This window comes from Myotis daubentonii, chromosome 4, assembly GCF_963259705.1.
Source record: "Myotis daubentonii chromosome 4, mMyoDau2.1, whole genome shotgun sequence".
Taxonomy (NCBI): Eukaryota; Metazoa; Chordata; class Mammalia; order Chiroptera; family Vespertilionidae; genus Myotis; species Myotis daubentonii.
This window is the reverse complement of record NC_081843.1, coordinates 5,364,621-5,508,226: the sequence shown is the minus strand read 5'-3', so window position 1 is coordinate 5,508,226 and position 143,606 is coordinate 5,364,621. Positions and strand designations below refer to the sequence as shown.

At 52.2% G+C, this 143,606-nt stretch overlaps 1 protein-coding gene across 1 annotated transcript; it reads right to left on the bottom strand.

Annotated features, from left to right (window-relative positions):
• Positions 1-67,469: 67,469 nt before the first annotated feature.
• OTOA (otoancorin) lies at positions 67,470-120,589 on the bottom strand. The gene is made up of 28 exons (XM_059691930.1): positions 120,499-120,589; positions 120,139-120,167; positions 120,024-120,054; positions 119,897-119,924; positions 117,915-118,002; positions 115,626-115,757; positions 112,941-113,176; positions 108,749-108,852; positions 103,555-103,655; positions 102,055-102,194; positions 99,856-99,979; positions 98,021-98,236; positions 94,944-95,111; positions 94,166-94,303; positions 93,172-93,227; positions 92,892-93,009; positions 90,315-90,388; positions 86,681-86,816; positions 85,554-85,744; positions 83,166-83,259; positions 82,489-82,618; positions 79,818-80,005; positions 77,239-77,394; positions 72,388-72,530; positions 72,055-72,191; positions 71,481-71,578; positions 69,110-69,305; positions 67,470-67,631 (listed from the first exon to the last, which is right to left on the bottom strand). The coding sequence occupies exons 1-28, from the start codon at positions 120,587-120,589 to the stop codon at positions 67,561-67,563; spliced, it is 3,414 nt and encodes a 1,137-aa protein (XP_059547913.1). The 3' UTR covers positions 67,470-67,560.
• Positions 120,590-143,606: the final 23,017 nt, after the last annotated feature.

Here is a 143,606-nt window from a genome sequence, read left to right as displayed (position 1 = left end):
CTGTGGCCAGGGACCTCGGGACCTGCAGAGGGCTGGGGCGACCCCCTGGCCTGGCCCTCCCGCAGCCGCTGGCGGCCTTGTCCTCCAGCCCAACTGCGCCTGCGTCTAACTGCACGGCCGGCCGTTATGGCAAGGAGGGCCCCTTAATGTAGCGCAAATTATAGCTGGAACACAAGCAAATTGCCCGCTTTTACTAGCACATAAACGGAGCGGAACCTTTGAGATAGATCCGCATTAGCCTAAACGGCATCCATAATTCATACCTGCAGCGAGCGCTGCCCTCGCGGGGCTGGCCCATCTGTGATTGATGGGCCTCGGAGGCCAGGCCTCTGCGGCTGCAGCCTCTCCCGGCCAGCCTCAGGCGGCGCAGCCTCATCCGTCAGGATCAGCTCCCAATTCGTTTCCAGCGGGACCAGGGAGGAATCGAAGTGAGAGGTTCTAGAACAGCCTCCCCGCCCAGCCCTGTGAGGCCTGTCAATACAGAGCTGGCCAGCAGCAGGCAGGCGGCCCCTCCCTCCCCTCAGTCACTGGCTTGTCAGAGCATCAGCATCTGAGTGACGGCCCCATGGCCCAGACGTATCGAGTGCCAATTACATCCTAGGCTCTTTGTACAAGACCTGGGAGGTTCTTATTCTCACCCCTTTTATAGATGGGGAAACTGAGGCTAAGTCACTCGCTCCAGGTCACACAGCTCTTAAGGGGCAGGGCCAGGATTTGAGCCCAGAAAATCTGATTCCAAAATCCATGGGCTTGACCCCTACTCCATGCTGCCACCTGGAGGAAGGGAAAGAACCCACAGCCATCCCAGTGGTTCCCAAATCTCTAAGGAACTTGGCGGTTTAGCTGCAATAACTGCAGCAGGCTGACCAAGCCCTGCTGCTTCAGGTTGGGATTTCTTGTTCTATGGAATGCCCGGCTAATTTAAATGGCTAAGTCAATTTTCATATAGATGGTTTAAAAAGCTATCTCTTTTGCCCTGGCCAGTGTGGCTCAGTTGTTGATTCCTGATCAGGGCACATGCCTGGGTTTTGGGTTTGATCCCCAGTGGGGTGCATACGATGGAGGGCGGTGATTGATGTTTCTTTCTCTCACTCTCTCTCTCTCTCCCTTTATCTCTCTAATTTTTTTAAAAAAAAACATATTTTATAAAGAACTAATTCTTTTCCAGTGAGGATTTGGGGGTCATGGAGGATGACTCATGAGAGGGGCATCCAGAATTTAAAGATACACTGCACACAAATAAAATCAGGGTTCAGAGCGGAAAGAGTTATTCATCAAACACTCATATCCCCTGAACACCTTCCCAGGGACAAGGCTCTGTGCCTGGCTCTGGGATTCAGTAACATGTAGAATCTAATGTCCCCAACAGACTAGTCAGGTAGAGAGACAAATAAATAATTGTAACTGTGGCAGAATAACACAGGGCGGATGCCAACAAGCCTGCCTGCAGCTGTGTCTTCCCCTCCCACACCCAGCGTGGGCTGCTAGGGCTGCGCGGAAGCCCTCCCGCCTCTGCGGCTCCCACCCGGAGGCCAGCGTCTCAGTGTCCCTGCGTCCATACCTTCATGGCCATTTCCAAGGCCTCATGTCCTCCTCCTTGAAAATCGTGGTCAACAGTAGGAAGAGTTAGAGCTTCCACTCTTCCCCCAGAAACATCCCTGCCTGTCTCTCCTGGCACTTGCACCTCATCTCCATCCCTCTCCACTCGGGCAGAACCACAGAGGTGGTCCAGTTGGTATGAGGTCCAGGGCAGGTCCAAGGTCATGGAGCTGCCAGTGAATAGAAGCCGAGATGGCGTGCAGAGCTGCGAGCAGAGCAGGAAAGGGGAGGATGTGCAGCCGGGGGGCAGGGCCCGGGGCCGGGGGGGAGTCTGAGAAACTAAGGGGGGTCAACTAACCGCCGGGTCCCAAGGTGAGGCACCCAGCACATGCCACCAGGCGTGGGAAGCCAGCGATAGGTGAGGGGAGAGGGAGGCAAGCAGGCAAGTGCCTGTTTAGAGCACTTCAGTGCCCTGTGCCCATGACCGTGGAGGAAGTCCAAAATGAGGAGTGATGAGGGTGGGACTCGGAGGATGTTGGGAATATCCCAAGGCTCCTACGCGCTGCCCACTGCCAGGCCGCTGGCGGGCTGAGAGAACAGCGTGGTGCTGCCACGCCCACGGTCTGGCCAGCCTGCCCAAGAGGCCAGTGCCCGTCACTCCCCGATAGACCAGGAGGTCGTTTTTCACCGAATTGAGAGCTCAATACGCCCATCGTTTTCTCCCTAACCAGCCCGAGATTGCTCTGCGCTCTTTATTACCTTTCAATGACTTAAGCCCCTGAACTGAGCAACTTCATCAAGGTGTCAACCTAAACAGATTTTCCCCATAATGGCCCGACTCTCACAGGTTCTTAATGAAAAATATCGATTCCCAAGGATTAGTTGCAGATTTATGTGTCGGGATGCTGATCTCTCTGTCACCTGGCACCTTATTGTGGATGAAAGGACCCGTTCCCCTTCGAGGTTTTAAAAAAGCAGTCACTGGCAGCTTAAGCCCAGAAAAACAAACAGAATCCTGCGTCAGGGTCCGAGGAATACTTCACCAATGGCGGGTGGCGGGGTCCCCTGTCCCTGTGTCCTCGGGGCCTCCTCACAGGCTGGGTCCCCTGGAGACCGGCCTGGAGGCGGGGCGTGTGTGAAGCAGCCCTCCCCCCGCTGTGACTGATGCCTGGGCGCCGGGACAGTCTGGGGACGCGTGCTGCTTGCCCGCTGTCTGGGCTGCAGGCGCCGCTGGCAGGCCCTCGCAGCTGCCGCCTCAGAGTGGCACTCAATCTCACAGCCTCCCGGCAGCCAACTCGCCCCGTGAAATGAGGGCGAAGGCCCGGGGAGGAAGCTGACGCTGGCGCCTAAAACCTCCTCCAGCTGCAGAGCGCATGGCGCCCGCTCCCCGGGGTGGCCAGAACGGAACAGATCCATTCTGTATCGGTTTGATAAATACCTACGGAGGGTCTTCCACGGACCAGGCAGTGGGGACACCGAGGTCAGCAGTCAGATACGGGTGTCTGCTCTCCTAAGAAAAGCAGACAAAACAAAGTAACACATAAACGGAGCGCAGTGGCTCTGCCAGGAGAGGCTGCAGTGGGACCGCTGAGATGAGGGCTCTACCTGGTCAGAGAGGCAAGAGAAGTTTCAAGAGGAAGTGATGGTCAAGGTGACACCTGCAGGACTCGAAGGTGTTTGTTGGAAAAGCGAAAGGAGGGGACACGTGTGGGAGGGGCAGCAGTCGGAGCGGAAGTGCAGACGAGGGATCGGGGAGGCTGCAGGGGCCGCGTGGACTCGGGTCGCTTCTAAGAGCAACTGGAAGAAGCCACTCAAGTGTGTCCAGCGGAGGGCAGCCCGACCAGATCTTCTGTTTGCAAAGATCACGGTGGCCACTCTGGGAAGACCTGATGGGGACTGCTTTGCAGGAAAACAGGAAGAGGAGGGTTGGAGGGACTTCCGTGGTCCGGGCGTGAGATGAAGCAAGGATGATGCTGGGGATGGAGAGGCGTGGGCGCCGCTGGCAGGCTTCGGAGGGAAAATCCACAGGCGCTGATGCTGACTGGCATGCGGGTGCGGGTAGGATGCGGGGGGGTGGGGGGGGGACAGGATGACCCCAGGCTTCTTGCTTTAATCCCACAGAGGACATGTCCTGTTGATTTGAGAGAGAGAGAGAGAGAGAGAGAGAGAGAGAAACATCGATGTGAGAGAGAAACATTGACCGGTGGCCTTCTGTACGCACCCTGACCGGGGATCAAACCAGCAACCTTTTGGGCCCAGACGTCGCTCCAGCCAACTGAGCCCCAAGACCAGGGCCCCAGACGTTTGGACTGAGCTATTCCTTCTCGGAAGTGACGGCCTCCTCACTTGGGCCCTTGGGGCTTCTCTAACCACTGGGAGCCCGAGCACAGGCCTGGCTGAGGTCTTCCGTGAAAGGCAGACACAGGCACGTTGGGCTCTGCACACCACCCCATCTCTGCTTCTGTCACGAGGCGAACGCTGCCACAGACAGCGTGTAAGCGGCTGGGTCCCCATAAAACTCCCCAGAAGTGGCCATGGGGCTGGTCCGTGGTGCAGTTTGCTGACCCCTGCCCTGGAGAACGTGGAGGAACTCGGAGACGAGGCCGAGCCCCGGATGCCCCAGTGAGCTGCAAGCAGGCCACTGGCACGGGCCCCTTCCGGCCTGCGCGGACCTGCCCAGGGAGAGCAAGTACAGGCCGCGGGCTCCTGGGTCCCAGGCCCACAGACAACCTAGGCCAGCAGGAGGCTGGAGCTGGGAGGATGAAACAGACCCCGCTTCCCTGGCCTCTCGGGGGCCCCCAACACTTCCCAGAGAGGAAGCCAGGCAGGTCCTGCGATGCATAATCATCAGCACTTGCAGCAGGAGTTTCAAAATCCCAGAAGAGCACACCAGAGACCAGCGGGCTCTCCCCTGCAGGCCCGGGAGCGGGCAGGAGACCCTCACAGCATACGTTTTTCTATTATGTTGGCTCTTGAACCACCGGGATATACTACTCAAGTATTGCCTTTAACATTGAAAAATTAATATTCGTTCGTAAAATCGCAGGCTAAAATTAGGCGTGGGGCTAAAATCGGCTGGTGAGCGGCTGAGGAGCACTCTTTCCTGCCTGGTCCTCACGTCAGCTCTGTGACTAGGAGTCCGCTCCCAGCCTCTCCTCTTGTGTTTTAAACAACTCCCCATCTCCAGGTCACAGCACCCATTCTTACTCTGGGGAACATCCCTTCCCATCTGGGAGACTGTCAATCAAGAGGTTCCACCCTCCAGGCGCTGGTCATCTGACCAATCAAATGTCCCTCCCAGGAATGAATCTGGAGGGTGTCCCCCAGATAATGAGAAAGAGAAGTGCCTTGAAGAGTTTTCTATTAGTTCTTGTTGCCTAGATCCTTGGGGCAGCGCTTTCTAAAGGTATGATGGACCTTTGTTTCCATTTTAATTGATTTTTTTTCTAAATTGTCCAGAATCCATTTTGTTGCCGATAAAGTGACCCTGCTTTAACATCTCCAACTTCCCCCTGTGCCTGCAACACAGAAGGCAGCCAGGATATGCAAGTCCCAACTCGCTCCCATTTGGTGCCCCCACCCTCGCCCTCATCCCCACCGGCACCCTCTACTTCAGCCCCACTAGCATTTCTGCTCTTTCTCCCAGTGCACAGCTCTGCACCCTATTCAGCTTTGCCACCTGAACATTCCCTACTGACTACTAGAAGCCACGGGTGTGCCAGTTCTGGTGCCAGACAGGCCTGGCAGCCACGATTGCTTTGATGCGTCCTGTTCTCCAAATATGACAGTGGCCAGGCTCTTTCCTGTGAAAAACACACCGGAATCTGCCACGACTCCGGGACCCCAGAGCCCTGTACAGAGCGCCGCAGGGACAGCGGTGTGGTGACGGAGCACTGAACTCACATGTTTCTGCCAGTTGACATTGGGCAAGGCATTTCTTGATTCTGTGTCCCAGTTTTCTCATGTATAAAATGACGATATGAATTGTCTACATCATAAGGAGGATTTATTTATATGCTTAACCAGCATTCTGTACCAGATGCAGTTCTGAGTGCTTTACAGTTATTAAATCATGGAATACTCATAACAATACTATAAGGCAGGTAGTCTTATTAGCCCCACTTTACAGATGAGGAAACTGAGGCACAGAGAGGTTAACTTAGTTGTCCAATGTTCCAAAGCTAATATAGAGAGGAAATGAAAGACTGCATGGGGATTACATAGTGCAGAGCCAAGAAAATTTATGAACAAATTGTGTCTCCCAAAATTCATCTGATGAAGCCTGTACATCCAATGTCACTGTATTTGGAGATGGGGCCTTTGAAGAGGTAACTACGGTTGAATGAGGTCATAGGATGGGGCCCTAGTCCCACATGACTGGTGCCCTTATAAGGAGAAGAGAGAGACACCAGGGATGCACACACACAGGGAAGAGGCCCCGTGAGGGCCCAGCAAGAGGACGGCCATCTGCCGCCCAGAGAGAGGCCTCAGGGGAACCAGGCCTGCCGACACATTGGTCTTGGATTCCCAACCCCCAGGACGGTAAGAAGTAAACCTCTTCTGTTTATCCCGCCCCCCCCCCCAGACTGTGGTACTTGGTTGTAGCAGCCCTAGCAGGCTAACACTGCTGAAGACCCCAACTTGCCATGGCAATGCCCAGCTGACAACGTTCTCCCAGGATGGAATGTCCTTCAACAATTCCATGTCCCATTCAGGATAAAGGCAGCACCCTTTGCAGGATATAGTGTCCTCCAAATTACCTCTTCAAATGTGTCCTCTTTCCATCCACTCTCTCCCTCAGTTCAACCCTAACCAACTTCACACGCCCCTCAATCTACTGGGCCTTTGTGCATACCCTGTCCACCGCCATGCCCTCCTCTCCCTGCGCCTTCACCATCCCACTTCTCTGGGGAACTCCTGTGCAACCTGCAAGGCCAGCCTCAGTGGTTCCTCTGAAGCATTCATCGCACCTCCCAGGCAGACCTGCATGTTCCCCTTCTGTGCAGCTACGACCTTACACACAGCCCTGTTGTGTTACATTGCAATTATTTAACCTCATTCCTCTCCCACCCCCAACCTCTTTTTAGAATTTTGAACTCCTTGAGGTCAGGCTATGTGTCTGACTTACTTTGATATCCCTAGCGGAGTCCTGGCACAGAGCAGGTGCTCAGCAGATGTTTAATAATGCGGTAAATGAAAGAGCACCTGAATCCAGGTGAGTTGATGTTTCCCCTCATGAAAAATTTAAAAGCTGATCTTGACCTATCTCAAATAAGGTCATTCCTGGGAAGGCTCTAAGAAATTCTGCAGACTTACTGAGAATGGAAACCTCCCTGCGGACTTTCACTCAAACTCACTCTCCAGGTGTCCCTCCTCCTGGCTTCCTTGGTGGCACATCCTCACCTCACCCTAGTCCCCACCCACAAGATGTCATGTGGTGAGCACACCCCTAAGAGAGCCTCCAAGGATACCCACCTCCCAGCACCCATGCCCTCACTTCATCCCCTCCCTTTGAGCTTGCCTGGACTCACTGATTCATTTCTAACACAGAGAATGGCAAAAGCAATGTGCTGTCACTCTGAGTTTAAGTTCTAGAAAGACAGGCTTCCATCTCGGGCATTCCCTCTTGCTCTCTCTCAGATGGCTCACCCTGGGGGAAGCCTGTGTGCCGAGGGACTCAGGTTTGCCAACAACCACATACGTGAGTTTGGAAGCAGATCCGCATTCCCTTCCAGGCTAGCCTTCAGGTGAGACCACAGCTCTGGCCATCAACTTGATGGCAGCCTCACGAGAGACCCTGAGCCAGAGGCACCCACCTCAGCTGCACACAGATGCCTGACCCCAGTTGTTGTGAGGTAAATGTTTGTTGTTAAGCTGATACGTTTATGGCTAATTTATAATATAGCCGCCAAATGACCAACCTCCACAATTCCCCGAGTTCAGATCCCTAGGCTTAGGGCCTGAGAAGTCACAAATTACACTGCTCTCATCAACACCACCTTCATCGTCTCTGTCTCTAGCGTCTGTGGTTGTGCTGTGTGCTAGGTGCTGTGCTTGGTGGTTGACATATATCACCTTCCTTAACTCCTCACAATCACCTGGTGAATTGGGTTTAATGGGGTTCTTTGCTTGTAAGAAACAGAAATTGACTTTAGGTAACTTAAGGTACAGGGAAGTTCCTGGGCGGGAATGGAGACCAGACCCCCTAAGGTAGCCTCGAGATTGCTATCAGACCTGGGAGCAGGCAGGGACCGAGACACCTGTACAGGATAGGGAGGAGAAAACACAGCCAAGAGAGGATAGCCTGATGTTTTAAAGTGTGGGCCATGGAAGCAGGCTCCCAGGTACAAATCCTGGCCCTGCTTTTACTGGCTTTGAGGTTGAGCAAGTTACTTAGGCTGAGATTGCCTTGGTTTTCCCATCAGTGAAATGGCATACTAATTGTACGTCTGATGGTATGGTTGTAAGTATATATAATGAGTTTATATAATTAAAGTTACTGAGAGTCTTCTGCAATGAGTCTGAATAGGAAACAACCATTGTAACTAAATCTAATTCCACCCATTATCAGCCACTTTGTATCATTGCTGCTCAAATCCTGGGTAGAAAGCATCAGCATGCCTGTGCCCACTCCTTGCCTTGGAGAGGGCTTCGTCTCCTCATCAAAAGAAAACTAAGAGAGTCTAGAAATAATCCCACACATAAATAGTCAAATGATATTCAACCAGGGCCCAAGGCAATTAAATGAGGAAATGATCATCTTTCAACAAATAATGCTAGAAAAAGTGGATGTCCTATGTTCAAAAAAATGAACTTAGGCCCTTACCTCACACCACACACAACATAACTAACTCAAAATGGACCTAATTATAAGAACTAAAACTTCTAGAAGAAAACAACAAAAAACTTATGACCTTGGGCTAGGCAAATATTTCTTTAATATGACATTAAAAGTACAATCCATAAAAGAAAAATAGTAACAAATTGGGCTTCATCAAAATTTAAAACTTTTAAGATGCCACTAAGAACAATGAAAACACAAGCCACAGACAAGAAGTATTTGAAAAAAACCTATCTGATAAAGGACTTACTAGAAGACATACAACTCAATTTTTTTATGGGAAAAGGATTTGAATAAACAGCTCACCAAAGAAGACATAGCAACAGATAACAAGTGTATGAAAGGTGCTCAACACCATTAGCCATCACAGAACTGCACATCTAACCGCACGCCCCTTCGAGTGGTTACAGAAAGAGGCTGACACACACACACAAAACTTAGTGAGGACGTGGAATAACTTAAATCCTCAGCCTCATGGCGCGAATGTAAAATGGCATGGCCACTTGGAAAAACAATTTGGCGGTTTCTTTAAAAGTTACGTACCTTACAAGCCAGCAATCTCTACTCCTACTTAAGAGGAATAAGTGTCCAACACAAAGACGTCTTTGCAATTGTTCGCGGCAATTCTTAACAGCCAACGACGGGATGGCCCCAAGGCCCACTGACTGGAGAAGGGACAGAGTGTGGAATTTCCATACCAGCAATGAAGAAACTGATACACGCGACAACATAGGTTGATCTCAAAAGCATTTCACTACTTGAGAGAAGCCAGACACGTAGACTACACGTAGACTATATGATTTGATTTACATGGAATTTCTAGAAAAGGCAAAACACTTCAGTGGTTGCCTAGAGCGGGAGGTGGGAGTCGTGAAAGGAATGAGGGGACTGGGGTTGATGGAAGTATTCTAAACCTGGAGTGTGTGATATTGCACAATTACATAAAATTGCTAAAATCTCACCAAAATACACATTTAAATTGGGAGAATTTTAGTGTATGGAAATGGTACTTCAATCAAGCTTTTAAAAAATAAGTGAGAAACCATGAGAAAATGAAAGAAGAGAAAAGCAGTGCTGTCGGGTGGGGGCAGGATGTGGGGCTGGGAGAGGGACAAACACATCCCACTTTCTGTTTCAGGAAAGCCAGCAGCAGCTGGTGAGTGGCAGAACCAGATGCGAACCTCAGCCCTTTGGCCCACACCCAGGCTCTAACCTCTTCACGAAGCGACCTATCTTCCCTCAGGCACAGCCTCTCCCCAGTCAGCGTGAGGTGCACAGGGACTCCACTCGCATCGCCAGGAGGGGACCCACACGTTCATCCTATTGACGTGTAAGCAGGAGGCTCTCCAAGGCCCGCTGTCCCCACAGCCCGCCGCGCCTGGGCTGCCCCCGTGTGGGGTGCTGTGCTTGGTTGGCGGGGTGCCCTCCGGGCATTGCTCATCCGGCAGAGAACTGTCCAGCGCTGCAAGTGCCCGCAGATGGCTTTATTTCCATTGCTATTAAATTGGTTTTGAACAAGACATAATTCTTCAAGTGCCTGGTGAGCTCTCTGGGTTTGCTCAGGCAAGATTCCATAAAAATGTAAATAATCAGAACACTTCTGGGATTATTTATCACAACTGACGTGCAGCTGTAAATTTATGTATTAATTTCAGCTCTGAGCCTCAGTGGGTGGAAGATGGAAGTGAGAATAGACTCCCGCTGAGCATCCTCCCCATGTTCCCATTTCCCCTAGCATCCAAGTATAATAGCCCACGGGCTGGGCCTGAAGACACTGGACAGGACCAGAAAGAACTCAGGAGGCGAGCTGGACAGGTCTCTCTCAGTGGCAGGCTCATCTCTGGCCTCTTGTCCTTGCTCTTGGAACTTCGGCCCCTTCCTTCAGCGCCTCCTGCGGGCTCCGGGACCGGCACATGCCCCTGGCTCAGTGTTCTCCCCTCCCATGTGTTTGTTTTGGGCCTGGTTCGGCCTTACTCATCCTTCAGCTCTGGCTCAGCACCGCTTGTTCAGAAAAGCCGCCATGGCCAGCGCTCCGGGCCCGCCCTGAGGCCACACGTCCTTCTCATCCACAGAACCTGGCCCGCTGCGGGTCCTCCTTGTCCCAGGCCTTTTAAAAAGGTGCGGCCTGTCTCCCGACTTGATGGTCTGCTCCCTGGGGTCTGGGACCATGTCACCTGCCTCCCCGCGCCTGGCACCGCGTCAGAGACTAAACGCTGCGGCAGGGGACGCCGCGGGGCTCCCTGCTCCGCCCACAGGTACCCAGACCCTCCTCACTGCGGCACCGGCACCAGCACCGGGGCCCAGGTCTGCTTTCATTCAGCCGCACCTGCTGCCCCTGGCCTAGGACTCCCGCACTTGGCCTGTGCGAGCCCACAGCCTGTGCCCCTAGGAGCTGACCTCCCTTCGGGGCCAGCCCTGAACCAGTTAGTGATGGGGACAGGCAGATAGCTCCCAGCTCTGTCTGCAGGCGCCACCGTGAAGGGTGGCTGTGCTGCCCCAAGCGGCCCTGGGCCTGAGCCACGCTGACCTCCAGAGACCCGCTCGCAGATACCACACTGTTCTCGGCCTCTTCCGGCCCCATCCCACTGCCCCTCCCTCCCAGTGATCCCCGAGAACTCCCCCCACACCTCACTGCACCCAGGCTGGTCCCAGGGTCTGCCTCAGGGAACCGAGCTGAAGCAGAGAGCCTTCCCCTGCGCCAGGCCAGCTCTCCCTGATGCCAGCGGGAAAGGCTCCAAGGAGAAGGGCCCTGGGCGAGAGGCGGGTCCTGCCAGGAACCAGCTGCCCCGGAGCATCGCGTCTATAAGCGAGAGCCCTGACCCTCACGGAGATCACCCCCAAGGCCAGTGCCACCAGAAAGGGGTCAGGAGGCGGTGCCCGGTGTCCCGACCGAACTGGACATGAAGGCCTAGTGACCAGATGTTGGCGGTGACAAGGGTGAGCCAGCATTGTGTCCACCCTCCTCCCCCGGGACTTCAGCCGAGGCCAGGCCAGGCCAAGCCGGGCAGGCTTCCAAGGGAGCTGGGCCCCTCGGGCTGGAGGCGCTCAGAAGGCCTGTGCAGTCAGGATGCCTTCAGCCTCGGGGGACAGAACACCGTAGAAAGGCTTAGTAACGGGCCTGCTGACTGAGGCGTCTGCGGGAAGCAGGTAACGGGGTGCTGGGAGAAAGCCGGGGACCCCGATGGGCTGGCAGGAGGCTGGCTGAGGAGGCGCGTGGAATCCAAGGCGGGAGGTTCGCTTCATCGGGAAGAACAGCGTGCAGGATGCCGCCCCGTGGAGGTGCCGGCCCCAGTCCCCAGGTCCTCGTGTGGCAGAAGGCACTTTGCAGATGCGACTAAATTCAAGATGGGGAGGTGGGGGAGGTGCTGTCTGCCCAGCGGGGCCACAAGGTCCCGTAGGGGAGAGGGAGGCAGGAGCCTGGACGGTGCGCGTGAGCAAGGAACGCGGGCGGCCTCCACGCCTGGAAAGGGCAGCGAGCAGTCCCCCCACTTTAGCTCCATGAGACCCACTTTATTTATTTATTTTCTTTCATCCTCACCGAGGTTATGTTTATTGATTTGAAAGAGAGAGAGATAGCAAAGTGAGAAAGAAACATCGGTCAGTTGCCTCCCCCACATGCCCCAACCGGGGATCGAACCCGCAACCTTTTGGTGTACGGGACGATGTTCCAACCCACTGAGCCACCCAGCCAGGGCCCCACGAAACCCATTGTAGATTCATGACGTCCAGAACTTAGATAAGAAATGTGTGTTGTTTTCTGTCACTAAGTCTGTGATCTTCTGTTACAGCAGCAAGAGGAGGGACGTACGCACTGTCAGAGGGAACAGCGTGTGTGAGCTCTGAGGCCGAAGCTTCCAGTGGCTGTGAGAAGCATGAGGTGACCGGCGAGGCTGGTACCTCGTAAGCCCGCCGCAGGCTGAGGCGAGAGGTGGGCAGAAGCCAGATCACGAGGGATGTCGTAGCCCACTGGCAGTTTGGATATCATTGTGAGATTCACAGGAGGTCGTCCCAAGATCGCCGCGGCTGCTGCTGCGTGGGGGAGCCGGGTGGGCGGGACTGCGTGAGGACTGTTCCGAGCAGAAGCAGGAGGCCAGCAGGAGGCCGGTCCAGTGATCAGGGGAGAGATGGTGGCGGTCCCTCTAGGACCATGGGGACATGGGCAGGAGATGGCTGCAGGAGAAACTTCAGACACTGATTTATTGGCTCAAAAAACTAAAATTAAATAATCTGGGTATCTAATGCCAGAGGCCCTGTGGCCAGATGAGGGCCACCTTTCCAGAGACACATGCTGGCTCCCGATGTGACAGACGGTGTCGCCGCTAAAGTGGTCCCCGAGGCGGCCCTGGGTGCTGGGGGGGCGCAGGGAGGAGCAGCAGGGAAAGACATGCCCTTCCTCGTGTCCAGCGGCAGTGACTGATGGCCCAACCAGAAAGCAATTTAGCCAACGTGCAGGCGACGGCCTGGCCACACGGGACACTTGAGAAATGAGACGTTATTGGTGGGGACAGTGACTTATTCTCCTCAGCAACCGTGGGGTCGGGCCTGTCTGAGCTCCATGAAGACCTTGGTTCACCTCCAGCTGAAGGTGCAGAAGGAGCAGGGACCCTGCGAGGGGAATCCGTGTCTGGTTTCACTTTTCAGCCAGGAGGGGGCGTTTGTCCTGGGGTGACCTGCAAGTGCCTCTGGTCCTCACAGGGAACGGGCATCACAGGGACGACCGACAAGGCTCACACAGCGGGAGCCCTCACTGCGCACAGAGCCTGTAGGCCCAGCCTTGCCCACGCCGGACACGAGAAACCTAATCTCTAAAACCACCTGCCAGCCAGCACAGGAAGCTGTGGAGATGGGGTGCAACTGCCAAACCAAGTTCCAAACCTGAGTTCACAAACTGCGGCCCCTGGGCAAAGCCCCGCCTGCCACTCGTGTTTATAGATAACACACCCACGCCCATTGGTTGCCCTGCTGCCTGTGGCTGCCTGGCACTCCTAGGGCACTCCTAGGGCAGAGCAGAGTCCTTGCAGCAGGGCCCATGTGGCCTACGGAGCCTAAACGTCTGCACCTGGCCCTCCACACAGTTTCTCAGGGCCTGTTCCAGAGCACATGTCCCGGGAGTGCTCCCTCATGGCTCACCCTCCTCTCCTGCCCTCCACGCCAGCCCCCACTCACAGTTAGTCCATTCGGGACCACGAATGAGACTCTCAGGCCCTGTCACCTCCTTCCTCGGCCTGCACTGTGGTGGGAGGGGGGCAGGGGGCAGGGTGAGGGCTGGCCCAGAGCAAGTAGGACCCTGGAGATTCGTGCCTCTGAGACCAGGTCTGCACCCCAGGGAATGAGCCAGAGGCTCCCGCAGGGAGCATCCACCCAGGCATGATTTCTTGAGAAGCATGAATGTTATTTCTGAGACAATGTCCTTTCTTTTCCAGCCAACATAGAGTCCTGAGCTGTGTGAGTTCTGTGACACGCGCGCCCAAGCCCGATTCCTACTGTGCGAAGCCTTTCAGGGGTGAGTGGCGGGTGGGCAGGGCTCTTAGACACTCCTCAGCCAAGGGGAGGAAAAGAGGCCAGTGCCCCGGACTAGATAGTCAGGTATCGTCTGTTTTAAACATTCTTGCGGCCACCGGTTGAAAATCGCTGTAATGAGTTATTGTATCTGATGTTTCAAGTCTCCCATCGTGACTCCTTCCTCACATTGTCCTAACTGAGCCATACAATTATTTTATAAAGTCTGTTAAGTAATATTGGAAGACTGGTTCCTATTCGGTCGGTATTACCATCTGCATTACTCAGTAATGTTTGTGGTTTTCTTCGTCACATCTCTTGTTAAAACCGTGTGGTTATTTTCGTTTTTGTTGTTAGTGAAAATGGTTGCTACCCTGTGTGTTGCTTTTTGGAGGGTTGTGTGGTGTCAGCCACGTCCTGAGCTGTCCTCTCGAGGCTGTTCTAGCTCATCGGGTGTCACCTGGAAATGCACTGGTCTCTTTCTCCCTCACAGTTGTATCTCTTCTTTCCGTGACATGCCATGGGGTCAAAATGTTCACAACACACTTAGAGTATCAGTAAAGGGGACTGTATGTTTGCTGGGGCCGCCCTAACAAAGCACTACATGGGGGTGGGGACCACAGACACCTGGTTCTCTCCGCTCTGGAGGCTGCGAGTCAGGGTGCAGGAGAGCTGCTTCCCCCCAGGCCGTGAGGGAGACTCTCTCCTCCAGGCCTCTCTCCTGCGCGTGTAAAAGGCCATCTTCTCCCTGTGTCTCCACATGGCTGTCCCTCTGTGCATGTCTGTGTCCAAACTTCCTCCTCTTACAGGCCACCAGCCACATGGCATGAGGGCCCCACCGACAGACCTCATTTCACCTCAGTTACCTCTAAAGCTGTATCTCCAAGCACAGTCACATCCGGAGGTCCTGGGCTTATGACGTCCGCACTGGGGGGCGGGCACAGATAAGCATCCTTGTCCAACGGGAATGCATCTGATGTTTCAGCAGCAAGTCTGACATGGGCCTTGTTTAGAGGAGATACTTTTATCGTTCTCTGGTCCCAAAGTATCAAGCGTTTTGTCAGGAATGATTCTCAAGTTCTATCGAATGTCTTTGGTATCTACTGACAGTTTTTGGAATCCTTTTTAGCCTATTTCTCTGATGTGAGATGAGAATAGGTCCCCTGTTATTAAATAGTTCTGGATCGGCATTCAGCCTATATAAAGAAATCCCACCAATCAATAGGAAGAGAGTTTTTAAATCCAGTACGAAATAGACAAAGGGTGTAATCAGACCATTCAGGGGAAAGAAAACACTCCTGATCTGTGAACACTGGCAAGCTCTCCACCCACCTCATCAGGGAGATGCAAGTGAAAGCAGGAATACCATCCCATCCGACACGCCCAAGGTCGGGAAGACAGAGCGCTCACACCTTGGGGCCAGGAGAGCAGACAGTCACACACACACACACACACACACACACACACACACACACACACACCGTGCCTGCAAGCGTGGTTGCAGCATCGCCTACAGCAGCCACCAAAAGGAAGGAAGCACCTAAGCATCCAGGTGTGGAAACAGAAGGTAAGTAGAACATGGTGTCTTTGCACAGTGAGTGAGCTGGAGCTGCCTGGCTCAGCCTGGGTCAGTCTCCAGAACGTGACGCTGAGAGGGACGCGTTTAGACTAAAACCAGGCATGAAATGTTAAGGACACACAACTTAATATGTAGCTAAATATTATGGACTTTGATGAAAGTTGTAGAGACACAAAACATAGGTCAGAAGCATAAATACCAACTTCGAAAGGGTTACCTCTGGTTGCTGCCAGGGGTGGGGCTGGGAAGGAAGGTGGGAGGCAGGTGGGAGAGAGTGGGGTCAGGGTGGGTTTGAAAAGGGTGCCTCTGCTCATCTATAAGGTTTCTATTTTATTTCTTTTGTAATAAAAAGATCTGAAAAACAAAAGCCTTTGTCTTCTGGGCTAAACCTACTTGGTCATGGTGAATGCCTCTAGGATTATATTATTGAATCGCTTGCTACTGCTTTATTTATAGTTTTTCATCCAGTGCCTTGGTTTTGTTTTGTTTTTCACTATATTCTTCAAGATAGGATTCCACGGGTGCACTGTCCTCGTAACATGAATTAGAGAGCGTTCCATGTGCTTCTCTAACCTGGAACCGCTAGGTTGTATGGGAGCGATCTGTTGCTGGAGGTGGAAACAGCACGGCAGAACAGCGGCTGGTGTAGAAGGCTGGCACGCCCAGGTGTACGCTCTGCCTTTGTAACTTCAAATGACAGCTCTTCTCTTAAGACACTGCTTTTCCGCGCGTCGGTCTTGTTCCTATCCCAGGGAAGAATGCGCAGTGGCGAGTTTTTCATTGCTTAACACAGCTGTGCCCAGGAACAGGGGTTCAGCCCCTCGCAGGCCCCTGGGGGTGCTCGTCGCCTGTCATTTTACTTGTTTTGTTTCCTCTCTTCAGTCAGTGAGCGGAGGTGTGTCTACACTATTGGTTTTCTCCTGACGGCCACCTCTTGGATATATTTATCCTATCTCGAGCTTTTCTGTTTTTGAATCCATGGATTTCTGCTTTGTTCTTGGAAGATTTATTTTTCTTGGCTTCCTTAAAATTTTTGCTAATTTTCATTCTTGATTTTAAAGCTAACTTCATTTTTATTTCCAACAATAAAACGCCATTTAAGGGCTTTGGCTCTATCCCATAAATTTTCATATGCATTATTCACATTCTCATTCTCTAAATGGTCATTGATTGTATATTTTATGTCTCCTTTGACTCAACAATCAGTTAGGAGATGGTTCGCTTCTCCCTGTCTCCATGTGGTAATAGCCGTCAGTGCCATGCAAAAACAAAGACCATGTATGGAGGGAGGCCCATGGCGTGCCTAGCACAGTGCCCACGCCCCGCACCCCTGCTGCCCGGCTGCACCGACTGACCGTGGCATAAACACAAGGCCTGGAACCCTGACCTACTTAGGTCTCAAAAGCCAAACAGTTCATTTTGTCCATTAAATTCCACAAATGAGTGAGATCATGTGGTGCTTGTCTTCCTCCGGCTGGCTCATTTCACTCAGGATAATGCTCTCCAGGTGCATCCAGGCTGACGAAATGGGTAAGATTTCCTTCTTTTTTACGGCCGAGTCGTATTCCATGGTGTAGATGTCCCAGGTTTTTGTCCACTCACCTGCTGATGGGCACTTGGGCTGCTTCCAAATCGTGGCTACAGTGGACAATGCTGCTATGAACACAATGAGCTAACAAGCAAACTAGAGACAGACTCACAGAGAGCAGGCTGCCGGCTGCGGTGGCGGGGCGGGAGGTGGAGGGATTGAGCAAAACAGAAAAAAAAGAGAGAGAGAAGGGACTCCTGGGCAGGCACAGCAGCGCTGCAGTCGCTGGGGGGAGGGGAGGGGGAGGAAGGGCGAATAAACGGTGACGGACGGAGACGTGACTTGGGTGGTGAACACACAATACTGTGTAGAGGTGATGTGTTGTAAAATTGTGCACCCGAAACCTGTGTAAATTTGCTAACCAGTGTCACCCCCAATAAGAACATTTTTTAAAAACTTTTAAGTTGAAATAACAATAAAATGTAAGGGAAACTAAGCAGTCAAAGGTGTCTGCCCCTCAGCACACAGTGTGACCGCTAGGCCTCCACACATTATCTATGGGTAACTCTAACCCACAAGAAGAGCCTCCACACCAAGTGAAGCCACACGGCTCAGACCTGACAGACAGCAGAGACCATTTGCCACCAGGCCCTGACCGCACACCCATCTGCAAGAGAGCCTGCCCCCCAGGCACAGGAAGGTCATCCTTGCTGAAGGTCAGGTGCACAGCCACCAGGCATCCAATGTGTCCATACGTCGGAAGGAAGGTCCAGCATGGCCAAGGTCAACGGCTGGCACCATCCCCTCCTGGCAGAGCAGGGCAGCACGGACCAAAAGCCCCTGAAATAAACCTTGGACACCATCCCCCATGCTTACCTAAGAGCTAGGATGTCACCTGGACCTGTCCATTGCTGACATTCGCTTCAGGGACACAGGCACAATTTGTCCTTTTTTATGTATACTTTAGTGAACTTTCCTTTCAAACAGTAATGTAGGCTCACATGACCCTTTCCCTTGAGAGTAACTAATGTCAAGTGTTTCGGAATGTGTCTTTCCGTCATTGTCCTGGGCTCATGCAAATATTAATACATAAAAAAATCACATAAATTTTTCTTCTTTTTTTCAAAAATGGGATCTTGATACACACATTGGACTTTTTTTTTACTTAACAAGACCTTATAGGTATATCTCCACATATTGTTTCTTTCATAACGGCATGAAACTACAGAATGTGAAATAATATAATTTATGCAATAATTCCCCATTTTTGGACATGTGGACTTTTTCAAGTATCAGATATGTTGTAATAAACATTGTTCTGTTGATCTGGCATTTTATTTCTGTCTGCCCAAAGTGAAATGGCTGGGTCAAAGGGTGTGTGTATTTTTAATTTCCATAGCTATTTCCAGATTTTTTTTTTTGAATGATTAAAGCAATTCTTACTCATTCTCGCAAAGTATGAGAGTCCTTGTTGCCTCCACACAATCACAAGCCCTGGTGTGAAGCGTGTCCCTGCTGGCCATCCTGACGCATTGCTAACGTGATCTTACTGTCATTTTTATTTACACTTTCCCGTCCCCCGTAAGAATGAGCAAACTTTAATTTGCTTGTTGGCCATTTGCATTTTATCTTCTGAAAATTGCTTACTCCTACCCTTTGCCGATTTCTTTATTGGATTTTTTACTCTTTTCAATTTGCGGAAATTCTTTGTGGATTAGTAACCCTAACCCTGGAGCCCTCCCCAGCCCTCTTCCTGGAACTATGGGGAAAGAAGCAGCCTTTTTGCTGAGGTAATAGTTACAAGAGCGATGGCTGGCTGGCAGTCATCTCTGCCACTGTGTAAAGAGCCATGAGAAGAAAAATCAATACAGAGATAAGTCAGAGTGGGTGAGAGAAAGAGCTAATGACGGCACTGAATACCCAGATACAACCAGAGTTGAATCTCCCAGCTGCGAAAGCTAACAAATTTCCTTGGGGCTTGTGCTGGGTTTCTGTCCCTTGCAACCAAAACATTCCTAACTGTCATGAGTGTGCACGCACTGGCTCTGGAGTGAGACCCTACCATCCAAAAGGACTGGACCCACGTCATGTTAGAACCGGTCTCATCGCTGCTCCTGAACGTCCCTCAGGCTTCCTACCACGTGGCCCTGCTGGAGGGTTTCTGGCGCAACAGCACCCCGAGCCCGTGGGAAGAGTTCCCGGTGCACACCTGTCCCATGGGTCACAAAAGAACTGAGTCTCTGTAACTCACTTTGTTTACACTGCACAGTGGCTGCGCACACTTAAGTGAGGCCCAAACCAGAAAGGGTGCCCAAGTTAGATCACAGTTGCTTTTACAAGAACCCCCTGGAAAGGGAGTTCCCGAACCCGCAGGTGTGTCAGAGGCCCATGCAGGTGTGTCTCCAAAGCCTCATTGAGAATATGACGCCGCCCTAAAGGCGCGGTTATCATCAGGTTGGTTTTGGTGTTTTCTTAAATCGTACCTGACGTTCTGGGACTATTGGATAGTGCTGTGAGGAGGAGGAGGAGGAGGAAGTGAATAGGACCTGCATGACGAGGCTGCGTCTGTTCTAGAAACTGTCACAGAGAGCAATCCGGGTGCACCTGATGTGGGGCTTCTGTTTAGGTAGGAAGGCAAGATATTGAAATGCTAAGAGTTTACATATAAACTTTGAACCTACTTTCACAATATGGGTCATTTGGGCATAACATATAGGCACCCCAACTACAACAGTAGCATTTAGTAAGCACTCCCTGTGTGCCAGAAATTGACTTAAATACCTTTTGCAAATTAGTTCAGTTTTCTCCTCATATAACCACCCAGCGATGTAGGTACCAACACTTAGAAGACTGAGCTTTGAACCTCTCAAAGCTGAGAGAGGTTCTATCAGGCAGGATACGCTGTGTTAGGCTGCAGTAACAAAAACCTCAGCCTCACTGGCTTCACACAATGAAAGCTGCTTGTTCGTGCAACATGACCCCTGAAGGCTGGCAAGGGGCCTGCCCAGCTCAGGCTGCTGGGGGCGCTGTGTGAGCTGCGTTTCCATGGTTGCCACCGCGGAGGAAGAAAGCACACGAAGGCCTCCCGCGACTGTCCCATGGCTTCTTGCATTCCAGGGGCCAGACAAGTGTCAAGCCCTTGTCCAATTTCAAGGTGGAAGAGGGAGAGATGCAGTCCTACTTGTGCCCAGAAAGAAGAGAACCGGAAACATCTGAAGTGGGCGGGCTGGCGCGCTGGGCCCAGACACAGAGCAGGCCGCCTGGCTCTTCTGAAGCAGGGGCTCCAACATTGTTCGCGTGAGCGCGGGTTCGCCCCCCACAACTGCTCCAGGCGGCGCTTTACCGTGGGAAGTCTCTTGGCCTCAGCGACCCACAGCTGACTGTCTCGAAGGATATGGCTGTCCTCGCAGCTAATGACACTTAGAGAAGTCTACATCCAGCCCGAATTTCAGAAAGAAACGCTGTGCTGTGTTCCCACCGAGTGCAGTGTTTCTGCCTGTGCGTGTCCTGCGGCCTCCGCGGGGCCGTGGCGATCGGCTTGAGCGGAGGCGCGTGCTTGCCCAAGGACTCCCGGGGCTGGGGCCAGGCGTCTCCTGCAAACGGAACGACGCAGTGCACGTGCTGTGTCCACGTATTTGCTCAAAGTGTGGACATGGGAAATGCGCTTCTGGAAGCTCCTCTCGGGCATTTGCTTTTCCACATCTGGGCTACCTCTCCTCCCCCTCACCACCCGTTTGCTGTCTATACTTGTGCCCAGAAAGAAGGGAACTGGAAACATCTGAAGTGGGCTGGCCTGGCCGCAGATTGTAATCTGGAAAATAAGGCCATATTTTCATACACCTTTCCACAGGCGTTCTCGTCTTCTCCCTTCATTTTAATAGAGTTTTCAGCCTCCTGGGTACATTTGGTTCAGAGGGGTTGCGTTTTTGTGTGGGTTTTTCCGAAGGAAGTTTAAAAACCTTCATTTTGTATTCAGGAATAAATGAGAAGTCGATTTATTTATAATTGGCTCCCTCTAATTCAGACTAAATGCAGATTAATCCTAATTGATAACATAAAATTTAATTAAACCTTAATAAAGACGCTGGGAGAGAGTCCTCGGGAGATGGTATCGGTGGTGAGGGTGATGCGCATCCGCCGCCCTCAAGATAAAACTCAATTCATGGAAGTCCTTTCGGGGTTTTGTGCAAGACCAGAAACAGGTCATTATCTCAAATGTGCTGTTCATCAAAACTGCTGGTAAACGCGAGAGATGATGTTCTCCCTGCAGACCAGCGAGAGGAGTGCACACTCCCAGGCTCCTGATGAGTTCCCCTCTCCCACCCCCCCCACCCCTCCTTTGCCTACTGGTCCATGGCTCAGCTCCCTGGCCAGGAAGCCACTGAGTCATGGCCAGGAGCTGCTGCTGCAGCCCACCTTTCACCAGAGAAACCCAAACCGACTGCACATCTCACGGAGAAATCCAACGGCCACCGCTGCGTAAGCATCACCCGCTTACCCACGCTCCCAGCAGAGCAGCGGTTTACTTCCTGTGTTCATGCAGATGGTATGTGTTCTGGAGTGAGTCAGAGCTCACCTTCTGTGGCCAGCCACCCAGCACCATTCACTTAAAACCTGAGTAGAGAATCCAGGCGGAGGGGAGGCCAGCCCACAGGAGCGCCTGCCTCAGAGACGGGCACAGACCCGCCAGCTGCTGGCTGAGCTGATGGGGAGAGCGCAGCCGGACACTCCCAGCCCGACGGGAGCCCCCGGAGCTGTGAGAGTAGAGGGTCTGCCAACCTGCAGGGAATCGGATTGTAATCTGGAAAATAAAACCATATTTTCAAGTAGGCAGCAAATATTGTTAAGTGTTTAAATGCTTTGCAGGCCTCGTGCTGTCTCACAAGTGTCTTTAGATCTTTAAAGTTGTTCCTTCCCTTTGGGTCGCTCTTTCTTTAACAAACATTTAATAAATGCCTACTATGTGCCAGGCACTGTTCTAGGCATGAAGATAAAACACTGAACAAACAAAGACCTTTGTCCCTTATGAACTTACTAGGGGCCTGGTGCACCAAATTCGTGCACTGGGTGTGTGTGGGGGGGGAGTGTCCCTCAGCCCAGCCTGCCCCCTCTCACATACTGGGAGCCCTCAGGCGTTGACCCCCATCACCCTCCAATTGCAGGATCGGCCCCTTGCCCAGGCCTGCCCCTCTGGCCTAGGTGTCCGGCCTGGGCAGCGGGGACCCACAGCTGCAGCGGCCCCGTGATCGTGGGCTCCGCTTTAGGCCCAGGCAAGGGACCCCTAGCTCCTGGGACTGACAGCTTCAACCGTGCCCAGCTCCCATCGCAGGCTCCACCCCTACTTCCTGCTATCACTGGCCAGGGCGGAAAAGGCGCCTGATTCTCCGATCATGGCTGGGGGGCAGGGCAAAGGCGGCCCCAGGGCCGCCTTTGCCCTGCCCCCCAGCTCTTAGCTCCCCCCTGGGTTTCCGATCACTGTCAGTGGCAGGGGGCTTCTTCCTGCTTTCCCTTTGGCCTCCCTGCATTGTGCCTACATATGCAAATTAACCGCCATCTTGTTGGCAGTTAACTGCCAATCTTAGTTGGCAGTTAACTGCCAATCTGAGTTGGCAGTTAACTGCCAATCATAGTTGGCAGTTAATTTGCATATAGCCCTGATTAGCCAATGAAAAGGGTATCGTCGTACGCCAATTACCATTTTTCTCTTTTATTAGTGTAGATATTCTAGCAGGGGGGAGACTGACAATAAATATAGTAAGTAAGTATATGGTGGGTTAGATGTAATAAGTGTTAAAAAAAAAAAAAAGATAGCACAGTTGGTATGGCTCAGTGGTTGAGCATTGACCTATGAACCAGGAGGTCATGGTTCGATTCCCAGTCAGGGCACATGCCTATGTTGTGGGCTTGATCCCCAGTGTGGGGCATGCAGGAAGCAGCTGATCAGTGATTCTCTCTCATCATTGATGTTTCTATCTCTCTCTCCCTCTTCCTTCCTCCCTGAAATTAATATACTGTATATATATATATATATAATAAAAAGGCAGAAAAAGCACAGGGGTGAGAGGTGTTGGAAATTTCAGGTATTTAGACAGGTGGGCAAGGAAGGCCTCATGGAAGAGGTGACATTTGAGCAGATACTTGGGGGAAGGGAAAGAATGAGTCACAAGAAACAAGAGAGTGAGGAGGGGGGCGTGGGGGGCAGGGGGCGGAGAGAAACAGCCAGTGCAACGAGCCTGGAACAAGCATACGCCTGGTGTGTTCCAGAAACAGCAGATAACTAGTGTGGCTGGAGCGGCAGCAGCCAGGGGAGAGGCAGGGAGTGAGAGGAGGGGAGGGAGCGGTCACACGGGACAGGTCAGGGCCTCGTGAGTCACTGGAGTGACTTGTGTTTACTGTGAGGGACATGGGGCTACTGGCTGGCGTGTGTGCACGGGCCCCTCAGGCTGTGTGTGGAGAGAGACTGGAGGGGACAGGGCAGAAGGGAGGCGGGCAGGGTGGGGGGAAGGCGATAGCTAGGTTTTAAAGGCAGAGTCAACCCCGATGGGCTGGTGTGGGGAGTGGGAAAAACAGAAGATTCGAGGACAATTTCAAGCTTGCAGCTTGACCAGCTAGGAGGTAAGAATCCGTGCAACCTCCTCCAACCCCACATTCCTCGGGGAACTCCAAATGGCCAGCAGGCCCCCTCCCATCCCCCCAGGAGCGTGATGACTCAGCAAGTGTCGTCTGTACTGGGCGCTGGCTGGGTGGCCAGGAACTGAATGCACGTCACTGCATCTAACCCTCACCAGCTCCGAGTTAGACCCTGGCAGTTAGTGCCATTGTCCCCATGAGGACGCCGAGGTTCGGGAAAATTAACTAAATTGTCCAGTTCACGACGCCAGTGAGTGACAGAGCCGACATTTAAACTCAGGCTCTGGGTGCAAAGGCCGGGCCGTCACCACCATGGCACACTGCCTCTTCACATCGGCGATTTTATCACCACCTGCCCTGTCAGGATGGGCTGGGCGGCTTACACAGGTGATTCTACTTCATCTCTGCAACAACCTTATGAGTCGAGATGTTTCCATATTCAAATGGACGCTCACTGGACCCAACAGGCCCCTGCTCCCCTGCTCAGAGCCTGTTCTCCGGGAACACGCCTGCCCCAGCAGGGGCTTGTGTGGGACGAGAAGCTGAGCAAACGGGTGACTAAAGAGGCACAAGCCCAGGCCAGGTGCTCAGTTGATTGGAGTGTGGTCTGGGTACACCAAGTCAGGGGGTTCCATTCAGGGCACACACAGGAAACAACCAATGAATGCATGAATGAGTGGAACAACCAATCCATGTTCCCATTTCTCTGTCTCTCTCTCTCTCTCTCTCTTTCTCTCTCTCTCTCTGCCCACATCCCTCCCACTCTCTGGCACCCAGGGCTGTGACTCGCCCTGGGAAGCTGGCCTCGGCCGGCTGACTGCCACGCCTCAGCATGCACCTGTCCCAGACCGGCCCCGCCCAGCGCCAACGGCTGGCTGCACACCACACTCTGTTCTAGGCACTACGGGTAGAAAGAGGGACAAGAAGAAGCCCCTACAGAATCCACAGGCAATTGAGGACTTTGGAGGCACATGGATTCCTGTCGATGACGGGCAAGGCTTATTGAAATGCATCCTAACTGTCACTGAGCCCAGTTCTTCTCCTTTAGTAAAGACTGAAGATGTCTCTTACCACGTGCTGTGGCTCGAGATCTGCTCCTTCCCCAAGGCCACCTGGCATGGCAGGCCCGGCTGCCAGCCCCTCGGACACCCCACCGGGAACATCGGGAGCCCTGGGAGCAGCTGGGGCCTCCTGCCCGGGCAGCACCCGTGGTGGGCAGTCAGGCGCCCGGGCCTGGGGCACTCAGCCCCTTCCCATCTAGTCTGGATCCTCAAGCTCCTGGTTATTTATTCAGCAAATGTTTGCTGAGCCCCTGCGCGGTGCAGGGTGGGTATGGTGACACCATGTGAGCTAGGAAGGGCAGGTTTCCCTCATGGAAACAGCATCTGGAGGGGACGCGGACTGAACAAGCTTCCGGAACGTGGGATAGTGGACCTGTGGACCTGCTCCCTCACGACAGCTGGGAACCCAACCACACAGTCTGGAATTCAAGGTCTCCACCTTCTGCCTCGGTGTGAGATGCCCGGGAGCAGCCAAAGGAGAAACAGGGCAGGACAGCAGGAGGATGTTGTCGGCATCTGGCGGGGCAGAGGCAGGATGCCGCCAGGGGAGGCAGGATACAGAAAGAAGAGAGAGAGAGAAAGAGAGAGAGAGAGAGAGAGAGAGCTGGCTGAGAAGTGAATGGTGCGCACAGGCTCCTTCCCTTAGGAGGCCAGGGCCAGAGTCTCCCTGCAGACTGTGGAGTGGGTGCCAGGTGAGCACGGGAGCAGCCGCAGGCCAGGACGCAGCGAGCAGTGCGGTCCAGCAGGCATGCTGTGTGCCACGGGCAGCCTGGCGGGCACACAACACGTCAGCGATGGCACCACTTAGGCCCATCATGTCTGATTAGAAGATAAAAGAAAGGACAAGCGCATGGGTGGCTCACCGAGCGCAGGGTCATGCCTCCTCTACAAGCAGGAGGGGGGCAGCCAGTGCGGAGAGCTGCGCAGCAGCCCTGTGTGTGATTGCACAGCAAACTGCTTACGGGGCGGGAGCTAGACCCCAGGCTGCCCGCGGCATCAGCTCTGAGCGATCGCAGGCCCTGACAGTGTTACCGGGAGACCCCGGTGGGCGCAGGCTGCCTGTCGCTGTGTCCAATAACAAAGGCGGGGTTGAATCACATAAGGCGTTTATTGAGAAAGCCAGCCACCCAAGAAGACGGGGCACTTACAAGCATCATCCTGGCTTCCAGCAGGTGCAGGGGACAGGGTTATAGAGGGGAAGGGGCTGGGGTGAGGCTGGGAACGGCGTGCAGCTACAAGCAGCCCTGGGGGTCTGCAGACGTCAGCTATTGTCCTCTAGTCACCAGGGGAGGAGATGATGGGGATGAGATGATGTTTTGACTCCTGGTGGGTCGGTCTGACCCTGCTTATCCGTTCTGCTTGCTGGAGTCACAGCTGAGTCACCTCCTCCATCGCTTTGCACAGGCCTTGGAAAGGAAACTTAAGAAAAACCTAACCCTCTATTCACATAAGTATATGTGCTCTAAGATTTAAAACACTATGATTATTTTTCAGATTACTGCAGGTGCTCTATCTATCAGGTTATAGTCCCCCTATCGACAGTAGGATTTTAGTTCTTTCTGATTCTATACTGGGTCCTGTGTGGACTGTTACAACATGAACTGTATCTGTTTGGGTTGGAAAACGCCAGTCTTCTCAAGCTCCCCGCAAGCCGTGCCCTCAGGCCCCCCGTGACCCAGCAGGTGAAGGGTCAGGACAGCAGTTTGCACTCACTGTGGTCACTGCTCACAGGTCAAGTGGCATCTCTGTACCAGACTCTGAAAGACGCACCCAAATCCCAAGTCACTTGCAAATGTTGGGAGCAAATGGCGCTTCAGAGACAGTGTGTTCGCTTGCCTTCCCCCAGATGGAAGCCACAGAAACGGACTCAGCAGGCCGGCCGCCGCCGGGCACAGTCCGAGTGGCCGCCGCTGCCCCGAGGCCTGTGTCGGCTCCCTTCCCACCCCTTCCCACCCGGCCTGTGTGCCCACACATGTCAGCGTTCCATCCTGTCGCCGAGCCTGCAGGCGCTCTGAAGCCGTGGGCCTGGCAGGCATTTTGTCCCCTCTCCACCCAGCGTCCTGCTCTGTGGTGACTTCCAAGGACACTTACTGCCATTGGCACTGAAACGTGATCCTGGCAGAGTGAGCCTCTCCCTGGCTGTGCCGGCATGGCCTCGGCAGGCTCAGCGCCTGGGAGGGTGCTTGTCTGTGGAGGCTGGCCGGGCCTTGGGTGGCTATAGGTGCCCATCTTTGTCTGCTGCTGTCCCAGTGGGCATTGCTGCACTAGTCCTCTCCCTCCTTAGTATCCTTTTCTATGCAGACATTTACCCTCTACCAAACACCAGTATTTTTCTCTTAGAACTAGAGGTCCGGTGCACGAAGTTCATGCACGGGTAGGGTCCCTAGGCCTGGCTGGAGATCAAGGCCTGCCAGGGCCTTCCTTCCCCCGGCTGCCAGCTGCTGGATGGGGCCTTCCTTCGTGCCACACTGCCCCCTGGTGGTCAGCGCACATTATAGCGAGTGGTTGAACTCCCGAGGGAACAATTTGCATATTAGCCTTTTATTATATAGGATGGTTGTCACAGGACAATTCTTTACCCAGCCCACCTGTCCACACTGGGCACTGGAAGGGGTCACTGCTCATAGGAGCATCTCTGCATCAGGAGGTCAAAGTGCCTAAATCGGATACAGGCCTCCAGCCAGGGTACACTCAGTGCAGCTAACCCCACAGGTGTGAGAGGCACACCCCCGACCCCAGTGCTGTAGCATCAGGGGGGCTTCTTTCTCACTCTGAGCAAAGGAGCAGCGTTCCATGCAGAGATCCTGGGCCGCACACACGTTCCACCTTAGGGTTCCACATCGCCGCAGGGGTTTGGAATTAGCTGCACTCAGTCAGCAGAGCGGAAAGAAGAAATGGAAAAAGCCCCCAATACTCAAAAATGCTGACTCAGAAGTGACACATCACTTCTGCTCATGTTTCTCCAGAAGGACTGATGGGAAAGCACGCTGATGCAAGGGAGAGCTGGGTCGTGTGCCATGCTTTCTGGGAATGGCATGCTAGACCAGAGGGCTGTGGAGAGCTGGCCATCGGCCATAGCCATCTAAGATCATCCGACACCACACTTCAGGAAAACTACCTCCAAATGGAGGCAAAGAAGCGTTTCAGGCCTCTCCCTCCCAGGTCTCTTATCCACTCCCGCTACTTGCCCCGGGGTGGGCAGTAATGGGAAAGGTTTCGAACATACAATGTGACAAACCATATGACCCTTCAAGCGAGGCGTGTAGCAGTGGAAGAACTGCTTTCATAAAGCCTGTGGGCATCAGGAGTCAATAAAACACCCTGCAATGCTTTGCGCTAAATTGGTCTCCGTCCTCGGCGCTACCTCTGCCGACCAGAGCAACCAGCGCTGGGATCATCCAACGTCCTCCTCAGGCAAGAATCAAGCTAACTCGCAGGACACGTGTCGAATAAAGCAATTTCTTTTAAAAATATAAGCAACTGCTACCGGTCCATAATGAACATTTTTATTTTTAAAGTATTTTCTTTCATAGGGAAGAAATGTAATTCATTCTTTTCCCCAAAATAATAAAGAAAATTGCTACTGGGAACAGTCTGGCATTTGAAACCTAGTGGGAGGTTTTTCCAGCAGATGGTTTAGTAGCAAAAAGCCTTTAAGAATTTCTTACTGCTAGCAAAAAATGCATGAGAGACAGGGAGGGAGATTTGATGTGATAAAGAAAAGATGTATCCAAAGAAAGCACCCTTATTTCCTTATTCAAGGTCTGATGACTCAGATGGCCCATACCCCACATCATAGGCTCTAAAGCCGTGCATCAGAACAGCGTGGAAAGCTTGTCTAAGATACCCTTGGAGTCAGGATATCTGTGGATCTGGGGGTGAGGAACAGACATGAATAATTTTTAAAGCCCCGTAGATGATTCTGTTGAAACCCAGTGGCCCAGCTGTTGTTGTTTTTGTTTTGTTTTGTTTTCATTCTGATGGCAGTTATGGAGCCAGAAAGAATTCTTAGCTGAGCAAATGTTCTTTTCCCTTGGCCACTTATCTACCATCTATACATATAAAAGCCCAAGCAACTGAACGACCGAATGACCGGTCAACCAGTCCCTATAATGCACACTGACCACCAGGGGACAGGTGCTCAATGCAGAAGCTGCCCCTGGTGGTCAGTGAGTTCCCACAGCCAACCTCCCATGGCCGACCAACCTCCTGTAGTCCCTCCCCTTGGCCAGCCAACCTCCCACGATCCCTCCCTCCAGCCAACTTCCCACGGCCCCGATCGCCAGCTGAGGGACCCCACTCATGCATGAATTCCTGCACCGGGCCTCTAGTAAGCTATATTCTCCAGTCCACCAGCAGTGTGCTTCTCACCAAAGCATTTGGATGATGTTCTTAAGAACTCCATGGCCAAAGATGCCAAGGCATTTGATGGTTTTATGTGGAAGCAAAGGAGACAGAGTTCAGGGCCAAAGCAGCCAGCACTATCTGCAGAGACTCCGCACTGTCGCAGCTGGTGGCTCTGCCCAGTGCCATGGCCACATCCTCGGGGACGGCAGGACGGTATCCGGAGACATGCAGGTCAGGCACCGGCACCGGCACCTGCTGGCTGAGAGCCAGAACAAGGCCCTCTCACCCAGCTTGTGTCAGTGTAAATGGTCACTGATAATACTGACCCCACAGTGCTGTGAGTTGCAAATGGGGAAAATGTGAGAAAAGCATCTGGAAAGGAGTCTGCCACAGAAAAGGATCTGGGTCCATGGCACTTTCCTCACCACCTTTCTTTTCACCTCCTTCTCCCTGGAAAAAGGACAACCAATTATCAAAGGCCCACAGGAGACACCCTGTGCCCGGCCTCCATGGCTGTCCACAGGAGACACCCTGTCCCTGGCCTCCATGGCTGTCCCCAGGAGACACCCTGTGCCCGGCCTCCATGGCTACAAACAGGACACACCCTGTCCCATCCCCGGCCTCCATAACTGTCCACAGGAGACACCCTGTCCCCGGCCTCCATGACTGTCCACAGGAAACACCCTGTGCCCGGCCTCCATGACTGTCCACAGGAGACACCCTGTCCCCGGCCTCCATAACTGTCCACAGGAGACACCCTTGTCCCCGGCCTCCATGACTGTCCACAGGAAACACCCTGTGCCCGGCCTCCATGGCTGTCCACAGGAGACACCCTGTCCCTGGCCTCCATGGCTGTCCCCAGGAGACACCCTGTGCCCGGCCTCCATGGCTACAAACAGGACACACCCTGTCCCATCCCCGGCCTCCATAACTGTCCACAGGAGACACCCTTGTCCCCGGCCTCCATGACTGTCCACAGGAGACACCCTGTGCCCGGCCTCCATGACTGTCCACAGGAGACACCCTTGTCCCCGGCCTCCATGACTGTCCACAGGAAACATCCTGTGCCCGGCCTCCATGGCTGTCCCCAGGAGACACCCTGTGCCCGGCCTCCATGGCTGTCCCCAGGAGACACCCTGTGCCCGGCCTCCATGGCTGTCCCCAGGAGACACCCTGTGCCCGGCCTCCATGGCTGTCCCCAGGAGACACCCTGTGCCCGGCCTCCATGGCTGTCCCCAGGAGACACCCTGTGCCCGGCCTCCATGGCTGTCCACAGGAGACACCCTGTCCCTGGCCTCCATGGCTGTCCCCAGGAGACACCCTGTGCCCGGCCTCCATGGCTGTCCCCAGGAGACACCCTGTCCATGGCTGTCCACAGGAGACACCCTCTGCCCGGCCTCCATGGCTGCAAACAGGAGACACCCTATCCTTGGCCTCCATGAGTGTCCACAGAAGGGCTGTCCAGGGTAGGACTTGGAGACAGGTGTTCTCTCTATATCAGGCAGCTGTCACTGAACAGACTATCCCACCCTCACCCAACCAGAAAGCATCTCCTAGACTTGAGGCCAGTGTGGGAGGGCAGATACAGTGTTTGCAGTTGAAACTTGAGTTATGAGCGTGATCTCTGTGGGTCCCCCATGATCAAATACTAAATTATATGGGATTCAAATTAATCACAGAGACAGTCATAAAACACCAGGCTCTAAATATTATTTACCCAGCCTCCAGCAGATGTTTGTTTCCAAAGCTACGGTCTCCCCTCGTTGGCTGGCGCTGTGCGGCGTGCACTCCAAGGCAAGCTTAGGCTCTCCGTGAGCTGGCAGCCTCCCACCAGCATGCAAATCACATCAAAACCCCATCAGCACACGCAGATAAGCTCATCTGCATGATGGGCAGACGAGTAGATAAACACACCCGTGCAAGAACTCCCAAATTCACTGTCCAAATTCAGTGTGGTCGGCTCATCTCTGTTTTGAGTGATCATTTATATGTTAATTTATTCATTCAGCCAACACTTATTGAGGAGCTATTCTAGCGCAGGCACTGGGTTTTAGGAATACAAAAATGAATAAAGATATGGTCTCTTACCTAGAGAAGTCCACAATGAAGAAAGGGGGACAAGACTGGTAAAGAAATAAAGCACACACGGTGAGAAGTGCAGAAGCAGAGATGTGAGCAGGCATCGGTGGCAATACAGAGAGGGAGCAACTGCCTCTACTACAGGCCTTGGGAGAACTCCACAGACTTTCAAGGCAAGACTTAGAGGAAGATTTCAGAGTCAGCTAGACAGACAGGGCAGAGAAAGGGAGATCCCAGTAAAGAGGGTAGTAAGGACACATGGCAAAACATGCCGTGTTCTGGGACTTCAAGCAGTTTGAACTTGCTGAGCACAACGTGCAAGCGTCTGCTCCATTTTAGCCCCTTAAACATGTACCCAGGTAGGCATGCAAACTGCACAGCCCCTCTGGAGGGCAACATGCCTATTTCTACTAAAATGTAAAATGTGCATGTCTTGTTTGCAGTAGCAAAAGATAGCAGGGAAAAGTGATCCTCCATAAGGGAATAGTTCAACTGTGGTACATCAATGTAAATACTACACAAACAAAACACTTTGCGAAAAAGATGGCTACATGCTCCATATACTTATATGAGAAGGTTTGTGGGAATGAAAAGATCTCCAGAATATCTTATCAGGTGGGGAAATAGTGAGGTAGAGAATATATACAGGATGCTACCTTTTGTGTAAGAAGGAAGAGAAATCGGAACACAGTCTTTGCTTTATTTTCATAAAGAAGTGCTGACAGGGCAGACAAGATACTAACAGCTATGAGGGTGGGGGGAGGCAAAGGAGGTTAGGGAAGGGGGGGGGGTTCCAATGTACAGCTTGTATAAATTTTTTATTTCTGGATCATGACCTAGTCAAAAAGTAGGATTACATTTTAAAATATGTCTGCCTCATAGCCCAGCAGCTCCAACCTCAGCATCAGCCGGAGAATCACTACTCGCACAAGCGCAGAAGGAGGTGTGTATAAGGATATTTGTTATAGCATTGTTTATTGTGGCCAAAAAAAAAGGAATGCAAAACAACCAAAATGTCCATGAATAATGTTTGCATTGGAATAGTATGCAGCAGAGAAAACAAGGGAGCGGATCTCTGTCCACTGACATGGGCAAGTCTTCAAGACGTATTGCTGCCTGATTTAAAAGGCAGAGAAAGACATGACAAACCGTTATCGGAACATACACACCAAATAGTACACGGTGGTACAGCAGCTGAAAGAATTCCCACCAAACTGGTCACAGCGCTCACTCCCAGACACGGTAGAGAACAGTGGCCAGCCATCCTCTTATTTTAGGCTTTTCAGGCCTATGGTCTCTGTTGTGACTAATGAGCTCTGCCCTTGGAGTACAGATGCAGCCACAGACAATGTATAAATGAATGAGCCGTGTGCCAATAAAACTTTATTTCAAAGGCAGATTGACCCGGGTGAAAATAAAGCCTCTCATTGCTGTCCTGGTGGGAGGCAGTCCCGAGTCTCCAAGTTGCCCCGTCAAACTGGCAATCGTCGAATCCAGCTGGTCCTTTAAGAAGCACATTATACATGTCGCAACACAAATACAATCTCAAACTTGCTGTTCCAAAGCACTAACTTTAATGTTTATATCTGATAAGCCCTGAATACAGAAAGAAGCTGTAAAGACTAGTGACATGCCCTAGCGGCTTTGGCTCAGTGGATAGAGCATCAGCCTGTGGACTGAAGGGTCCCGGGTTCAATTCTGGACAAGGGCACATGCCTGGGTTGCAGGCTCCATCCTCAATAGGGGATGTGCAGGAGGCAGCCGATCAATGATTCTCTCTCATCATTGATGTTCCTATCTCTCTTTTCCTCTCCCTTCCTCTCTGAAATTAATAAAGATTTTTTTAAAAGAATAGTGGCTTATAAAATGGTCAAACAATATTATGAAATGTTGACTATCACACACACACACACACACACACACACACACACCCACCACCAGAGAGCCAGATTGGGCCCCTGTGGGCCATAGTTTGCCAACTGCTGGTTTAGAGAACCAAGATAGGAGGTGTTGGTTAAAGATTCCTCAATATTTAATTTTCACAAGGAGAATGAAAGAACCTCTTACTTACATATGACTAAAGTTAGTAAAAACAATGTGGGCACACTAGTCTGCTGAGAATCCATAACAGAACACCATAGATTGGGTGGCTTACACAATAAACATTCATTTTCTCATGGTTCTAGGGGTTGGAGGTCCAAGATAGAGGTGCCAGGGCTGGTTTCTGGTGAGGGCCCCCTCCCTGGCTTGCAGACAGCCACCCTCTTGCCGTGCCGTGTCCTCACATGGCCTTCCCTCTGGGCCCCGGAGAGAGAGGTCTGGTGTCCTTCCTCTGCTTGGAAGGACATCAGTCTTATCAGAAAGGGCTCCACCCTTAAGACTTCATTTAACCTAAAGCTCTACTTTCACATACAGTGTATGAATTTGAAGGGGACACAACAGTGGATCAAGACGTGTTCCTTTTAATAACAATCCACAGGCTCCTCTTCCCAGAATCCTGGAGAAATCAGTCAAGATTGTGATGATTCTCACATCAGGAGGCCCAGCCCGAGGTGCACCTTCCTCCCCCAGCACTGCCTTCAGCTGTGGGCATGTTCCTCTCCCTGAGAGAGTGCAGTGTCCTGCGTGGGTAGGAAGACCTTACCCCACCCCTTACGCCTGTCAGAGGTGCTAGAAAGTTATGTGTGGAGAGAAAACCATGGAGATAGATCCAGATCCCCTTTGGGACTTATATCTGTATTTCTATAGATACTTCTATAGACATAGATTAGATAGAGACATAGACAAAGATATAGACATAGACATAGATGGATGTGGAGATAGAGATAGAGATAGATGTGGATATAGATATAGATATATAGGTATAGATATATAGGTATAGATATAGATATAGATATAGATATAGATATAGATATAGATATAGATATAGATATAGATATAGATATAGATATAGATATAGATATAGATATAGATATGGGGATAGAGATAGAGAGAGATAGATGTGGATATAGAGATAGATATAGATATAGAAATAGATATACATATACATATACATATAGATACAGATATAGATATAGAGTAGATATAGATATTTTCTATTGAAAGAGAGATTATAGGAATCAGCTTGTGTAATTGTGGAGCATAGAGACCCAGAAGTTCGAACTCAGGAGAGTGAGTGGTATGGTTCCAGTCTGAGCCTGAGTTCAAATGCGAAAGACCAATGTCCTAGCTCGAAGACAGGCAGAGAGAGAGAGAGATAGACACAGACAGATAAATATGGAAAGATGTAGAGATATCCTATATAATAAAAGGATAATATGCAAATCGACCGAACAGCAGAACGACCAGTTGCTATGATGCTCACTGACCACCAGGGGGCAGACACTCAACACAGGAGCTGCCCCCTGGTGATCAGTGTGCTCCCACAGGGGGAGCGCCACCAGAAATGGGGCTCACGGCTGGTGAGCACAGTGGCGGTGGCAGGAGCCTCTCCCGCCTCCGTGGCAGTGCTAAGGATGTCCAGCTGATGGCTTAGGCCTGCACTGGGAGCGGGCCTAAGCCATCAGTCGAACATCCCCCAAGGACTCCCGGACTACGAAAGGGCGCAGGCGGGCTGAGGGACTGCACCCCCACCCCAAGTGCATGGGTTTCGTGCACCAGGCCTCTAGTATAGAAATGTCTATAGAGTGGGGCCTTGACTAACGAGTTTTTTGAGATACCAGCCATCTCTCTGCCGATTTTTTGCATTGAGTTGACAGAGTAATTTGAGTTAACGAGCTCCTTAAAGAGCTCGGTCTTGGAACGAATTAAACTCGTAAGTCAAGGCCCCACTGTACCTTCCTTACTCAGCTTTTATTCTCTTCAGGCCTTCAATGGGTTGGAGAGGCCCACCCACATTAGGGAGGTCAATGCTTACTCCATCCACTGAAGCAAGTGTTCATCTCATCCAGAAACACCCTCACAGACACACCCAGAAATAGGATTTAACCAAATATTTGGCCCCTCGTGGGGCCCCAGTCAAACTGACACAGAATATTAACCAGAACAGCAAGTGGCTGGAAACAAGTCAAATGTCCATCAGTAGAAAGAAGACCAGTGAAATAAATTACAGGGCAGCAGACGAGGGAACGCTGTGCAATTATAAACTTAAAAAAGAAAAAAAATGAAGAAGTTCTCTAAACACTGCCATGATCAGAAGTGCAGAATATGTGTAACATGGCACATCTGAGGGGAAAATGCCATATTTTCTGGGGACTCTGGAAGGAGTCCTAAGTACCAGCAATGATCTCCTGTGAGGTAGAGGCTAGGCAGGTACAAGACACAGAGGGAGGGAGAATTTTTGCTGACTGCTGACACTGTCTGGATTTCAGCTCTGAAAATGCAGTGCCGATTCAACAAGATTTTAAGTGACAGAGAAGGGAAGCCAATGTCAGGCACCTGGGAAGGTGCGACCTGGAAGCCCTCGGGACACAGCCGCCAGCGGTGGGAGCCAGAGGGGAGGCTGCCCAGGCAGGCGGGGAGCGAAGGGAGGCATGTGGCAGACAGACCCTGGGGTCGCTGACCTCTCGGGGTGGCAAGGAGAGGCGGGCATCCTCACAGGGCATAGAGTAGCCTCATGGCAAGAACTACAAAGTGCAGACTGCGTGGTTCTGGGCTGATGTACTGAACCAGGTCGTCGGCTTTGTGCTTGCATTTTCTGTAGGAAGCACATCACGCAGTAAGATTTCTTCCCTGGATTCCTCTCCTCCCCTCAGGGCAGCCTGATCTGAGATGTGCACGCACCACGGAGAGATGCCTGGGTCTCGGCTGACTCGGAGCCGCCCCGTCTGGCATGAGCGAGGGGATGGTGGTGCAAGACCACTGCATGGTTGCTTCTGTTTCAACAACCGACCTCATGTCGCTCATTTCCCCAGAACCGAGACTCCAGACATTAAAACCTCTTTGTTCTTTCCACAATGCCTGCATCTCCCTGCCTCCCCAGCCTGCTTTAATATTGTTCATTATTAAAATGAGCACAGAAATCCAATGACCCAGGTGGCAGCAGGAGCTGAGCGCGTGCCCATCCAGCCACTCAGACAGAGATAAGGAGGAACTCCTCACGCGCAGCCCAGCCCCCGCCCCTCCTCGGGCTCCTGGGAGCCACCCCACGAGGCCACGGGGCTTTAGACAATGACATGCGGCTAATTCCGTGCGTGTTTGTCGTCACGGGTGCTGTGAGAGGGCTGGCGTGCCTGAAAGGCCAGGCCAGGCAGCTGCAGGCAAAGCAGTTGTGAGCACAGCGGCTAAGAGCACGGACGCACAGCAACCCTGAGCCCGAATGCTGGCACCACTGACCACTGTGTGGTTCCGGACAGATCCTTAACCTCCCAGTACCTTGGATCCTCCTCTGTGAAATGGAGTAATAATTGTGCCTATTGGGTCATATGGCACCAAGGAAGATACGTTGATGTCCTCACTCCTGGTGCCTGTGAATGGGACTTTACCCGGAAATGGGTCTTTGCAGACGCCATTAAGACGAGGTGAGCGTGGATTTAGGATAAGCCCCTAAATGCAGTGACCGGTGTCCTGAGAAGAGACTTGGAGCCATAGAGACAGACATACAGGGAAGCCCACATGTGATGACAGAGGCAGAAATCTCGGAAGGCGAGCTTGAGATAAGGGAGATGGCTGTCCAAGGTGAGGGGCGCCGCCCACGGGGAGCCAGGAGGCAGGCAGGGCCCTCCTCAGAGCAGGGATGGGAGCCCACGCTGCCGCCGCCCGGCTCTCAGACCTCCAGCCTCCGGAACGGAGAGCATAACTTTCTGTTGTTTGGAGCCGCCCCGTGTGTGGCAGTTTGTGAAGTGAACACACTCCCCCAAATGGTTATGCGGAGCAATGACTTATTCATGCCACACATGCCAGTGCCCGGGGGTCCAACATCTGGTGAGTGTGCATCCAGGCGTGCAGTGGGGTTCCTGTGTTGTGGGGTTCCTGTGTTGTGGGGTTCCTGTGCCCATACGCAGGCAAGTGTCCCTGGCCACTGGGACAGACCGGGTGCCGCCACCTTCACAGAGCCTGGGCCTCTGGCTGCAGCAGGTCCTCGGCCCGCCCTGGTGCAGACCAACAGGCTCCCCCATCTACACTGCTCAGGTCACCGTGGCGGGACGTTGTGAGGGAGGACACTGAGGGTGTGTGCAAAGATTGACGATTTCCCAAAGATGGGCCAGTTTATGTTACACTGAATCACGGAGGGAAGAACCATCTCCCAGCCAATCATTGGGGCGCAGTAGCATTGCAATCAGGTATGTGGGTCTTGGGTCAAGCCCCATTCCCTCCACTTACCAGCTCTGTGACCTTCTGCATTCTTAACCTCTCTGGACCTCAGTTTCCTGATCTACAAAATGGGCGCAGGCTGCCATAGATGTGCAATGATGGGCAGGTGAGGGGCTGCCGAGGGTGGGGAAGGGCCGCTCTGCAGGACCTGCACAGCCCATTCTCTGAGCACACGCACACACATACACACACATGCAAGCTCACACGCACAGGAGCACACACATGCATGGGCCTGGCGGCACTCCTGAGGTGGCTGTCACCACCTGGAATTGTCGCTCTCCCGCCCGTCCCTCCGTGACGCAGCTCCTCTGTCAGCTGATGCCCCCACACTGTTAATCTTGGAGCTCCTGTTAACTGTTCTCCCGCTTACATCCCTTGACAAAAGCAGGCTGAACTCATCAGAAAAAAAAGAAGACAAAATTCCAACCAGGCTACCGAGGCTGCCGTCGGGAACCACAACAAAGCCGAGGACCACAACTCAGAAACCGGTTTGCACCGGAAAGATCCGAGATGGTGCCTGAAACTCCCCAAGCAGCCTTTGGGCGGACTGTTCCTCGTCGGCACGCCGACATGTGGTAAGCATGTCCCAGGCATGTGGGGGACTGCGCGTGCTCCCTTGGAAATCCAAGAACTCTCTGCCCTTTTCTGGGAAGCCCCCGCCTGCACTTGCCTCACCCCAACACTTCGGGGCTTCCCTGACCCCGGAGCAGCGGAGGCTCGCAGGGCACAGCGTCCTCACTCCTCGGCCAAAGATCCCGTTCTGGATCTGCCACCGAATCTGGATCCCGTTCTGGATCTGCCAGTCGGGTCTCTGTGGGGAGCGACCTGGGCAGGAGGGGCTGCAGAGGGTGGGGACGGGCTACTCTGCAGGACCCGCACAGCCCATTCTCTGAGCACGCGCACACACATACATGCGCTCCCAGCTCTCTGAATACACACGGTATTTTTAAAAAACCGCACACACACAAATGCATTTACGTCCCAGCTGAGATTTCTGCTGTATGCACTCATTCCCTGAACTCTTGTTTCAATAATAACTTCCTTTAAACCAGGACACAGCAGACGAGGCCTGCAGGCCAAGGTGGCCGCACCCAGCAGGTCCAGTGTCTGCAGCCGAGACCACAAAGCCAACAGCGCTTACTATTGGCCCCTGGCAGAAAAGGTGTGCCGACCCCTGCTTTCCAGCCCAATTTTTAATTGCGTTTTAAAAAGAAACTTCACTGAGTAATGTCATTGGAAACCAGGCTCCTTGCACTGAGGTAAGGCAACACTGCCATGAGCATGTAACTATGAAACCCACCCCGCTGAGCGGCCAGGTGTCCGCGGGAAGCGGGAAGCGAAGTCGCAGACAGGCCAAGGGCGGCCCTCGATCTTGAGGTTAGCCGTGTATTCATGCGAAACAAGGATGCAATGCCCATACAGAAGTCAAAGAAAAAGAGTCCAGGCAGTAGTCGGAGAACTGGGATTATGGAGCGGGGCCATCAGCTGGAACACAGGCCACGGCCGCAGAGAGGCGAGAAAGCTCATGCAAACGAACAGAGGGCACTAAGGTGCGAAAAGCACACGCCAAAACTTGTGCATTTACATTTTTTATACATTGGAAATGTTTTTATTTTCTGCATATAGAGACGTTAAAAGCAAGTTTTTTTAAAGTCTTGGTCTCATTTCTTTACAACTTATTTTAAGATACAAGTTCTATTTGAGTGATACCAGGAATAGATCTAAAATTGCACATAACCCAAAAATTTTCCAATCTTCTTGTAATCACATTTGAATGAGATTGCTGTGATTGCTTGTCTGGCATAAAAAGTTGGAATCATGGAGTGGTCTTTGATTTCAACACCAAATCAGTTTCAGATTTGTATTTAAATGGCAGCAGGGGTCCAAACTCTGAACCCCAAAACTGCATAGGAAAAGGAAAAATTAACATCCTCTGCCAGTTTAGGGTGGGGCTGTGTCAGTAAAAACAAAATGCTCCGAGAGATTTTAAATTGCACCCATGTTGCTTCCTTGCTTTGTCCTCGTGTTACTGAGTCTGGGTCAAGGGGGAAGAAGTGATGCGATTCCATCTGAAGCAGCCCTTGGCGAGTTCGGTGCTCTCAGGTGGCTGGGCTCTGGGCAGCATGAGTCGGCCAGCCCATCGCCGGCAGGCAGTCTGCCCGTCACGCCCGCAGCCTTGTGAGGTCTGGAGAGCTGTCCACCTGCAGTGTGCTTGTTTAGCCAAACACTCGTGGTTTTTCCGCAACATCCATAATGGCCACTGAAGGACCCTAAATGGAAAGATGTGCTTCATTCACGGGACCAGTAGTCCTCCGAGTTAGTCAAGGTGGCAGATTGGCAGCCAATGTGCTCCGCACGGACTTCCGTTCCCGCCTAACGGTGGCAATTCTGTTCAATGTTCAATCAACAGCTTGGGGGTTTGTGCAACAAGCCTGTTTCAATAAGAAACACATAGCCGAAACCGGTTTGGCTCGGTGGATGGAGCATCGGCCTGCGGACTGAAGGGTCCCGGGTTCGATCCCGGTCAGGGGCATGTACCTGGGTTGCCGGCACATTCCCAGTGGGGACTGTGCAGGAGGCAGCTGATCGATGTTTCTCTCTCATCGATGTTTCTGACTCTCCATCCCTCTCCCTTCCTCTCTGTGAAAAATCAATAAAATATATTTAAAAAAAAAAGAAACATAATATCATGTGTCCATTTTGTGACTAAAACACGTCAAGAGGCCAGCTTTCATGGCACAAGGAAGATTCCTTACAAGATTTGGCCCAACCCTTTGATGCCGAGGGGACAGTCAGGAAGCGAGAAGTGCCACCAGCAAAGTGAGAAGTCGTGTGTGTTGTCAAGAGCGCCAGACACTCCGTCCATGTCCAGACGTTTTCTCAGTTAAAGTTACAGCTGAAAAAAACTTTCCAGCCACTAATGTTTCCATGGGGACCCCCAAAAGGCGTCTCTTCTGAGCGCACATGGCAGGTAAAATGACCCCACTGAGCTGTGGTGGCAGTTTCATACCATCTCAGGCTGAAGGACAAGGACTGGCTGCAATTCCTGCTTTGAAATGCCAGGAGGAAGCTCGGCTCAGAGCATGTGCAGTTATGTGATGGAGGCAGCTCTGTGCGGGCGACTCTGCTCCCACCCATAACCCAGCTGGGGCATCTCTTGGGCACAGGTCTTCTCCAGAACATCTCCGATCACAGACACTGCGGTGTGACCTGAGTGAGACACGTGGTGGGATGGCTGGAGACGGAGCTCTGTTGCAGGGACAAAGGCGAGTCCAGGCGACGCTCCGTCCCTTCCCGTCTAACTTCCTTCGCACTGCCGCACGGGATGCTGGGATGGAAGGCGCTCCTTCAGTGCCTTGTGGGCCCACTGACCAGTATTTTTCGTTCCAAGAACCACTGTGGCTGGGTGTCCCGTTCATGCTCAGTGACAGAAGTGAAACCAAGGATACATGAGTTGCTTTGTGCTTCTATTTCCTGAGGCTTCCCCTATCAGCTGAGCTTAAGGTTTTCTTAAGCTTACGGCCAGCTGTACCTTCCGTATGTCTACCGGTGAGCATCTCGGTGCATCCCATAGGTGCCTTCGGAGCCTGTGGTGTAGGGCTGCAAACGCCAATCCACATGCTTTTGACTTTTTATCGTGCAGATTATTCCGGTAGGTGTTGGGTCCGGTTGGACCACATCGTGGCTCTCTGCGGCAGTGTTTCCATCTCCCATTCCCCGGGTGTTGTTGCTACTGTTACTCGGTGGTGATTACTTCAGGGAGGGTCCCTCTACCCTCCTCATATTCAGAAATGTCTTCCTCCAGAGAACCTCAACTGGGCATCCTTAGGGTTGGGACCGCCGCACGGAAATGGTGGCCTTGTGGGGTTGCCAGACCCAATATGTTCATCTACGTGCTAACCCTGCTGCCAACATCGTCAGAGCTCTTGTGCGGTGGCAGGCACCTCCCGTCATGGGAGCGGAGAACCCCAGCGAAAAGCACTGAGTGAAAACGTAGAGGTTAAGTCCCTCCAGGCAGAGAGAGGAGCTGCCGTGTCGGGCGCTCCGTAAACATTTGCCACTGAACGGCCGCAGGATGGGGGTCAGAGAGCTGGCTAGACATAAGGCGGAGGAAAGGGACAAGATGGAGGTATTTCAGAAATCCAGGAGGGGAAAGCTGCTCTGAAGTCCTTGTCCCTGCACTTGGCCGCTTCGTGACTGGCTAAGGAAACGGTGTTTCAAAGGGTGTTGGGTGGCGAGGCGTTCGGGACAACCTGTCCTGGGAAGGCAGTGTAGGAAGTGGCCCAAAAGGCTACCTGGGTGCTGAAAGCAGCGCCGTTTCCTGTGCGCGCTGACCGCCGCGGTGGGACTGTTAGCCGGCGGGAAACTGGCTCCATTGCTTTGCCTCTAACTCTGAGCCTCTGCTCCCAGAGGACTGTCCCCTGAAGGCACCAGCTGGGAAAGGCCAGCCCCACGGATTCCCCTGGAGGCGCCTGCGGCTCTGCAAAGGGCTGCCTGTCGCAGGGGAGGTGTTCGCTGTCACCCTCAGGGTCGCGCGGAATGCTTCCTACCCCTTCCGTCCCACCACGTCCACCTACCTCAGCTGTTCTCTCGGAACTGAAATCAGAGCCAGGCCCGCGACACCCGGTGCTGGTGACGGAGCGACCAGCACCAGGCCGGCCTCTGCCGCTGAGTTTCTGAAGACACCAAGTTTCCACGTCCTTCACTCCTGTCACATAACCCACGTCCCCTTCCAGCCCCTCCTCCTGGCGCTGCCCGTCCTGCCAGGGCCCCCGCACTCCTGCCCGATTCCTCGCTCAAAACGGCCCCCCTTGCCTCCTGGTCACTAAGCAAGAGGAGATGGAATTGGACTTCTCAGCACAGGGTGGCATCTCTGCGACTGGCGAGGCAGGTCTGAGTAGCCCTCCTCTGCCAACCTCACTTCCCGAGGGGCACGTGTGGCCTCAGAGTGTCCCTGCGTCCAGCGAGCTCGTGGTGACAGGACACGGGGTCTGGGCTCCGTTGTTAACTCTCCGTAGCCCCCTGCTCGGTAGGAATGGAGTCCCCAGTGCCCGCCACGCCCTGGTTGGGGGTCTGAGCAGAGAGCTCTGCAGGGCCAGCTGCCGGCTGCCTCGGTGTCCGGTGCCCGGCGCTGGGCAAGGTGGGTCTGGCTGCGCCTTGGAACCGGGTAGGATCACACGTGGGCCGGGAACAGTAAGAGATGCAGGAAGTCAGACTCCGCGGCTCTTCTCACTTCCCTCTATCCTGTTTCTTTTTGGAACCAAGACAGTTTTCCCACTAAAAGAGTTAATTACTAGGGTAATGGGCCAGGGAGAATGGCTTCATTCAGTGCTTTCCAACTCTCATTCTATCCCATCTCCACTGTGTGGCTGTGTACTGGCTGCTTAACGTTGTTCTTTAACTCAGCTCATTCTAATGTATTTTTTAATCTTAAGCAATAATATGTAACAGCTAATGAGTTTGCCATGTTTGTTATTTCTTTTGATAATGCACAATATGCTAAATAAATACTCATTCAAATATTTTTTAAATGTTCAACTTGGTACCATTTAAAATAATCTTATAGCCCATGTGTAACAATCAAGATTCAGGAAAGACAACAGAAACTGCACACGTCTGTTTTGCCGGCATTTTTTAAATAGTGTGGGAGACTAACACGCAACCGGGAACACAGCCGCCCGGGGTGTGAGTGCGGTCGGCCGCCTCCTGCAGGAGCGGAATGTGGGGCTGCTGGAACCCAGAAGCTTGAAAGGAGAGCCCCTGAGACGGAGTTGGGGCTCAGACCTCCAAGGAGGAGACGATGCCCAGACAGTGCTGGGCTCTCTGAGGGCTCCGGAGGCTGGTTCTGGGGGCGCGGGGAGAGAAACAGAGGATGGACGACTGCAGGTGTAACTTACTTCCCCACCAAGCCGTTGCCGGTGATGCTACCTGGGAGGGCAAGCAAACTAGAAGGAGGGGGTCCCTTCCCCTGCCTGCCCCCTGCCGGCTTCCTACCAACAGAACACCCGGCTGGCATCAGACTGCAGCCTAGACGGACTGGGCCATTGAGAGACAAGAGCTTAACAGCCAGCACACCACACTTGGCGAAATAATGCCTTACAGGGTGTTCAGAAGAGAAATCTGTTTGGGCAACTATGTTTGTTGTGAAAGGGACGTTGGGACCGGCATTCAAGATGCCCTCGAGGCCCAACAAACAAATTATAACTGAGACAAGTCTGCGATTCTTCGCAGCTCAGCTCGTGGTGAGGCGTTAGCTTCGCAGCTGCACACGGCTAAGTGTCCGGACGGCAACCCCTCCGCAGCGCCCTGCTGGGAGCCTGCAGACGCTGAAAGCATACGCTCCATTCCCGCTTCCAGCCGAGGGGCTGAGCTGGCAGGTGGGCCTGTGTCCAGGCCGATGAGGGGACCACACACCTGCATCCAAAGAGCTCACAACCCAGCTGGCAAGGTAAGACGTGAACACACAGTCCCCATCCCCTGCCACGTGCCCTGCTGCTGCTAGTTCCTGCGTAAAAGTCTCCTGAGTTCCGATCACACAAACTCCCTACGTGGTTCAAAATGCCCTCAGCGTCCGCCCTCCCTGCAGCCCACCCTTTACAATGTGACCCTCAGCTCCTCCCGTCAGGAGGGCGCGGTGCCTCCTGCCCTGGACTGGGCTGGCTGTGGGGCGCGCTCTGGCCAATAGAATGTGGCGGACATGATGGAGTGCGGTGCTGAGCGGACGTCCCAATGGCCTCGCCTGCTTCCACTTCCTCTTAGACCCCTGCCACCATGGGACCACGCCGCCTGGCCTAGCCTCATGGAGCAGGACAGCTACCCCCATAAGCAGAGGCACCTGCTGGCCCAGAGCTGACTACAGATGCCAAAGGGAGCTCAGCCCAGATCACAAACCAACCAGCTGACCCAGCCTGGATTGCAGACCTGCGGAGTCAGAAGCTAAGAAAGCACTCACTGTCAGCCACTGCAGGCTGGAGTGTGTGGCTAAGACACACATGGCCTAGAGGCTGGGAAGAAGTTCCCTGCCTCTCCCTCCAGCCACACTTCACCCTCCCCCGCCCACTGCTCTGACCCCTCTGCCTAGATCACTCTTTCCCCTCCCTCATCCACCATCTACTTTTAAATTTTTTATTTTTAATGTAATTTTATTTATTTCAGAGAGGAAGGGAGAGGGAGAGAGGGAAACATCAATGATGAGCGAGCACCATTGATTGGATGCCTCCTGCATACCCCCTACTGGGGATCAAGCCCGAAACCCAGGCATGTGCCCTGACTGGGAATTGAACCGTGACTTCCTGGTCCATAGGTTGATGCTCAACCATTGAGCCACACCGGCAGGACAACACAACCACTTTTTAGGCCTCAGCTTACACACCACTTTCTCCATGCCCTCCCTCCATCTCTAACATAAATGAGGTCTATGTCTCATCCTCTCCCACGGGATCATCTGCTTTCCCTCAGGGAGTGCATCGCAGCTGTGGTCGATGTCTAAGTGCAGTGCTTTGATTCGTGTCCATTTCCTCCTTCTCCTGGGAGCTCCGTGAGGACCTCTCGGTGCCCAGCGCCTAGGCAATGCCTGGCACATAGCAGGCGCTCCATTAATCGTCTGCTGAGTGACCGAATGGCTTCTGCATCACATAGCCCACATCCTTGATACAGATTCTGAAAGAAAGAAAAGGATCGAAGAAGAAAGCGGCACCAGCATCTCTTCCTCGCTGTTTGGCCCACTCCTGGGACCAGTTTGGGATCTTGGAATGGATGGAACTGAGGACAGATGCAAAATTATTGTCTTTCTGCATCTGCCAGACTCTAAACTCAGGTGGCAGAGAGGCCCATTGTCTCCCCACACCTACCCCTTCTCTCTGTACATTCCCCCAAGGGTTCCACAGCGCACGTGGCCACCCGACTGGAATCTCACTTCTCGGCAACTGAGCGTGGCCATGTAACTAAACTCTCACCAAGGAACTGTGAGTGGAGGGGATGTGTCAGGGTCTCCATGTCCTCAGAAGGAGAGGAACGGTCCGCAGCCATCGTCAGTCAGCCCGTCAGGCCCCTCCCGGAGCTGGGGGCGGTGTGGTGCTGCTGAGCCAGCTCAGTGGGCAGCAAAGGCTGGGCCCCAGGGACAGGCGAAGCCGACACACAGAGGGAACCTGCGACTCTGGATGAGCTCACGGGACCAAGCTTCCTGCCCTGCCCGGGACCAGCCTGAGCTGGAACACGGAGGAGAAGTGAGCTAGCCCCGTGTTTCTGAAGCATTGCACTCAGGGCTTCCTTGGGACGGCAGCTCAGCCTCTAGGCCAGCGGTTCTCAACCTGTGGGTCGCCACCCCTTTGGGAGTCGAACGACCCTTTCACAGGGGTCGCCTAAGACCATCGGAAAACACATATATAATAACACATTGTTTTTGTGATTAATCACTATGCTTTATGTTCAATTTGTAACAATGAAAATACATCCTGCATATCAGATATTTACATTCGATTCATAACAGTAGCAAAATTACAGTTATGAAGTAGCAACGAAAATGATTTTATGGTTGGGGCTCACCACAGCATGAGGAACTGTATGAAAGGGTCGCGGCGTTAGGACGGTTGAGAACCACTGCTCTAGGCCAGTGGTCGGCAAACCGGCTTGCGAGCCACATGCGGCTCTCTGGCCCCTTGAGTGTGGCTCTTCCACAAAATACCACGTGTGGGCGCGCACGTACAGTGCGATTGAAACTTCATGGCCCATGCGCAGAAGTCGGTATTTTGTGGAAGAGCCACACCCAAGGGACCAAAGAACCGCATGTGGCTCGCGAGCCACAGTTTGCCGACCACTGCTCTAGGCGAACACACACCTCACCAAGTTCCTGCTCCTGGGGAGTCAGGCAGAGAAACTGGGTCTCAGAACAGCATCCAAAACGAATGGCTGTAGAACACCAACCCACCAGCCTCGGCCAGGGCTCGGGCTCTCCCAGCATCCTCTCCGCCCTGTGCTCCTGCCCCGAGACGGGACAACCCCCCACCGTCCTTCCCCACAGGCTCCTCAGGACGGCCGGGCACCTGATCCCTTCTGCAAACCCTGTGTCTTGTGAGACCGGCAGAGTTTAGTTAATGGTCGGCATTAACATTCTAATCGCCAGCTCATGGCAACACACAAAAAATTATTGTTAATCATTGTACATTTTTAACTAAACAGACTTACTGTCTTAGCCTAATTTTAGAGAGAGTGAAAGGGAGGGGAGAAACCTCAATGTGAGGGAGACACATCACTGGGTTGCCTCCCGCACGGGCCCGGCCAGGGCCAAGGATCGAGCTAGCAACCTAGGCATGTGCCCTTGACTGGAATTGAACCCGGGACCTTCATCCCAAGGACCAATGCTCTATCCACTTGGCCAAACCGGCTAGGGCTGTTTTTTCTTTAAAATTTTAGTGCAAGTTGTTTAAGCACTCGCTTGTTTTAATATGAAGCCCTGTTTTCTTTTGCTTGCCATCACCTTTAAGCCATTGAAAATCTGTTCAAGCTCACTCATAATAAAAATAAAAGCAATTAAAACTCTGAGGACAGCCTGGCTGGCATGGCTCAGTGGTTGAGCGTCAACCTATGAACCAGGAGGTCACGGTTCGATTCCCGGTCAGGGCACATGCCCAGGGTTGTGGGCTCGATCTCCAGTGGGGGGCGGGCAGGATGCAGCCGATCAATACTCTCTCATAATTGATGTTTCTCTCTCTCTCCCTCTCCCTTCCTCTCTGAAATCAGTAAGAACATATTTTTTTTAAAAAGCCTCTAGGACATTGTATTCTGTGCCTATAAAGTGGGGAACATTTCAATGTGACCCTACACTTTGTTGGCAAGGGTGTGAGGAACAACTGTGTCCCCCTGCGTGATGGGACTGTACGGCCATGTGCACCCAAAGCTCGTAGGCAAAACTGAAACTGCCCCACAGCGTGCGCTCAGGGAGCCCCCAGAGGCCTCGCAGGCGCCGGTGTGCGAGGATGTGCGGCAGCAGCCCCTGCAGCAGGAGGACTCGGTGGTCACTCGCAGGCTGGAGGCGCGGCCTGCGGGGCTGGTGCGCCTCGGTGACGCTGTGAGAAGCAGACGCAGGACAGCACTAGAGGTGCACCGGGGAGGACCGGCCGGGAAGGAAAGGAGGGAGGAGGGGTGGGCAGGGCAGCTGCCACCAGAGCACAATGTAGAGCTGACAGGGGCCCCGGCCAGCCCGGGCAGCAGGCACTAGCGGACAGGGCCCCCCCCGCCCCCCACCTCGCTCAGGCCTGGTGCACGCAGCTGGGGGCCCTGAGGGCTGCAGGCTTCCGACAGGCCCTTCTTAAAGGAGCTCCGAGCACTCACCGCCAGGCCTGGCACAGGACACGGTGGAAGGAAGAGGGAAGAGGGCAACCGTGCCTCCTGGTGTGCGACCATCTCCAGGACAGTCTGTGAAGTGAGAAGAAGTCCTGGGGCGCTGAGGAGAACATGGCGTTTGGAAGAAGATAGAGATGGCGGTTGCACGACGTGTAAACGGACTTAATGCCACTGAATCACAGTTTAAAGTGGTGGATTTTGTTAGTGAATCTGACTTAAAAAGAGAGAGAACATAGAAAAAAGGAACTGCATGCGTGTGCGCGCACAGGCGGGGGGGAGAGAACCTCTGGAAGGACCCACACGCCGTGGTCGTGGGCCAGGAGGAGGAGGCGTCAGGCTCACCGAGCACCGGGGCTCTGCGCCTTCGCCGGGCCGGCAGCACACCCCACAAGGGGAACAGCATTTACACTTGCTGCTCTGCTCTGATGAGTGAGTAAGTGACTGGCCACCGGGAAAAATGAGAATTCCCCTCGAGATTGTTATTAGCGAGACACTGGTGCACTGGTCTTTCCGTTTCTGAAAAGTCAGACATCACAGAGCGGCGCCCTCTGTCCTGGCAGGGCCGGCGGCCAAGCCACTCAGCACGGAGCGGACGGGCAGCCTGGAGCCTTCCTTACACTGAAGACCGTAAAACGGCGGGCACGAACGGTTCTTCGTGAAAACGTGGAGGGGCGGCCTGGCCGCTCCCAGGCCCTCGGGCACGCCTTTTGGGCCCACTGGATGCGCCACTCACTAAGGGCACCTTTTTCAACTTGGCTGCCTCTTTTTGGCCCAGAATAATTTCAACAATGTCCACAGCCCCCGGCCCCCGGTTTCCTGCCGTTGCCTGTTCCTCCAGGGACTCTGACCTGCCCTGCTTGTGGGGCTGGACGCCTCAACATGCTGCTCCGCACCAGGACTGTCCTTCTGCGAGGCAGAGACGCGCATGCGTGGCCTCCAAAGCCGCACACGTGGTTTGCAGTGTCCCTGCCAGCGCGGTGTTTCAGGCGATCGGTGCTCAGGCTTCCCTCCAGGCAGAGACATATGGTTTGGGCCCGTTTTAGCAGCTCCATAAAGAACCCATTATGGAAACAAGCAGCTCAGAATAGCTTATGCTTTCAGAGTGACACCACCGCGGCTGCTTTACTGCTACTTGTGGCTGGCATTGCACTCAGCATCCTTGTGGTCAAGTTCACGCTGCAAACTCAGAGGCAGAGGCCCAGCTCAAGGGCACTGGGCTGTGTGGACATTCAGCCATTACTTGCCACGTATCACTGATTTCAAATTTTTCCTTCAAACTCATATCTTCTAGGTAAAAGTATAACTTTAAACTTACAGTTTTTAAGAAAGTAAATGAAAAATGATACTAAAGTCCCAAAAGCCAGAATTGTCAGCAATCCTATACATATGCAGTCAGTCATTCATTCATTGATTCATTGATCACTCGATAATATTGACGAATATTTATTGAGTGCCTATTTCCACTGCGTGGGCCTGGAAATACAGTGGAGAGCAAAAGTTCATGGCCACATGGGCTTTATGATATAAATCATTGAACAAACATATAACTATACATTGTAAATGCATTCTGAAGAAAAGCATACTGCTCTAAGTTAGTACAGAAGGCCTACTTTAATTTGGAGAGTTAGAGAACTGGTGTTTTAGGTGAGTCCCTATCTTAGAATATAATAGAACTAGAGGCGCTGTGCACAAAAATTTGTGCACGGGCGGGGGGGGGGGGGAGGTGTCCCTCAGCCCCACTTGTGCCCTCTCGCAGTCTGGGACACCTCGGGAGATAATGACCTGCTGGCTTAGGCCTGCTCCCGGGTGGCAGAGGGCAGGTCCAATCCCTAGGTGCAGCCCCTGGTCGGGCTCAGAGCAGGGCCAACTGGGGAGTTGGGGCGCCACCTTCTGTCATGCACAGAGCAGGGCGGATCGGGAGGTTGCGATGCCACCCCATCACGCTCAGTGTAGGGCTGATTGGGGGGTTGGGGCGCCGCCCCCTCTCACACTCAAGGCAAGGTTGATGGGGAGGTTGCAGCGCCACCCCCTGTCACCCACAGAGCAGGGCCCATCAGGGGGTTGGGGAGCTCCCCGCCCCCCCATCACACACAGAGCAGGGCTGATCAGGGAGTTGGGGCACCGCCCCCTGTCACACACAGAGCAGGGTGAATCAGGGGGTTGGGGAACTCCCCCCTGTCACACTCAGGGCAAGGCCAATGGGGAGGTTGGGGCTCCGTACCCTGTCACACACAGAGCAGGGCCGATCAGGGGGTTGGGGTTCCGTACCCTGTCACACACAGAGCAGGGCCGATGGAGAGGTTGCACCTCCACCCCGTCACACAGAGCAGGGCTGATCAGGGGGTTGGGGAGCCTTCCCCTGCCATGAACAGAGCAGGACGGATAGGGAGGTTGTGGCCCCACCCCCTGTCACACACAGAGCTGCAGGGCGATCAGGGGGTTTGTGCGCTGCCCCCTGTCACACTGCTCCAGGGGCCAGGAGGACTTGCAGCTCTGCTGATCCCGGTGCCGGGAAGCATATTACCCTTTTACTATATAGGATAGAGGCCTGGTGCACGGGTAGGGGCCGGCTGGTTTGCCCTGAAGAGTGTCCTGGATCAGGGTGGGAGTCCCGCTTGGGTGCCTGGCCAGCCTGGATGAGGGGATGATGGCTGTTTGCAGCTGGTCACACACCCTTCAGGGTGGGAGTCCCCACTGGGGTGCCTGGCCAGTCTGGGTGAGGGGCTGAGGGCCGTTTTCAGGCTGGCGGGTGACTGAAGCTCCCAACCTCTCCTTTTTTTATTTTTTTTTTTTATTCTGGGATTTATTTACCTTCTATGTCTGTCACTGGAGCTGAGAGCCAGCTTTAGCTCTGAGGCTTGGCTCCAGCTCTGAGACCTCGGCTGTTGAAAGCAGGTATCTGGTTTGTTTGGCTTCTATAATTGAAACACTGTTGCAACTCCAGCTCCGCCGGCTGGCTGAAAGCATGGGATTTGTTTAGCTTCTATAGTTGCAACATTGTTTCTTAGAGTGCAGCTCAGAGGCCGGCAGCACAGGCGGGGAACCTTGGCTTCCTCCATCACTGGAGCAAGCAAGCCTCTTGTTCGCTTCAGCTGCCTGGCTGCTGGCCGCCATCTTGGTTGGCAGTTAATTTGCATATCTTGCTGATTAGCCAATGGTAAGTGTGTCGGAGGTACGGTTAATTACCATGTTTGTCTATTATTAGATAGGATAGCAGAGACTGGGTGTCCTGTAAACAACAGAAATTTACTCTGCACAGCTCTGGAGGCTGGAAACGCAAGGCCAGGCTGCCAGCAGAGTCGGGTGCTGGTGAGCATCCATCTCCAAATTATAGTCTTCATCTTCTCATTGTGTCTCCATGTGGCAGAGAGCAGGGAGAGGAAGCAGGCTCTCTCGGGACTCTCAGAAGGGCACTAATCCCACTCATCAGGGCCCCCCCCCCCCATGACCTCATCTAATTTGAATTGCTCGCCAAAGGCCCACCTCCTCATGCCACCACACGGCAGGGCAGGATTTCAACATAACACAGCCATTCGGTCCACAACATGTCTGATTCCAGTGGCTCAACATGGAAGGAGAAATGTTTTAAGTAGAGGGAACAACACACAAGGCGACCAGGGGGGAGGAAAGAGAGGGCGCAGTCGGGGAAATGAAGGGCGGTCAGCAAGGCGGTGCAGCTGAGGGCGGTGAAGACCCGGCCATGCTGGCATCTGCGGGACACAGTCAGGGTTTGGGATGTGATGGTCACTGACGGGAGCCTTCGCAGGGAATTGCTATAGCAGATACACATTCGTCCTGGAAAACCAGGCTGGCAGGAGGCAAAAGAGGAAGAGAGGGCCTCAGCGGTTGCCACGTGCAGGTGAGACATGGTGGTAACCAAGCGTGGTGGCCAAGGAGGCGCACAGGAGTGGGTGAACTGGAGACCTGTTTTGCAGGTGACGAGACAACACTTGGAAAGAGGATGACTGTCCAGAGCAGAGGAGAGAGTGTCAAGAATGTCAGTAGGACAGCAGCCACATCCCCTTTTTAAAACCCATTCTTCTCTGACCACCTCCAACGTCACACCCAAGCCTCAGCTTCCTCCTGTGAAAAAGACCACCACTTGCCTCTCCAGGTTCCGGTGCAGGCTGAGGGGATAGCACATGGCTGGCTGAGGAGAGCACCACTGGGCAGTGCTCATGACTGCCCTCCCATGAGTCTCCCCTTTTCGCCCATGTCTTCAACTTTGTCCTTTGTAATATTGCTATTTTTCAAGAGGGCTAGCTTTTGTCTTCTCTTTGCCACCCACTCACCTCCACCCAAATTGCCTCTCCTTTCTTTGTATGCAATACTGAGGTGACACCCCTTTTCAGTCCATAAGTCCCCCAGCCATCAACTTTCATATCCAAAGCAATTCCCTCCACAAAGCTGAGCAAAGAGCTGGGTTCTCTTCTCCTTTCAGCAAGTCCTTTAAATATTATTGTCTGGTTAACAGTCCCTCATCTTTTATTATATTTTACTAGAGGCCCGGTGCACAAAAATTTGTGCACTCGGGGGGAAGGGGGGTCCCTCAGCCCGGCCTGTGCCCTCTCACAGTCTGGGACCCCTCAGGAGATAACAACCTGCTGGCTTAGGCCTGCTCCTGGTGGCAGAGGGCAGGCCCAATCCCTAGGTGCAGCCCCTGGTCAGGCTCAGAGCAGGGCCGATTGGGGAGTTGGGGCGCCGCCCCCTGTCATGCACAGAGCAGGGCGGATTGGGAGGTTGTGATGCCGCCCTCAGTCACGCTCAGGGTAGGGCCAATTGGGGGCTTGGGGCACCGTCCCCTGTCACACTCAAGGCAGAGTCGATGGGGAGGTTGTGGCACCACCCCCTGTCACGCACAGAGCAGGGCCCATCAGGGGGGTTGGGGCTCTGTACCCTGTTACGCACAGAGCAGGGCCAATCAGGGGGTTGAGGAGCTCCCCCTGTCACGCACAGAGTAGGGCCAATAGGGGAGTTGGGACACCGCCCCCTGTCACACACAGAGCAAGGCGGATCAGGGGGTTGGGGCGCTGCCCCCTGTCATGCACAGAGCAGGGCCCATCAGGGGGGTTGGGGCTCCGTATCCTGTCACACACAGAGCAGGGCTGATCAGGGGGTTGAGGAGCTCCCCACTGTCACCCACAGAGCAGGGCCAATCAGGGGGTTGGGTCACCGCCACTGTCACACTCAGGGCAGGGCCGATGGGAAGGTTATGGCTCTACCCCGTCACACACAGAGCAGGGCCCGTGGGGGGCGGGGAGGGGGGGTTGGGGCGCTGCCCTCTATCACCCACAGAGCAGGGCCGATCAGGGGGTTGGGGTGCTGCACCCTGTCACACACAGAGCCGCAGGGTGATCAGGGGGTTTGGGTGCTGCCCCCTGTCACGCTGATCCCGGTGCTGGGAGGCATATTACCCTTTTACTATATAGAATAGAGGCCTGGTGCATGGGTGGGGCCAGCTGGTTTTCCCTGAAGGGTGTCCTGGATCAGGGTGGGAGTCCCCACTGGGGTGCCTGGCCAGCATGGGTGAGGAGATGATGGCTGTTTGCAGCTGGTCACACACCCTTCAGGGTGGGGGTCCCCACTGGGGTGCCTGGCCAGTCTGGCTGAGGGGCTGAGGGCCATTTTCAGGCTGACGGGTGACTGAAGCTCCCTACCGCTCCTTTTTTTCTTTTTTTCTTTTTTTATTCTGGGCCAGCTTTAGCTCTGAGGCCTCGGCTGCTGAAAACAGGTTTCTGGCCTTTGTTTACCGTCTGTATTTGATACAATGTTGCGTTCCAGCTGGCTGAAGCCCGGCTGAGTAAAGCAGGTTTCTGGGGGTTTTTTAGCTTCTATATTTGCAACATAGTTGCTTAGAGTTGCAAGTCAGGCGGGGAACGTTGGAGTCCTCTGTCACTAAAGCAAGCAAGCCTCCCTGTTCGCATCAGCTGCCTGACTGCCGGCCGCCATCTTGGCTGGCAGTTAATTTGCATATCTCCCTGATTAGCCAATGGGAAGGGTAGCGGTCATACGCTAATTACCATCTTTCTCTTTTATTAGATAGGATGACAATGGGGTCAGTTTGACATGATTTTCCTGGTCCCTATCATGATTGCTACCTCATTTGCTCAAACAAATGCAGAACAAAATTCCCGCCAACAAGCTATCCTGGAACCACACTCATGGTTTCAAGAAAGAGTGGCCACGGTGAGAAAATTCACACTGACCCCTCACAATAAGGGGATGTCACCATGGAAATCTCCAAAGTATAAGCTGTTGGCTATTTTCATGGAGCCTAATTGCAACTTCTTGGGCCAAGAATTCCAAGGTTTGAGGTAGCCGCTTCCGGATAATGCCCAGATTAAACCAATTAAGCAATTAATAAGTAAGTTGAATAGTATTATGTCAACAGCCATTTCCTGGTTTGACACTATATAGGGTTGTGAAAATATGATTGAGGGAAATGGGGTGGCGGGTATACAGAAAAAGTATATATAACTCATGAAACTTACGCTGTTTCAAAACAAGGGATTATAATTTTAAGAATAAAATGCAATTTAAAAATTAATTGTGGCGATCAGTTTGGAAACACTCTGTGATTGTACTTCTACATGCTTCGAGGAGGAACAAAACGCTTCACAATTCATCGGAGCTGCAAGAGTGGAATGCAAGTCATGAAAAGCCACGGCGTCACGACACCACACGCGTCCCCCCCTGGCCAAAGTCTGAGCTGTGAGGCCATGGCCCCAGGAGCTACCAGAGTGGTGGCCGGTCCCCAGCGCTTGTGGCCAAGTTGTCCCCTCCCGTGGGCTCTCCCAGGGCCGCCACTCCTTCCTCAGCCTAAACCCTAAAGAGCTCACTGGGCCCAGTGGCCAACCACGCGGCCCTTCCCCCATAACCTTGGCACACACATCTTCCAGTATCCTGGAGAGCCCACACGGAATCCTGAGAATAAATAACACAGTAGCTAACATTGACCAGACACTTTAAAGCTCTTTGTACCCATGATCTTAATTCTCGTCACAGCACCGAGAGTTAGGTAAAATAATCCACTGTTAAGCCAGCAATCCTAAACCCGCAACTCTCACACGGTTTCCTGTTCCCACGGCAATTAGGGTCTCTCTCCCCACCCCCACTTTTGTTTCTAACCCTTCTGGAACCTCTGCCCTCCTCCTCTGAGCCCCAAGAATGTATAAGCGAAGAAACACCCTATTTCTGCGGTGTGGGGAGAGGGTAACAACCATCCTGCCTTCACCTTAGAGTATGGAAAATAAACTTAACCAAACCGGTGGCAAATTGCTAAATGCCTCTGAGAAGATTTAGAAATCAAATAGCAGCTGCTCATCTCTCTGCTCTTCAAAATGACCATGCATGCACCTGAAGTTTCAGCAAAGAAATGCACCAGACAAACAAACTTCAAGTCATAGGCCCCAGAGTAGAGATGACTCCTCACGGTAATGAATGTCTGATTCCGAATACCATTTTGTCTTCAAAGAGCCCTGAAGCTGCTTATCTTTGTTATCTTCCTTTACTGTTAGCAGAAATATTACACCTTTGAAAAGAAGAAAAACATTATTCTCAGAGCTCAAACAGAAAGGGCTTTGAACTATTTAGGGCTAAATTAACTCATAGTTACCAATATGCCACAAAGAATAAGAGACTATTTAAAACCAAGTAGGTCCCTCTGACATATATTCAAGTGTTAATTTCCAAATCAGCCTAGAAGACACACAAGTACGTTCAAATTCTGCTGAAATGTCACAGAAGCCCTGATCAGTTCAATCATTTAATTTTTTCTCTAAGGAAGGAACCAGGTTGTCAGATAAGCAAATCTCAAGTGAAGCTTCTAGATTCTGACTCGGGTGGGTGTTACCAGTCCCACGTAACCTTTCCCCAGGACAGCATTCCTTATTTACACACAGATTTACCTGGACTTCATTCGCAGTGTAAAATGCTTTCCTCAGCCGTCCGAGTGGCTGAGCTCCGCAATGGGAGGGGTAGCAGGTGCCCTGGGCTCCCAGCCCCTGAGCTGTGTGTGCACCCCACAAAGCACCTGGCCAAGCTGACCAGTGGGGACAAGTCCAGTCCTCACTCTGGTCACTAGGAGAGCCATCTGGCCTGGTCCAGCGGACTTCAACCTTTTGGTAATCAGCCCACCTGACGCGGGGGGCGGGGGGGGCACGTTTTAAAATTCATCTGGGCTGAAGTAATTCACCTACAGGAACTGTAGGTCCAGCGCTGGCTCTGGGCACCCCCGGCGGTAGCCTGTCCCCCTGGTGCTCATCCCCCCGGGTGTGAATGGGGCTTTGGTCTGCAGCCCTCCTCAGGCCCAGCCCTTCCCTGCTATTGTCTCTCAGCCTTCACCCTTGTTTTAAACTTTGGATTCCCAGTTCCATATATTACAAGTCCAAGGCCCATTCTTTCTCATTTTATTTTACCTAGAAACTGAAGTACAGATGTTTCCCAGAATGCTCAACCCTTGACAGATACAGATTGCTTTGTAAACGCATAATGCAATTTCGGAGATGAAGAATTTGTGGCATTACAGATCCGCGCACAAAATAGTCTGGTGGCCAGATGAACACCAAGAACCTCGGTCTCAGTAAACTGAAAACTGAGTCTCTATCTCAGTGTCACATGAGACGGCGGAGAGACTTTCAGCAAAGTTGAATATTGTGCTTTCGATGGGTTTGATGTGAAATACAGGGCCGTGGCCCGTGGGGCAGTCACCTTGGTGTCTGCTGGGGAATCTCAAAGAGAGAGTCAGACTCTGGAGCTTAACGGGAGGCCTCCGTGACCCGGAGACACGTGCCAGGTATTCATGCCATCGCAGAGTGTGGAGGAAAAGGGGCTGCACAGTAAGCCTGACGGCTCAGGGGAGGCCTGCCTGGCGGCCTTACTAACTCAGAGACCTAAAGTAGCCACAAAGGACGGTCTGAAATTAAAACTCTCTGGCTAAAGGTAGGTCATGGCTGATGGTCATGTCCTGGGCCACTATCTTCCCTGACGAAGGCCAGTCTTTGCCCTCACTGAGCCTGTCTATTGTCTTTTTGCATCTACGATAACATAACATATCGCTGGAAGGTCCAAGTAATTTCCTTCTTTCCAGACCCCTCAACGCACAGCACCACTCTGCGGAGACCACGAACCGCCTCATTGTTATTTTCATCAAGTCAATTGTTAATATCCGGTACCCACCTCTGTGAAGGAAGCATGTGTCTAATCACTTTTTAGCCAATCCCAGAGATTTCCGGTCTTTGCTTTCTCCCGTCTCCCTAATCTATCACCAATGAACTTCGTGTAACCCCCTATGCCCCTGCTTTGACTGTAATGTATAAACTGCCATTCTCTGGAGCATTATCTCACTCTGCTGAGATTTTGCTTCCTGGCAATTGTTATCAGTTTGGCTCAAATAAACTCACAAAAATTCTTACAGGTTGAGATGTTTCTTAGGTCAAGAAAAAGCCATCAGTATTGTACATAGAAGCCGAGTCTACTGTATTGACTGGGCAGCCCCTCTTTTGTTTCCTTTTTGTGAAATATTCTTTCTAGCTTTATTTAGGTATAAATGGTAAATAGAATTGCCTGTATTTAAAGTGTACAATGTGATTTGACATGCGTCTACCTGGTGAAATGGTTACCACAATCAAGATAATTACCTCATCCACCTCCTCACAGAGTTACCTTGTGTGTGTGGTGGAAATGACACCGGAAATGTGTCCTCTCCCCCACTGGGTGCTGCGGGGGTGGACTGCCTACACTATCCCGAGAAAAAGGCCTTTCTGAGACTCGCATGGGAGAGCGAGTTATTTTTAATTGCGTGGAATTAAATCCCTGTGTTTCCAAGTCCCATTTCCCTCGGTCCAGTCACAGGAGACGTGTAGCTGGGGTTTCAGGAGAGCTAGAAGCAAAGCCCATGTCCAGAGTTCGCTCCCCGTGTTGGAGCTGGGTCCAGGTCAGCATCAGGCTGACCGCAGCCCCTGAGTCCATTGCGTGTGGGGTCCACATGGGCCACGTGGACAAAGGCAGGGAGGTAGGAGCAAATGGCCCCACTAGTCAGGAGTCACGTGCCAAGAGGAACCAAGAGAGCAAATTCCCTTGTTCTCCAAGACCTACTCCTCTTGCGTAACTGAAACTTTGTACTGTTTGACCAACTTCTCCATTTCCCACCCTGAGCCCTAGGCAACCACGGTTCTACTTCCTGCTTCTACAGGTTCAACTTCTTTAGATTCCACATATAAGTGAAACCATACAGTACATGTCTTTGTATCTGGGCTTATTTCACTCAGCACAATGTGTTCCAGGTTCATCCATGTAGTTACAAATAGCAGAATTTCCTTCTTTTTTAATCTATATATATAAAAGCCCAGCAGCCAGGCCAGCGGAACCACCAGAACAACTGGAACGACCGGTGGCTATGATGCACACTGCAGCAGCCAACCAGCCTGATCTGGGCCCCGATCCCCCCCACCCCCGGCTGGCCTGGCCCCCCAGACAGTCCCCAACACCCCGATTGGGGGTGGGGCTGGCCGGCCAACTGCCCACAGCCCCTCCCCCTGGCCGGCCCTGCCCCCAACTGCCCCCCACCCTGATCAGGGCCAACTGCCCATGGCTCCTCCCCCCAACCAGCCTGGCCCAATGGGCCCTCATCAGGGCAGGCCGCCGGACCCTACCTGTGCATGAATTCGTGCACCAGGCCTCTAGTATTAAATAATATTCCATTGTGTACGTACCAAAGAGATTAAAATTCGGACACCCTGGATCTGCTTTCAGGGATATTGATTTCAAAGTGTTTATTAAGAAACCAAAGATTCAGAAAAAAACCTTTGACCCTCCCCCCATTCCTACCCAAGCTATTCAGACAGAGAAACCTGCTTCAGGAAGGACATCTTGGGATGCTACCTTAGTCTAATGTGAAGTAAGTGTGGTAAACAAGAGGGCTGCAGGCTGGTGTCTGCCGGATACTCCTATGTCCCATTGTTTCTGAGTCACTGGCAAGGATTTCATGCCATGTGTGTCCTGCTCTTCCTCAACTACCTGTCAATCGCCCAGTCTCTCTTCTGGAATCTAATACCCCGTTCTCCCTCCTTTCTCTTTGTCCAAAAATGTCTTACACACCCAACATTGCCTTGCTGTCTTTGGAATTTTCACGAATTTATCTATGTCTTTGTGAATTCCCCAAGTTCATGTATTAAATTTTTATTTTCTCCTGTTAATCTGTCTCTGTTAGTTTGGTTACTGGTCAGCCAGAAGAACTTAGAAGGTGGGAGGAAAAGTATTAATATTTTTTAGTCCCCACAGTATAAACCAGTTTCTTTATCCATTCATTCATTGATGGACATTTGGGTTGTTTCCTTGTCTTGGGCTATTGTGAATAATGCTGCATAGAACATGGGGTGCAGGTATCTCTTTGAGATGCTGACTTCATTTCCTTTGGATATATACCCAGAAGAGGGATCACTGGGTCGTGAGGCAGCTCCATTTTTAATTTTTGAGGAGCCTCCATACTGTCTTCCACAGTGGCTGCACCAGTCTGCATCCCCACCCACAGTGCCCAAGGATCCCTTTTTTCTACATCCTCCCCAGCACTTGTTGTTTGTTGATTTACTGATGGTAGCCATTCTGACCGATGTGAGGTGACATCTCATTGTGGTTTTGATTTGCATTTCCCTGGTGATTAGTGATGTTGAGCATCTTTCTGTGTATCTATGGTCATCTGCGTGCCAGCTTCTGAGAAATGTCTTTCCAGGTCCTTGGGACAGCCGCTCTTAACCACTAACTTGGAATTTAGCTACTTCTCATGTGGACAACTCTGTATATTCTGGGGTAAGAGCAGTGAAGGCTCACTTATTAAATGATGTTTAACGATTCTCCAGGCAATTGCATGAGAGGTAGGGTGGAAAAGTAAGGGGGAATTTGTACAAATAAAGAGTCTGCAATTTCAAAAGAATTTTAACCTATTTGACAACTTGCATGGCATGTCCCTACACTATTTGCAGGATGACGCATTTCCTTAATAACTACTGTTTTCCTGTGCTGCATACAATGACTTCTTGAACACATGGTAGCTTTTCATTCACTTATCCAACAAATATTGAGTGTCTACTATGTACCAGACACTGTTCTAGGTACTGTGGATACAACAGTAAAATAAAAATAAAATAAAATAAAATAAAATAAAATAAAATAAAATAAAATAAAATCCCTGCCATAGAGCTTACATTCTGAGTGGGGATAGAGATAGACAATAAACCAAAAGGTAAGTAAACTATGCAGTAGGTCATATGTGCTACAGAGAAAACTGAAGCAGGAAAGAAAAGCTGAAAATATCAGGAACGTGCCATAGGTACGTTGTTAACATAGGTAGTTAAATATCAATAAAGGAAGGGAGCAAAGGGAATCAGCCATTATCTATACTAATAAATGCATAATATGCTAATTAGACTGGACAGCCAAACGACCTTCCGGACTAAGCTGGGTGGCAGGGTGGTTAGGGGCATCAGGCAGGCAGGGGAGCAGTTAGGGGTGATCAGGCAGGCAAGCAGAGTGGTTAGGGGCATCAGGCAGGCAGGAGAGTAGTTAGGGGCATCAGGCAGGTAGAGGCGGTTAGGGGCGATCAGACAGGCAGGCAGAGTGGTTAGGGATGATCAGGTAGGCAGGCAAGCCAGCGGTTAGGAGCCAGCAGTCTCGGATTGGAGAGGGTGCAGGCCAGGCTGAGGGAACCCTCTCCCCTACATGCTCGAATTTTGTGCATCGGGCCTCTAGTTAATCATAACAAGCTCGGGAGCCTGCCTCCTAGGAAGATGCAGGGCTTCTAGGCCCCCTGGGCCCCTCGGCACTGCCGGCCACGGGGATTAACAGCCCTCCTGCCCTGAGTCTGGATGAGAGAAAAGCCCCCGCTGGGTGCATGTGCAGGAGAGGCCAAGAAGGCGCAGTGGAGGTGCTGCACTTTGAGGCAGCGCAGTGGGAACTAAGATGGTGCCCACAAGGGGTGGAGTCTAGCCTGGGGAAAGGATCTGATTGGATAAGGGACACAGAACCCCAGGAAATCTGGGAAATGGATTGGTGGGGAGGACCCAGAAGCCTGAGAAGGCTGGGGAGCTGATTGGTTACTTTGAAGGAGCAACTGGTTCTCAGTGCAGCTGCCATGGGGGCTCCAAGGGCAGCCCCTCACGGGGCCTGGGCCAGCAGGACGGCGCCAAGGGAGCCCAGCCAGGCAGAGGCAACACTGGCCGGGCAGGGCTGAGCTGGCTAAGCTCCGCATGACCCGGATCCCCTGGGCACTGCCCCTCTGGGCACGAGGCAGGCAGGATGGACGGAGAGGGCCCTGGGGCAGGGCAGCCTCCATTTCTATTCCCCTAAACATCATCCTCCCATGTGTGCATCTACCAAAAAGCTTTCCTCACAGCCCCGTGAAAGGACCCCATTTCCAGCGGCCACAGGCAGCACCTCACGTCGGCGTCCGGGAGGTGGCACAGAGGTGACCCTGGAGCAAAGGCCTCCTGGTGAGAGACCGCCCTGGGGGCTGTGTGCACCCTGCAGGAGAGGACTCTGCCAGGCCTGCAGGCCCGGGAGGGGGCCCACAAGAGGCAGGAGTGGGGTAGAGGCGGGCATGGAGGGGGGAGGGGGAGGCGTGCTGGAAACCATTCCACCCTTGCTGCTTGACACAGTCGCTGCAGGGAAGAAATATCCACACAGCACATGTTTCAAGGGACCTGGCATATAGGGCATACTGTTCTTAATATGTTTGCTCCCCTTCTTAGCGCTATGTGTTCTAACCAGGGCTACCTGGTTGTTTCCCCAGGTGGGGATATTTCCCTGGAGTTAGGGATTAACGGGACTAAGGAAGAGAATAAATCAGTAAAACCCCCTAGTGTTACAGAAATACCGTGTACTACTTATGAAGAACTTAGACTAAGACTGTGGACAACAGGTTTGGGACTTGCTAGGCCCACATCCCCAGGGGTCTACCCACCAGAGAAAGCACCAAAGCCTATGCCCCTGAAAACCTGCTGACGCAGGGCAGTCCCAAGGAAGACCACCAGCAAGGCTAAGAGGACATAACCTTTACTTGGGCCATAGAATAGGATAATCTCCTGCAGTTACTTCCTTGTAGCTTAACAGAAGAGCAGTAGAGTAGTGACCTTGGAATGGAGATAACAAACTAGCCCTAACCTTTGGAATGGAATGGATAGGATTAAAATCAACAGAACTAGATAGAGATAAGATTTTTAGCAATGGTCAGATAAGAAACTATAAACATAAAACAAGGAACTGTAGAAGATCAAGGGAGGACTCAAAACATACCATGATATAGAGGCATGTTTATAGAATCAAGTGGTATAAATACAGCTGTAACAGGACAATAAAAAAAGAACCCAACTACGCTGATGATCTGAATGCTGTCTTCGTGTCCTTCATTCTTCGCCAACGCCGTCCTCACCTTTGAGAACCCCTGGACCACTGGGGCTGGACCCTGGCAGAGGCGGGCATGGGGGAGCCAGAAGCTCCAGCAGCAGCGTGGAGCCAGTGCCGGCCTCAGCGGGGACCTCAGGAACTTGGATTTGACTTGAGCATGGAAACCCCCGGAAGGCTGTGGGCGGAGGAGTGCCATTCCTCTTACGTGTCCCTAAGCAGCTTCTCCGGCCGTGTCATCCTCTATGATGTGCTACTGGATTCTACGAATCGTTTACTCTCCGTGTAAAGTGGCCCAGCTGAGTGTATTCTTGCTCAAGCCACACTAATCCAGACTCCGAAGCCACCTTTCACACAGGTCGCCTTTGTTCTTGTAGCTGTAATTGGGGTATAACTCATACACTGTGCAATTCACTCTTTTAAAGTGTGCAGGTTCCTGGGTTTTTGGTACATTCACAGAGTTGTACAACCATCACCACAGTCAATTTTACATTGTCGTCACCCCCAAAAAAGAAGCCCTTCCCACTAGTAGTCCTGGCAACCATTAGTCTAGTTTCTGTCTCTGGGGATTCTGGACCTTTCATGTAAATGAAATCCTACAGGAGATAGCCTTTATGACTGGCTTTCATGTAACGTCGTGTTTTCAAGGCTTATCCATGTTGTGTCATGTGTCAGTGTTTCATGCCATCACATGGATAGACCACATCTTGTTTATCCATTCGTCAGTTGAAGGACTTCTGGGTTGTTTCCACCTTTTTTTAAGAAGCACTGGTTGTTGTGTTAAAAGTAGGTCCTAGACTGGCAGGTGTGGCTCAGTGGTTGAGCATCAACCTATGAACCAGGAGATCACAGTTCGATGCCCAGTCAGGGCACATGCCGGGGTTGTGGGCTCAATCCCCAGTGTGGGGCATGCAGGAGGCAGCAAATCAATGATTCTCTCTCATCATTGATGTCTCTCTCTCTCTCTCTCTCTCTCTCTCTCTCTCTCTCTCTCTTTCTCTCTCTCTCTCACTAAAATGTCTGGCTGTACATCTAATGCTGATGGTGCTGCCATCAAAGAGGACCCACCTGAAAGCGAAGCCAGGCTGAGAGAGGGCAGAGCGAAGAGACCGCAAGAGGGAAACCAACTCCTGGGGACTCGGTTGGAGCCTTTGGGTCCAGCCAGGCCTGACTCCAGGACCTTCCCCGGCTCTCGGCAGGGATGTAGTGGAGAGGGGCCCACAGGTCACTCAGAGGGACCTAGTGGCTGCCATGGGAGCAGGAGGAGCCTGCTGCCAGCAGCGAGCAGCGCGGAGTGAGGACAGAGCCCCTCCCCGTCTAGGACCCAGGCAAGGACGAGGAAGCGAAGGTCCCAGTAAATCTCCTGCCACCAGGAGCTCGTCAAACTGCGCGGATGGAGGACCCCTTCTCAAGGAAGCAACTGAGGGAAGCCGGACACCATGAAACGAATGCAAGAGGGGCCCAGGGGAGCTCCAGGAGCCGCAGCCCTTTCTAGGAAGCCCGGTGTCACCGGGAGAGAGCTGTCGCGGGCCGCCCGGAGTGACCCCTCCGGCCAAGACCTCCCCAAATGCCAGCTCGCCCCAGAGAAGGATTTCATGAACTGATGGGACCCTTAGAAAATGCCCCACCTCATTCAACAAGAGAAAGAAAAGCCAGATAAGCTTCTGACTTCTATATTGCTTGCTCTTGCCCTCCATAAACAAATGTCTCTTCTATTCCTTTTAGTTCTCTTTTGTCCTTCTGCCTGGAGATGATGCTAGATAGATATAGATATAGATATAGATACACATAGAGCTATAGATAGATAGATAGATAGATAGATAGATAGATAGATGACTAGATGGGTAGGCGATGGGTGATTGCCTGCATAGATGGATGGATGGGTGGATGGATAGATAGACAGATAGATAGATGATAGATGATAGATAGATGATTAGGTGAGTAGGTGACTAGATGGTAGGTGATGGGTGATTGCCTGCATAGATGGATAGACAGGAGATTAGATAGATGGTAGATATGTGTGAACCCCCTTGCCTCCCTCAAATCTCTGCTCTATCATCCTCGTTTCTATGAGGCTCCCCCCAACCACCTGATTTTTACTTAAAACTTATTCCCGACCCCCACACCTGCAACACCGCCCCCCCCCCTCCCGCCAGCCACCACCACCACCACCTGAAGCTCCCAGTTCTTCCTTCAGGTTTAGTTCTCCCTCTAGCGTTATCATCCCTGATGTGTGTGTGTATCACCTCCTCCCCGTGCCCAGCAGGACGGAGCTCCATGGGCCAGGCTGTGCAGTGTCCGCAGGGCCCCGCGCAGGGGCTGGTAGAAGCTGGCTCTCGGGAAGTCTTGTTAAATGAGTATATTCCGATGGTATTTCCCCAGGTGCCCTGGGGCTGAAGTTTCCCAACATTTGTCTGATCAAAGGTCCTACTGAGTTCAGTTTGGTGCGAGGAGGGAAGTGGTTTCACGCATCTATCCAACAAGTAAGTAACGACCACCACCCGCGGCCCAGCTGCTGGGGCTGTGGGCCAGGAACCCGCAGGAGCTGACAGACAGGCTCCGCCCACAGCAGCTTAGATTCTGATGGGGGTCCATGCTGGTGAGTGGCCATGTCCATTCTCCCATCCCAAACCCTTCCCGGGGACACAGGTCCGGGACTGGGCTGGACACCATGGGAACCCACTGGGCTGCCATCAGAGCCCCGGGTTTCCTGTCCCTGGGTCTCAGGGTGGGTCATGGAGAGGCAGTGTGGAGAGCGGGGCCCTGCAGCCTGACTGGCAGGGAGCGGATGAACATGCAGTAGACCCCAAGGGAGCGTGAGCAGACGAGGTGACCATGCACCTGGGGAGCGCCATGGCTTCGCCCGGGATGCTCGCTCCTGAAGACGGGCGATGTGCCTACTCCACGTGCCGTTCCCTGACCTGGAAAGCCTTCGGAGAGACGTCCTGCCCTCACGCCAGGCCCAGTGTCTGGAGTGGCCTGAAGGGGGAGTTCAGCCAAAGGAGCTGGTGGGGTGATATTCAGCACAGCCAGCATGGCCCGGTGCTGACCAGTCAGGACCAGTGCTGGCACCTGGCACCTGCCTACAGGTGACTGTGCTGCCTGCATCCAGCTGGGGGTGCAGATGGAGACCAGGGTGCACCCACAGGGCTGGCACTGCGAGGTGAGCAGAGCAGCCCTCCCCGCGGGCACAGCACTGCACCCTGCACCCGGGGCCTGTGGGGCACAAGCTGGATTTGTCTTCCTGCCTGAGGCCATCCCCAATTATATGTGCTGCGAGGCACGCTGGCCTCCCGCCAGAAGCAGAGGTGAAGGAATTTATAGAATCTCTCTCTGATCTAACTTATTAGAGGAGTTAAAGGAGGCTGCTCTGCAGGAGATAAAAAAAAACCAGCATTCAATTCCCACCATGAGACAGGCTGTGACAAGAGTTCCTGTCCCCTGACCTGGAAAGTGGGGATCATAGCAGCACCCCCTGAGGGTCGTGATGAGCGGGAGGTGAGCCCTTGGAGCAGTGCCCGGCAGAGCTGGCCCTCCAAAACGGGCCCGGGTCCAGGAAAAGATTAGAGCACATGACGGGCAGGGACAGCGGGGCACAGTCACTGCCATCGGTGGGTGAAGTCTGACTGCAAGGAGGGGTGTTCACTGTCGCCGCCAGGATAATGCAGGGCTCGCGTTCACAGGGTGCCTGCGAGATCGGGGCCTTTCTGCTCCAAATGTGCACAGACACGGCCCCGCCCAGCTACCCGGGGGGCGTGGGCTGTACCCGAAGAAATGGTCTGGCGGGGAAGGCATTGGCGCCCTTCCCCATCCCGGCCGACGACAGGAAACCCAATCCTAGCCTACATGGCACCTGCCGGGCCACCCCTTCCAAACGCCAGCCTTTTCGTTCCCTGTCCTAACCACCTGTGACATCTCACATATGCCCGTCTCTGCACACCTGCCCAGGCTGCTGGGTTACGGTTGCTGCGTGTCTTCTCTGATGGAGATGAGAGTCCTCTCGGGCAGAGGTGGTGCTGGGGCCCCAGCGGCCCCGCAGCCCTCACCGCCCGCCGGGCCATCGCGGAGGCCCGAAGCACGTATGTGGCCGTGTTGCTGCCACCGTGAGGCCAGGGCCTCAGCACCACTCAGACCCAGGGGCGCCAGGCTCCTCTGAGGAGAACGAAGGGCGTTTTGTCTTTTGTCTCTTTGTCATATTTCTTTTTATGATTATTATTTTAGAGGGAGAGAGAGAGAAACATCGATTTGTTGTCCCACTTACTTATACACTCATTGGTTGGTTCTTGTACGTGCCCTCACCGGGGATCGAACCCGCCACCTTGGTGTGTCCGGACGATGCTGTCACCAACAAGCGACCCGACCTGGGCCTCTGTGTCCACCCATGCTACTTTGTTGCTGTGAATCCTCACTCAAGGATATTTTCCCATTGATTTTTCAGAGAGTGTAGGGAGGGGAGAGACAGAGAGAGAGAAACATCGATGTGAGAGAGACACACATCGATGGGTTGCCCCCCGCACGCACCTGATTGAGCCTGCAACTGAGGCCCATGCCCTTGACCAGAGTCGAACCTGGAACCTTTCAGTCCACAGGCCGAGGCTCTATCCACTGAGCAAAACCAGCCAGGGCCATGCCCCTTTTAAAAACCCACCCACCTGTCAGGGAACGGGAGGGGAGTGCCCAGTGGCCACAGCCACAGCGGAGTGGGGAGGGCACCTGGCTGGCTGTCACCCAGAAGGCACAGCACACACTGCCCCCTTCCTGAGCTTTGCCTCCCTGAGCCGAAGGCCAAGAGCGGCCTGAAACTTGGAGAAGTACCTCTCCCAGCCCCCAAACGGCCGTCTGCCCTGTGGGCCACAGCCCTGCGGGCCACAGCGCGGTGACTGGCTTCGCCGTGTTGCCTTTTATTTCAGTCCATCCCACCCTGTCCTGGAGCAGCGGGGCCAAAAGAACTCAGGGAAGCAGCCGTCCACTGGCTGACTCCCGGCGAATGCAGGCGTCTGGAAAATGTATTTTAAAATTGACTTAACATTGAATCGTGTTAAAGGTTTTAATTCCCAAGCCATGGAACCCCCCGGAACGCCAATGAGTCCCAGCAGCCAGGCAGGAAGCCGGTCCGCCCTGGCCACGCTGAGGAGACCCCGGGAGCCGGGAGCCCCAGGAGCCCTGCTGCGCGCTCTGCCTCCCGGAGAAGGGCGGCCGCCGCCCGGAGGTCCGCAGGCCGATGGCAGCCGCGCTCCCCTAACCCCCTTCCTGAAAGCTTCTGCCCAGCCTGGCCAGCGAGAGGCCGGGATGGGCCGAGCACGGAGCCAGCGTGGCCTTCCGGGACCTTCGTTTCACCTCGCCCTGGCGGAGGCTCTGGGCCGGGGCCTCCAGCGCAGCGCGGGCAGTGGAGGGGGTGCGGGCAGGCCGCTCACCGTGCGAGCTCCAGCGCTAGGACCAGCAGCGGGCAGCCAAGCCAGAGAGCCCGGGAGGCGGAGGCTCCTGCAAGGAAACACAGAGAAGTACGGGGTCCCCCAGGCGGCACATACAGCTCCTCTGTCCCTTAAAGGGAATGATGCCCCAAAGGGGGGTGGAGGGTGAGGGTGTACTGAGAGTGCGAATGGGCAGGGCCACAGCTGCCTTCACAGAAGAGCCACTTGCGGAGCTGATTAAAAATGCAGACCCCCTCCGGGCCCCCCCCTCCCCCAGATTCCGGTTCAGTAAGGCCCAGGAATCTGAATTCTAAGAGTCAGCTCATGAAGCAAGTTTAGGAAACGAGATTAAAGGCCTGGCCATGATGGAGGGAGAGAGGATTCAGTGATGGCAAACCTATGACACGCGAACTCTTTTTTTTGGCTGATTTTTCTTTGTTAAATGGCATTTAAATATATAAAATAAATATCAAAAATATAAGTCTTTGTTTTACTATGGTTGCAAATATCAAAAAATTTCTATATGTGACACGGCACCAGAGTTAAGTTGGGGTTTTTCAAAATGCTGACACGCCGAGCTCAAAAGGTTCGCCATCACTGGCCTAGTGACTAGAGCAGGGGTGGGCAAACTTTTTGACTCGAGGGCCACAATGGGTTCTTAAACTGGACCGGAGGGCCGGAACAAAAGCATGGATGGAGTGTTTGTGTGAACTAATACATGTTAACACTGCTGCTGGTGAAGGAGCGGACGGGAGAGCAAGAGAACCCTCCGCTCCTTTGGCTCCGGGCGGATAGAACAGCCGGACGGACTAGGCCCTAGTCACTCCCTCCCAGCTTTCCTTCCCTGCTCGTACCAGCTTTGAAATCATCTTGTTCATTTACAAGGCAGCTGGGCCTGTCTTGCTCACCTCGGTATTCCCAGCCCCTACTACAGGCCTGGCACACAGCAGGTGCCCAATATATACTGGTTAGATGTATTAATTAATACTGCACAGGGAGAAGACAGGAGGAGGCAAAGTCACCAGTGAAGTGAATTTAGTTGTAAGCGGCTCTGATTCAGTGGGTTCTGGGTGAGGCCCGTGACACGGGCGGCTTTTAAAAGCTGCCCTGGTCCTGGCCGGTTTTGCTCAGCGGATAGAGCATCCGACTGAAGACTGAAGGGTCCCAGGATCCATTCCTGGTCAGGGCACATGCCCAGGTTGCAGGCTCCATCCCCAGTAGGAGGCGTGCAGAAGGCAGCCCATCAGTGATTGCTTCTCATCATTGATGTTTCTATCTCTCTCCCTCTCCCTTCCTCTCTGAAATCAATAAAGGAATATTTTTTTAAAAAAAATAAATAAATAAAAGCTGCCCTGCACCGGTGACTTTCACGGGCAGCGGGGAGTTGAGTCACTGTCCCGCGTTTGGTAAAGACAGGACTTTTCTCTGAAGGCAGAATCTCCAGTGACCCAGAGACCCGGTCTTGCATCTTAGGCCCTTCCCGCCCAGGCCCAGGACCGGACAGGAATGAGCACAGGGGTGGGGGTGGGCAGGGGCTGTCCCGCTCACCTGGGTGAGAAGGGGAGGAGGGCGTCCGGCTGGGGCTTGCGCTCGGGGGAGCATCCAGCCAGGGGCGCGTCTTGGCGCCATCTAGCGCCCGCTGGAGGCTCTGCAGCTGCGGCGCGCGGAGCAGCCGGCGCTGGGCCGGGGTCACGGCGGCCGCGTTCTCGGGGCCCAGGGCGGCGATCTGCTGGGCAGAGAGCTCCTGCGGGGGGAGGGCAGCGCTCGGGGACCGGGTCGGGCCCGCTTTACAGTTTCTCCTTAAAATCAGGCGCTTTCGCTACCGAAATAAACATTTTCTAAATGCACATTTCCAAAAATGCAAACCCAGACTGACTGACCATCAGTAACCACTAAAATAAGCCAAATAAATGCAACGTTGTAGAATTCTAGCCAGGCCTCGTGGCCAACATGGTGGGCGGCCTGTGAGAGCGGAGGTTGAAGGCGCTATGGAGGCGTTAAAGGCAGCTGAGCTCCAGTGGAGACCCCCCTGAAGTCAGTATCGCTTTCTCTCTCTCTCTCTCTCTCTCTCTCTCTCTCTCTCTCTCTCTCTCACACACACACACACACACACACACACACACACACACAGCGCGGCTGCTCCGGCTTCCACCTTGATCTCCCATTAACAGTCTGTATCACAAACATTATTTTTCTAATGTTGCTGACTCGCCACCCAGAGGCCAGATTGAGCCTCTGGGCCTGCTGCACTGTATTTTACAAAACAAATTCAAAGTGGCTGCCAACATTTCATTCTCAGAGATTTCAGGGAAAGGAAGACCAGCACCTGGGCCTGCATCACCCCGCCATCACCCCGCACTGCTGTGCCAGAGACGGGCAGCCTCCCCAGGTCCCTGCCACCCACCCGGCCCCCTGCACCCCGGAGGCTCTCTTCCAGGCCCTGAGCCGCTGTGCTCGCCCTTCCCGGGCATGCCCAGGTGCGCTGGGCCTGCAGCCTAGCCAACGTAGGTGGTCAGTAGGGATTTCTGGAATTAATACCACAGGCTGCACTCCATACAAGACCATGAGCAAGCGCTCAGCAACGTGCCAGCATTCAGGACCAAGCTGCCTGTCCCGGGCAGACCCCGGGGTGTGTGTGGCAGGGGGTGCTCAATGGCCTCTGGGACTACTCCTCGAAGCAGCCAGGAGCCTGCCCTGCTGGGAGCTGTCCCAGCCATTGGAATGGTTCAGGTTCTGCTTTGTGGCTTGAAATGAACCGATAATGTGGCATCAGGAGTTTGTCTAAGCTCCTTTGTGTGTCTGATCCAGCTGAGGGGGCGGGATGTGTTCCCACTTGCCCAGCAGGAGCGCCAGGCCAGTCCCCACCAGCGCGGACTGTCCTGGGGCACTCCCCCAGCAGCGCCTGGGCCGGAAGCAAGGGCCTCTGCCTGCACCCCTGCTTCCCTCACTTCAGGGGGTCCAATTCCACCCTCTAGTGTTTTCCACGGTAGCGTGTCACCTGTCCTACTGCGGCTTTTTAAACACGTTTCTTTAAATCAATTCAAATGTGTTTACTGAAATGTATTTTTAAAGGAAATATTACCCAGGACCACAACCCCCCATCTCCAACTCTGAAGTCCAAGAAAGTCTGCAAATGGAAAGTTTTTTTCTAAAATTTAACACGAACTTACTTGCCAGCTGAGCCTGACCTGAACGGCTGTGAAGCCATTTAGAGTCTCTATCTCAATTAGTGTGGCTGGCCAGAAATACCAGTTTCCCAGCAGAAATACCAATGCGTGTGCTTACTGGTGCTTCCCCAGGTACTGCTGGGGCTGTGAAGTCACATACTGTACAGTCAAGGTGATCTTTCTAAAATCTAGAAAATTCTGAATTCTAAAATACACCTGTCCCCAAGGGTTTGGGATAAGGGAATATGAACCTGTCATGTCATTATAAACAGAAAGTCGGTGCCATTTGCTATGAAGAGAATACAACTTTAAAAAAAAAATACAACTAGCTCGGCCAATGTCGCTCAGCAGTTGGGCATCGACCTATGAACCAGGAGGTCACGGTTCATTCCCAGTTTGGGGCACATGCCTGGGTAGTGGGCTCCATCCCCAGTATGGGGCATGCAGGAGGCAGCCAATCCGTGATTCTCTCATCACTGATGTTTCTATCTCTCTCTCTCTCCCTTCCTCTCTAAAATCAATAAAAAATATATATTTTAAAATAAATAAATACAATTAAAACATAAGTTAAATATTTAAGAAAAAACTCTTTTAAAAAATACTGAAATTATCTTTTGACACGTCCGTCGGTGGCATGCAGCTCGCCTCTGGCCCCTGAGCAGAAGCCAGTGGTGCCTGCAGAATGCAAGGCCCGCCATCTGCTTCCTGGTGTGATATGAAATGGGGTCAAGCTTAAGAAACGGAGGACCTACTTTGAATATCTCAGCAGGAAGGCATCTGATTGCTGATGGTTGGAAATACGGCATCAAATCCTTGTCGAGCACCCGGAGCTCTTCCTTCGTTAATCCCGCTGGGGAGAAAAAGGAACCACAGGATTTGCTTCAAGACAGCGGAACGCACCTTGTTTTATTAATGATGCTGCAGAAGGTGCGGTCTGCCTGGTGGAGGTGCGCATCCCTCCAGCAGAAGGCCCTGAGAGCCCCTCTGGAAGTGTGTCCTAATCAACTCAGAAAAGCAACGCAGGTCACCTTAGCCCTGATTGGTCTCCTACGGTGAAATGTATACTCAGAAGGCACATTTTCAGATCAAGTGTAAACCTATTTAGCAGTCAATTCCATCACCTTCTAAACCACTTTTGGGTGCACAAAACCACCAAGAGAGATTGTTCAAAAGGCAGATGTGCGACCCCACCCTCTGCAACTTCGTGTGCTGACATCCAGGTTTTATGGGAACTACACAGATGTCGCTACACAAGCCCAGGATTCTTTTCCTGTCCCCAGGTCTAAGGTCAGAAAAGGAGAAGGGCAAGGTCAGGGTGACTCTCACCGGCAATAGTTCCGAGTTCCTGCAAGACGGAGCTGGACCACTTGGTGGGATCCCCAAACACAACTTCTGCCTTCCTCTTGAACTCGGCCAAGACATGGGTGCTGCAGGGCAGGGTCCCGATTCTGGCCACCACCACCCTGGTTAAGAGGGAGGGACACCGTGTGAGCTTGGGAGACTCTCCAGCCAAAAAAGGTGTCGGCTCAGCACCAGAACAGGACCCAGCTCACCCCACCCCGTTTGTGCCCAGAGGGTGCCAGGCATCAGAAGCAGAGGGTCCTGCTGAAGGAATGGCCCGCCCGTCCTTGGCCATTTCGCACACTTTTACTTGGTTACCTGAATTCTGAGATCTGTATAAGTGAGATTTCGGTGACATTCATGGCACACAGAGTTGTACCAAGTCCTACTAAGTGGAAGCTCTTCAGGTCCTGGATGCGGTAGCCTGAGTCCTCCAGGAATCCTTGCAGGATGGATTTAGCCTACAGAATGAAGAGGGGTGGGAGATGAAGTACCCAGGGGTGGTCAAGAGGCCTGAGGGGATAACTCAGCAGCCTCCTGGTGAATCCCCCACCCCACTCCCAGACGGCTGAACGGCGAGCTACAGAAGTTGCAGGCATTGTGTACCCCTGGGAAGTGGCATCCGATGCTGCCTCCATGTGGTGGACTGGCCTCAGGGAGATTTCCCATGTTTCCGTAATGATTGCCACCTCACAGTTCTATGGGGAACTTCAGTGACACCACACTCACACTTCAGTGTCTTTGACTGGCATGTATACCCACCCAAAATAATAGCTAATAATACTGAATGCTTACTGTGTGCCCGCACTTCACCTAGCCCACCTCACCTACTCATCACAGCTGCCCCATGAAGTATGAACATTATCCCTACTTCACAGAGGAGGAAACTGAGGTGCAGAGAGATTAAGTAACTAAGCCCAGGTTGCACAGCTAGTAAAATATAGTCCTAGGATAACACTCGCAGGCGGACCCCAGAGCCTGCCCTCCTGAAGACATCGGGTCAGGGAAAAGGTAGAGATAGACTCTTTATATGAGTCTTCACAACCAGGTTTCACTAATGGGTTCGTAGCAATATGTGCTCCCCCAGCTATCAGACATGCTCATTTTAAAATGAAAGTGCAAAAATACAATTGAAATAAAATGACTTTGAAGATGTGGTATTAAATTGTCCTTGCCACTGGAAGCTGGGAAACGCAAGCTCAGCCTGCCTGGTGAGGAGCTAAATCGCAGTGACTGGAATGACTGGACCAGGGTATCTGTAATGATCTCAGCACAGTTAATACTGATACTCTTAGGCAATAATACCCACTGAAAAAGGAAGAGCTGTAAGCTCTGATCTCTGTTCATTCTCCAGCTTCTAGATGAGGTTATTTCTCCTGCTGCTGTTTTAAGCTGACTCGCTGTTAATGCAGTTCCGCAAGGTCTATTAATCGAGGACATGCACTTAAGGGTTTGATTGACAGCGAATGGTGAGGAACTGAGCACAAATGATACAAGCAAATATTAGGTTTGCACACTTCTTCAAACATATGTACAAATCTCACTGCGACCCGTGGAAGTTAAAATTGCTGCAAAAGGGAAGAGCCAAGGAGGAGCACCTCTTGAATGGGAGTGAGGAAGGTTTTGATATCAAAATGTGGTATGGCACTTCTCAAACCAGTCAAAACCAGTTCGTGAGCCGCAGAACCCCAGAACTACGGAATGTCAGAGTGGAAGGAACCTGATCGCTGCGTCTAACCTTCTCATCTTGCAAATGGGGAGACCATTCAACTGCCAGAAGGAGAAAGTGTAACGATGACGACGCTGACAATGCTGATGCTGACAATGAAAACAGGTGATTTTGACTGAACGCTCTGTGCCAGGCGGTGTTCAGTGCTTCACATGTATTAGCTCATGGAACCCTCGTGGCCAGGACCTCCCCATCACCCAGCTCCAGCGGACACAACGCACACCTGTCCTATTTGAGTGGGGCCACTCAGCCTTACATGGCACGTGGTCCTGAGCGTGGGGGACACGCCTTCGTTTGCCTGCCCTGCATCCATTCTCTCTTTGTTGACACCATGCCTTCGGCAAACCGCTCAGTATTTATTCCCTCTTGCTGCTCTCACTACTTACCACAAATGTAGTGGGTTAACGCAACACACACGTATTCTGTCACAGTCCCTGAGATCCTAAGTCCTAAGGTGGGTCGGAGGGCGTTTCTTCCTGGAGCCTAGAGAGAAGTCCTCCCCTTGCCTCTGGCTTCCACCCCTGACTCAGCCCATCCCGCAGCCAGCAGCACCGCACCTCGGGTCTCTGTCCTCCGCTTCCATCATCACGCCTTCTGTCTGCGGCCCTCCTGCCTCCGTTTAAGAGAACACTTATAATCACATTGGGCTCACCGGACAATCCAGGGTAACTCCCCATCTCAAGGTCCTTAAATTAGTCACATCTGCAAAGCGCTTTGCCACACAAGCTAACATATTCACGGGTTCTAGGGATCAGGACCCAGACACCTTTGGGGACTTGTATAAAGCCTACCATACACCCATCCCACTCTCAGTTCATCTGGACATGGGGAGATGGAGCCACTCCCTGACCAGCGGCATATTCTACCCCTGACCACAGTGGCTGTCAGGAGAGGCAGTCACATGAGAGAATCAATGCTGGGACTTTTTCTTTTTACATATACTAGAGGCCCAGTGCACAAATTTGTGCACCGGTGGGGTTCAGCCAGCCTACCCTGATCGGGGCCAATAGGGCCCAGCGGCCAGGGGGAAGGGCCACAGGCTGTTGGTGGGCTGGCTCCACCTCCTGGTCGAACTCTGGTCAAACTCCCAGTCGAGGGGACAATTTGCATATTACCCTTTTATTATATAGGACTAGTGTCCCGGTGCATGGATTTGTGCACATTGAAAGGAAATTAACTAGAAGAAATATTTTAATATCGCTATTTTCCCTTTCTCTATAATAGAAGTGTCAACCAAATTCATGATCAACAAGGACAGACTGAAATACACACGTGCAATTGGCGCCAGTGAGAGCTTTATATGTATCACTCATGTGTGAATCAACTTAGCCATATATATATATAAACTTGCTTAATTAGACCTGCTTTCTGATTTAGCTAAACTTTTTCCAGCCCAGTGAAGCAACCCAACTTCTCTTTCAGGTAATTGTCAGCAACACAGCAGTAAATATCAACATGATGTAGATTATTATTGTAGATAATGCAGGGAGACCAAAGGGTGAAATATTTAACTGCAGCCGTGTTTGACTATATTCTGTGCAATGAGAAAACCCGAAGTCATTTTAAGGTTCACCATTTCTTACTTCTTTTCAGTCGTGTCAAGTTTCTAAACTTTCTAAATCTCCATTTTCCAGCTCATGAAAAGAAAATAGGATTCTACCGAGTTTCCTATCTACCTACTCCAGGACTTCTGTGAGGATCAAATGAGATGAGGCACAGGAAAATGCTTCATATACATTTGGTTAAACTGTAAAATGTTTGCACCTGGCTATAAAGCAAGCTAGATTCCTGGGCTGAAGAAACTGCAAGGAGGCTAGTCGCTAGGGAGAGGAAGCTGGGCGTTGCTACATGACGTCATTACCCAGTGCCCACAGCAACTGTTTTGGGCTGGGCTGGGCTGTGGGCCGCATTTTGCGCCATGGGGTCTCGGCAGTGTTGGCTGCAGTTTGGTGGGGTGTCACTCCGGGGTGGTGGCGGGGCCTGTGTTGGTTTGTTGGTACCAGGTCCGTGGTGCCGTTTATTTTTAAATGGCCAGTGCACGTCATGGCAGCTCCTGTGTTGAGCGTCTGCCCTCTAGCCGGCAGGGGGGCAGTTGGAGGCAACCAGGCTGAAAGGGGTTTAGTTAGGGAGCAACCAGGCCAGTAGGGGGGCAGGTAGGGGGCGATCAGTGTGCATGATAGCTACCTGTCATGATGAGAGAGAATCATGGATCGGCTGCCTCCTGCACACACCCCCACTGGGGATCGAGCCCACAACCCAAGCATGTGCCCTTGACTGGAATCAAACCCAGGACCCTTCAGTCCCTGGGCTGACACTCTATCCACTGAGCCAACCCAGCCAGGGCCATGCTTGGACTTTTTCAAAGACTGATGAGGAGGGTAGTTTGTGTAGGTTAATTAGATAATGTGCGAGCCCAGTGCTAAAGATGACCCTGGGAATGAGACAACACAGAGCGCTCAGACCCCCTCGCTGGCAATACAGTGGATTAACTTCCCTCCCAACTGAAACCAATTCTGGAGAGAACCTCTTTATCACGTGAAGGATTAACCGACACAGGACTCGCCCTCCAACAAAAAAACAACAAGAAAACTGAGCAAACCATATAAAAGGACTGTCTTCAGATGTTGGACAACAAGCAGCATAGGACTATAATCCTAAGAAAAGGAAAGCAAGTGAGGTGACCCCTAAAGCTGCCCTTGTTCACTGCCCAAAGGCCGTTTCCAGGCCGTGGAGCAGTGAAGGGAATCCAAACACGCCCAGTGGTCCAGCTTAGTTGAGGATACGGAGATCTCATTTGGAGAGGTCAGGGCCCCTATAATTGGCGAGGAAAGCCCTGCACAGTCAGCCCACTCCAGGGATCTGCAGGGAGGTCTTCTGAAGTCAGCTGAGTACTGATCTGCACCAGCAGGAAGCAAAACCCCACGTACATATCAGGATGAGGCATCAGAACGCAGTGGGCTGGACAATTCTCAGGGCTCATGTGGAGCTGGAGAGAGTCCACATTCCCACCAGCCTGACGAGAGAGGTCTTGAAATACACAGAGCAGTATTAGGCCCTCCTCTCAGAACCATGTCTCAGTCATGAGGATAACTAACCGCAGAATGAAAGTCCCTCTACACTCATCCTAATCAAGTTCAAAAGGAAGGCCCCCAAGTCAAACTGATCTGAAGGTCATTTAAATGTGTGGCAGAACAAAGCCCCGTACTCGTCAAAGGAGTATAACTAAACCAAGCACTCAAAACTATAAAACTCACAGTGCCCACCAGCCAGTCAAAATTATTATGCTTGCATATGAGAAAGCATGGCTCATAATTAGGAGAAAAATTACTCCATAAAAACAGATCCAAAATGACAGGGATGATGGAGTATTTGAAAGACCCAGCCCTGGACGGGGTGGCTTAGCTTGTTGAGCACCGTCCTGTGCAGCAACATCTACCGACCTGTCCTGGGGTCCACTCTGACTGCTGGCTCAGGGAAGCCACGGTGTCGATGGAGCTGAGGTCCAGCTGCTCCAGCTCACTCTCGTTCAGAGCCAGAGCAATGCGGCCCAGCGAGACGATGTGGTGTTCTCTCCAGTAAGAAGGCGTGCCCCAGACCTTCAGAGGGAAAGAAGCCAGCTTAGGCTGAGCTTCACTGACAGTATTTAAAACAGACAAAGGTAAACCTCTTTAATACATAAACTTTTTTGTGAATCATTAAGAAAAAGATGATTATATTTGTTTTTAAAATAGGCAAAAGATATGAACAGAAAATTCCTAAAAGAATAAATAAACAGCCCTGACTGGTTTGGCTCAGTGGATAGAGCATTGGCCTGTGGACGCAAGGGCCGCAGGTTTGATTCCAGTCAAGGGCATGTACCTTGGTTGCGGGCACATCCCCAGTAGGGGGTGTGCAGGAGGCAGCTGATCGATGTTTCTCTCTCATCGATGTTTCTAACTCTCTATTCCTCTCCCTTCCTCTCTGTAAAAAAAATCAATAATATACATATATATTTTAAAAAGAATAAATAAACATATGAGGGGAAATTCCCACTCAGTCATAACTTTTTAAAATGTACATTAACAACAATCAAAGAATACCATGTAGGCTGATGACACTGATAAGGAGTAAAAAGAATGAGCATTTATTGGTGCTGGTCAGTGCACTCCCACAGGGGGAGCACCACTCAGCCACAAGCCGGGCTCATGGCTGGCAAGCACAGCGGCGGTGGCAGGAGCCTCTCCTGCCTCTGTGGCAGCACTAAGGATGTCCAACTGACAGCTTAGGCCCGTTCCAGTCAGACATCCCCCTAGGTCTCCCAGACTGCAAGAGGGCGCAGGCCAGGCTGAGGGACACCCCTCCCCCCTGACCGACTGCATGAATTTTGTGCACCAGTATATAATAAAAGTTTTAAAAATATTTATACTCTTTTACCCAGAAATTCTATCTCTGGAAATTTAACCTAAGTAAATAATAAGACAAGTACCCAAGGAAATATGTGCAAATATGGACCTTGAGGCATTAAAAATATAAACAATCTAAAAGTCTATCAATTATGCTCAGCTGGTGTGGCTCAGTGGTTGAGTGTCAACCTATGAGCCAGGAGGTCACTGTTTGATTCCTGGTCAGGGCACATGACTTGGTATACAGAGTACACCTCTCTGAAATCAATAGAAATATATTTTAAAAAATAATAAAGTCTACTAATTAGCTAAATAAAAAAGAACCAGTCATAAAATAAAATATTATATAGCTTTTTAAGATACATACATAAATTTATATTTCTGATGTGGAAAATATACATTGTATAGTGTTGGGTGTGGGCTGATGTTATTGAATAGTAGGTAAGTGTGATACCATTTTTTAGTATGAAATAGTAAATATATTTTACGTATACTACTATACACAGAAATCTAGTTACTTTCAGGTGAATATACCAAAATATTAACAGTGCTTATCTCTAGCTGAAAGATTATGACTAATCTCCTTTCTTATTTTCTGACTTTTTTGTAATCCTATATAACAATGGTTCTCAACTTTCTGGCCCTTTAAATACAGTTCCTCATGTTGTGACCCAACCATAAAATTATTTTCGTTGCTACTTCATAATTGTCATGTTGCTACTGTTATGAATCATAATGTAAATATCCGATATGCAGGATGGTCTTAGGTGACCCCTGTGAAAGGGTCGTTTGACCGCCAAAGGGGTCGTGACCCACAGGTTGAGAACCGCTGCTATATAATAAACCCTAATATGCAAATCGACCGAACAGAGGAATGACTGGTTGCTATGATGTGCACTGACCACCAGGGGGCATATGCTCAATGCAGGAGCTGCCCCCTGGTGGTCAGTGCGCTCCCACAGGGGGAGCGCCACTCATCCAGAAGCTGGGCTCACGGCTGGCGAGCGCAGTGGCGGTGGCAGGAGCCTGTCCCGCCTCTGAGGCAGTGCTAAGGAGCAGCGAGTGGACCTAAGCCAGCAGGCGGACATCCCCTGAGGGGTCCTGGACTGCGAGAGGGCAGTGGCCGGGCTGAGGGACCCCTCCCCAGTGCATGAATGCTGTGCACCGGGCCTCTAATAATATATTCTACAACTCTCCTAACATCTGAAACAATAAAAACGGCAAACTTCTGGCTCTCTTCAGCTGGGGCTCTGGGGGAGGAAGAAAAAGAGCACCTCCTAGAAACCATCCTGTTCAGGCCCAGACCACACGCAGGATGGGTTCACCCACAGATGGGGTTTACACAGATGGGGTTCACCCTCAGGATGGGTTCACTGCAGATAGGGTTTACCCACAGGATGGGTTCACCCATAATGGGGTTCACCCACACATGGGGTTCACGGAGCGCCCACTGGACAGTCTTTGCGTAGCCCGGGGAGGAAACTGAGGTACAGAGGGGAGGCCTGGATCCTTCACGCAGTGAAATTGCAACAAGAAAACAGGTGACGCTCCTTGCTGGCTCGGCCCTCCGTGGCAGACCCGCTGGGCGCGTGGGTTGGGTTTTCCTTCTGTTAACATCCCTCCCAGGTGGACTGTACCTGAATCGCCTTCTCCTTTAGGGCGGTCAGCTGAGGCCGGAGGAAGCCCCCAACGGCCCCCAGAAGCTCCACGCTCCTGAGGAACGTGGCTTCCTCCAGGCAGCGCAGGTCCCGGGGGGCCCAGCAGGCATTGGCTTCGGCCAACTTGAAGATGTCGTCGGAAGAGGGAGCCTCAACTCCATGGCAACCTGAGATGGGGAGATGCAGAGGCAGGGGGCGGGGGCGGGGGCGGGGGGGGGGGTGGAGGAAAGCAGCTCAGGAAATGGAGTGTTTCTGTGCCGACATGAGTAATGCTCCTGTCGCTCCATCCCCGAGAGGCAATGCAATGGAGGAGCTGACGGCAGGGACCAGGGACCGTTTGAACCCCACTTCTTGCTAATTACCTGGTAACAAAATCATGAAAATGCCAATGTTTTGCACAGCCACATGCACCCAGTAGGAGTTTTGCTGCGTCACAGCTAGACTGCAAACTGCCCTGAGGGCAGCAGGAGCTGCTGGTGGAGATCCTGGCTGCAAATTCAAACCCAAAGCTACTTAACCCTCCGTACCTGCTTCCTCCGTAGACAACGAGGGGAAGTCACCCTGTCAGACTCTTGTGAGGACTCCGCGTTATCACCCACAAAGCACGTGGTGTCAGGGAGGCAGTGAACACTCAGTACACACTTCCGTTATTAACGCCACCTGCCGCCCACCCACCCATTTGAGTTTGAACCCCAGAGTTAAGGGTTTCAGAATATGAGAAAGGACCACTCCTAAGAGTGGGGCGGGAGGATGACTTGCCCTCCATAAAAACCATGGAGTGGCTGTGGCCTTCCGTCCCAGGAAAGAGGAGAAGTGGGCTGTGGCTTTGTCGCAGCAGCAGAAACCACCATCTCGCTCTGAACAGCGGGAAACCTGCCTGAAACCAGCTACCAAACTGAACACGGAGGTGAGAGGCTGTGGCCCAGAGGTGCCCACCAGGGAGACAACCCACGGCTCCTTGTCTTAAAAGCTACCCTGGACGCCCGATGCTGACCAGACGCCAGCACCAGCCCCACCCGGCGCTCCCCACGCCTGTGCCACTCCCGTCTCGGGGCATCTACAATGCGAATTCGCTGGATTCCAACCAGGAGGTGGACCTGGACCGGGTCAGGGGCACTGTGTGCAGCCCTCAGACATTGTCACCCTACCCCGCTCGGAGGGGCCAGAAGACCCACCCTCCTGGCTGCCCTCCCCGCCCCGGGGAATACGGGGGGGGGGGGCGGGGAGTGGGGACCCAGAGGACCAGAACGGCCAGCAGTGTGACCGGAGCCGTCCGGCTGCTGCGTTCCGGGCACAGGACAGGCGCGCAGCATGCATTGGTTGAATGAATCGGCACGCACGCAGGTTAACTGGAATGAAGCCAAGTCGTAACCCTGCTAAGCCACCAGCTGCTGTAAGCACAGCGGCAATCCACCCAGAAGCCCTGCTGGCAGCTCAGGCCACGCACTGAGCCGCGTCCTCCCGTGTGCAGACCTGACCTCTGGCTGCGCGGCTCTGAGGACAGCGGGGGAACTCCCCCGTACTGGGGGGCACACCCAAGAGCTGCCACTTACTAACGCTGTGACTGTGGCCACGTCTCTTCGTCTCTCCAAACCTCCATTTCCTCGGGGAGGACGTGGGAGCGATCACTGTGCCCACCTCACAGGGCAGGGGAGGGTGAGACAGCACGAGGAGTGGCGGCCACCCAGGGAAACATAAATCAGGTCGGCGCGCTCTCTGCTGGACGCCCGGGGCCCTCCCCAGGGTGAGGCCCAGTGCTCAGGCCTTTGCCAAGGCCCCGAGGGCAGGCCGGCGTCACCCCGCCCTGTCGCCCTCCTTCCTTCCGCCGGGAACACTCTAAAGCCCAATGCCCACGGCCCCCCACACCCCTCAGGCCTCTATTCGAGTGTCAGGTTCTCACTGAACCGTCCCTTTCAAACGGCAGCCCCAGCCATGCTCCCCAGCCCCTTCCCTTGGTTTATTTTCCTTAGTGGCACTGAGCACCGCTCAACCTACGACTGCGTCATTTACTGTCTGGCTACCCCCAAACACATTTGAACGTGAAATCAATAAAAGAACCTTTTTTAAATAAAAACAACTAACACTCCCTGAGCATGTCCTATATGCCAGGCTCCGTGGGAACGTGTTAGAGGTTTAAACCCATTAGTCCTCACACAAGCATGTCGAACTCATGGCCGGCAGGCCACATAATAATAGACGATGCATGCGGCCCGCCGGCCGCGAGTTTGACATGCTTGCATAACCTGCTCAGGTAGGAATGTTACTGTGCCGTTTTACAGAGGATGAACACTGAGGCACAGGGGAGTTAAAAAGCTAACCCGGATCACACAGTCAGCACGCGGCAGACCCAGGGCTCAAACCCAGCCAGCCTGGCCCAGCGCCGCAAACAGCCTCTCAGCCCCTGGGGCCCTGAAGCAGCCGCAGTGAAATGCGGTTGCCCGTGCCCACCAGGAAACTACGGCCCGGGTCAGGACGCAGCCGTGCCTTCAGGTCACTGCACCAGGGGGGCCGGCTGGTGTGTGGGTTCTTGCCACCCTGTTGCTCTGCAATCATTGCACCAGTCCAGTCCCCCAGAGAGGAGGCCTCTTGATGCCAGCGACTCCGCAGAAACCCTCTGCCTGGCACGGGCTCCGGTACCCCGTTCACTCACCAGGGCTGGGGGCAGCGCCAGGGCCCCTCTCACTGCTGTTCCGAACAGATTCAAAGACAGCCCAGAGGAATCCTTTGGGGGGCAAGATCCCGACCATCTTGGAAGCTGCTTGCTGCAGGATATCGGGAAACTGTGAGGCAGAGACGATGAATGAGGAGGAGCAATAATACAGCGCAGTAAACACACACTGAACGCCGGGACTTTCTGGCTGGGGTTTTCCTTCCCTCATAGCAGCTTCTCACATCAATTTAACCCCAGCCCAACTGACCTGGTTTCTCCAAAGGATCATATAAAACAACACTCAACCTCCGTAATCATTCAACAGATGTTCAATAATGTAAGTGTACGCCATTCACACAGGCTGGCGTGTGTGTGCACATGGCACCGGTGCATGCAGACCTGGAACAAGCATGCGTGTAGAAAGAGCAGAGCGATAGCTAATCACAGCCGGCAGGCTGCGCGCCCGCGAGAGGGCACGTGGAGGGGTCGGAGCTCAGGCAGCGATGGCCGCACCCCCTCGTCCTGCACCTCAGCGTGGAGCTGCCAACATCTGAGCCCTTGGGGCAGGGAGGAAGTTCCAGAAAACAAACTTGCAGCAAACCCAGGGGAGTGTGACGGACCACACTGTGTCTCCCCTTCAGACCCCTCAGCCTCCGAGCAAGCGAACACAGAGGTACCTTTGCGGCAACAGAGCTTAATTCATCTCCTGAGAAAAGTACTAGGAAGGGTCCCAAGTCCTTCGTCGTCTCGGCCGTCCAGTTCTGAGGGGGTCTAAGAAGAGACAATCAGCAATAAATTGGAAGCCGTGCCGTTGTCCTTGTCCCCAGCAGCCTTTCTTTCAGAAACAGACTATCCTCCTGTGTGGAGAGATGGCCAATCACATGGGCCCACTTCCCTAGCCAAGCCAATGTGCATGTGATGCAGGCTGGCCAATCAGAACCATCCCTAGGAATTTTGATGGAACTACTAAAGAAGCTCTCTCTCTCTTTCTTCTGGTATCTGGAGTAGTAAAAAGGATATTGGAGGCCACTCCTATCACCAGTGGCGATAATAAAACCACACCCAAGAACACAGAGCTGAGTGATAGGAGAAAAATCCCTGATGATACCATTTGAGCTCCTGGATCCAACCATGCCTGAAGTCCATCCCTGCAGTTTTCCATTACATTCAATTTCTGAACTCAACAAATTCCCATTTGTAGCTTGAATTGTTAAATTTCAGTCATTTCCTTCCCCCACTTCTTCAATAGAACAGTAATGATCTATGTGTTTCTTTAAATTGCCATAAGAGTCTTCCCTTATAACGAGACAAAATGTCCTCTTGAAGTTGTCAGGATACTGACAGCACTAATACAGAATCCACTGTTGTTCGTACAGAGACCACAAGTGTCTACAGTAAAGTGTCTCACACCATATTCGGTGGCATTTCTAGGGGCGCTGCCCAGTTAGTAGCGATAACCCCTCTCTTAGGCCTACGCAAGCCAACCCTGGCCAAAAAGCTCCCCCTTATCTCTTAGATGAGCGGTTCTCAACCTGTGGGTCGCGACCCCTTTGGGGTCAAATGACCCTTTCACAAGGGTCGCCTAAGACCATCAGAAAACACATATATAATTACACATTGTTTTTGTGATTAATCACTATGCTTTAATTATGTTCAATTTGTAACAATGAAATCGAGGGTCACCACAACATGAGGAACTGTATTAAGGGGTCGCGGCATTAGGAAGGTTGAGAACCACTGTCTTAGATTAAAAATACTAGTATTATCCCAGCCCTAGTCGGTTTGCTCAGTGGATAGAACATCGGCCCACAGGTCAAGAGTCCCAGGTTCGATTCTAGTCAAGGGCACCTTCTTCGGTTGCAGGCTCAATCCTTGGCCCTGGTCAGGAAGCGAGTGCGGAGGCAACCAATTGATGTCTTTCTCTCACATCAATGTCTCTCTCTCTCTCTCGGTCTCTCCATCTCCCTTCCATTCTGTCCAAAAATCAATGGAAAAATATTCTCTTGAGGATTAACAATATGTGTGTGTGTGTGTGTGTGTGTGCCTAATATGCTAAGTATCCGACCATTCATTCAACCGTTCGACCAGTCACTATGATGTGCACTGACCACCAGGGGGCAGACGCTCCAACCGGTAGGTGAGCTTTGCTGCTGGGGTCGGGCCAATCAGGACTGGGCAAGTCGGACTGGACACGCCCTGGAGCCAACCTCCTGTGGTCCCTCCCCAGGCTCTAAAATATTTCTTCTAATTAATTTCCTTTCAATGTGCAAAATTTGTGCACCGGGCCTCTAGTATATATATAAAATCCCGCTAGACCTTAACTCCGTGAGGACAGGAACCACACCCATCTCATGAACTGCCACATCTTTGGTTCTAACAGTAGCACGGTTGCCACATACTCAGTACTGTGGGCTGGGCACTGTTGTAATACTTTGTGTGCATTAACTCAGTTCCTCATCACACCAATCCTATGGGGGCTATCACTGTCCCATTCTACAGATGTGAAAATAAAGTGCAAAGAAATTTGGTAACTTTTCCCAGGTCACACAGGCAGTGGATGATAGAAACAAAATTTTAACCCAAGGAGTCTTGCTCCCAACTCCATACTCTTAACTCTATATAATAGTACAGTGCCTGGGATGCAGCCATTTCTTCAAAAACATTTGTTGTCTAACCATTGACTGATGGCTAGGCCCTACTCCACTATCTGACCAAATTTCAGATGGGAAAAATCAGTTCTGTTTTCCCAGGGAATTCTCGCTCACTGAGAGTGACAATACCTCGATTATTTATATCATCACCATCGTCATTATTATCATGTCATAACAGCAACGCTTTCCCTTTCCATATGCCAAGATGTGTGGGGACAGCCATGTGAGGCCTGAAAGCAGCTACCATGGTTCTCACCTTACAGGGAGTCTGAGGCCAAAGGAAGACCAACTGGCAGAGTCAATGCAAGTGTCTAGCCTCATCCTAGGCAAGAGACTCTCTGCCTGAGGGCCGGAGGGCCAGGGCTTGTGCCCTGTGCCAGCCAGGCCCACCTGCAGCTGCGCCTGACTGCTCACCCGTGCTGCTCCAGCAGCCGCAGCCTCACCGCAGCCCTCTGCTCGGGGCTCAGGTCTGGGCAGGCTCTGAGGCCGTGCAGGGCTGTGGCCCAGGCCCCGGGGGACACTCCGTGCTGGATGACGGCCGCCGGCAAGTGGCAGAGCAGGTTCCCCACGATGTCCACGGTGTACTCGTCGGCAATGGAGTTGTTCTGAAACCAACACGCGGCGCCATGGCAGGACCCAGCGGGGCCCCACATGGTGGCCCCTTAAAATCACTTCCCACCCCCAAAACTCAACAAGCCCTGGGATCTGTCCCAGCCACCCTGCCATGGACCAGTGCAGAGCACCAGGGCCTGACCTTGCCCAGGAAGGCCTGAGTTACCCCTGGGAGACCCAGGGGAGCCAGTGGACAGAGGCCTGGCACAGGATGAATGGGGTAATGAGGGCTGTCATCGTTCTGTTGCTCTGAGGAGACCCCAGAGCTGGAACCATGTGACAATAGGACGTGAACAAGAAAAGCAGCAGCAAGTGTGTGCGGCCCTGGAAAGCCTTCAGAGCTCTTCCTCAGCATGGCAGGCAGAGCTGGCGTTTCCTGGGTGCCCGCCATGCCGGGCCCATGCTAGTGTTTGCAGGTCTTGGTCCACATTCATCTCCAGAGTAACTGTAAGACGTAACTGCTAATAGCATCCCCTTTAAAGACGAAGGAACTGCCAGCTGGCGGCAAGGCCGGTCCCGCTGGGCTTGGGTGTTGAGCAGCACCTCGCCTATGCCGGGCCCTCCACAGCCCTGTGCAGGAAGTGCTCAGGCCACGTGCAGACAGGGACGGGGGCTCAGGGAGGGGTGGGGAGGGGGGGCGGGGGACTGGGGGGGGCAGTGACTCTCCCACAGCCCGGAGACAGCCACCCGCAGAGACGTGTCTCGAGCCCAGACACTGTGCTGGGCTCTTCCCGGGCCCCAGAGCGGCCTGCCCTCCTTTGAACCCAGAACAGCAGCCTCCAGCACCAGGGACAAGACCGCCCGACCCAGCGGCTTCCGAGCCAGCTTCAGGCCCACATCGGGCTGAGACCCCAGCCAGATCCCAGGGCTCCCCAGGGCCCTGGGGGAGAGGGACGTCCGTGACAGTGTCACCCAGAAAGGCTCCTTACCAGGCACTGCTGCACTTTCCCGAGGACCAGAGTCCTTTTGTGGGGATCTAACACCAAGGAGTCCAACCGGATCTTCCCCAGGCCGATCAGAAGGGGCGCACAGCGGGAGGCTGGCACGGCCGCCAGGTAGCGAGCCCTGGAGAGGGGTGGGGACCCAGACAGGAAGACATGGCTGCTCGGGACTGCCCTGGACACCGGGTCTGCATGCCCAGGGGCTCATCACAGGGGCTCTTTAATGTGTGTTCCCCGGGGAGGTGGCTCCTTTGGGCAGGTTGCAAGCCTCCCACCCATCGTGCTTCTCTCCTAGGGATAGGAACCAAACTTCCCATCATGCCCCTCTCCTACTGGTGGGAACCAAACTTCCCATCATGCCCCTCTCCTACTGGTGGGAACAAAACTTCCCATCATGCTCCTCTCCTACTGGTGGGAACAAAACTTCCCATCATGCCCCTCTCCTAGGTATGGGAACCAAACTTCCCATCATGCTCCTCCCCTAGGGATGGGAACCAAACTTCCCATCATGCCCCTCTCCTACTGGTGGGAACAAAACTTCCCATCATGCCCCTCTCCTAGGTATGGGAACCAAACTTCCCATCATGCTCCTCCCCTAGGGATGGGAACCAAACTTCCCATCATGCCCCTCTCCTACTGGTGGGAACAAAACTTCCCATCATGCCCCTCTCCTAGGTATGGGAACCAAACTTCCCATCATGCTCCTCCCCTAGGGATGGGAACCAAACTTCCCATCATGCCCCTCTCCTACTGGTGGGAACAAAACTTCCCATCATGCCCCTCTCCTAGGTATGGGAACCAAACTTCCCATCATGCTCCTCCCCTAGGGATGGGAACCAAACTTCCCATCATGCTCCTCCCCTAGGGATGGGAACCAAACTCCCCATCATGCTCCTCCCCTAGGGATGGGAACCAAACTCCCCATCATGCTCCTCTTCTATGCTCTGGCAGCATTGATCTCAGAATAGTATCTCCATAAACATATGTTGACTGATGGACCAGTTCAGGAGAGATGAGGAGAAAATGAAGATAAAATAGAGAAAGGAAAGAGAATAAAATAGAAAGTGAGAAAGAAACGTGAGGAGAGAGTGAAGAGAGCAAGAGAAATGACTCCCAGTCCCATCATCTCCAGCAGAACTGCCCCTCAGCTCTTGGCTGTGTGTCCTCAGCAGGTGCAGTATCACCCCCAAGGCGAGAGACGGTTCAGGGCAGGAAGGCAGGGAGGGAAACTAACGTTACTACAGTGATTTGTGACCCACCAAAGCTCAGCCCTCCTCAACACCATCCCTTACCATTTCTCTCATTGGGAGAAACTAAAAGGTCCTCCTCAGGGAGGCAATAGCCAAATAAAGGCTAAGAAAGACTGTTCTCGACACATGTGCCCCAACTCATCGCCACTTGACTCTTTCAAAACTAAATTTGACATGTTCTTCTTCCTCTAGGCCAGTGTCTCTCAACCTTCTGGCCCTTTAAATACAGTTCCTCATGCTGTGACCCAACCATAAAATTATTTTTGTTGCTACTTCATAACTGTAATGTTGCTACTGTTATGAATCGTCATGTAAATGTCTGATAGGCAGGATGGTCTGAGGCGACCCCTGTGAAAGGGTCGTTCGACCGCCAAAGGGGTCGCGACCCACAGGTTGAGAACCGCTGCTCTGTGCCCTCCCAGGCTCCCCTTCCCTTTATCCCAATGCCACTGCGCTCGCCTTAATATTACTCAAGTCTTTCTCGCCTCTCCGTTCCCGGTTCCACCGTCTTATTTCTTTCTTCACTTATTCACTCACTCACTCAGCAGACACCTGCAGAGCACATGCTGTGTGCCGGGCGCGATGCTGGCGGCCGGCGACACCATGGGCAGGACACGAGGGAGGCCCCTGGTCGCAGGAGGTGTCATTGCAAGGGGGCGGCCCTGGCACCAGCGGATAGGACAGGTGACTCGGTGACTGAGGCACGTGAGGAGGGAAGCGAACGGCTCTGGAATGGGGAGTGATGGTGGGCAAAGCCTTCGAAGGCAGTGCCAGCTGAGCTGAGACGTGGACCAGTGGAAGGAGACAGGCAGCCCAGGCCCGGTTACAGAAACCAGCTCCACGCCCTCCTCCCGCTGAGGCCCTGCTTTCTGCCACAGGGGCAGCGGCCGTGGCCTTTCTGAACATAAATCCGAGGGCTGTGCCCAGAACACAGTGACCCCCTCAGGCCTCACCTAGGCCCTCCCTGGCTGACCGCCCCTCACCTCCCTGGCCTTCTCTCTGACACCGACTCTGCAGATCACCCCCTGTGCTCCCCAGAGCTCTTCCCTGCACTTGCCCTGCTGGCGGACACCTGGTGCCCCTGCCCGAGTGTCCCTTAAGCTCATTAACCCACCTCATTCTTCAAGCTCCGACTTCCCAGTCTGAAGAAAATGTTCCCTCCTCTGCTCCTGTGTCCACTACCCATTCCCACCTGGCTTTCTCGAAGAATCACCCCTTCACTCCAACACAGTGGTTCTCAACCTTCTGGCCCTTTAAATACAGCTCCTCATGTTGTGACCCAACCATAAAATTATTTTCGTTGCGGCTTCATAACTGTAATGTTGCTACTGTGATGAATTGTCATGTAAATATCTGATATGCAGGATGATAGACGACCCCTGTGAAAGGGTCGTTCGACCGCCAAAGGGGTCGCGACCCACAGGTTGAGAACCGCTGTCTGAGACCTTGTGCTTTGGTGCGGTGCCCATTCACTCTCAGCTCCAGTCAAGTCATCCATCCTTACAAGCCCAGTGATTGGGTCAAGACGGGCAAACTGGCCCAATGCAGGCTCATGGGAGTCAAACCCAAGTCTTATTAAGAAGAATGGGAAGAGGACGTCTTTCTTTTCCCCAAACATGAAAACTGCCAGGGGCCACCACGGAGAGAGAATCTGTCTGACAGAGAAGCCGACAGAGAAGCTGGGCTAAGACACAGATGACATAATTTTAGCCCCTGGATCTAGCCATGCCTGAAATCCATCCCTGGACGTTCCAACCCCCTAAATACAAAATTGCTTTTTATTGCCTCAGCCAATTTGAGTTCAGATTCTATCACTTTCAACTAAATATCAACTTGGTATTATAATTGGTTTCATGCTTACCTGTTTTCCCCCTATGAGCTTATAAGGTCTTTATGGGGAAAATTTAGTTCTTTCTAAGAGCTAGTACATAGTAAGCATTCAATAAATATTTTTTGAATGAATGAAGACAGTAACAGCAAGAGGAGGAAGAGAGAAACCGTGTCCAGACCGTATTTGGAAAGTAGGACTGCCCCCAGACCTGAGTGCCCACAGGCCCCGGCAAAGCCCCACAGCTCCCCCAGCCCTGCCTCCGGGAGCGTGGGCACAGCGGTGAGGTCAGCCCAGGCCGGATCTGCTCCTGGGCCTGGGCTGCTTTGGCTTTAGTTTTTAAATAAATAACAAGAAAAAGCCAGGGTCTGAAATATCTGTGTGGGCCCAGAATTTACACCTGGGTCTCGAGGGCGTCCCCGTCCAGGGCGCTCTCCACGCCGCCTCTGGCTCCTCACCAAACCCAGAGGGAGAGAAGCACTTTGGTGTGGGCAGGTCCCTCAATCTTACTGCTGAGCCAGAGAGGGGGCCCACGTTCACTCACGGGAGCGCAGCCAAGAGGAAGGGCTGTGTAAGGGACCTGGACACCTCCCAGGCTTTCCACGCCAAACAATTAACCTGAAAGATTTAAGAAGTTGTCGGCATTTAGTGAAGTGATAGGAAGAGCAAGCAAGACTGTGCTCTCGGTCCAAGCACTGCGCTCAGCCCTTACCGAGGCGTCTTGTTTATAGAGCACCCTAGGGTGCAGGGACCCACCGTGCCCGGTTTGTGCATGAGGAAACTGAGGCAGCAGCAAGAGGGACACAAAAATTTACGTCTAAGAATGCTCGCCACAGATCTGTTTATAACGGCAAAAAGGGAAGACGTCACCGCCGTGTCCCTCAGCAGGGGGCTGACTGGTTAGGTAAATTACGGTGCATTAGGTAAATTAGCCGTACAGCGGAGCACTACACAATTACCTGTTTCCGCAGGTAGATTTGCATATATTAATATGCATGATGCCCAGGCCCTATTTTATACATACACAATGTGTTGTATATAAAGTTAAACAGAACAGTGTGCACAGTATGAGCTCATTGGTGCTTTTTAAGTTACAGGTAAATGTGTTTTATTCACACCCAGCCCTCAGAGTCAGGAGCCAGCGTTCCCTGCCGTTGGCCTGGAGCAGTCTAGCCGCAGCCCTGCTGGCCCCGGGGTGCGTGCCACCTGCTGAGCACTGGCATGGGGGGCGCATGCTGGGCGCTGGCGCGGGGAGGGGGGCCGTGTGCTGGGCACTGGCACAGGAGGAGGGGCGCATGCTGGGTGCTGGCACAGGAGGAGGGGTGCGTGCTGGGTGCTGGCACAGGAGGGGGGCGTGTGCTGGGCGCTGGCACAGGAGGAGGGGTGCGTGCTGGGCGCTGGCACAGGAGGGGGGCCGTGTGCTGGGCGCTGGCACAGGAGGAGGGGTGCATGCTGGGTGCTGGCACAGGAGGAGGGGTGCGTGCTGGGTGCTGGCACAGGAGGGGGGCGTGTGCTGGGCGCTGGCACAGGAGGAGGGGCGCGTGCTGGGTGCTGGCACAGGAGGGGGGGCGCGTGCTGGGCGCTGGCACAGGAGGAGGGGCGCGTGCTGGGCGCTGGCACAGGAGGAGGGGCGCGTGCTGGGTGCTGGCACAGGAGGGGGGGCGCGTGCTGGGTGCTGGCACAGGAGGGGGGCGTGTGCTGGGCGCTGGCACAGGAGGAGGGGCGCGTGCTGGGTGCTGGCACAGGAGGGGGGCGTGTGCTGAGCGCTGGCGCAGGGAGGGGGGATCCCATGTGCTGGGCGCAGCTGTCTGCATTTGGGGTGTGAAGCCGCAGCCCTGCGTCCCACACACTGGATGCCAGGAGCACCTCCCTCAAGTGTGGCAGCCGAATGTGTCTCCAGAGGGTCCCTGCTGAGAACCACTGTTCTAGGGGAAATTTTACTTTCTTTCTATTTTTCATTTGATAATTACGTGTTTTTAGCAAAATGTATAAAGAAAAAAGATAACTTTCCTACTGAAGTGGTATTTGAAGGTTGAAGAACAGGGGAGTCCGGGAGAGGAGTTGTTTGGGGGGCTCTGCTCAGACATCAGGCCTCCTCCAAGGGGCTGGCCTCTCCCCTCCCCCCCCCACCCCTTCCACCCCCGCCTCTGCCTGGCGGACGCTCACGTGCTGCTGGGGGAAGTTCCCACCAGGGAGCGGTGAGGAGGCAGCCCACAGGGTTCCCCCAGACCTGCTCTCAGAGAAAGCCTGCAACCTGTATTTTTGACAGTCGTACTGAACTGTAATTGTATGCAAAGAACTACACTGCATTTAAAGTGTACACTTTGATGAGTATGTGAACACCCGTGAAGCCATGACCTCAGTCAAGGCCAAAGACATGCCCAGCACAGTGTCCCTGCGTCCTTGTGTTTTGTTTGTGTGAGACGAGCATGTCACATGAGACCTTCTCTCTCTCCTCTGAGAGCTCAGCGCGTCAACGCAGGCACCGCGGGTCTCCCCCAGGCGTGGAAGAGTGTCCGTGACCATGTGGAGAAGGAAGTGTTAAGTGAGAAAGAAAATGCCCTTGGAGCAGCGTCTGTCCTGGCCCCGCCCTGGCCGGGTAGCACGTGGATGACGGCATGGCCTTCGGTCTCTGGACATAACTGTGAGCATGCTGTGCCTTCCAGGGGTGATTTAAGGCTCGGGGCAGAGTGTGAAATAACCAACCTGTGGCAACTCCGGCTTTGAAGGCAGGGGCATTCCGAGCATCTAAGAAAGAAACTGGAGCCACAGCCCTGCTGGCCCCAGGGTGGGTGCCACCCGGCCGGCGTGGCTCAGGGGTTGAGCGTCGATTCCTGGGCACATGCCCGGGTTGTGGGCTCCATTCCCAGGAGCAAGTGTGCAGGAGGCAGCCGATCAATGATTCTCTCCCATTGATGTTTCCATCTCCCTCTCCCTTCCTCTCTGAAATCAATAAAAACGTACTTTTCTAAAAAGGGACAGAAACTGGAGAAGGCCTGGCTCGGTATTTGGCCCCTCACCATCATTTGCACAGAATATTGCCGGCATCAATAGCTTCAGAGCCAGACGATGCAGGGGCGGCTCCTCGGGTAGAAAGAGAGAAGCAGAAGCAGAAAAGTACCTGATACGGTGAAAGCAGAGAGAGGTTGTTCTCAAAATACTGGAAGTGGGCCAGGAAGGAGTCGGCGCCCATGGCGTCGATGTGGGAGCACGCCACGCCCTTGACCAGCTGCCCGGCACTAGAGAACAGGACAGGGGCGGGAGGAGCGGTTGGGTAAGACAGGGAAGGGGGAGGAGAAGGCATAGCCCACCTGGCATGGGCCACAGGAGGGACTGTCCAACTCTCCCTGCGGGTAAATCAGGGTCCAACGAGCTGGCGCGCTGCGCTCCCCTTCCCCTACCTCAGGAGCTCGGCCGGCCTGCTGGTCTGGGACAGCTGCTCATACAGGAACAAGGCCTGGGGGGAGAGACAGTGCCAGCTGGGGGCATTCACCGCGACAAGCACGTGGCGGGCCCAGCACCCGGAAGCCCCGTGGGGAAGGCGCACCACGGCCCATTTTACAGATGGGAAGACAGAGGCTTCCCAGGCAGTGACTTGCCCAGGACCACACAGCTGCTAAGTGGCAGAGCTGGGAGGTGAGCGGGTGGCGGGCCAGGCTCCCACACCTGGCCAGGGGTGTGCAGGAGGGAGAGCCCGCTGCAGGGAGCAGGGCTGCCACTCCCTTCCTACGCGTTGTCCAGGCCCACCTGCTAGTTCCTGGACACAGGGCATCCCAGCAAGCAAAGGGGGGAAGCGGCTGTGTGATCAGGAGGTGGGGCTTTCAGGCCGACCCTGACCTCTGGGGAGGGAGGGGGCTAGAAGCTCAGTGGCCGCTGGCCAGGGAGCTCATCAATCATGCCTGTGCGGTGACCCCTCCATGAACACCCAAAGGGTAGGGTTCTGAGAGCTTCAGGGCTGGTGAAGGGGGGGGAGGCGCTGACCCGGGGAGAGCGGCACCGGGAGACGCAGGGAAGCTCCGCCCCTTCCCCACGCTCGGCTCCCGCCTCTCTCCCGCAGGCTGGTCCATCCTTTCCTAAAAACCAGTGACCCGGTGAATAAAGCGCTGCTCTGAGTTCTGGGAGCCGCTCCAGCAAATTAACGGAACCCACGGAGGGGTGGCCAGAGCCCCGCCTACAGCAGGTTGGCGGCAGCCCCAGTGCCACCGGACAGCGCTGGCAGCTGCAGTGGGACAGCCTGTGGGACCCAGCCCTTCCCGGGGTCCCGCTCCCCGGCAGCTAGTGTAGAGGTCATCTAGGACCCCCTCAGCCAGTGCTGGGAAGGCCTTGCTGGTGGGGTTGCTGGGGTGGGGACCCCTCGAACACCCCGGGAACTGGTGTCCGGCCTCAGCATCGTACCTGACTCCTCCGCAGCTCCTTCTCCTGTAGGACAGTGGAGTTGAGTCCGAGTTCCCTCCTTAAATCGAAGAGAGACACTTCCTTAAAGAAAGCCCCCGGGACTTCCACGGCACCCGGGGCGCCTCCGGCTCCGGCCACCTGCAATGTGAGAGGACACTCCCTCACTGACAGCGCGCAGACAGTGCGCCGAGCTCTGGGGACAGGCCAGGCACCTCCCAGCGCAAAACCCATCCCACTTGCTGGGAACCATCACTGCCCCCATCTTACAGCCAAGAAAACTGAGGCTTAGTGAGACGTTGGTTGATAGTGAGATTCAGGCCCAGGTCTGCCTTATCTCAGAGCCTGCGCTCCTTGTTTTAACGATCAGTGCTCTGCTGTGCCAGGTGTTGACGTGGGGGCCGATCTCTCGTGTTTGGTTTCTAACAGATTTTGCGATTGGAAAAGCAAATCTGAGGGAAGAGGGTGCCCCCAGAGGCCCCTGCCGAGCGAGGAGGAGGAACTGGCTGACTTTGAAGCCTGAAGGCTCTGGGAAGCACGCGGGACTTCAGGGCACTCTGAGATTGGAAAACCAGCTTTCACGTGTTACTCTATCCAGGAGCCTCGGTTAGGCAGCGTCTCCCAGGTCTGCTGCGCTCGGGAGAGCAGTGGGGTCTGGGGAGAAGTACCACACGGCCGGGCTCTCTGGAGGAACCCGGCTCGGAACCCCTCCCCAGAGGCTGGGCCAACCCCGCCCCTCACAGCCCCAAACCACACGCTGGGGAGGGACGGCTCCTCTCACCTTGCTGAGGATGCCTTGCTGCTGGGCCGGCGACAGGCTGGACACGTGCAGGGAGCCGGCGCTTCGCAGGACCTGCGCCAGGGCCCTGGGGTCCATGCCCGCGAAGGCCTGGGCGCCGACGCCCGCCAGCAGCACGCCCATCTGGCTGACGCTGTGGAAGGACAGCACCTGGGGGACCGGCCAGAGGGGCGAGGCTGTGCTAAGGCCTTTCGCCTGCAGGGCGCTGGCCCGGCCCACTGCGCGCCGGGTGGCAGGGCGGGCGCCGGGTGGCAGGGCGGGCGCCGGGTGGCGGGTGTGCTGCCTCCCAGACCTTCCAGGATTCCTCTCTCGGGAAAGAGAGTAAATGTCAGAACAGAACAGGACGGAGCAGCACCGGCCCGCGGGCAGGGGGGCGGGGGGGCGGAGGGGGGTGTGCTCTGCGGCCTGAGGCCACAGCACACGTACCTGAAGCGGGGCCCGAGCGCCACAGCTGACCGCCAAGGCCTGCTTCATGCTTAACCTGAACTAGCTGACATTTCACATGTGGGGCATTCCCACAAAAATCCAGATGAGTCTCTGGCTTTTCAAAATATGGGCCCACACGGGCAACAGCGGGCAGGAACGGACCAGCCGCTGCCCCTCGGTGGGCCCCGGGCTCTCAGGGACCAGCCCCGGCCCCCCCTCAGTGCTGGAGGCAGCCCACGCTCTCACCCTGTCACCCGGCACGCAGCTGGCATGGCAAAGCCCACGCTGTTACCTCCAGGCAGAAACTCCACTGAAATAAAGACATGCTTCAGCCCCACCCGGTTTGGCTCAGTGGATGAAGCGTCAGCCTCCGCACTGAAGGGTCCCAGGTTCGATTCCTGGCCAGGGCACAGGCCCGGGTTGTGGGCTCAACCCCCGGAGGGGGCGTGCAGGAGGCAGCCGACCAGTGATTCTCGCTCATTGATGTCTCCCCCCCTTCCTCTCTGAAGTCAATATACAGACATTTTAAAGTAATCAAGGTGTGTTTCAGGACATGAGCCTGATGCTTTCTGAGACCTGCGGCTGGAGCTGGCACCCTCGGAGGCCATGCATGTTCCCTCCGCACCCGAGTGAAGATGCAGGGTTTCCCTGTCAGCAGGCGGATTCCTTGGTTCTACAAGAGGCTGGATGTGTGGCTTCCCTCAGTTATGCTCTAACCCAGTGGTTCTCAACCTTCTGGCCTTTTAAATACAGCTCCTCATGTTGTGACCCAACCATAAAATTATTTTCGTTGCTACTTCATAACTGTAATGTTGCTACTGTTATGAATCGTCATGTAAATATCTGATCTGCAGGAGGGTCTTAGGCGACCCCTGTGAAAGGGTCGTTCGACCGCCGAAGGGGTCGCGACCCACAGGTTGAGAACAGCTGCTCTAAAGGCTGGATAGCCTCTAACTGCTCCCAAGAAGGCAGGGCCTTTCAAACGCAGCTTCCTGACAGAAGCCAACTTCTACCAGGAGAAGATGAGCCACTCGTCCAGAGATGGAGGAACAAGACCGGCCCCTCAGCTCCCGACACCCGTCCACAGGGAAATGCCAGTGAGCCCGGTGTCCCCAGTCAAGGCAGGGAAGGGCTGCCACGCCTTCAGACTGCAGTCACCGCAAGGCTAGAAGGGACAGGTGCATGGGCAGCCTCAGCCCGGAGGCCGGTGAGGATGGGCTGGCTGTGTTCCTGGCGCCACGACGAGGCCGCCAGCATGGAGCTGAGCGAGCAGGCTCCGAAGCCAGGTGCCCCGGGCCAGTCCCAGCCGTGTGCCTTTCCTGCGGCCGTGGCCATGCCCGCCGTCGCTGTGTGCCCCCCAGGAACGACCTGGAGAGTCGGTTATGACCCTGTCAATGCCGTGGGGTGTGGGAGGACTAAATGATTAGCTCGCTGAGAGCAGGGCCTGGCCCAGGGTCGGTGCTTAATAAAAGCGGCCATTTTCATATTGGGATTGGCCCCAATCGATCCTCGGGAGCCACTCTGCTTCCTGGGAAGGGCTGACCGTGGACTGCAGAGCCGGACCCACACTGTGGAGGGCTCAGGTCTCTGGAGCCCTTCCTACCGGGCCCAGCACAGAGGCTAACACCCAAGCAAAAGGCCCACTTCCCACCCGAGCAACGATAGCCAGGGCCACGTGCAGGAGACAGAGCTGGGACTGCCTAATCCCGCTAAGCAGGGCCTTCTGTGGGGACGGTGCCCTCTGTGCAGCCCAGGCTGGAATGAAAGCATCATCTCGGACACGGGATGAGCAGTGTGCTGCAGCCTCAACAGCGGGCAAGAAAGTCCTGGGGGGAACCTCACGCTTTGCTCAACAGCGAGGGCTCACAAGCGGAGCGCATGCGGGCCACGTGCTGTCCCACCTCCTCCCGGGTACTGGCTGCGTAACCCACGCAGCCGCCTGCGAACAGATGTGATTGCCACCCATCTTCTGTTACAAATAGGGAAACTGAGGCAAAGGGAAGCTAAGCCGACCGTCCAAGGTAGCAAACGTGCAGCTAGCCAATGGGAGGACAAGGGTTTGAACACAGGAGTCGTCCTCGGCACTGTCCGCCATGTGCACAGAACTGGCCCTTGGGTGCCAGGCGTTGAAGATTTCAGAGGCCTGGCTGATGGCTCAGTGGGTAGAGCCATCATGAAAAGGGTGGATCATTCCATTTCCAGTCAAGGGCATGTACCTGGGTTGCAGAGTCACGCCCCACTCTCAGTGGGGGCACATATGGGAGGCAACCATTCAATGTGTCACCTCACCTAAATGTTTATCTCACTCTCTCTCCCCTTATTTCCCTCTCTTCCACTCTCTGAAAAGCAATGGAAAAAATGTCCTCAGGTGAGGATTAACAAGAACAAAAAATGAGTTCAGCCCGGCTGGCGTGGCTCAGCGGTTGAGAGTCAACCTATGAACCAGAAAGTTATGGTTTGATTGTAGCACATGCCTAAGTTACGGGCTCAATGCCCAGAGGGAGGCATGCAGGAGGCAGCCAATCAATGATTCTCTCTCATCATTGATGTTTCTCTCTCTCACCCTCTCCCTTCCTCTCTGAAATCAATAAAAATATTAAATTAAAAAAAAAGAGTTCAGCGTTCCCACTGACCTTCTCATGGGCCAAGTACTTGGCGGACAAGATGATCACCTGGCTCTTGGCCCAGCCCGACACCTGGCTGAGGGTAGCGATGGCGCCGTGCACAGCCTCGGGGGACAGGGACTCCAGCTGACGGTGGGTCAGGCCCACGATCGCATCCGACAAGGAGCCCAGGGTCTCGTTGAGCGTCTGGTTCCCCGTGGCAATGTCCAGGAGGTCGGCCTTGAGCTGGCGGGGGAGCAAGCTGCCGTGAGGGTCCATAGCAGATAGCACAGTAGTTCCCTCTGACTGCACCCTGGGGGGTACGGCGCCACAACGCCGCCCGGCACCCTGCCCCCCAGCACCCTGCCTCCGGGCACCCTGCCGCCCGGCACCCTGCCCCCCGGCACCCTGCCCCCCGGCACCCTGTCCCCCGGCACCCTGCCCCCCGGCACCCTGCCGCCCAGCACCCTGCCTCGCCAGTGGAGAGGAATCCAGCCAGGGAGGGACTCCTGCCAGGCCCGGACAGCGAGCCACCCTAATGAGCACGCTGCCTCCTCCGGCCTTGACCTTGTGCTTCATTTAAATACTGACTGCTACTGAATCAGCCTGAAAGCATGGCAGGAGGAAACTCGCCAGCTTCGCCCATAGTGCCACCCCCTCGCAGAGTATCTGCTTTCCTTTGTGACCGTGCACTCTACCACGGTATACATGGGTATACATGGCTGTCTTCCTTTCCCGAAACACCCAGGGGTTCTCGTGGTGATATGCAATCTATGCAACGTCATTCCCAGTGGTAACAAAAGGTAAGTCTCCTGAAAACCCTGCCGCACACAAATAACTGCCGCTGCTAAGACCGCTATGCCTTCACAAACATGTACTTCGTAAATAAGCCACGGTACATATTTTTACACAATTGGATATGAACAGAAGTGCACTTTTCTATATTTTTCACTTAAAATGGTATCTTACAAAATTCCACGCTTCTATGACCACCTGAACAATGATTTTATGTCTGTCTAGCGCTAGTCACGTGTGTTTCCCAATTGCTTCCATGTCGCCACTTGTAACATGACCTCTGCACAAAAGGAAAAAAGCAAGCACGGTTCGTGTTCTAACACCTGAATTTGTATGAAGAACCTATGTATTCACTTCAGATGTGTGTGCCCCGTGTTCCGGGCCATCCTGAAAGGGCCACTGGGGGGCAGCAGAGTGAAGTGAAAGAAATGGCTGTCCCAGCACCTGTTCCCCCAACGCAGCTGCTTTCCTTCGCTAGCGCTCTGCTCCCACACCTGCTCCCACACCTGCTCCCACACCTGCTCCCACATCTGCTCCACACGTGCTCCCACACCTGCTCCCACACCTGCTCCCACACCTGCTCCCACATCTGCTCCACACGTGCTCCCACACCTGCTCCCACACCCGCTCCCACACCTGCTCCACCTGCTCCCACACCTGCTCCCACACCTGCTCCCACATCTGCTTCCACACCTGCTCAGCGAGGGCGCTAGAGCAGCACTGCTCACGTGTGGTCTTTGGGCGGCAGCAGCACATCACCTGGGCGCTGGTCAGACACGCATTCTGGTTCCACTTGAGGACTCAATAGCTGCACTTACCATCCCCCAGTGACCCGTTCCTCTAAGTTTGAGGTGGCCATTCTGAGAGAATTTTGATCTCACCAAGCTTTTTCCTACAGTTTTGTGTTGCTCCTTCCCGTGTTAAGCTCGTGTGTTTGAGGCACCGTCTACTCTGGCTGGACCTAGGTCCCGACTGACCTTACGTGTTTCTCTCAAAGGCCGGGCAAGACTCCCCATTTCTCTGGCCAGTAAAACTGAGGCCCCGGCCCGGACTGTGCATCCCATCCGCACCTTCTGGACACCAGCCTGGAAGCCCCGGAGACGGCTGCACTTGATCATCTGGTGGAGGAGGACTCGGGCCAGGGCGGCGTCCAGCAGCTCCAGGTCTCCATAGAAACAGACGAGCAGCCCCAGCCTGTGTGAGAGGAGAAGGAGCCTGGCGCAGGGCGCAGGGACCTGCGCAGGACTAGCAGTGGGGCTGGGCTCGGAGCTGGGTCCAGCGGTCAGCTCTCCTCCTGGGCGGGGGGCCTGAGAGCAGCCTGGTGCGGAGTTAGCCACAGAGATGCCCCCACTCCTGGGAGACAGCGCTGCCCACCAGGGGTTCTCTGGGGCCCAGATTCATGGCCAGGATGCTTTGCAAACCACACCAGGTGATAATGACCTCCAAAGGACAGAAAACCAAGGAGACGGAGGCGTGTCGGGCAGCAGTGGGATGTGACCCTGGTCCAGCTGGGAGCGTCGTCCCCTGTGGTGAAGAGCCCAGCTTCGGGCCAGCTGACTAGGCAGGTCACCTGACTTCTCTGCCAGGCTGCTGCCCATGGCCCGTCTGCACAGGGCGGCAAGGCTGCTGCCCACGGTCCGTCTGCACAGGGCGGCAAGGCTGATGCCCACGGTCCGTCTGCACAGGGCGGCCAGGCTGCTGCCCACGGTCCGTCTGCACAGGGCGGCCAGGCTGCTGCCCACGGTCCGTCTGCACAGGGCGGCCAGGCTGCTGCCCACGGTCCGTCTGCACAGGGCGGCCAGGCTGCTGCCCACGGTCCGTCTGCACAGGGCCCAGCCCGGAGGCTTTGACCAGGCACACGTAGCACATGTGATGGGTGCAGGATGGGGAACGCTGCGCGTGTGAGGAGAGGCATGCTGAAGGTTAGCACACTTCCTGGTGGGGACAGACCACACGTTCGGTCCTGGCTGCTCTGAGCATTCCGTGCTATCTCCTGGACATGGCGTGGTGACCGCCCCATTGGCCATGCCCCACCTGGCTCTGCCCTCCCAGAACATGGACATGCTCGGACGTGTCCACAGGAGAGCAACCGGGTGAGGGACGGTCTGAAATTGTGTCGAATGAGAAAGATGACGGGGGGAGCAAAGGCTGAATGTGCATAAGTGCGTTGAGAATAACTAACATTTCTTGAGACATAACTTGTCCCGTGTGTGTGGTCCTTACAAGACTCAGTGAGGTGGGCAGGCCCTGGCCTCCCCTTTCACGGGCAGAGAAAAGGGGGCACAGAGTGGGGCGTGAACACGGCCAGAATCACACGGCTGATAAGTTGCAGAGCCAGGATCACACCAGGCCTGGCTCAGGGCCCACTAAGGCAGCGGTTCTCAACCTTCCTAATGCCGCGACCCTTTAATACAGTTCCTCATGTTGTGGTGACCCCCAACCATAAAATTATTTTCGTTGCTACTTCATAACTGTAATGTTGCTACTGTTATGAATCGTCATGTAAATATCTGATATGCAGGATGGTCTTAGGCGACTCTGTGAAAGGTTCGTTCGACCCCCAAAGGGGTCGCGACCCCCAGGTTGAGAACCACTGCACTAAGGTATCCTTTGTGTAACCATAGAAACAGGGGACCCAGGCTGCTGGTGAGAATTACTAGGGATGGAGGAAGAAGGGGTAACGGTTTTATGTAAGAACATTCTCACAAGTGAGCTTGAAAAACTTGAAGGTGGTAGGTGATGTCGGAGGAGACAGCAAGGCCTGGGTATTCACACACACACACACACACACACACACACACACACACACACACTGCATGCCCATCCCCCCGACATTCGGACTCTTCCTGGGCACAGCTCCTGCTGGCAATGGCTCCTGGAGGATCCCATTACAACCCCTACATTCTAGAGCTGATCTCATCTGGGGTCTAACAGCCCACCGGAGAGTCTAGAGAACAAGGGTTCACAGAATGGGGACCCAGGAGCTGTTTCCAGTACTCCGCCCAGCTCACTGGGAATTGTACATTTACCTTGGGACGGACAGCGTGCCGAGGGTTAAACCCTGAGCTTGACAACGATGCATAAAATGCCTGGCACCCAGGAGACCCCAGAAAGCCTCTGTGCCCCCTCAGGCCCTGGAGAGGTCTCTGGGGAAGCCCCTCCTCCGAGACTATTCACGGACCAGCCACGCCCCTTCCCGCCCAGAGCCTTTGCTGCTCAGAGGAACCTGAGCTTAGAGCGCATCTTGGGCAAAGCTCGGAGGGCCCTGCCTGTGGACGGTGGAGGCGTTCCTCATGTCGAAGTCGGAGGAGCCGATCCGCTCCAGGAACGCCTGGGCCAGCGCCGGCGTGATGTCATAGACGGTGTCCAGCTGCTTGGTGGCGTTGTCATAGCTGATGAACAGCCCCATCTGGTGGACAAGCACAGAAAGGTCATGCGGGGGACGGGCGTGGCCGTGGCACCCGCCTGGGGTCTGCGCTGCGCCATCCAGACACGGTGCGCCGTTCCCGCTGCCGTGGACGAGCTCAGGGCCCCTTCCTGCCTCAGAAAGCCCCCTGGTATTTAAGGAGCATTGCTTCTACCACCCATGACGCTGGACTTTTTTAAGCTAATATTTGCGCATTTACTTCTAGATTTGTTATACTGGGGTCAGAGAGTGTGGCCCACTCATTTCCTGCTTTGGGAATCAGAGTTTTTTGAATAGATGAGTGAGTTTATAAGTGGCCTCAGGAAATTAAAAACATGTATCCTTTGTAAGACTAAAAAGTGAACTAGAATAGAAGGAATCTGAGTAGCATATTAGTATCTTTCTATTCCTGCTCACTTTTTGCCTGTGTCCAAGGCCGTCCCCTTAATGTCCCGATATTTCAACGCACATTTTTCTGTGCTTAAAAGCCTCGTACAGCTGCCTCTCCCCCAGAGACTGCCCGTTGCCCCTGTGACATGCCCTCGGCGGGGGCCTGCTTTCCCCGCCCTTCCCCACACTTCTAGACGCAGAAGAAAAGGTGTGTGTGGGATCTGATCCTAGCAATGCCCCTGCCCAGCTTCCTCGGAATCTAACCTGTCTTCCCACCGCCTGGACTCAGCGCTGGGAGGGCACAGCAGGGTTAACCCATGTTGTAATCAGGTTACAAAATCAAGACATTCAACACGTGCCCAGCCTCCCAGGTAGAAAGAGGAGCCGCGTGCTGCCTCTGGCTTCGTAATAGCCGGGCGTTGCTGGGTCAGTCGGCCTTTGAACAGCCTGTCACTTGCTGCAAAGACTTCTCTCACTGCGAGTAGATGACTGGCCAGCTGGGCGCTCAGGATAGAGGCGGAGGCGAGCCCACCGCTCCGTGAGCGCCTCCGGTTGGCGGCGTGCTTAGGAGGCTGCAGTCCAGAGTCAGGGTCACTGGGTCAACACCAGGAGAGCAACAGGCTGGCCACGAGCTAAGCAGCTCAGGACGGAGCTCAGTGTTGCTACTTCATGTTGCTTCCACTCGGTCCACGCCTCCTGGCCGGGGAACGCTAGCGCTATTTTCCGTGGCCTTTCTGGAGGACGACAATACTCAAGTGATTTTTGGCTCACAGCCAACCTCCTGTCACGTTGGCTCGCGTCAGAGCTGTCTCAGTGGCCACAACCCTTCCCTTTTCTGGTTCGTCTGCACTAGAACACAGTCGGGGCTGACGGCTTGAGGCCGCTCTCCAAGCGTTTTCTTAGAGACCCGGCTACCCTGGGCTGCTGGCTGACCTCGTCCCGGTGAGTTAGCAGGTGCGCCTTCCCGACTTACTTCGATGGGACTGATTTTCGTAATTTCTTCAAGGGGTAGGTGAACCATGTATCTGCCCAAAATCCATAAGGTTTCTGCGCTGACCCATGAAGCAGACCCATCTGCAAGCAAATAAATGAATGGGTTTGTAAGTGAATGAGTGAGAGCCCTGCACTGCGGCGGGGCTTGATGGCAGGACCTCCTTCCTGCATTCATGAACCCGTTAGCTCATCCGACGGCGTTCAGGGGCAGCACCCTGGCCCCCGGACGCTCGCCGCGCGCTGGGAGGCGCGGTGCCGCCGACGGGCTTTGTCACTCAGCAGTGTGCTGCCTGCACAGGCCGCACCAGCAGCCCCGGGGGCTGTTAGAGATGCAGGTTATTGGTTAAGACTTCAGACCACAGAACAGAGCTTTGTTGTAGCTCACTTAGTTACTAAGTAACCTGGCAACTTTAAATATATCTGACTCCTTTATTACTAATAATAGTTATCCTCCTTGCTGATTATCACCATGTTACTAGGCTCGAGCCAGACCAAACCACCTGTACGCACCGCACATGTTTGCCAAGCTCTGCGTGCTCAGGCCCTTCCCGTGAGCTAGCATGCCTTTCGCCTAACCGGGGCTGGGGAACCTTCCTTCTGCAAGCGCCATTTGGACGTTTATAACATCATTTACGGGCCATACAAAATGATCAACTTAAAAATGAGCCTGCTGTATTTGGTCAAACGTTTAACTAACTCACCCCCAATGCCTTGGCAGGTCCAGACCAGATGGTTTCGAGGGACTTATACGGCCCGCGGGCAGGACGTTCCCCACCCCTGATACCCTTCTGCTTCCAAATCCTACCTTCGAGATTGAGCTCACACATCTCCTCTTCCCTACAGCCCACCTTGTCTCCCAGCCAGCAGTACTGTCTCCCCTCTGAACTCCCAGAGGACTCGCCACTCTGTTTGAATTTCCCCATCAATGGGATGTCAACAGAACTTGAAGAACCATCATGTGGAGAAAAGGGACCCTCGTGCACCGTGAATGGGAGTGCAGGTTGGTGCAGCCACGATGAACAGTATGAGGATCCACAAAAACATGAAAATAGAATGACCTATGACCCAGCAATCCCGCTCCAGGGCATTTCTCTGGAGGAAATGAAAACACTAATTTGAAAAGCTATCTGCACCCCAGCATTTTTTACAAGAGCCGAGATAGGGGAGCAGCCCAGGTGTCCATCAGTAGCTGAGTGGATAAAGAAGTGGTGCATGTCAACAATGGAGTATTACTCAGCTATTAAAAAAAGAAAAAAATCTTAGAAACAATCAACAAAACAACAAGAAGCCCACTGCATGGGAGAACATATTCGCCAATGTTATCTCTGATAAGGGTTTAATCTCCAAAATTTACAGAGAAATCATACAACTTAACAAAAGGAAGATAAACAATCCAATCAAAAAATGGGCAAAGGACCTAAATAGACACTTTTCGATAGAGAACATACAGAAGGCCAAGAGACCTATGAAAACATGCTCAAAGTCACTAATTATCCGAGAGATGCAAATCAAAACAACTATGAGATACCATCTCACACCTGTCAGAATGGCTATCAGCAACAAATCACCAAATAACAAGTGCTGGCCAGGATGCGGAGGGAAAAAAACCCTAGGGCACTGCTGGTGGGAATGCAGACTGGTGCAGCCACTATGGAAGACAGTATGGAGTTTCCTCAAAAAACTAAAAATGGAACTCCCATTTGACCCCGAGACCCCACTTCTAGGAATATATCCCAAGAAGCTAGAAACACCAATCAGAAAGGATATATGCACTCCTATGTTCATAGCAGCACAATTCACCATAGCTAAGATTTGGAAACAGCCTAAGTGCCCATCAGCAGATGAGTGGATTAGAAAACTGTGGTACATCTACACAATGGAATACTATGCTGCTGTAAAAAAAAAAAAAAAGGAACTTTTACCATTTGCAACAGCATGGATGGACCTGGAGAGCATTATGCTAAGTGAAATAAGCCAGGCGGAGAAAGATAAATATCACATGATATCACTCATTTGTGGAATATAATGCTCAACATAAACTGACGAACAAAAATAGATCCAGAGACAAGGGACAGGGCAGAGGAGGGGGGATTAGAGATCAAACAAAGGACTTGTAGGCATGCATATAAGCATAACCCATGGACACAAGCCCTGGGGTGGTGGGGGCCTGCCCTCGGGGGTGGGCATGGCCAGGGGGAGGGGTCAATGGGGAAAAAGGAGACATATGTAATACTTTAAACAATAAAAAAAGAATAAAATCTTGCCCTGGCTGGTGTTGCTCACTGGTTAGAGCATCCACTTGTGCAATAAAGGGTCTCGGGCTCGATTCCGTTCAAGGGCACATACCTGGGTTGCAGGTTTTGATCCCCGGCCCCAGTTGGGGCTCAATCAGGAGGCAACCAAACAATGTGTGTCTCTCACATCTCACTCGCTCTTTCGCTCCTTTTCTCTCTCCTCTCTCTCCTTCTCTTTCCCTCCCGCCTCCCCTCCTTTCCTTCTACTGTCTCTAAAAATCAATGGAAAAAATATCCTCAGATGAGGTTTAACCCCAAAAAATTTTTTTTAATTTGTGACAACACTGCTGGATCTAGAGGGCATTATGCTAAGTGAAATGTTAGACAGAGAAAAAGACCACGTGATCTCACTTACATGTGGAATCTAAAAAACAAAATAAATGAACAAAACTGAAACAGACTCATAGGCGCAGAGAACAGACTGGTGGTGGCCAGAGGGGATCGGGCTGGGGGCGTGGTGACGAGCTTAAACAGTGCAGCTGGAAGTTATGAAATAGCCCCGGGTGTACAGTGCAGCACAGGGACCATAGTCAGTCGTGTTGCATAGCTGTGTGCGGTGCCAGGTGAGCGCTGCACTTACCGGAGGGACCACTGCATAAGGTACAGACTGTCTGGTCACTATGGTGTGCATCTGACACTAATATAATACTGTGTGTCGACTCTGATTGAAAAAAATTTAAATACTTTTTAAAATATGTTTTTATTGATCTCAGAGAGAGGAAGGAAGAAGGGAAAAGGGATGGAAACATCCATGATGAGACTCATTGACCAGCTGCCTCCTGCATGCCTCCTACTGGGGATCGAGCCTGAAACCCAAGCATGTGCCCGGACTGGGAATCAAACCATGACCTCCTGGTTCAAGGGCTGACACTCAACCACTGAGCTGGGCATATTGAAAAGTTTTTAAATTTTTTAAGAGCAGTTATGTCCAGGATCCAGTTTCAAGTTTCCCTGAGCTAGAACTGACCACCACTGCTCCAATCTTTTAGTGAAAGACTTTTATAAACAATAACTTCATTGTTGGCATCTGGGGGGAAGGAGGAGGCAGGGAGCCTTTAGGGGTGCAGTGAGTCGTCACCAGGAGCAACGATGGCAGCGCTGCTGCAGGGCTGAGCCACACGAACAACAGGGTGACCCCCCCAACAGGAACCAAGCTTTGGGGTGAGCACAGGATCCCCTAGATGGGAACTCGGGACATTTGACGTGATGATTAGCAGGAGGATAGAGAATTGGCGGGGGGGAGGGGGTGACTCCCCACCCTGCAACCCCACAGGTTCCCTCTGTCCCCGCACGCAGAGCCACCCCCAACCCACGGCTTTGGCAGAGCCTGGCCCCCCTGCAGAGCCGGCAGGCCCGACGCCATCCCCACTTGGGAGGGATCGCGCATTTGGACCAGTGGAAACGCTAGGTCGTCCCTGCCTGCCTGGCCCAGGGCCTGCCGGCCACAGCGCACCACCTGTGCTTGTGCCACCGGCAAGCCTGGTTTTTACGCTTTTCAATCGTTGAAAGAAAAATCGAAAAAGAAAGAATATTTTGTGACCCATGAAAATTACATGAAATTCAGATTTCAGTGCCCATCAAGGTTTTATGGGTCACAGCCAGGCCTGTTCATCGACTGCCTATGTCTGCTTCCGCTGTAACACCAGAGCTGACTGGTGGAGGCAGAGCCCGTAGGTGCACAAAGTCTAACGTATTTACTCTGTCCCTTTGTGCGAAATGCGTGCCAGGCCTGCCGGTCTCTGCACCTCCCCTCGGGTACAGCAGTAGCTCCGCGTCAGCGAAGACTGTCTCCCGTTCCTCTGTCCCAAGTGGCCGACAGACGGGAGGCTTTCTAAAGGGGTTTTAAAAGTCCGCCCTGTGTGTATAGCTAACATTAAACACTCCGCAAGCTAAAGCTACTAAAGAACTGCTGGCATTGCTCACCCACAGAGCCATGCTTTTTCTGTATCGCTCCTTTTCAGCTCTGGGCAAATGCGCCCCTTAAATCTCCCGTCTGGCCACCTTGCGTGCACAGCGCAGCGCCTCCAGCACACCCACGGCTGTCGGCCCTCCTGCCGTCCACCTCAGAACTCCCTCATATTGCAAAACCGGACCTCTGCTCCCTAAACGGGAACCCCCCCTCCCCTCCCCCCGATCCGCCCCCAGCCACACGACCAGCATGCTACTTCCTGTCTCTAGGAACTGGACTCTGTGCCCCTGGAGCGACATGCAGGTTTTCAATGAGCATCTCTCAAACAAATGCATCCTGACCTCTTTCTGCTTTGGTTGCCAGGAAGCTTAGGGCTAAACTTCTGTGCTTTATTTCCTATATTTTATTTTTTATTTGTTTAAATATATTTTTATTGATTTCAAAGAGGAAGGGAGAGGGAGTGAGATAGAAACATCAATGATGAGAGAGAATCATTGATCGGCTGCCTCCTGCATGCCTCCTACTGGGGATGAGCCCACAACCCGGGCCTGTGCCCTGACTGGGAATTGAACCATGACCTTCTGGTTCATAGGTCAATGCTCAACCACTGAGCCACGTGGGCGGGGCTAGATTTTATTTTTAAAGGTCACCTTGTGCCACTTTCACACAGAGGTTTTCATACAGATTTTGAACCTGTGGCCTCACTCCAGAGGCTCTCATCAAGTCTAGGAGGCACCCACTTCCATCCCACCAGGAGCCGGGGTGCCATCTGGGAGATATGGATGCAGCCTGATTTCAGGCCTGGGGAAGCGGGGTTCGTGTCTCATTCCAGGAGCCACACAAACTCTTCCTGCAGGTTTGGGGAGAAGCAGGTAAAAACCCTGCGTGGCACTGAACTCGAAGCCCCGTCTTCCGAGACGCAGCAGCTGTCTCGAGGAGGGCCGGCCTCGGTGGGCCGCCAGCAGGCTCACCGGTGGCGCTGGAGGACGCCCGCAGCGCGCCCGCCATCCAGGAGTAGAGGGCTCTCTGCGAACGGGCCGGGGTTTGGTCGTAGAGGTCTTTGAACACCGCGGACCTAAAGGACACAACACAAGTGTCAATTAAGGAACAGACGGTGGAGGCTGCCTTGAGGGGCAGACGGCTCATGCCCCGAGCCCCCCCCCCCCCCCCGCCCCCTCCGTGTTGGAAACCTCCTGCCCTTGCTGTACGGAGCCTGTTTCCCACTCCTCCTCTGCCTCCGTTGGACCCTTCCCAAGGCTGGTCTCCACGTCCTCACCCCAAGGCCACTGTTTGGGTAGCATCCTGACTGAAGTTATAACTCACATACCATACAATTCCCATTTAAAGTGCACACGCTGGTGGCGTCCAGGACAACCACGGAGTTGTACAACCGTTACCACAATCGGCGTTAGAACATGATAAGCACCTCACGGAGAACCCCCGCGCCCTCAACCGCTAGCGCCCCCACTCCTACAGACCCGCATCTACTTCCTGTCTCTGTGGATTTGCCGCTTCCGGACATTTCAGATCAACGGAATCAGACGAGGGGGGACCGGCTTCTTCCGTTCGGCGTCATGTTGCCAAGGTTCACGCCCGTTAGCACTTCCTTCCTTTCCGTGTCTGTGTGGACACACCACGTGCTCTTCACCGTTCACCAGCTGGTGGGCTCGGAGGGCCCCCCTCTGTCTGTTATGACCATGCTGCCGCAACCATCCATGCACAGGGTTTCTGTGGACACACACTGTCATTTCTCTTGGATACATGCCCGGGTGTGGATGTGGCTGGGCGAGGTGGCAGCCCTACAAGTAGCCTTTTGAGAAACTGCCAGAATGTTTTCCAAAGTCACTGCACTGTTTCCGGTTCTCAGCAGCAGCGTGTGCGGGCCCGGCTTCGCCACGTCCTCACCACACCTGCCATGTCTGCCGTGCTGCTTGTGGACATGCCGCTGGGCCGAGTGTCGGTCCCTGTTAGCCACTGAGGTCTGGTCTCCTCACCTCCACCCCACTCCTGTGACCCGTCACCGTGACCTCCTGGCTGGTCCCGTTTGGCCCAAAGACGAGTTGACCCATCACAGCATGTGGCACAGCTCACCACCCTGTTCAACCTGCAAAGCAGCTGCGTCTCCTCTCCCGGGAGTCTCCCTGCCCCCCCCCCCCCCCCCACTAAAACCAACTCCCCACCGGACGCGTCCCCAGCCTCTTCCAAGCTTAGATTTTCCCCTGGCCACTCTCCCAGTCACGTCACAGCGAACAAGCAAACTTTCCCTGAAGTCCTTCTTAATATCTTCTTTCTGTGTTTTTGTTTTCATTGGCTTCTTTTTGTCTGTTGTTTGTTTTCCAGGCCTGAGGGGGTGACAGGGCAGCACACAGGGTTCTGGGGAAATGGTGAGCCTCCTTCATGGGAAACCTCACCCACCGGCAAACACACTGGCTCTGTATTCTCACCTGGGGGGAGTTATTCTCTTCGTGCCTCAGTTTCCTCGTCTGCAAAATGAGGGAGAGATTAAAGGCATCATCCCCGCAAGAAGAAGAGGGGTGGCGGGCCGAGTAGGAAAAGGACAAAGCTGGCAAGAGTAAGGCGGGCCGCCCGGGGCCACCCACCGCGGACGCGTCTCCTCTGTGGGCCTCAGACCCCTTATCCATAAAAGAAGAGGCTGTTTGGATGACGCGTTAGCACGTTGTCAGGAGGCGCGGGGGCATATTCCGGGCCCCACTCGGGCGCTGAGAACCGGGGTCAGGGAATGTTAGATCGGCATTATTCCGCGTCTTTCTGTCCGCGAGGTCCGTGACCTTTCCCCCCTGTTATCCAGGGTCCATAGAACGTGTTCGCAGCGGCCATCTACGGCCCTCTTCTTCACAAAGCACCTCGATTTCTCTTGGAGAAACACCCATTCCTGGTTCACCCACGAGGTTTGCGCGGGACTGTCACCCACCTAAGCATTGAGCGTATTAGATCCATTTGCAACAGTGATTGGACCCAGAATGGCATGTGACCCAGTCGGGACCAGTGAGAATCAGGTCGGGACTTTGCCGGACCTGCTGCCCCCTGGGCTGGGCGCTCTGAGGACGGCGAAAGGCCTCGCTCGCGGGGGGGGGGGGGGGGGGGGGGGGGGGCGGGGGGGCGGGGAGGCCTGACATCAGGACGGCAGAGCTGGGAGGCGACAGCCCAAAGATGTTCCCGCCGCGATGTGAGCTTCCGGATTTACCTGCGCCTGAAACTATTCAACTACAGGGTCCGATGATTCCCTTTCGGAAACGAGAATTTCGAAAAAACTTTGAATGGGTTTTCTGACACTTGAATCAGATGAGCAGTGGCCAGTGAAATTCCTCTCCCAATCACGTTCTCTCCACGTCCACCCCCACGCACATCAGCCTGGGGGGGCGGAGCGGGGGGGAGCCGGGGAGCAGGAGACCGAGAGGAGCGGGCTGTGTGATGGCACAGAGCAAAGGGCCGGCCCAGAACGGCCCCTGCGACAGGATGAGGCCAGGGCACGGCCTGTTTCCCCGCAGTCCTCCGCCTGCTGGAAGCAAACATACACGCAGGCTCCCCAAGTGGTTGCTTCGCCGGTCTTTTCTTCATCTAAATCGTTTTTAGGTTTGGAAAGGCCCGTTAGGGCATAGAGAGATATAATTAGTAAAAGGGGAGCTGGCAAGGGTCGCAATGCCTGGGGCCTGTCAAGTCCCGGACACAGCCCTCTAACTGGGCGTCCCGCACCCAAGGTGTGATTTCACAGGGCGAGGTGCCGCCCCCTTCCCCCCACCCCCCACCTATTCCCCCCCTCCCCTACCCTCACCCCCATCCCCACCTCCACCCTCCACCCTACCCACACCCCTACTCCCACCCCTACCCCCCACCCCTGCAGCGCACGCCACCCCCCGCCTCGGGAGGGGGTCGGTGCGAGGGCACCTTCAGGCCCAGCTCCTTTCCACCCACAGGAGGCTCAGGCACTGGGAGTCGCCAGCCTCACTGGCACTGAGTGGCACCGGTTTTTTGTTATCATTTTACTTTTTGTAAAAAATATATTTCTTTATTGATTTCAGAGAGGGAGGGAGCAGGAGAGAGAGAGAAAAACATCAATGATGAGAGAGAATCATTGATCGGCTGCCTCCTGCACACCCCCCACTGGGGATCGAGCCCGCAACCCAGGCATGTGCCCTTGGCCAGAATCAAACCCGGGACCCCTCAGTCCGCAGGCTGATGCTCTATCCACTGAGCCAAGCCGGCTAGGGCATCATGTTTACTTTTATGACTACTTTTACTTAAGACAAACAATACTCATTTCCCATTTGCAGTAATGATATCAAACTTGCTTTTTAAATAAATACCAAGGAAAACATTGAGTCACTATAAAGAAAAACAGGAAGTAAATAATAGCACAGATGTGTGTAGATGCGGCAAAAATTGTGAGGTCCGGAGTGACTGGAGTTTGGAAGATGCTAATCAAACCACCTCTAAACTCCACAGGCTTCCAGCTTCTGTTCCAGACCTCACACACTGGCCGGTCCCACCTGCCCTCTCCCCTCTGCCATGTACAGGGTGTCCCATAACACCGGCCACCCTCTCACACCTGGGGCTCAATGGATCCTTCTTTCTTTTCAGCCAGACTAAGCTCTGGACAAAGGAAATTCATCCTAAAATGCTACTGGAAGTTTGAAAATGCAGCTGAAGTACGAGCATTGCCTTTCTATCCAAGTGTGTATAAAAATGTAGACATGCTTTAACAGCAGATAATTCGCTCACTTTTCACTCCTTTTCGGGGTTCACCGATTTGAAATAATGGGTGAAGCCAGAATAAGCTTTGAACAAAGAAAATTTATCCACTGGGCTTTCTTGTCTGGGAGACAGAAAAGATAAAGTTTACAGTACAAAACCGGCAACAGTTGATGAATTGAGGGTGCACAGATACCACACAAAGTGATTCTTGATGTTGCGATTCCAGCGCGTTATCAGCAGCGCCTGGACCAGAAGGGTCCTCAGTTTGAAACAGGCATTGACAAAAAAAAATTATTCATTTCTGTAGATGCTTTTAAATTTTGAAAATGAACGGCATGTTAATAAACAGACTTCATGATCACTCAGTGCGCATGCATGTTTTGGACACCCTGTGTCACCGCCCGGACTCACAGGCACCTAGGGCGGCGAGCGGAGTGAGGGGGGACTCACAGGTTCCTGAAGGCGTCCTCGCGCAGGCCCGCGGGCAGCCTCGCCGGGAGGCCGGGCTGCAGGAAGCGGCCCGGGGACCCCCGCAGCACCTTGCCCAGGACCGCCACGCACTCCAGGGAGCTCAGCTCCTGGAAGCACCTCTCCAGGGTGATGAGAAGCAGGCTGCGGTTCACACCCGGGCTCTGCAAGGCTTGTTTCCGAATCTCCCCCACGTCGATGACAACGCCTTCCAGCTCCTAAAGGCACAAAGGAAGCGGGTGGTCTCGAGCGCGGTCTCTCGACGCAGAGGCGCTGAAGGGACCCACTTGGCAGCAGGAGGAAAGGAAGGACCACTGTGTGACCCCACGCTGCCATGGCAACCCTTCTCCACGTCAAGGCCTCCACCTGCCCACCCACACTGCACAGCCTGTTCTGAGCTGCCCGTGACTGCCACACCCCAGCCCTGTTCCAGCCGGAATTCCTCCCCAACTCCTCCCCCTACTGAAACCCAGCTCACCCCCCAAGGCTGAGCTCAGGCGTCACATCGTTGATGGCCTCTCTGATCGCCTCCTACTTCAGTCAGATCAATTCTCCCCCCAGTACGTGCTCCTAGGAGCACCTTGAGCCAAACTCTGTGATGCATCCGAGATGTTCATGGCTGTCTCTCCTCCAAGCCGGTGGTCAACTCGGTCAGCACGTCAGCCTCACTGGGCAGGCGCCCAGCACCATCGTAGCATCTGACCTCACTGGGGTGGCCGGAGCCCTGGCACCTGATTCTAGGGTGGGGTTGATCCAGGGGATCCCTGAGGCCCAAGCCATGTGCCCAACAGAATGCCTGGTACATAGACAACCTTGAGAAATAACCTCTTGAATGAGTGAATGAGTGACTGAATGAATGAATGAGTGAATGAATGAGTGAATGAGTGAATGAATGAATCCTGTGAGCCACAGAACCCAGCAATGCTGACGGGGCTGTCACACCTGATTGGGCCCACTGTCCTTCACCCACACACCCTGCGAAAATAACAGCCACCATTTCTGAGCACTGACCACGCACCGGCGCTGAGCCAAGCCGTGTGTCTTCCGGGAGGTGCCCTCGGCCCTCCTATAGGGGGCGCCCATGCGTCCGAGGGCCAGGCGTTCTCAGATTCAGACCCCAGGCCCTGCGCTTACTATGTGTGTGTTCCTGAGCGGATCGCCTCAGCCTTGAAGTCCGCGTCCCCCTCTTTAATGAGCTAGAACGAGTGCCTGCCTCTAACCCACCTGGAAGGAGACAATACACGGTAGGTGCTTAGGAGACAGTCCACAGTGTTATATTTACACATTTTGATGAATGTATTTCAATCGAATTGGCTTCCTTTGTCGCCATTTCTATTTTATTTTATAGATTTAACACATTATTCTGAGAAGGGCCCATGGGCTCAGCCGATGCCAGCAAGCTCAGAGTGTGCCAGGAGGCCACGCCTTTAAGCCCCGCAGCCCGAGGTGACCGCCCAATCTCTCCCCTCATCTCCTCCTCTGAGTATCCAAACGGTCAGATTCCTCCGGCCCTGTTTCAGGAGGTCCTGAGAGAAGTCAGCGCCCGCACAGGGTCCGTCCTGAGAGCACTGTTGGCAGACGCGGCCCACAAGCTGGGGACAGTGTCACTGGAGCCTCCACGCCCACTCACTCACCTGCCACCTGTGGTGCCTGCCCAGGGCAAGGTGAGCCGCTGTGCCGCTGCAGGCCTGCAAAGCCTCGAGCGCGGACACCAGGCCCTTTTCAGAAACAGCTTCCGGGCCCTTCCCTGGGAGAGCACCGGGCACAGGGGAACCCACAGTGCACATTAATCAGTGTCGCTTTCATGGGAATCCCCATTTTACATAAACTGGCACTTCCTTTTCTATTATTTACTCTGTATTTTTTCAAAAGTTCAATTCATTTCGAAAGGAAACACTACATTTCTACTATGAAGCTCACGGGTTCAATGTGTCCATTCTATTTTAATCACAGGCTTTGAAGTGAACCCGTGAGGATGAAAACGTGTAATTGTTCAACTCCTTCTGGGGACACTGACCCACAGACCTGCCTCTGACAGGAATCTCAGAGCCTCGGGTGCCTGGCCGGCCGGGCTGGGCCCTACGGGCCTTCTGCGTCTGAGGCTGTGCTTGGCTGTCACATCGCCAGCTTTTGTGAAAATGATCTGATTTTTGTCTCCACTCCAGACTGTCAACTCCTTGAGGTCAGGGACAGTCTCTTATCTCTGAACCCAGTGTCCCTGGGGGCATAGCGCCCATTACACGTGTTCTTAAGCCAAACCCCTGGTGCCATGAGAATGTGAATCAGACGACCCTTCCTTTGATCTTCAGAGAAAGTGAGAAAATCTCAGCCCAAAACTGTCGGGGTTGGGGAGGGAGAAGGAGACGGCAGGTCAGGGCCTGCCCTGCCCGGCCGGTGTGGCTCAGTGGTTGAGCGTCAGCCCAGGAGCCAAGAGGTCGCTGGATGGGTTCCCAGTCAGTCAGGGCACAAGCCCGGGCTGCGGCTCCATCGCTGGTGGGCGTGCAGGAGGCAGCCGATCACGTTTCTCCCACTCTCGTCATGGATGTTTCTATCTCTCTCCCTCTCCCTTCCTCTCCCTCTAAAATCAATAAAAACACATTTTTTAAAAAAGAAAGCAAGCTCAGAACCTGAGTCAGGCTCCATTCGCAGCTCCCCCTCGAACCTCACCCAGCGGTCCTCCTTGTCCCCCCCGAGGCACTGCAGGGCGGTGCGGAACTGCCCTGCGTCGGCTCCCCGCAGGTCCTCCCGCAGCTTCTGGGGCTGGAACAGGCGCTGCTCCAGGTGGTGCTCCACGGCCGCCTGGACATGGTGAGGAGAGTGCGTGAGGACAGGGACAGGACGGGAGCCTGAGCACACGCAGCCCAGCCTGCCGCCTTCTGCCCTGCGGAGGCCCCAGCAGCACCTGACAGGAAGGCAGGGGAGGGCTCATCAGCTGCCAGCGTTTAGCGAAGGCTGTTCCTCACAACAATGCAGACCCCCAACTTCTCTCGGAAAACACAGATTCGGCGATGCTGGACGCGTCCCGCCTGTGACAACCAGCTCCCCACCCAGCCAGCCAGCCACTTCTCCGAAGCCTGCCTGGTCCCGGGAGGGGATGGAGGTTTCAAGTCCAGAAAGTTCACCCCAGGTGGGCACTCTCCCAAGCCCCAAGCTACGAGGGCAAGACAAGCATTCTGGGAGCAAGAACAAATTCCCTCCCTCCGCAGCCTCTCCCGACAGGTTCCCTCTGCTCCCTGGGGGCTCCCCCCTCAGCCTCCCTCAGACAGGGCTGCTGCAGAAAGGCAAGCAGCATGTACCATGGGCAAAGGTGGTCTCCAGAGCCAGACAGCCATGTGCAAGCCCCACCCTGCCACGCACTAGCCATGCGGCCTTGGGCACGTTACTTAGCCAGTTTGCTAGATAAAACACAGGATACCCAGTTAAGTCTAAATTGCAGGTCAGCAATGAATAATGTTTTTAGCATAAGCGTATCCCAAATATTGCATGGGACATACTTATACTTTTTGTTTGTGGTTCAATGATAGTATTATAGTATTATCATTCATTCATTAGCTCAATATCTAGTATATATTTACATATATATGAAGACAGACAGTATAACTACTAATATGTATATACTAGAGGCCCAGTGCATGAAATTCGTGCATGGGTAGGGTCCTTAGGCCTGGCCAGCGATCAGGGCTGATCAGATTCCCCGCCCCTTCCTTCCCTCGCTCCCTCAGCATCCCGCTGCCACTGCTGGTCACCCGCCATGTTCCGCGCCGCCCCCTGGTGGTCAGCACACGTCATAGCGAGCGATTGAACTCCCGGTCTCCAGGTCAAACTCCCCAGGGGACACTTTGCATATTAGCTTTTTATATAGAGAGATATATTTCATGAGAAACCACATGCTAGAGGGAAAAGGTCAGGCATTTCTTATCTTAAACTGCCACAGACTGATGAGCAGTAGAGATAAAGGTGGGTATCCTGGTGAATGGCTAACCACCAGCTCTCCGAGGCAGTGCATCTGCGAGTGTAGGCTGATATTTTTGTTTTCATCAAGTAAACATGGAAACAACAGAGATGCCAGACCTCCCTTCATCCATGACATGAATTCTTTGCTGAATCAGACAACGGTTCTTGAATCCTGGGAGCATATTCCCTCAGTTCTCTGTGTGAGCTAGTCCCAGTGTCACGGCGAAGACACGCTCACCAGCCCTACCGCCCGCTGAGGCATGGATCCACTGCCATCAACTAACATGATTCCTGCTTGTGGTTGAGTTAAAAGTGAAGAAAAATATTTCTTGGATCATGACTGAGGTACTGATACTTATACCCGAAGATCCACTGCCCTGTTGTTCCTTTCAGCAATAGAATCCCACGCGTCCGAGCGGGTCCGTGGCCTCTGAGAAAGGCCTGCAGTGACGTGGCCATGGACTGGGAGCCAAGAAAGGCCAGCAGAAGGCAGTGTGGGAGTGCAGGTCACATCCTTAAGGAAAAGATGCCCACCTTCACCCTCCCTCCCCCGCCCGCCGCCCCCCTCCCCCGCCCCGGGTGGAGAATGGATGTGCTGCTTCAGGGTGTGGGCAACAGCCTCGAGGATGACAAAACGGTAAGATAGAAGGAGCCTGGTCTCTGGAAGGTCTTTTGAAATGTCCTCTCCGGATCTCCCACTTAGGTGTGGACTATCACATAAGACAGAAAGAAACGAAACTGTTTGAGCGCTGTAATTTGGGGTCTCTGTTACGGCAGCTCAGCTTATACCCTAATGCACCACGTCTCCGTCAAAGACGGAAAGATAAGAGCTAGACAAAGAACTTGCGTTGTGTTTTAAGAAAAGCTGGACAAAACACGTTTCTTTGGGGGCGAAGCCTAGCGCTACACCTGGCCCACTCTGCACTTCCTTGGCCGGAGCTGCCCCCGAGCACAGCCAGGGAGCACACGGGGAGGGGGAGGGGGGGGGGCGCCGACACACACCTGCAGGCTGGGGATGGTGAAGGCCACGCCCCGTGCGTTCAGGTAGGCCAGGACTCCGTGGGCCAGGTCCGCCGTCCACAGGTGGGAGCTTCAGTCAGAGACAGACGGGAGGAGGTCACCATGGCAGCTCCCTGTGCCGGGCAGTCCTCCTGCTCGCTGAGTGGCCGGGGGATGGAAGTCGGAGTGGATGGGCGGGGGATGGGGGGGGGCGGCTGGGATGCTAGGAACTGTGTGTGCGGAGGACGGGACACAGTGGGTGGGTCAGGGCGGGGGGGGGGGGTCCAATTTAGGAATCCGCCTGGATCCCATTCTCCCAAGGACAACTAGCAATCTCTGAGCTGCGTGCACTATTCCATTTCCCACAACAACCCACAAATCAGCTACAGTTCAAACAGATGAACTGAGAAAGGTCCTCACTAAATTAAGTTTAAAAATATGCCCTAACAGGTTTAGCTAACTGGATACAGCATCAGCCTGCGGACTGAAGGTCCCAGATTCGATTCCAGTCAAGAGCACATGCCCAGGTTGCAGGCTTGATCCCCAGTAGGGGGCGTGCAGGTGACAGCCAATCAGTGATTCTCTCTCATCACTGATGTTTCTATCTCTCTCTCCCTCAACTTTCCTCTTTGAAATCAATAAAAATATATTTTTTAAAAAAATAAGAATAAATAAAAGCAGGTGCTGTGTGCACCATGAGAGGCTGGAATAGCATTGTGAGGAGTGGGCTCGGAACCTGGATTTGAATGCTGGCTCAGTCACTCAACTGTGCAGCCTTAAGCAGTTTACTGAGTTGCCCTGTGCCTCAGTTTCCCTTTCTGTGTTATACAATTGTCAGGATTCAATTTGCTTACACAGGGAAAGTGCTTCACCCGGTGCCCAACACACAGAAAATGCACAGCTCCGTTCACAACAGCCAAAAACTGGAACCAACTCCAGCATCCAGTAACAGGCGGGAGGCCAGCAAGCACGGTGAGCGCTCAGCGGGCACCACTCAGCACTAAAAGCTAGGGCCAGGCGTCCGCTCCAGGTAGTGGGGAGCGCTCAGCGGGCACCACTCAGCACTAAAAAGCTAGGGCCAGGCGTCGGCTCCAGGTAGTGGCGAGCGCTCAGCGGGCACCACTCAGCACTAAAAAGCTAGGGCCAGGCGTCCGCTCCAGGTAGTGGTGAGCGCTCAGCGGGCACCACTCAGCACTAAAAAGCTAGGGCCAGGTGTCGGCTCCAGGTAGTGGTGAGCCTGGGGGCGGTGAACCCTCCTGCTGTGAGCCACTAGAAGGCCTTTCATGAGCCCATTTTTGTTGTAAGTGATGAATGAATAACACATTAATAAATAAACACTTGAGCCTGAAAAAATACCCAAAGCTACCCTTCGGAGTTATCTTAGGGAGAGGAGTGTTTGTGCGGGTCTATCACGTCAGCACAATTGGGCGCCCTGTCATAGGCCCCAAGGCCTCCGTTTCTTCTCCCTCAGGGTACTCGTGGTGCTATAATTAGCTGCTAGCATTTGTCCTTCCCCAAGACTCTCCAGGACCCTGCCTTGTGTCCCAGGTATCTCACACCGCCCGCTGTCCGCAGCACGGTCGACACCACGGTGAAGGCCATGGTGTGGAGCTCCCCTCTTCCCGCGGGCGGTGTGGCCGGACGCATCCTCCCTGGGCCCTGGTGTCACCATCCTGCCTACTGGGACAGCAGAAGGGCCGCCCGGGGTGCAGTGAGGACCCGACCTGTTTCTCTGCGTAAAGCATGGAGAATATTCCCCCTACAGAGCGAGCACCCAGTGACCGTCAGCCCCTGTGCCAGAGCAGAGAGGAATACGTCTGTGGAACACATGTGTCTACTTAAGAAACACACTTGTGCTCTGGGTGACATTGTTTGTAATGCAATGTATTACTTTTACAGCTAAGAGACTTTCATGAAGAGCTTTTACTGAACATCTATCCCATTCCCCCAACCCCCCCCCCGCCCCCCCACCCAGGGCAGGTTACCTTTGAAACTGTATGAGATCCAGGAACGCTAGAAGGGGAATAAAATGAGAGATGCTTAAAACGAGTCGCTCCAGAGAGATCGGTCACATTCGGTGAGATTCTTAGAAGCAGCACGTGGGGACATTACCATTCAGATAGCTCCCGTCTATTATTTCTTCCTAAAAGGCGAAGGGACAGCAGTTACGCATAACATCCAAACCGCAGAGGAGGCCTGGGTTAAAAAGAGAAAAAGGAATACTCACCGCCATTTTTTGCAGCAACGGGTGCAAATCTGTAAGAAAGCAGTGAATGCATAACTAGACTTGAACTGGGCAGCCTTCAAAGATACAAATGTGGGTTCAGATAAGAGTCCCCCTAAAAGCCGTGAAGGAAAGCTATAGTGGGTTTTAATCAGCCTGCACCTGTATGTGCCCAGTGTGAGAAAACCTGGGTCTGAAACCCCCTTTTAGCATAACCGTGAAAACCCTACGTGTGCTCCTGCACGCACACCGGGACACACACACTCCAGAATACCTCACAGCATCAAGTACCTAAGCTGCCCATCCCCTCTCCATCCCCTCCGGTGTGTGGGACCATGGGAGTTTTCCTCCCTTGGGACTCACCCTGGCTGGAATTTGCACCGAGACTTGCCACTCCATGGCTCAGAAAAAGGAAAAGGACGGGAGCGTATGTCCTAGGTTCCTGAGACACCATCCTGTAATTAATCCCAGCATAATTATCACATATAAATAACTTCAGTTTGATTTCTTAAACATAGTAAAAAGATTCAGAAGACAAAAGGGAAAGACAAACGGACCCAGAATCCTTTGAGGTTTTTTCAAAATAATTTTAAAATTCCGTCTACTCTGCCCCATCTAAACCCCAATCCTAGTCTAAGACGCAAGCCTCTCTCTCCTATTTAAAGTCTTACCCTCTCTCCCATTCCCCTCAACCAAGCAAGAGGAGTGCTTAAAATCAAGGCCTCTGTTATATCTAACAAAGAATGTATGTCCAAGATATAAAAAGAACTCTTGCAATTCAGTTAGAAGAAGATAGCCAATGGGCAGGGGGCGGGGGGGGGGGTGTAGAAAAGATATAAACTTTATTTAAAAAATACAAATCGCCAATAAGCACATTAAAGATGATCCACATCATTAGTTATCAGAACATGCAAATTTAACCCACAATGAGATACCACTACATACCCCCTATAATGGCTAAATATTTAAAACCCTGATAATACCAAGTGTTGGTGGTAATGTAGAGCAAGAACTCTTACACATATGTTGCTGATACAGCCACTTTGGAAAACTGCTTGGCAATGTCTTAAAAGTTAAATATATAATACTCTTTGATCCAGGAATCCAACCCCCAGGTATTTACTCACGAGAAATTAGCACATATGTCCACACAAAGACTTGTACAGTTTCATTCATAAGAGCCAAAAATTAGAAACAACTCACATGCCAGCAACAGGTGAAGGCCTGGACAGATGTGGCATATCCACCCAATGGAACGCCACTCATCGAGGAAAAGGAAGGAGTTGAGCTTTCGCTTCCAGATATAACGGGGTCATTGGCAGTAGGTAAAACCTCATACTTTAAATAATTAGAAAACCAACCAAAATATATGAACAAATGTTTTTAGATATTGGACAACAGGTAACGCAAGGCCGAGATACCTGAGAGAAAGGAAAGCGTGAGGTAATAGGAAATACGTATTGTTCTCTGTCCCTGGCTCCTGCACGGAGCCCCCGAAATCCTTGTAATTTCCTGGGTGACAAGAGCACCGGGGCACCTTCTGTTCCATGAAGGCGGCTCTAGGTGGCTCCTGGACGGCTTCCGGAGGGGAGCTGATCTCCGGAAAGACTAAGCCATGATTAACAGCTTGGAATGTTCAGGCCTACCCCATCCTCCAGAGAGAGGCTGGAATGGACGTTAATAGTTGATCATGCCAAAATGAGGAAGATCCCAATAGTCCATGGTTCAGACATCTTCCAAGCTGGCAAACATATCCTCACTGGGAGGGTGGCGCACCCTAACGCCACATGACAGAAGTTCTTGGACTCAGAACCCTCCCAAACCTCTCCCTGTGTAGCTCTTCACCAAGCTGCTCATCTGCATCCTTTATCGTGTCCTTCAATAAACTGGTGAATAAACATGAGTATTTCCCTGAGCTCTGCGAGCTGCTCCACCAAATTAATCACATAAGGAGGGGATTGTGGGGACCTCCGATCTGTAAGCAAATCAGACAGAAATTGTGTGAACCTGGGGACCCACCACTTGCATTTTTTGCTGAAATGGGGTAGAAGAGGTTTGGTGGGACTGAGCCCTCAACCTGTGGGGTCTGACATTTCCTCCAGATAGTGTCAGAGTTTAGTTAAAGTGTAGGACACCCGCCATCATCACGGAATTGCCTAGTGTGGGGGGAACCCTCACACATTCAGTGACCAGATGAAGTGTTCTGTGTGGAGTGGTGAAGGAGACACACGGCTCACAGGAAAGAACAAAGAAGGGGGTGGAGAACTGGGCTTCTCCCTACTCAGGAGGTTTTCTTTACACAGAAACAGCCTGAGCTCTGTGAGTCCTCGAGCTCACTACCTGGGCCTCCACACCTCAGCACAAGGAGGGAGAATCCCAACAGAGCCTACAGGTCTCACTGAATTGAGGAGACAGTTGGAGAGAAAAGACTTGCAGAGAGAGAAAGTTCTGGAGATTTTCCAAAGGGTCTCTCGAGTCTTTGGCTGAATATTTGTCTTTCTATACCTGTACATGTGAGAAACCACCTGAGACTATAGAAAAAAACACCAACCAGAAAGCAGAAGTCAAGCTCACACTGGGTGGAGAATAAGTGGAAAAATCTTCAAACATGTGGGGTATTAGGAAAAGAAAGCCTTGAAAGGACCAAACTGATTCCAATTACCTGGATTACTTCCAAACCAATATTTAAAGAAGTATAAAATCCAGTAACCAGCAATGTAAACACCCAAAATGTCCAATCAAAAATTACCAGACAAAGAAGCAGGAAAATACGTATAATTACCAAAGAAAAAACCCAATCAGCAGAAACAGGTCCAAAAAGGACAGAAGATCAAATTAGCAGACAAAGATGGCCATTATATATATACTCTGTAGGTTCAAGAAGGTAGAGAAAAGTATAAACATGTTAAGGAGAAACATGGAAGATACAAAAAACTCAAACGGAATTTCTACAGATGAAATTACAATCTCTGGATGAAATATGCACTGGGAATGGTTAACAGCAGATTAGACATTGCAAAAGGAAAGACTGGTGAACTTGAAATCATAGCACTAGGAAATATCCAAACTAAAACACAGCTGACAAAAAGACCAAAAAAAATGTAAGAGAGCTCTGGGGCACTGTGAAACATCTAAATTTATGTAATTAGAGTTCCAGCGAAAAAGAGGGTGGCAGAACAAATATTTAAAGAAACAATGGCCAAAATCTTATCAAGTTTCATAAAACTATAAGCCCACAAATCCAAGAAGCTCAACAGACTCTGAGCAGAAGAAACAAAGAAAACCACGCTAGGGCACATCATAATCAAACTGCTCAAAAAAACAATGGCGCGCACACACACACACACACACAATCAATCTAGAATCTATAAAGAACTCTCAAAACTGAACTGTAAAAAAGATAAATAAACAATCCAATTAGTCAATAGGCAAAACACATGAGCAGACATTTCACCAAAGTGGATATCCAAAAGACAAATAAGAACATGAAAAGATATTCAGCATCATTAGCCACTAGGGAAATCAATATTAAAACCATAAAATCATTATAGATCTACCAGATGGCAAAAAAAATGTTTTAAAGTGATAATGCTAAATGCTGGAAAGGATGCAAAGAAACTGAATCCTCATACATTTATTTATTGAGAAAATAAAACGATGCAGGTACTCTGGAAAATAGTTTATGCTTTTTATAAAACTAAGCATGCATTTAACATATAGCCCAGCAACAGCACTCTTGGGAATTTAACCTGGAGAAATAAAAATCTGTATTCACATAAAAGCCCATACACGAATGTTTATAGCAGCTTTATTCATTTTAGTAAAAAATAGGGTCCAATTCAAATATCCTTCAATTGGTGAATGATTAAACAGATTGTGGAATGCCCATGCCATGCAATACTACAAACTATGGATATGCAGTAATTTGAATGGGCCTCATGGGAATTATGTTGAGTGAAAAAATAAAAGGCAATCACAAAGGTTACACACTGTAAATTTGCAGGATAGAAAAAGATCAGTGTTTGCCACAGGGGAAGGCAAGTGTGGCTATTAAGGCTGCACAAAGGAGTCTGTGGTCATGGACCAGTCTGAATCTTGAATAGGGTAGTGGTTACATGAATCTACACATGTGACAAACTGTAAAAACCATGTACAAATGCACATAAGAATCAGTGCATGTACAACTGGTGAATGCTGAGTAAGTTCTATGGATTAGACTATAGTATTATAGTTTATACTATAATACTATAGTATTATCCTATACTATACTATACTATACTATACTATACTATACTATACTATACTATACTATAATACTATAGTATTATAGTCTAATACTATATAGACTATTGTATTAGATTATAGTCACTATACCAATGTCAGTTTCCTGGTTTTGCTACTATACCAGTTATGTAAGGTGTAACCATGAGGGAGTTTGGGGAAAGAGGACATGTGGGTCTTATCTTTTTTTCCCCCTTTTGCAACTTTTTGTGAATCTATAATTATTTCAAAATAACACATTTTTAAAGCATCCAAAGAAAAATATCACATTATAAGCATAGGACGAGGAATAAACTAATTTAAGTAAGAATATGGCCCTAACGGGTTTGGCTGGGTAGATAAAGCATTGGCCTGCAGACTAAAGGGTCCCAGTTTCGATTCCGGTCAAGGGCATGTACCTTGGTTGCGGGCACATCCCCAATAGGAGGTGTGCAGGAGGCAGCTGATCGATGTTTCTCTCTCATCAACGTTTATAACTCTCTATCCCTCTCCCTTCCTCTCTGTAAAAAATCAATAAAAAAATATTTTTTTTAAAAAAAGAATATGGATGCCCTCAAAAATGTAATGCCAAACAAAAGCCAATCCAAAAGAGTACATATCACATGATTCAATGTATATGAAACTCTAGGACAGACAAAACAGTCTACAGTAACAGGAAGCAAGTCAGGAGTGCCTGGCACACAGTGACGCGCAGTGGGAGGAGTTTATTGCAAAAGAGCACAAGGAAACTTTATGGGTGAAATTACCATACCTTGATGGTGTGGTCGTTATACAGAAATGTGCATACGCTATCGAATCTCACTGAACTGCACACTTTAAGTGGATGTATTTTATTTTAATATCAATTATACTGCACAAAAGTTTATTTCAAAAGAGAAAAGGAAAGCATGGACTGAGAAGCCAGATGCCTGGTTTGAATCTCATCTCCACCACTTAGTAGCTGTGTGATGTTGCACAAGTTACTTAATCACTCTGGGCCTCTGTTTTCTCATCGGTAAGACGGAGTAAATAATGGTGCCCGTATCCTGGTGTTGTCTGAGGATAAGGTAGCTAATAGTAAATCACTTACATGGATTGGTAGAGTCAACATCATTAGAATGTCCATACCACCCAAAGCAATCTATAGATTCAATGCAATCCCCATTAAAATACCAACGGCACATTGCACAGACCTAGAACAAACTCTCCCCAAATTCATCCAGAATAAAAAAAGACCCCGAATAGCTGCAGCAATCCTGAGAAAGAAGAACAAAGTCAGAGGGATTGCAATACCAGATATCAAGCTATATTACAAAGCCATGGTTCTCAAAACTGCCTGGTACTGGCGCAAGAACAGACATATAGACCAATGGAAGAGAATAAAGAGCCCAGAAATCGACCCAAGCCATTATGTTCAATTAATAGTTGGCAAAGGAGGCATGAACATACAATGAAGTCATGATAGTCAAATTGGACAGGTACATGCAAACCAGTAAAACTAGACCACCAACTTATATCACACACAAAAATAAACTCAAAATGGATAAAGGACTTAAACGTAAGACGGGAAACCATAAAAATCTTAGAAGAATCCATACACAGCAAAATATCAGACATATGTCATAGCAATATCTTTACTGATACAGCTCCTAGGGCATTAGAAACTAAGAAGAAAATAAACAAGTAGGACTACATCAAAATAAAAACCTTCTACACAGCAAAAGTAACCATCAGCAAAACAACAAGAGAGCCCACTGCATGGGAGAACATATTTGCCAATGTTATATCTGATAAGGGCTTAATCTCCAACATTTATCGGGAACTCATACAACTTAACAAAAGGAAGACAGACAATCCAATCAAAAAATGGGTAAAGGACCTAAATAGACACTTTTCAAAAGAGGACATAGAGATGGCCCAGAGACATATGAAAACATGCTCAAAGTCACTAATCTTCCAAGAAATGCAAATCAAAATGACAATGAGGTACCATCTCACACCTGTCAGACTGGCTATCATCAACAAATGACAAGTGCTGCCGAGGATGCAGAGAAAAAGGAACACTCATGCACTCCTGGTAGGAATGCAGACTGGTGCAGCCACTGTGGAAGACAGTATGGAGTTTCCTCAAAAAATTAAAAATGGAACTCCCATTTGACCCAGTAATCCCACTTCTAGGACTATATAAGAAACCAGAAACACTAATCAGAAAGGATATATGCATCCCTATGTTCATAGCAGCACAATTTACAATAGCTAATATTTGGAAACAGCCTAAGTGCCCATCAGCAGAAGAGTGGATTAAAAAACTATGGTACATCTACACGATGGAATGCTATGCTGCCGTCAAAAAGAAAGAACTCTTACCATTTGCAACAGCATGGATGGCCCTGGAAAGCATTATGCTAAGCGAAATAAGCCAGTCAGAGAAAGATAAATATCACATGATCTCACGCATTTGTGGAGTATAATGAACAACATAAACTGAACAAAATTAGATCCAGAGACATAGAAGCATCGAACAGACTGTCAAACCTCAGAGAGAAGGCAAGGGAAGATGAGATGGGAGGGGAGTAAGAGATCAACCAAGTGACTTGTATGCATGCATATGAGCATAGCCAATGGACACAGACAGTAGTGGGGTGAGGGCATGTGCTGGGGGTGGGAGTATTACATATGTCTCCTGTTACCCCATTGAAGAAAGGTCAATGGGGGGGGGGAGGGAAGGAGACATATGTAATACTTTAAACTATAAAGAATTTAAATTAAAATAAATAAAAGCAAGCTACCATTATTAGTAATCAAAAAAGAAAAAAATGGTAAATGACTTAGCCCTAGCCTGCATGGCTCAGTTGTTTGGAGCTTCAATCCATATACAAAAGGTTGCAGGTTTAATTCCCAGTTGGGGCATGTATGGAAGGCAACTGATTGATCTCTCGATCTCTCTCTCTCTCTCTCTCTCTCTCTCTCTCTCTCTCTCTCTCTTTTTCTCTCTCCCCTTCTCTCCCCCTCCCCTCTCTCTCTCTGTCCTCTCTCTTTCTCTCTTCCCCTCTCTCCAAAATCAATTAATCCTCAGGTGAGGATTTTTTAAAAATTGTAAATCACTTGAAACAATGCTTGGCACAAATAAAGTGAGTTTATTAAATAACAACATAAATCCAGATTGATATATTCAAAATTCAAATCATGGAATGTCTGTGGAAAGAATGTTCTAGAAAAAGGTGAAATTAGGCCATTGTTAAACACCTTGGCTTTTACTTGGAGGGCGATGAGAGCCACTGAAGGGACATTAGCATAAGAGCGAGAGACACACTCTTACTTTTTAAACCTGGACCAATAACACTGAGGCTATCAAGGAGGAGGCAGTGGTTGAAGGAAGGACAACCAGTAAGAGGTGACAATAATGACGTAGTCATAGACAGCAGGGAAGGTGGTGAGAAATGGTTGGAGGCCGGCGTATTTTGAAGGCACAGCCAACACACTGGAAGTGGACATACTTAGATGCCTCCCAAATATCCGAGTGGAGACAGCAAGGGGGCATTCTGGTCTTTGAGTCTGCAGCAGGGGAGAGCTTGGTTGCTGTCCGTATGAGCCCTGACTGGCAACTGAACCTGAAACCTTTTGGTATATGGAACGATGCTCCATACAGAGCATTCAGCATATATTTAAGCCCATAATGCTGGAGGAGATTACCAAGAAAGTACACTTAAGGAGAAACGAGGGGAGTTTTAAGGTCTGATTCCAGCACATTTCCTTTGTTAAGATGTTGGGTAAACCTAGTTTCTTCAGCAAATACATTGGAGAGAGAGAGAGAGAGAAAGAGAGAGAGAGAGAGAGAAGAGAAAACTATGAACTTAAAAATAAAAACCTAGATATATCAGCCGATTCGAGATTTTATTTGGATCCTGATTCAAGAAAATCATAAAAACAAAAATCATGAGACACCTGGGGAAATGTGAGCCCTGACTGGATATTTAAAGATTTTAAAGAATTATTGTTACTATTTTTAAGTTTGGTAACAGGATTGTGGTTATATTTTTAAAGGAGTCTTTCTCTATTAAAGGAGGGATGTTGGTTTGCAAACTGGCCCCATACTCGGAGGGCAAAGAAGGAAAAGACAGGCCTCTCCAGATGGGTTTGTAGGTGGCACTTTAAATGAGAGAGCTCACTCACCAGGCTTGTCTCCAGGGGCCACAAAGATGAGTAGATCTCCGCCCCCACACACACACACACACCCGCCTGCCCCACCACCCCCCAAATCCTAACAGTTTATGCAGAGGCCTCAATGGGGTCGGTCACAGATACCACCCAGGGGGTCCTAACCTCACCGCCCTGAAGGCCGAGTCCTGAGAACGGCTCCCACGGTGGGTGGGCGGGCGGCGCACACTCCAAGGACAGGGGAGGTGGGGGGGGCCTCCGCCGCCCAGGCCATCCCCGGTGCTGTCCTCCGGGTGACTCCCCAACAGGGGTCAGCAAACTGCGACCCAAGGGCCCAGTTCAGTCAGCTGCGTGGTTCTGTGTGGCTCATGAGCTAAAAATGATTTTTACGTTTTTTGATGGTTAAGAAAAATCAAAAGAAGAGTATTTCCTGAGACCTGAAGATTTCATGTACAAACTTCAAATGTGAGTGTCCAGCAGTAAAGTTCTGCTGGCGCACAGCCATGCTCGCGCATTCACATTGGGAGAGAGAGGAAGATGGCAGCCCCATAGGCAGACGTGCGGTGCAGCTCGTCCCAGGGCCGGATGGAGAAGCAGCTGAATCGGAGGACGTCCGCCCGGAGTTGACCAGCGGACACAGCTGCGGGGGCAGTGACCCCCCAGGGGGCGGAGGCGCCGGGAGAGGGCGGGGGCGGGCCTGGGCTGGAGGGCGACCGCCACCCCGAGGTGCGGGGCAGCCCGTGGCAGCAGAGCGGCGTCCCCAAGCGGCAGGCGGACGCGCAGCTGCGGGAGGGAACAGCCACGGGCGCTGGTGGCCGGGATCCGGACGGGACCCGCCCGCCGCTGCTTTCGCCCTCCACCTGCTGAGCCGGAGCGAGCCCGAGCGGCCGGGCGCCACGCTGAATGCCGCCAGCCCCGCGGAGCCACAACTTGCGTGTTTACGAAAGAAACGTGCCGTCGAGGTGGCGCCAACACAGTGCGAGCGAGGAAGGAGCTGGCAGGCAGGCATCCAGGAAAAATGCTGGCTGCGGGCTGACGATGGAAATGGGTGCCGGGTACATGAGGTTCTCTACGTTCTTGTGTCCACTTTTGCATGTGTTTGAAATTTGGCACATAACGAATTTCTAAAACAAAATGACTGCTGCGTTTTTAATAAAAGAGGGTGGAGGCGCCCACCACAGACACCTGGACCGTGCGCCTCAGGACTGCGCGGGCCCCTCCCCGCACCGCCGCCGCTCTCCCTGGCGCAGCTCCAGATGGCGCGCGCCGTGAAGGGTTTACAAGGTCCTCCTGGGAAGGAGGCTGCGGGGAGTGGCAGCGGCTGGGCGCCAAGCCCCGGGACTCACCGCAGCCTGGGCCCGAACCCACGTGCACCCCGCCCCGCCCCTGTGCGCCCACAGGGGTCACAACGCAGACCCCGCGCCTGCAACAGCCTGAATCGGTGGGGACCCAGCCTGGACCCTGTGCCACCGCTGTGTGACCACCACTGAGCTGCCACCGCTGCCCTAGAGCCCAGCTGCTCGGCTGCGGCGCCAGGGATCGGGGCAGGAACTAAGCTGAAGGCTGGGAGGTGGGTGTGGCCTCCCCTGCCCTGGACCTACTAGAACCGAGGACCTGAGGAGACTGAAGAGGCTGCGGATCTGTGGTGAGACGGGAGGCCTGGGACTGAGAGGAGGCCCGAGGGCACTGGCTGTGGAGATGAGTGGGTGCAGCAGGGAAGCCTGGGCGGAAGTCCCTGGATAGAGCAGCGCTGGCACCCACCCTCCTGCAGCCTGGGAAGCTCCTCCGACCAGCGGGAAGGGCCGGGCAGTGGAGCTCAGGCCCAGCCTGCACTGGAGGGGCCTGGAGGACACACTTGACACTGAATCTGGGGGCCCCTCTATTTCTTGGAGGAGCTCCTTTGGGAGAGCAGAAAGGGGCTGGACAGTGGCTTAAGGAAGGAGGATCAGCCCTGCCCACCTGGAACACAGGGGAGGTCCCCTCTTTCCTGGCAAAACAGCTGCTTCTGACCCAACCTGCAGTGACCTGAGGGGAGGGAAACGGCGGGGAGCAGGAAGTCTGTGCCCCTGCAGGTGGCAGAGAGGAGCTGCCAGCAAAGCAGACAGAGCTGCGGCATTAGAAGGAGGGGAGGGGCCTACCACCCCCAAGCTACTCGCACCAACCCCAACACCAGTCTGACCAAACCATCCCAGCCAAGACCAGGCTACCCCACAGAGCCCAGCTCTATGGGGGGAGGGGAAGGGAGTGCAGCTCAGAACAGGGACAATCAAGTTGTGAGACTCAAGGCAGCCCAGCCTCTGGGCTAAGGAGTCCCCTCCCACTGGATTACCAAGGGCTTCAACCTCTTGGGGGGATGAGAGCAGGGGAGAGCCCAGGATAGATACACCTAGGGACCAGATTAAACATCAGAGCAAACTCCAGTGAGCTCCGCAAATAGAGGACCCAAAGGTTTTCAGTGTGTGTGTGTGGTTTTGTTTTTTGGGGGGTGTGTGTGTATTTTTGGGTTTTGTTGTTGTTTGTTTTTCCCTTTTTCTTTCATCTCTTTTTTCTTGCATATATCTAATTTCTCTTTCCTTTGATCCTGTTCTATTCTATTTTTGTCTATTCTTATTGTTATTAATTTTTCTTATTTTTTCCCATAAGACTAAAAATGGCGGCAGAGTAAGTGAATGCTGCATGGACATGCTCCCAGGAACAAATTGAAATTACAACTAAAATACAGGAAAATTTCCTGAGTAATCAACAGAAGACTCGCTGGAGAGAACCCTGATACCCGAGGACTGAAAGTGGAGACTGCATAGAGACCTGTAGGAGGACTGGAGGCACAAAAGGGCTGGCCAGGTGCCCACAGACAGCAACTGAAGTCCCAGAGAGATATCTCAACTGAGGGGGAGTGCCACTGAGAACTCTTGCATCTAATCCCAAAGCTGGACTCCCCATCAGAGAGGATCAGAACTGAGAATGGTACCCACATAACATCTGGCTGTGAAAAGGAGCAGGGTTGCTGCTATCTGCCAGTGACGGCTGAAAATACAGGAACCCTCTTAAAGGGCCAATGCACAAATTTTCCTGTGGAGCCACTCACCTTATGCTCTGGCAGAGGGAGGGTGGAGTGGACTGGAGCTGTGTGAGCAGAAGCCAGGATTGGGGACTTGGGGGTTAGAGCTCAGAAAGCAGACAACCCCAGTTTCCTGTGCTGAATCATTCCCTCACGCAGCAGAGGGCATCTTTCCCACACAGACATTTGCCTTGCCTGGAGGGAAGACACTTGACCCACCCTATTGGAAAACACCTTCCCCTGAGGCCACTTAAGAGATTAAAAATAACAATTAGCCTCCAGGCAGAAGCAACTATCCCACCCTGTTGAAAAACTCTCCACACCTGAGGATGATTGCCAGGGGACAATTCTAGTCAGAATCCTATCAGTCTGTAGGCAGAGGCAGCCTCTGAAGGCTTTGAGTCTTTGCCTGATCTAATTAGTCAGAAACAGTGTTTGACACTGTCCTGCACTAGAGATTGAGAGGTGTAGAGGATCTACCTAATACATAGTCACAAACCCAAACAGACAGCCAAAATGAGGAGACAAAAAGCAACCCCAAATGAAAGAACAAGAGAATTCTCCAGAAGAAGAGATAAATGAAGCAGAGATAAAAAAAAATTTATCTGAAACAGAGTTCAGAGTAATGATGGTAAAGATACTCAACAGCATAAAAAAAGGTGAACCCCCAGAGACCAATACCTAGACACATCATAATTAAAATGGCAAATGTTAAAGACAAAGAAAGAATCTTAAAGGCAGCAACAGAAAGACAGAAAATTACCTACAAAGGAGTTCCCATTAAAATGTCGGCTGACTTCTCAATAGAAACACTTCAGGCCAGAAGAAAATGGCATGAAGTCTTCAAAATAATGAAAAGCCAGGGCCTAAATCCAACACTATTGAAACTAGCAAGGCTATTATTTAATATTGAAGGTGAAATTTAAAAAAAGGTTAAATGAGTACATTACCACCAAATCAGCAATGCAAGAAATGTTAAAGAGACTGCTTTAAGAAGAAGAAGAAAAGGAAAGAGAGGATCATAGGTATAACAAAAATAAAAATGTAAATAAATAAATACCTATCAACAATAACCTTAAATGTAAATGGAGTATATGCTCCAGTCAAAAGACAGGGTGACTGAATGGATAAGAAAACATGACCCATATAAATGCTGTCTACAAGAGACCCACCTCAGAAGATACACAGAGACTGAGAGTGAAGGGATGGAAAAAAAATATTCCATACAAATGGAAAGAAAAAAAAAGCTGGGGTAGCAATACACATATCAGACAAAATAGAATTCAAAACAAAGGCCATAACAAGAGACAAAGAAGGCCACTTCATAATACTAAAGGAAATGATTCAACAGGAAAATATAACCCTTATAAACATATAGCACCCAATATAGGAGCAACCAAGTACATTTAAAAAAAAAAAAAACACCTCTTTTTTTTTTAATCCTCATCCAAGTACATTTTTCCATTGATTTTTAGAGAGAGTAGAAGAGAGAGAGGGAAAGACAGAAATATCGATGTGAGAGAAACACATTGATTGGTTGCCTTCTGCATGAGCCTTGACCAGGGCCCAGGCCAGAGAGAAGCCTGAAACTGAGGTACGTGCCCTTGACCAGAATTGAAGCCAGGACCCTTTGATCTGCAGGCTAACACTCTATTTACTGAGCCAAACCAGCTAGGGCCATAAGAAAACTTTTGATCGACTTTAAGGGAGAGATTGACAATCATGGTAGTGGACTTTAACAACCCACTGACATCAATGGATAGATCTTCCAGACCAAAAAAGAAAATCAACAAGGAAACAGAGGCCTTAAATGACACACTAGATCAGATGGATCTAACTGATATTTACAGAACATTTCACCCTAAAGCAACAGAATATACATTCTTCTCAAGCACACATGGAACATTCTCAAAGACAGACCACATGTTAGGGCACAAAACAAGTCTGTACAAGTTCAAGAAGATTTATATAATACCAATCACAATGAAATGATGTTAGAAATCAACTACAATGAAAAAAACACACCTCAAAAACAATCAAATATATGGAGGCTAAATAGCATGTTATTAAACGATGAAAGCATTACCAATGAGATCAAGCAAAAAATTAAAAACTTCCTGTAAGCAAATGAAAATGAATACACAACCACCCAAAACCTATGGAACATGGGGAAAGCAGTCCTGAGAGTGAAGTTCATAGCACTACAGGCCTTCCTCAAAAACAAGAAAAGCACTAATAAGATATCTAACCCTACAAATAAATGAATTAGAAAGAGAGCAGCAAGAAAAGCTCAGAGGAAGTAGAAGGAAAGAAATAATAAAGATCGGAGTGGAAATAAATGCACAGAGAACAAAAAATACACTACAAAAGATCAATGAATCCAAGAGCTAGTTCTTTGAAAAGATAAACAAGATTGATGAACTCCTAGCCATACTCATCAAGAAACAAAGAGAGAGAACCCAAATAAATAAAATCAGAAATGAAAGAGGAGATATAAAAATAGACACCACAGAAATACAAAGGATTGTAAATAAATACTATGAACAACTATATGCCAACAAACTGGACAATCTGGGTGAAATAGACAAATTCCTAGAAACATACAACCTTCCAAAACTCAATCAGGAAGAATCAGAAAACCTGAGTAGGGCAATGACAACTGATGCAATTGAAGCAGTGATTTAAAAACTCCCAACAAACAAAAGTCCTGGACTGGATGGATTTACAGGTGAATTTTACCAATCATTAAAGGAAGAACTAGCACTTATCCTCCTCAAAATATTCTAAAAAATTCAAGAAGAAGGAACACTTCCAAGCTCTTTTTATGAAGCCAGCATTATCCTAATACAAAACCAGATAAAGACACTACAAAGAAAGAAAATCACAGGCCAATATCCCTGATGAACACAGATGCTAAAATTCTCAACAAAATATTAGCAAATCAGATCTAGCAACATATTAAAAAGATCATACACCATGCTCAAATGGGATTTATTCCAGGGATGCAGGACTGGTACAATATTTGCAAATCAACGAATATGATACATCACATAACCCAAATGAAAGATTAAAATCACATGATCATATCAATAAATGCAGAAAAAGCATTCAACAAAATCCAGCACCCTTTTTTGACAAAAACTCTCAGTAAAGTGCAAACAGAGAGATAATACCTTAACATAATGAAGGCCATACATGACAAACCTACAGCCAACATATTCAATAGGCCAAAACTAAAAGTGTTTCCCCTAAGAACAGGAACAAGGCAAGGATATCTGCTTTCAGCACTCTTATTCAACATAGTCCTGGAAGTCCACAGCAATCATAGAAGAAGAGATAAAAGGCATCCAAATTGGAAAAGAGGAAGTAAAACTGTCATTATTTGCAGGTGGCATGATATTGTACATAGAAAACCCTAAAGACTCCACCAGGAAACTACTAGACTTAATAAATGAATTAGGGCCCAGCTGGTGTGGCTCAGTGGTTGGGAGTCGACCTATGAACCAGGAGGTTGCAGTTCAATTCCCGGTCGGGGAATATGCCCGTATTGTGGGCTTGATCCCCAGTGTGGGGCATGCAGGAGGCAGCCAATCAATGATTCTCTCTCATCATTGATGTTTCTATCTCTCTCTCCCTCTCCGTTCCTCTCTGAAATAAAATATATTTTTTTAATGAATTAGGCAAGGTAGCAGGATGCAAAATCAATATCCAGAAATCTATGATATTTTTATACACCAATAATGAACTCTCAGAAAGAGAAAATAAAAAAGAATTCCATTTACCATTGCAACAACAACAACAAAATAATAAGATACCAAGGAATAAACTTAGCTAAAGAGGAAAAAGACCTATACTTGGAATACTACAAGACATTGAAAAAATAAATAGAGAAAAATACAAAGAAGTAGAAATGTATACCATGTTCATGGATTGGAAGAATTGACATCATTAAAATGTGTATACTACCCAAAGCAATCTATAGATTCAACACAATCCCTATTAAAATACCAACAGTATACTTCACAGAACTAGAACAAATACTCCAAAAATTTATATGGAACTATAAAAGACCCTGAAAATCTGAAGCAATCTTGAGAAAGATGAACAAAGTTGGAGGGATCACAATACCAGATATCAAACTATATTACAAAGCCATTATAACCAAAACAGCCTTGTACTGGCACAAGAAACGGCATATAGAACAATGGATCAGAACAGAGAACCCAGAAATTGACCCACACCAGTGCAGTCAATTAATATTTGACAAAGAAGGCAAGAACATACAGTGGAGTAAAGACGGTCTCCTCGACAAATGGTGTTGGGAAAACTGTACAGACACATGCAAAGAGATGAAACTAGCCCACCAACTTATACCATACACAAGAATAAACTCAGAACGGATACAAGATTTAAATGTAAGGCATGAAACCATAATATCTTACAAGAAAACATAGGCAGTAAAATCTCAGACATCTCATATAGCAGAATTTTTGCCAATACATCTCCTCAGGCAAAGGGAACTAAGGAGAAAATAAACAAATGGAACTACACCAAAATAAAAAGCTTCTGCACAGGAAAAGAAACCATCAACAAATTAAAATGGAGCCCACTGTAGGGAGAACATATTTGGCAATGATACATCTGATAAGAAGTTAATACCAAAATATATAAGGAACTCATACAACTCAACAAAAGGAAGCAAACAATCCAATTTAAAAATGGGCAGAAGACCTGAATAGACATTTCTCCAAAGAGAACATACAAATGGCCAAGAGACATATGAAAATATGCTCAAAGCCACTAATCATCAGAGAAATGCAAATTGAAACCACAATGAGATATCACCTCACACCGGTCAGAATGGCTACCATCAAAAAATCAACAAACAGCAAGTGCTGGCGAGGATATGGAGGAAAGGGATCACTAGTTCACTGCTGTTGGGGATGCAGACTGGTGCAGCCATTATGGAAAAAGGTATGAAGTTGCCTCAAAAATTTAAAAATGGAACTTCCATTTGACCCAGTGATCCCGCTTCTGGAAATATATCCTAAAACCTCCAAAATACCAATCAGAAAGAATATATGCACCCCTGTGTTCATAACAATGTTATTTACAATAGCCAAGATCTGGAAACAGCTCATCAGTAGATGAACAGATAAAAAAGCTGTGGGACATTTACACAATGGGATGCTATGCAGCTGTAAGAAGGAGGGGTCTCTTACCTTTGGGGCAGCCTGGATGGACCTAGAGACTATTATGCTAAGTGAAATAAGCAAATCTGAGAAAGACAAATATCACATGATCTCATGTATTTGTGGAATCTAATGAACAAAATGAATTGACCAACAAAATAAGACCTGAAGCATGGAGGCCTGGAACAGACTGACATACCTCAGTGTGGAAAGGGGGGGACAATAAGACATAAACCAAAGCACTTATATTGTTACTAGAGGCCCAGTGCATGAATTGGGGCAGACTGGGGCTGGGCCTGTCAAAAGGAGAAGACAGTGGGAGATTGGCCAGCCGGCCCACCTCCATCAGGGCCCAATCAGGGCCAGGCCAGCTGGGGGGAGGGGCTGCAAGCAATTGGCCCACGGGCCCTGCCCCCAGTTGGTGTAGGGGGACCGATTAGGGGTGGGCCAGCTGTGGGGAGGGGCTGTGGGCAGTGGGCCCACTGCCCCATCCCCAAATGGGGTAGGGGGGGCGATCAGGGGTCAGTGGCGGGGGCCATGGGAGGTTGGCAGGCCAGGACCACCCATGATTGGTGTGGGGGGCGGGGAGCAATTGGGGACAGAGCAGGCTGGGGGGAGGGGCAGGGGGCCGATTGGGGGTGGTGGGGGCTGATCAGGGGTGGGGCCAGCTGTGGGGAGGAGCTGTGGGTGGTGGGCCGGCTGGCCCTGCCCCCAAATGCAGTGGGGGGGCTGATCAGGGACGGAGATGGCTGGCCCCCCCAGCCCCCTATTGGGGTATAGGGGGCAATCAGGAGCAGGTCTAGCCAGGGGGGAGGGCTGAGGGGGGTTGGTCGGCTGCCCCACCCTCAATTGGGGTGGGAGAGGCCCATCAGGGGCGGGCTGCCAGGGGGAGGGGCCATGGGAGATTGGCTGACTGGCCCCACCCCAGATCGGCTGGTTCGCTGGCTGCAGTGGGCGTCAGAGCTACCGGTCCTTCCAGTCGTTAGAGCGCTCTGGTCACTAGCTTTTTATATATATTGATATGCACAGCCCATGGACATGGGCAATAGGGTGGTGAAGACCTGGGTGGGTGGGTAGGGGCTTGGAGAAGGGGGATCATGGGTGGGGTGGAAATAGGAAACATCTGTAATGCTATCAACTGTAAAAAAAATGTGTATGTTCTAAAAATGAAATAAAGGAGGGTGGATAGGTGTGGAGGAATGGGAATGGGCAGAGGGCTAAGGAAACATGAGGATATGGTGTCCTCACAGGCAAGTGGAGGGGGAGGACCACTCCGGAGCCGCTCCTGGGTCAGGTCAGATGAGGTCTGGGAATTACACTATGCTTACGCCCCAGGTGCAGATACCCCTCTTTACAGGAACTTGACGGGAACCCCAAATGCACAACTTCCCAGAGTATTTCAGAGGCATCCCTGTTCTTCCACAGCGTTCCCTGGTGTTGTCTAGCCTGTTATGCAAATAGATTCTTTATCCTCCCAGGGGGCTGCCACAACCAGCTCTGCAAACAGTTCCGCTCATTTTACTGCCCAGGACAAAAACAAACCAAAACTTCAGAAACCTCCAGACACCAAAGCTGGCGCGCCTTCCAAACTGGGTTCAAAGCCTTTGCAGACGCGCTTGCCCACCAGTCCTGCCCCAGGACGTCTTTCCAGCCTCCCGCAACTCCTGCTGGGTTGGGTCTCTCTGGCTCTGGAGCGCGAGGGCCCTGTCTTCTCCCTGCCCTTTGGTCAGCTGCCCTGGGGCACTGGCCTCAGTCAGTTCTCCAGTTTCCCTGACAATGACGCTGCTTGTGCTTCTGGTACAGCCTCGCATTAACTCTGCAGAGAAGTTTACAATTACTGACAGACGCCCATTCCAAGGAAACCCAGCCCCTGGGTTTGAATGAAACGTCCTTTGGCTCATTCTCATTTAGGAGATTGGCCAAAAGGCCTGAAAGGCTGAGCAGGGCAATGGTGATTAGGAGTCAATGGCTTTCTCCCTGGGCCCCGCCCCTTAGACCCCCCCCCCCCCCCCATTGGCTGCAGGGGCTGGAAATCAGGCAGGAAATCAGGCAAGCAGGACCACCTTGTTGGAACCTAAAATGAAAGCGCAAAAAATAACCACAAGCCTTCAAGACAGTCTCCTGAGAAACTGGGCGCATTTGGATGAGCAGGGAGACCAGCATTCCAGTTCCTGGGACTGTCACCGGGAGCCAGGACACGTCATTCACCTTACGGATGAGAGATACCGGGAGGTTCCTCCACCGCTGGGCACTGCATCCCAGACGCAAAGCAACTATTCACAACGACATGAAGTTTTACTGCCTGCAAGGCGGCTCCATTTAAGATCTGTACCATGGCCACCTACGTATGGGGCTGCAGATACCAACTTGGAGATTCTCCCCCTCCCCCAAAAAAGATACCCGTCTCATTACTATAATGCAAAATGCGCTAACTTGTCCAGCTTGTAGGGTACCGGGCTGATTGAACTGGATTTGGACTTTATGTCAAACCTTGGTGTTGGAATGGCCAGGCTCACAGGGTGTAGAACTCCAAGGATGAGCACTTCCTGAACTAGGGGCATGGAGCCTGCGCGCCTGTCCCAGCCCTGCCCTGACGGTGAGACTCGGACAAGCCATGCCTCTTCCTCTCAGTCTCCGGGGAACAAATCGGAAGCTGGAGATTCCATAATGAACGGGGGGGGGGGAATGGTCTCACTGAGCATCCTCCAGGCGCCAGGCCCTGCCTCCCGGCTACTCTTTCCATCAGCCCTGAGGGTTAGTCTCCTAGCGGAGTTCAGGCCTCGCAGAGATCAGGCAGCAAGCAAATGGCAGGGGTGCCCAATGCGTGGCGGCCTCACTGCCGGGTAAGCAGATCCCAGCAACCGCCGAAGAGGAGAGAACTCAGTATTTGCCCCTCTACACGCCTGACACTTCATCCTTGCAGGGTCTTCGAGGCAAATATTACCATTATCTACTTCACAGATGAGGAAAGGGGTTCCAAGAGGCCAAGCGGCCTGGCCCTGGTCACACAGCTGTAGTGTCAGGGCCAGATCCCAAACCCAGGCTGATGACCCCAGCATTTTCCAGCTCTGCTCTCCGGCCTCTCGGCTCAGCAGCCAGGAGCCTAAGGCAGCTGGCCCCACCACGGGAACAGGAGGGGGCTGGAAGGTGGGCCACCCTTTACTAGCTGTGTGCCTCTGGGCAGACCCCTTAACCTCTCTGGGCTTTCATTCCTCCTCTGCACAAGGGGGTGACAATGCTAACCCCCTGACAAAGGCTATGCAAACATTATTAAAGTTCATACTAGTATCCACGCATTTGCTTTCCCTGCATTTTCCCATTTCTTGTTTACAAAATTCTGAGGTGAATTAGGTAACTAAGCCCAGCTCTGGCACAAATAACTTAACGACTAGTAGCCATTATTATCATTGTTTTTGCCACTGGAATATTACAGAGTTGTCGTCATTGCTGTTCTTAAGTGGGTTCGCATCCCTCTCCTGGAGGTTTCCACACACACACACACACACACACACACACACACACACACCCCTCCCATGGACGCCACTTTCCTGGGACCCCCTTAAAGCCTCTGTCCCCGCCCTTTGCCCACCCCCTGTCACCTGCCGCCCCATGCATGCTTTGTGCCCCTTCCCTGGGAGACCCTGCGGCGAACCCCCAGCCCGCATCCCCTGAGCCTGGCCCTGTGGGGTCCTCCTCTGGGCTGCAGCGCGCGCCTCACCTGCGGTGCCGGCTCCCTGCTCCGAGTACCGCCGTGCGGATGCGGAGCGAGGCGGGGCGGGGCGGCGCAGCCTGCGGGGGTGGAAGCCGAGGCCGAGGCCGCTGCGCGGGTCAGGGGCCCGCCTGGGGCTCCCCCTGCAGACCCCGCGGCCACGCAGACAACCGTGCGCTCTGGCTCGCGCTGCCGGGCTGCCAGCGGGGAGGAGGGTCAGCTCTGAACGGAGCGCGCACTGCACCGCCCGGAGGGACTCTGCTTGGGCCCGATCCAAGTCTCCCGGACAGCTGGAACAATCGGCGCCAGCTATTTCACGGTTGGGTTTTTAAGTGTGACGGTGCGGTGTGGCTCTCTGTTTAAAGAGTGCTTATCTCTTAAAGGAATATATTTACAAAGTTGGAATATGATGGCGGGGATTTGCTTGGAAATGATGGGGACCAAGGAATGGCAGGAGTGTGGGCGGAACAAGATGGGCCACGAGGTGATCATGGCTGAAGGATGTGAGGAGCGGTCCTAAGACCTTTCTTTTTTATGTGCTTGGAATTTTTCATGCTAAGAAGATATTTTTAATGAGAAGAACTATGAAAATGTTCAGACCCCTTGTTCGGTAAATGTGACCAAATTATCTGAAAGAAAGAAAAAAACTCAGAAGTAAAAATGGTTTGTGGTTTGTGCACCAAGGTATTTGCCGCAGCAACAGTACATAGTATATAAACAATAAAAAGTGGTGGTGGTAGAAAGAGACCCAAAGTAAGTGTCCACCATAGAGAAACGGGTGTGTAATCTATAATACATCCACTCCATGGGTTATACACCGATTAAAATGGGCATTAACAAAGACCAAGCAACAGTACCACAAAGAAATGATTTTATATCCAAAAAGCCAAATATTAAGTAATACATTGGAATGCACTTTTATAAAAAACCGAAAGGAAATGCGGAAATACTCGGTTTGTGAGGTGGGATTAGGCCTAACTCTTCCCTGTCCTAGTGAAAACGTGACTGTGAACTCTCGCGGCCGCCTCCCGATCCTCCATGTTTAATGGAACATCGCGATTCCTGAGAGCGTTTAAGTAATGACTGAATTCACTAATGCTGACATTTTATGTGACAAAATTAGACATTCTCTTCAGAAATTGCCAACTGTACTGTTCTGTCGCTCATCTGGTGGTTATTTATATTATTTATAAATAGTTACAATACCAGCATCCTCAAAAACACCCATTATCCTCAGGCTCTTAGTTTAATACTTTTAACAAGGAGCTTACTCTCAAGCCCTAAATGATGTCTTCCATCTTTGTCATTTTTTTACTTAGAAAGTAGCTGTTTATGAATTTCACAGGATTCATCTTGGAAGAATAAAAGTATCTTTTCATTTTTCAGCTTTTTAATGTTAAAAGTTTACAAATTTGTATTGTGGATATATATATGCATAGAAAAAGAGTGGATGGGTATATATCAAAATGTTAATAGTGGTGCTGTCAGGGTTATGGGGAAGATAAAATTAATTAGTATTTTCTTCTTTTCACCTGTAATTTCTACATTTTCTATAACAGACATCTACTTTTAATGCAACTAGGGGCCCAGTGCACAAATTCGAGCGCCTTGACAAGAACTCTGGGCCACGAGCCTGCAGTGGGCACAGGGGCGGGTCTCGGCCCATACTCCATGCCCCTGCCTGGCCCCTCCCACTGTGGCCCCCAATTCCCTCTCTGCCAGCAGCCCTGCTCCCACCACTACCACCCCCACATACTGAGAGGCTGGCCCTGCCCACACCCACTGAAGACACAGAACTATTGGGGCCGGCACCAGCAGTGGGTGTGAGCACTGGGCAGGACCACGGCGCACAGGTGGAAAGAATTTTCAGTAACCACCAGAGGCTCGCCCCAATGATAGCAACCAGTGCCCCGCCTTGATCTGGCGCCCCCACTCACCTGCTCCACCATCCTGCCACAGCCGACACCTGCTATGTTCCACCCGTGCCCCCTTGGTGGTCAGTGCACATCATAGCAGCCGGTATTCCGTTGTTCTGCCATTCAGTCTATTTGCATATTAGGGTTTTATATATATAGGTAATTGGTAGGACTTTAGGATCAGTCGTAACCATCTTATAACTAATAAATAATAAAAACAAGATGGCAAAATCCAGTGCAGGAAACCTGCTCTGTCCTGCTGAGTATAAAGGGACTGCTCAAGCACCTGGACCCTGCCACTTGAAAAGTGCTGAGGGGTCAGAGGCCTTTAAAACCAATATTCTGTATTGACTCCTGAAAAGGCTATAAGAAAACAGCATTTGGACATTTATTTGTTTTTAATTACTTTCCAGAACTTAAGAAATACAGGTGTATGACATTCCAGTTTTACATAGTCATTTATTTGGGGGGGAATGTTTACTTTTCATTTTACATGTACCAAACATCATTTTTAAATGGCCTTGTATTTAATCCACATGAATACAGCATACTGACTGCAAAATCCAAAGGGAAGTCTTAAGTTCTAGTGATGTAATGATATTCTTCTAATGCTCCAAAAGCATAAAATTTTATAGCTAAAAAGAAGTATTTGATGTCCGTGAACACGGGCTCCCATCAGTGATTATTGATATAGAAAGCAAACTAAATTACTAGTAAATGAACCAGTGCCATAAAGTTGTGCTATAAAAACAAATATTAGAGAAATGCAAATAAAGAAGATGAAAAAGAAACCCACAACGAGATACCACCTCACACCCATTAGGATGGCTACTCTAAAGAAAAGCAGAGAATGACAAGTGTTGGTGAGGATGTGGAGAAACTGGAAACCTGTGCACTGCTGGTGGGGATGTAAAATGGTTCAGCCGCTGAAATAAAGTACGGAGGTTCCTCAAAAATTAGACAAAGAATTACCATGCCATCCAGCATTTCCACTTCTGGAGAAATTCCTGAAAGAAGTGATGTGGGGAGCAGCTATAGGGCTAAGCCTGTTGGCAAAGTCACAAACAAGTCCCAGCTTAGAGGGCACAGTCCTCTTAAGCATAATTAGGCTTGACCTTGTGACACTCCCTAGATCTTATCTGGGAAGCTAATGGGCTGAGGGAAGTGCAGCAAGAACA

What these genes read in the sequence shown, in the direction of transcription:
- OTOA (XM_059691930.1), bottom strand. Translation starts at nt 120,589, where the DNA reads ATGGTGTCTCAGGAACCTAGGACATACGCTCCCGTCCTTTTCCTTTTT. An exon ending in AGTACTTGGCCCATGAGAAG is followed by an intron (nt 95,112 to 98,020) that starts GTCAGTGGGAAC and finishes CCGGTCCCCCAG; the next exon opens with GTGCTGTCCTTCCACAGCGT. An exon ending in AGGAGCTGCGGAGGAGTCAG is followed by an intron (nt 93,228 to 94,165) that starts GTACGATGCTGA and finishes CTCTCCCCCCAG; the next exon opens with GCCTTGTTCCTGTATGAGCA.